At 36.2% G+C, this 144,179-nt stretch overlaps 2 protein-coding genes across 3 annotated transcripts; both read right to left on the reverse strand.

The window, feature by feature from the left end:
* Positions 1-10,881: 10,881 nt before the first annotated feature.
* Positions 10,882-46,624, reverse strand: calcrla (calcitonin receptor like receptor a). The gene is made up of 13 exons (XM_088930433.1): positions 46,407-46,624; positions 25,656-25,746; positions 23,131-23,284; positions 21,917-22,027; positions 21,192-21,304; positions 20,740-20,831; positions 20,174-20,300; positions 18,695-18,848; positions 17,662-17,722; positions 17,076-17,142; positions 16,439-16,657; positions 15,956-15,997; positions 10,882-14,190 (listed from the first exon to the last, which is right to left on the reverse strand). Exons 2-13 carry the CDS (start codon positions 25,704-25,706, stop codon positions 13,972-13,974), a joined length of 1,410 nt encoding a protein of 469 aa, XP_088786559.1. The 5' UTR covers positions 25,707-25,746; positions 46,407-46,624; the 3' UTR covers positions 10,882-13,971.
* A 7,995-nt stretch (positions 46,625-54,619) lies between these two features.
* On the reverse strand, positions 54,620-103,640 carry tfpia (tissue factor pathway inhibitor a). 2 transcript variants are annotated; one of them, XM_088930235.1, is made up of 7 exons: positions 103,396-103,640; positions 74,736-74,936; positions 71,574-71,750; positions 69,030-69,101; positions 59,280-59,330; positions 56,979-57,158; positions 54,620-55,619 (listed from the first exon to the last, which is right to left on the reverse strand). In XM_088930235.1, exons 1-7 carry the CDS (start codon positions 103,631-103,633, stop codon positions 55,555-55,557), a joined length of 984 nt encoding a protein of 327 aa, XP_088786361.1. In that variant the 5' UTR covers positions 103,634-103,640; the 3' UTR covers positions 54,620-55,554. The 2 variants fall into 2 exon arrangements, with proteins under 2 accessions (XP_088786361.1, XP_088786360.1); XM_088930234.1 differs by having other exon boundaries at positions 69,030-69,104; positions 103,396-103,637.
* Between the last annotated feature and the right edge of the window lie 40,539 nt (positions 103,641-144,179).

The following is a 144,179-nucleotide window of genomic DNA, read 5'->3' on the forward strand; positions in this document are numbered from 1 at the left end:
CTCATTACTTTGTAATTTTGGTGTGTATAATGAGGATGTTATTTATTTTATTAAAGTTTCATAAAAATGAAAGTCTGTTTCTGGAAGAATCTCATGACTATCAGACTAGTTTAACTGATGTTTTCCTGGGGCTACATGGTGGAGTAGTGGTTACTGTGTCACTGCCCTGGGGCTTTGGGTTCGATTTCTGGGGTGCAATCTGTGTGGAGTTTTTATCTTCTCCCTGTGTTTCTGTGGTTTTGCCTCAGGTGATTTGGTTTCCTTCCACTGCCCAAAGACATAATAATAGGTTAACTGACTTCTAGGAAAATTGGCCCTGGTGTGTGTGTCCTGTGCTGTAATGACATCCTGTCCATTTTACATGGTACTGCCTTGTGCCTGTTTCTTACTGGAACAAGTTCCAGCTCCCCGACTGCTCCAAACTGGATAAAGTTTATAGAAAATGGATGGATGGTGTTCTTCTATAGTGATCTTGAAATAGTGTGTTTATTTTATTTTATAGCAACCCAGTTTTAAATGACAAAATGGTTCTCCATGCCTCAGTTCACAACAATAACACCTGTAGCACAAGAGAAAAACTGTAAAAACTGTGCTGTAAAATTTTCCACTAGAGGTTCAATGTTTCTGCTGAAGAATTCAGATTAAATAAAACATTTAACCAATTGATAACAGATGTCAAAGCCTGTACTGGATGATGGGTTTTCAATGATTGCAAGCAAAAAGCAAGAAAAGTTTATCATTAAGCAATCAAGTATTTTTTTAGGTAAGCAAGTCAGATTTTCTATTCATACTTGGCTAAGGACATAAAATGTAATGTTTACATTATGTTCAGAGTAAATAGTAAATAGTCTATCTCATTCACTTGGCAATATTGCCAGTAATTTGATTATTGTGTTACACTAGGCAATAGGCATTATTGCAAGCTGTAACTGTCAAGTCATCCCTAAGGACCTGTGTTCTATTTCTCTTCCACAATGATTTGTTTTTCATACTGTAGTTTCCCGGCAAAGGGTTGTTTAACAGTTGCACTCAATTAAACCTCACAGACACTGTCCCTCCATCCATTAAAAAATACCCTCAGGACATACATATGGAGCGACAGTGCTCCTGTCCATATCACTTAGGAAAAACCAGATATCTCTGACAGCAGCAGAGTGTTTATTTCCGTTACTTCTACGACCAGCAGTTCCTTTTTCCGGTATGGAGCTAATAATGTTCGGTACACTGAAAGTAATGTAGAAGGTAATGAGATGTCATGCCATTTTAAATTTACTATTAGGATTGAGGACTCATAATTTTGATTATTAATGTTAGTTTAAAGCCTTTGGAGTCCAGAATGCCTATAACAAATCCAGCAGTAATATTTATTGTTGATGGTAACAATCATTTCAGTATGATAGTTGATGATGATGATGACTTTGCTTTGCATGTGTGAAGTTATGATGAAAGATAATGATACTTTAATAACAACAAGAGGAATAATACCATGATATTTTAGTAACTCTGGCATACAGTACAACACCGGCTCAGGTAGTCAGACTGGAATTTCTCGCCGCAGCGCTGCATACTGCATATTACAGTATGTGCATCTCAGTTGTCTTCTGCTCTAGAGAGAGTTGAATGACTTTTGTTATATTTATGAGACAAAAAACTGCACTTCATATGGCCTTTAAGTTTGCCATTGTGTATTTGTCAATGCCAGTGATGGTCTTGTGTCAAGGAAAATTAAGGTCATATTTTAACATGAAATTAGACATTATAAATCATTCAGGAAAGAAGATATACAGTAGGTACCTGTATATGTTTGATTTAAATCTGTGTCATGACAATTATCAAAGACAAAGCAATAATTTTAGAGCCTGTGAAGGATTCTATACCAACACCATTATCCAATAATATAAAAAAGGAGGGATTTTTGACAAGAAAAAATGATGATGTTATGGTGTAACAAACAACATTAGTGTGTTTCATTAGTGGATGTTCAGTAACTTTATGGCTTACATACAGTATATAGTACTTTTGTGGGTAAGCCTGAGAACCACGCCACCTTTTTTTAAAATTCTAATCAGTGATGTCACAAGCCTAGTGTTACCAGTATGCACCTAACAGGTGCATACTATTAGCTGAGAGTAGGATTAGTTGATGATTAATTTAATGCATTTTGATTTCAAATTCAAAATTATATAATAAAACACTGGTGTTACAGGTTACCAGCTCATAGCACATAATTGTGTATCTTTCTTGTTTACGTTTTATATAAACAAAAGTGTTTATTATTTATGTAGTTTTCAACCTGTAAAAAATCTTAAATTTAAAGGATTTTGCAACCCTCTCTAGGTAAATAGTTAAAAAGTCATAACTAATTTTACCCATAACATGTCCTCTGATTTCTTCAACAGATTATTTTAAAAAAAGTAACCACAGTCACATTCCAAAACACAGTGGGTGGTCATACATAAACCTACATGTGTTTTTGAAATCGTGCTATTTTTAAACACTGTGGATTTTTTTTTGTCTCGATCATAAAACCATCATCAGTTTAAATATACAGTAGTTATGATTCTTTTTTACATACAGGTTTCTGGTGATGGAAAATTACAGCAAGTAAAAGCCAATGATTATTTATAACTTTAAATGAACTTGTCCTTTTTAAATGTCAACAGAATTGATTGTGGAGTATATTCTGTGGCACTGTGGTTTTTGGAAATCAAACAGTTTGACAGAAAGGTAGTGTTGTCCTAGCTTTAAAGTTAAGTATATTGCATTGTCAGAAGAGATGGCAGGATTACAGACATGGTTTAAAGAATCAGCAAATCTGCTGGCAATGGCTGTTGAGTTAGTGTTAAAATAGAGACAGATTTACTTTTCTACAGTTCTGTCTGAAAAACTTACTGGATTAGGAGGACATGACACATCTGCCAAATCCATGTAACAACATGGTACATCCAAGGAAACATCTGGAACAGCTGTTTCCTTGGATGTACGATTCTCCTTATTTTTTCACTCCCACAAATCTTTGAAATGATCCAGCTGCAAAAAAATTCAGGATACTGGTAATTTTTATGAGAAGTGATGCTGCATAAGAAAACAAAGCGCAGTTCTTTAATTCTCCCACCTGGACATGCTGAAGATTTAAAAAAGCATTATCTCTTCAGACAGAATTTTCTGGTATCTTACACCCAAATACCCTTCAGTAATAATAATCTGTCTAATAAATTACCCCTGTGAATTTGCAATGTGAAAGTACTGAATATAAAATCCAAAAATCTTCAATTCAATTTTCAAATAGGTGGTACTTTAAATTAAGAGAAGCAATTTATGAGAAAGATCTAGGAGTTTGTTAAGTTATCCCTTTGCTCATCTAGACAGTGTGGGTAAGTGATACAAATGCCATAATGTTTTAAATACAGTTAGGCAAGAAAGTATATATTATTATAAAATATTGTGGCTATTAGTTGGATCCTACAATACTTGGAATATAGTTCTACTTTGTTCAATGTGTATGCTTTAAGATGGATTCTGGCAAGATGATAGCAATCAGATTGATTTCTAGTCTGAAGAGATGTCATGTTCAAGAGATTGAGGGAACCAAATCTTATTAACCTGGGAAGACAAGTTAGCATGGAGGCTTGATTTAGATGTTCTTAATCCTGAGAAGTATTGACCATGACAACCCAGGAAATTCCTTCAATATCAACAATAATAGATTTTACAATATAGGTGGACGAAGAGCAGAAAAAATACATACTTCTTTGCACAGACGGTTGTGGGAGTTTACAACCATTTCCCTAATCATGCAGTAGAAAAGGATGCTTAGGGAAATATTAAAACACAACTTGTTTGAATTCTTGAATGATTAATGTACTAAATGAAACAACAAAAATTGACTGTGTCTCCAGTCATTCCTCTCAATCGTAAGTTTTCTAATGTTGTATTTAGTATGCTTCATACAGTTGTATCCTGAATTTGAATACAGTATCTCCAAATACCTGATCCACACAGTTCAAACAAGCACATAATCTAGTATACCAAAAGGCCATTGAATTGGCATGAGCTATTTTACCATAACAAACCAGGGGAATTTATTCACTGTAACAAGCTAACAGTATTACCCTGTCACCATACTATTCATTGCAACTATTCCTAATTTCTAAATACAAAAGAAATAACAGTCTCTTCTACTACATTAAATATGCATAACCTTGTAATGGTATGTAAATTGTACTTGTTGAATTGGAAATTCTAACATGGGTTTATAATATACCATATTATTATCAGTCAAACAATACATTTATGTTTCCCAATGTACAGTATATTATAACAGATGCAAAATTTCTAAATTAAGACTCTATTCCTTTCCCTTTTCTGAACAATGATTTAGTGTATGATTTCACTGATTTATGTTTTTTTAGACATTTTATAGTGTTGCTTCTGCTGATCACACAACTGTGTTCTTTAACACCAGTTTTTGGAAAGCTTCATGCTTTTATAAAACAGCAATTTTATTGGACACATTTTTTTTTAATTTGATGGTACAAGACAAAAGCACACGCTTTTTATGTTTTTCAATAATCACAGCCACATTTAAATCAATTTCTTAATCAGATTCTTTGTTTGCAGTTACACTACTGTCAAATGGGTTATCTGTTAGTGGGGCCCTTAAATTTTTCTACCAGTACATACAGTATACAGAGAAATTTGCAGTTCTGTATTCTTTTGTTTTAAAATAGTATTTTCGCAGACAAACGGGGTGTCAGAGTCACCACGCAACCATGCACTCGCTACTACATTACAACGTGCACTGCTCACCACAATTAATCTATTATCCAACCACTTTCCTCTTTCCTCCCTACTTAAGCTTTTCAACTGCACCTCTCCATGCTCACAATTGAAGTTTACTCATAGAGCGTTTACTCAAGAGTTTACTCTACTCTTCTCGTCGCTAGTTTTCTCAGCATTTCTCAACCTCTAGGATAATGAATCTTTGCCCTCCTTCTGACTATGGACCTGCCTTACAATTTGGATTTTGGTTACGGGATACTCCCTCTCTCTCTCTCTTCGACCCCTTACTCCAACTCTGCACAGGGTCCTGATTTCTCTCTACTTGTGCCATGACAGAGGCTCAGTATTCGGGGCAAAGATCCATTATCCTAGAGGTTGAGAAATGCTGAGAAAACTAGCAACGAGAAGAGTACAGCTCAATAGTGAGCACGGAGAGGTGCGGTTGAAAGGCTTAAGTAGGGAGGAAAGTGGTTGGATAATAGATTCATTGCGGTGAACAATGCACGTTGGAATGTGGCGGCGAGTTTGTGGTTGCGTGGTGACTCTATCACAGGGCTTATATAATTCTGTTGGTCAGTTGGCTTAATTTGAATATTTTAATAATAGTCTTACCATTGTTATCACTGCAGTGTTGAGAGTTATTTTAATCAGGTGCATATCTGTTGAATTGTGAGTCTACATTTTTTCAGTTTCTTTTATTAATATCTATGCTCTAAAACTTGTTTTGGTCACAATTAAATGAATAATTACACAAAAACAATCTAATATAATCTGCTTTTCATTGTGTGTACACAATTTCTTTGGGAGTAGTTCTTCATTTCTTTGTCTTGTGGAGATCATGAAGGAATATATACAGTACAGTACAGTACTAACTTTTCTAAAGTGAAAAGTTCCTGCAAATAGATAAGAAATTTATTTTGCATGTTGGCAAGGAATCCTCTATCTAAACTTGAGTACTCCCTGGCTGTTTACTCCTGGACTTTCACCAAACAAGCATGTCCAGTTTCTTTTTACTTTTAACAAAAACTGGATTTAGACCTTTGGCTACAAAAGTCAATAGTGAGGATACTATCACAAAGACATGTTTTTCCCAAGGACCTGCCCAAGTAGAGTGCCAATAACTGAAAAATATCAGATTTAACCTCATGGTACATTCTACAATCCCTTGGTTTCTATTTACTCTGTAACAGTAAAGGCAAAACTCAAGATTAAGAAGAGGAATGATGTTTATTCATTTTAGAATGGCAGCTGCAACAAGCAATTTGTGTAGAGTCAAATTAGAGGAGGACAGATAGATCAATTCGTAAAGTAAATGTTCCGTCTGTTCTTTATTAGGACTTAGCCAGCAGCCATGTCACCCTGCAATTTACAACTAGCAACCCACCGAAGCTAAGCAGGTGTGAGCCTGGTCAGTACCTGGATGGGAGACCTCCTGGGGAAAAACTAATGTTGCTGCTGGAAGAGGTGTTAGTGAGGCCAGCAGGGGGTGCTCACCCTGCGGTCCATGTGGGTCCTATCGCCCCAGTATAGTGACGGGGACGCTATACTGTAAACAAGCGCCGTCTTTCGAATGAAACATAAAACCAAGGTCCTGACTCTCGGTGGTCATTAAAAATCCCAGGGTGTTTATCGAAAAGAGTAGGGGTGTAACCCTGGTGTCCTGGCCAAATTTTCTATGCCTCCTAATAATCCCCCTCTATGAATTGGCTACATTACTTCCCCCCCCCTCCGACGGCAGGAGGAGCGACGTGCCAGTTGGAGTATTTCTCGGTCGCATTTAATGTCAAACTACCAAATGGAGACGGGTGTGCCGACAAGCGGACCCTGCTGATGCGGGATTAACACTAGGATGAGAGAGAGTTTTTATTAGGGCTTAGGAGTCTTCAGTATGATGCATGCCAAATAATAACCAAATAACCAAAAAGCTGATAATGATGCTTAGAGAAGTCAATGTCTTCCAACTAATTAGTTCTACTGATTCTTTAAAGAAGCAATGCATGTTTTCCAAATAGTATGAAAGCTGCAGCCAAAATAAACAAAATCAATTAATATTAAGATAAGTAACAGGTGTATTATTAGGCAGTCTTGGTAAGTTTACATTTGTGCCCGTCAAATGGAAGTTACATATTGTTTTGACATGTATACCGTATCAAACCGCTATGCTGTGGTTACTCTTTCATCAGTTCTTGCTTCAACTCCAAAAGGGCTATTAAATTAGTCTTTTCTCTTGTATTCATTAATTTTGAGCTACTGCTTTGGCAAGTTAGTGCTTTCTCAACATTACAGAAGTGTTCAGGGAAAATACCACAAGTTATGAAACAATCATGGAGCAGAAAAACAGATTGTTTGCAATAAATCTGCCCTTTTGATTCAAATTGTCTTCCGAGCATTTACCTTATTTTACAGATGTTATTACAAAGTGCAGTTTCCATGACAACTGTGACCCCAGAGACAAAAATACTGCTTCAGTTATATTTCTTTGCATATTCAGTCTCCTTTTGTGACTACCTGTCCTCAGAATAGAGAGATTTAAATCCCTATGAGAAAACTATACTAGAATGACCTCCTTGTGGTACCAAGGGAAAAAGTGCATAGAGCCAGTAAAATCACAAAGGGGAGCTCTGTGTGAGTAATGAAGATAAAGTACTATATGTTTATCACTCACTTATATACATTGACATCAACACTTCAGGCATTACAGCCAACGCTTAGATATACTCATAACGCTTAAATATTTTACTGTACCCCTGCTTTTATGGATGTAATCTGATGTAACAAAGCATTGGTTGTTGCGAGGTGAACGTTGAAGGGTCTAGAAAATCTTAGAGAGGGTTAAGTAGATTGAGTAGGATTATTATAGACATAAAGTGGGTTAGAAGCAAACAATTGCATGTGCAACCCAAGTAAACTAGCAACACCCTGCTGTAGCTGATGCTCATTGTTTGGTCTCTTTTGAAAGGGTTAAGTCAGAGGGGTATGGAGGGAAACAGATCACATCAAAGAGGGAGCATCAGAGAACATCTTAGAACACTCCTAACATTATGGTCAATTGTAGGAAACTAATATCACCTGTAATATAAACTAATAAAAAAAACTAATATCTCCTTGTAAAGTGTAGATTGAGAGAAGGAGGAGCAATGGTTAGCTCCCCCCTTGGGTTAGCACTATTTGTTAGGCTTAGGCTTTTGCTTTATGGGTAAAGGATAAGCCATCTTAGTGCTGTTGGGTTAGGAGCAAGGTTTCCCACAGAGAGCTTAGAGTAGTAGTGGCAGACCCATTTGTTGCTGTTTCAAGGCTCTGGTAAGGTAACACTTAAGTAAGTGTCCTGGCCAAACAGGATTGATTAACCAGCTAATACAAAATATGACTGGGGAAAAAGATTAAAGTCAAGGGAGAGTGAGACAGGTTAGTTCCCTAACCCCATAAAGGGAGTTGGTTATGACTTTTTATGGTACGAATACTGGGCGGGGGGAGTTGTGGTTTCCCCATGAGGGGGTGGTTAAGATTTATTCTTTTTTTATACAAACCAAGATGAAGTTTGGGTTTTTTTAAGGCGGATGAACCCAGAGTTATTGAGGAAGAGACAATGCTCCCTAGTCATATGTAAGAGGAAGTTATTAAGGATCCTATAAGTGGGAATTTTGCAGAAGAAGGTTGGGGGTTCCCTCGGTGCGTAAGTTGAGTAGAAGGTGGTAGTATTGGAGAACTCCCTGTATTTGTTGCCTAGGGAATTAGAAACCCCGACCTCAGCAGTTCGCTGAGAATTTTCCCCAGGAGACAAAACTAACTACTGTAATGCTATATAAGGATGTGCCTCACAAGATGTGGCTTTCCTTCTGGTTTCTGTTGTGTTGTTTCAAAGCTGCCCAAAATGGCTACACGCAAATCTCAGGTAATCGGATAGGCCCAGCAATGACTGGATCAGATCTGTGTCCTATTCTAGACCAGATGAATAGAGGGCTGAGCAGAGATAAAGATGGTGATGTGTAATGTGTAAAAGTTGCTCTTGTTCAAGTACACACAAAGTAATATACTGTAATATACTGTACTGTATCTCTTTTACCTAGTAGAATATACAGTGATATGTGATACTTTTGAGAAATCAAAAATACCTTTTCTTGCAATGGCTTGTACCTATAGATCTAGTAGATAATGAAGTAACATTTTGTGTCTCTTGGTCATTTAAAGGAATTGATGTATTAAGTATTGAGCAAATGTTGTGCTGTGCTGTAATAAATACCAGTTTAATTGAAACATTTTAAATCTACAATTATTCAAAAAAAATATATACTATATATATACTGTATAATACAGATACTGTAATGGTATATAATATATATTTCTGCTAATTAAAGTAATTGTTGCAAAATTGTACATCAACAAAGAACAGTGTCCTGAATATTCTCAATTGAACAGGTCACTTTATAATTTGGCAACCCTTTCAACTCTATTTTCTAGAGCTTTTAACATCATGTAACATTTGGTGTAATATTCTTATGAAAAAAATGTAAATAAGAATACTTTAATAATATTTTTTTCCTTTTGATTCCAGTTGTTCTGTGTCTAGCAAAATTGAAAAAAAACAACATTCGACTTAATTTCCCGTTGCACTTCAGTTATGGCTTCTACACATAAAGATAATTATTTTGAGGTTTGTACTGTATGTCCTTTTTAAGGAAAGCCTTACCTTTTGTATTACACTTCTTTTTTAATTTCATAATTTGTATATCTGTAATGAATAAAATCCATTTGAAAAACTAAAGGAAGGCAAAGGCTGCATTGAACTTTTGCTTGAATAATTTCAGAAGTTCAGTGGATGTTCATAGCAATGAAGCTAATTATATCTACTTCACTGGAGAATTTATTAACACTAGATAGTTACAAATAAGAAGAGACTTGGCCCTTTTTAATACTTCGTATTATACTATTTTTCCAAGCATCCCATCTAGTTTTTTCTTAAAATATTACAGGAAAACTGCTTCAATGTTAGGTACTAGTAACTTGTAATTACAGACAAAAACTGGACCATCTGGAGCTCTTCTTGAGAAGACCATTAGTTCACTAGTGTAGTGAACATGGTTGTGTAGAAAATGGAGGGTTTATTGCATGATAACACTTTATGGAAGCTCCTGTTAAGTATTATGAAATTCTAATTACGGTTACCAATGTGTGGCACTTTTTTATTTAATATAGGGGCAACATGTTAGTAATAACAAAAATGTCAAAACTGTGAAAATGGTAACTCATTGGAGTTGATATAAAATGATATTAAAGCTTACACTTATCCATCCATCTGCATGTCGACAGTATCAGACCCTCAGGAAAAAAAAACATGTACAGTAAATGTTTATATTCTGACAGGACTGTGATAATTAGCAAATGAATATATATATATGCCCATTCATTTTCTAACCACTTTATCCAATACAGGTTTGCAGGAGTGCCAGAGCCTATCTCAGCAAGCAGGACACACCTTGGATGGGATGCTAGGCCATCGCAGGGCAAACACAGACACAATCACACTCACACCCGAACCAATTTTCTAAGAAACCATTTAACAGACCAGTATGTCTTTGGAGTGTGGGAGGAAACAAGAGCACCCAGAGGAAACACACACAAAAGCAGGGAGAACATACAAACTCCACAAAGATATCAACCCAGGTCTAGAATGGAAGTCAGGGCCCCAGTACTATGAGGCAGCAATGCTAACCACTGCACGACTGTGCCACTCACTATAGTATTTATTTAAGTAAATAAAAATGTCACTACAGTATAATGCAACATACAACTCATTTAGGATTTTGTAATATAAATCTTATCATGTGAAACATCCAAGAAATAACACTTACAAAGAGTTTCAGTAAAGAGTCACTAATTTTACCTTGGTTTTCATATCTTGGCTCTCCTTAGTCTAAGTCTGTTTCTAATTATATTTCCAGAAATGTCACTCTAATGCAAAGTAATGCATTTGTTTCTGGAACAATATCATTCTTGCTAAACAAAATAATGTTTCATTGTATAAGTTCTGTCACATTTTTTTCCTCTTATTGAATCAACATTACCATACAGTAACTTCACATAATAATGAAAGAGACTGCATTAGATGAATAAGTTTGTTTATAATGATCTATAATTATATGATAACATACACACATCATTGCAACAATGCCCACATTTAGTGAAAAACAGATTTTGCCACAAATTTATGTTAACATATGGATACAAAGATGTATAATTTACACTCATACAGCAGATTTCATCCGTAGAGAGACATGATTCCCAGTGATACATACAGTACAGTACACACCGATTTCCAAAGAAACAAACAACCAAAAATGTTAAAATAATCAGGATTTTCGAGATTTCACTCAAATGAAAGGCAAGGTTAAGCAGATAGCAAAATTGTGTGTGAAATCCTTTGAAACATTCAACTGTATAAAGTTTTAGCTATTTGAAACTGTCCTGCAGTGATAAATTTTGTTGCCAGGCTTTGACAGATAAATGTAATCTGCTAACCTTGAACTGAAAATATTTTCTTTTTGTAGATTTATTAAATGGGTAGTTAATGTATTTAAGTTTTAAATATTTTACATATTTACATATACTAAAAATAACACTGCTTTCAATAGCCTAATGTATATTTTTTATCAAATACTTTTAAGTCCTTACAGATGGAGTACAAAATTGATAATGGGTTCTTGCTGGACTGGCAGCTGGAGTGAGGAGACCACTGGATGAAAGATGTTATTAGTGATAATATGACTGTATTACTACATTTTTACTACTCTGTATTTTTTTCCTAAAAAAACTCTTCATTTAAACCCCAACCTAATAAAATAATCTTGTTGGTTGTTGGATTTTCCAACTGAAACTTAATTCAATTGACAAAGAGGCCTTTGTAGTTTGTTTCAATTTGAATCTGTTGTGGAACAAAAACAACAGAACATCTCAGCCAAAAATCAGCCTAGTAATGATTTCCAGATTAATGTAGATTTGAGGTTTGCTGGCAGCCAAAGGGGAGATCTGTTTGTATTATTACATTATAAAAAACAGCAAAAAAATCCAAATTTTCCAAGTACTTCCATACATCCTAAAGAACTATAAAAATACATTCTGATCCATCCTTACATATACGTATATATAACCACACATACATATAAACAGATACACAAAACAATCTTTGCTTCTAATGATGTACAAACATATTTACAACATTTACGTGTGAGCCACTTTCTTTTCCAGCATTTTGACATGAAACAACTTGAAATGTATGAAGAAACAAGATACATACTGTATGTGCCAGACATAAAAAGAAAGTCAGAGCAGAGGGGGCAATGGCCCTGTGGGAATGTTAGAAGATTAATTTTCAGTGGGAGATGATATAACTTTAAGGCAGTGTTAGAATGAAATGGGAGTATTATCTTCACACTGGGTGTCAAGTTACTTGTAGCAATAGACAATTTGTCAGTAACAGAATGCATTGGAAATTGAGCCAATTCTTCTGGATTTGGCCAGGACATTTTACTGTGTAGTAACACAGAGTGGTACTATATACTGTATTTAATTGGAGCCATATGACTTTATAATTTTTATTCTTTTTTGCAAAAAAAATAATATATTTTTTTTTAGCAGTCATGATCTTTCTTGGTAAATACAGCTTCTTTTTTAGACTAACACATCTCAGCTCAGCAAAACTATCATTTCCATAGACAAAAATATGCAAAATGCTGACAACCCATTAATTTTCCCACACCATTAATCTGTGTAGAAAGGTATCAAATTTTGTATTTAAAAATAGGATGCTATTTGGTGATTGTTTTAACATATACATTAGAAGGTTATAGACTGTTTAAGCTGTGTAATTTAATACAATGTTAACAGAACAAATACAGTACAGTACAGTGTCCGAGTTCTAATTGGACACAAGGGGGAGAAAAATATAGGCCAAGACAGAATAACGATATCTGTTTCTCCTATGAGGTAATTACATTTCCAGATATTGTGATAATATAAAAGAGATTTTCATTAGCCAGTTAGCCCATGAATATTGATTAAATCAACACTAAAATGTTAACGGAATTTATCAGGCTATAGTATGCTTCTAAGAAGGTTAGCCTTCCTCTGATATTAAATTATAGTATGTATTTTTATTGAGAAGCAAACAGGCTAAGACCTATTCATATTTTCTTTGAATTGTCCATGCTTAGCATCTTAATTTGCTTTCCTTTCTTGTGTATAGTGAGCAAGAACTTGAATAAGATTATCTTATATAAGTTTTAGATGTCACATTTACAGCATTTTAACTATACCTTTTAAAATTGTACATTTTAATTTTAATGATTGACATAATTCTAGTATGAAAATATGCAGTGTTATAATTAAAGTGTAAACTATATATTCATATACACTAAAACATATGATCTTGTACTGTATATAAAGCCCCCAAGAAACCCACAATCAATGATGTCTTCATAGTGTCCTCAATCATCAGGATGTGTCACGAAATCAAATAATACTGATGCAGGTGACTTCCAGGAATATTCAAGTGTGATAACACAAATCCCGTAAAATTAAACAAATTTTCCACATTGGTACATGAGGCTTTCCTCAGTTTTTTTTCTCTTTACCAGACCACAGTTCATTGTTATGATTGCTTTGTATTGAAGACCGTGTGGAAATCTGTGACTACCAGTCCATAGTTTGGCAGAAAGCATTTCATGTTGGTATCCTCACATTTTTGGCACACCATTCAATGTGATCAAATAACAAAAGGATACTTTCATTTTGGAATGACTTATTGTGCATGACTTCATTCTGCTCCAGTCCTTATGTGATGTGACTAGTTCAGTACTGTACATTAAGACAGGAACAAAAATGTTTCCCTCCGATCCAGATTAAAGCAGTGAAGCAGCTTCCCGTACTTCATATTTCATGTAAATTCCAATTAAAAGTTCTTTTGGGAGCTCCTGATTAAAATTGCATGCAGGTTCACCAAAATGATAGAAAGTAACAGGCCATAGTTCAGTCTATAGCAAGAGATAAAAGCTTTGAGTTTTTATTTTTACTCAGATGCTGTATCATGGGAGAAGTTCAGGCTGGTCATACTCCATAGCTGTCTCATCTACAAATGATTAATTCTCTGGTCTTCAACAATCCTCACTGCTGTGGTCAATAGTACACAGGCAACCCTCAGGCATACAGGTTTTCAGATTTCAAAATCGTGGCTTTGACATCATGGCAGCCTTTTCCATTCAAACTTTCTGTATTACAGTCACTGCTGTAGGAGCCCTGGAAATCTGTTATTGATGATACTGTGTAGGAGGCAGATCTCAGGGTTTCTGAGTGGGAGAAGTTGCTTCCAAACTGCATACGATACTGATTCCAATGTCTTCTTAGTACCGCTTGCACCTACACAATAAATAATGAGTATGTTAGCACTATCTATACTATATCAATTTTCTCTGCATTATTCATAGTTATGCTGCTTGAAAGTACACATTTCCACAAATTCCACAAAATCTGAAGAAACTGAAACTAAATATTGTTTAAAAGGAAACAATTTGATATTTATAGTGGACATCATATAGACATGGGACCTTAGCTCTGTCCTAATTCACAGCAGATGCCTTAGAGTTGTACAATATATTTCCTTTGCTGCCAATGGACATCACCTATATTGCTCAGAAATAACTCAGGTCTCCTGGCAGATGCTACCATCTCCGTGAAGTGCTCCTTTGAACACTGCTAATCATCTGTTTATGATTTTTCAGAACTACTGTACAATATGTACCCAGCACATTGTGGGAAAGCAGTAAAAAAGGCCAACAGAATGTAAGATAATTCAGTTAAAAATGCAGAATTTAAGTTCAGGAATGTTAAGATAAAATTGTACATTGCGATAAAGTTGTATCTAGAAAACTGTTTACAATTTTGCTCAATGCATCCAGAGAAGAGTGGCCAGAAACATTCCTGGGATTAAAGGCATGGCCTGCACTAAATGGGCAAAAGAACAGAATCGTTTTAGTCTTAAACAGGGAAGACTACAAGAGTTTCTGATTCAAATATACAGGCATTGAATATTTCAGGCACAAAGTCAACAGACGTCCTATGAATCACTACAAAACACAAACCAAAAAACACACTTGTAAAAGGAAAAAATCATTAAAAACTGAGAACAGGTGGTAATTTATAAGTGCACAGGATGAGCTCTATGATCACGGGATCAAGCCTGAGTCATGTTACTTTCCAATTGACTTAATAATAATAATAAAACACTTTATTTTATATAGCACCTTTAAAGGTGGCTTCTAAAAGTGCTTCACAGAATGAAAGGACTTGAGTGTCGCTGAGGGTGGGATTAGTCACCCTCAGTCCCCAGTGTTTGCAGGCTTGCATTGCTGCTAAGTGAGTGACACGCGTCTCCTTCAATCTCATCTGGTACATGGGCTGTGCTGCCTGTGATGTATTAAAAGACAAGTGGAATCTAAGGTAGGAGGGTTGTAGGAGTGTGCCTGCACTTCCACACTCTCCCTTGTGTGTGGTCGCAGGACTGGTAGCTGTGAGGCATGAAAACAGCTGGCTATTAAAAATAAGCTGGGTATAACAAAAACTATTTGACATTTCTAAATTAAAAAGAGTGTCGTAAGCGTTTGGACTAAGTTACCCAGCCATGTTGATGAAGCAGGTACAGTACACTAGCATGGCTTCTTTCAATAAGCTTTTGGATGAAACCCTCAGATTAATTAGCTACTAGCAGCCAAATAAACTAGGTGATGTGCCAAATCGTCTCTCCTGTGTAATCTTTCTTTTGAAGAATGTCTGTGTTCAGATCATGTTTGTGCTCAGTGTTTGCAAAATAGCAAAACAACCTAAAACACAAAGGACTATTTAGCCAGGGATCTGCAATACAACAACATGGCAATCTGCCAGTACTAGCTGAAGCCACCTACAGTATATTTTTAATCTTTCTTTAAAATTAACAAGCTAGCCCCCACAATCTTTATTTTTATGTTTAGGATAAAGGCTCTTATGAAAGAAGACAGATAAAAGATCAGTGTTCTTTTATTTCATGAATGATTTTATAGACATACAGTATAAGAACCACATTTTGCCAGAAATAGCACCCATGTTTTATTTAATGGTTTTTCATGATCTTTTCATATAACAATCTTACCTCGCCATTGAAAAAACAGAATATGGTGGCCACCAGCAGCCCCTAGAAAGAAATCATACAAGAACAAATGTCACTTTCACTGAAGATTGCTAATTCCACGTGTATTCATGTACATTGCAGTAATTAGTATCATGCAGTTATTTCTTTAAGTCTGCAATGAATCAGAAAACAAACAAGTACTTCTGCTATCTAATGTATTTAGCTGATTCAGCACTTACTCAGAAATACAAACCCCAGCACATCTAGAATTTCACTTTGTACACTGCAGGAAAGAAGTGTTCATTTTCTTCCAGTTTCCATAGCTCTTCACACACACGTCAATAACCTCTCGCTACCACACTCATTTTTTTTAGGTTTTGCTGGCCTTTTTATTTACGAAAAACCTTGTGCAATCTAGACAGACTATTCTTTTCTGAAGAACATTATAAGATAAAAATAACATTAAAAACAATATTAAATAAAGAACAATACAGTATTCTTTACCTGATAATGTGTTAGAATATTCATCATATAGTCAAAGATTTCTGCTGCTACCTGGTCCTCTGGTTTATATGGAAACACTACATGCTCAATTCCCAGAAGTGGGATCAGAATAAGAGTGGCTCTAACAGCTTTCATATACAGACTGGATTCCACTTGGTGCGTGACTTTCAACTTTGTGATGAGAACGCGCACAATATTTAGCAGGAAAAATAGGTTTACCTAAAATAAGAAAAGCAAAATATAGATCATTAATAGTTAATTCATGTGCTATGTAAAGCAATGGGTTACATCTCTAAAGAGAGTCTCATCTTTATAAATGTTGGGTGCTTTATGAAAAAACATACTATAAGTAACATAGCAAATGTTTCAGAAAAATGTGGATGAATCTTTTCAGGACTGTGTTGTTGCTAACAGAATAAATATACAGAAAAAGACATTTTAAATGAATTGTGTAAAGAATAAATAAAACAAGTAGGCAGGTGTATTACTCAATTGCTTATTAATTAACTCTTTTAGTAGGGTACACTGCAACAATAAATTTGTTCTTCTTTCAAAGCTATGCACACAATGCACAATCCAACAATGTACTGAATCAGAGTTCCAGAAAGTGATTTGAGAACCCTAATTAGGAGCTTACCAACAGAGCAGCGCAGATGGGACCATGGATAATGTAAAGCAGAGATGTTTTAGAACTGATCCAACAGCTGTACATTTGAGGACAGAAAGGATTTTATTACTTTTTCATACATACAGGAAATGCTTTTAAAGATATATCACATCTATTGCACTGTACATAAACATTAGAGACCGATAAAAAGATGGTGAATACAAATCTATATTTTCTTGCCTCAAAAAAATATGGAAGGAGGACACTGAGGTCATTCATTGTGTCAGTAATGATGTTGGGTAATTGATAAGACACATACAGTACAATAAATATCTCAAATCACAGTTGTAGATTATGGCATTTTTGAAGGCCTGTCTTTTTGGCCTGTCAAATTCACAGAACACGTGATCCTGTTAATTCATTTTACAGAAAAAGTTTTATTATGCATGCTATTTTGTTAAAATAAACATTATATATTGATAAATGCATTAGTAAGATTCTTAAAAACTGGGAAATTAAGTTAATCGATTTAGAAATGTCCTTGTAGTGAATTTGTATGTATAGCATTTTTATTTTTGCTTCTGGCAAGTGAAACAAGAAAAGGAAAATAACTTACTTATCATTATGGTAGTAACTGCGAGCTACTGCGTGTATGGAGGCTGGAATTAATGGAAATCCTGGGGAAAAAAATATAAGATTAGCTTGTATCAGATAGAAAATATGTTTAAGGTAGTCTGTCCATTAAGCATTGCATTTCCACCCATTATTATGATTGTCATCCTGTCATTATAATAATACTACTACTAATAAGAGTTTGGCTTATATTATATATAGCTATGACACCCTTCTACCATTTGTTAATACGTTTCTGACAAGAACATTTTAGAACAGGTTCAGCTGATGTTAAGTATTTGCACGTACAGTACATATGTCAGTTGGTATTCCCACAGTGTGTTGCCTCTGTTTCAGTGAGTCATGGCCTTGGTTAAAGAGTTATTAAATATACCCATTCAGTGCACCTTTTATAATGCAGGAAGCAGTATCTTTGCACAAGAAAACTTTACAAATTTCTGAATGTATTTTTATATTTTGTTACAGTGTATAAGCTCTAACATTTTCAACAAGCATTAACAGTATTAGACAAAAATAGGTAAATTGGTTAGTGCTATGTAATGTGTAATTAAAGGTAAAAATATTTAAATGTAAACATTTATTCTAATATTAGGACTGTTGTGTTTCTTTATGCAGGATACACGTGTATACTATACATCTGCAGTCACCTTCTTCTTTATACATCTTCATGTATAAAAGGTTTTAATTCATTCTACAATTATTATAGTTTAGGAAAAAAGAGGAAAATAGGTATTCACTAAACTATATATATATAAATTATGGAATATCATTTGCATTTTATATAGAAAAAACTGTAATGACACCACCCAGCATAAGAAAATATTTTTCCTTATGTTGTATGATCCAGAAAGGAGTTTGCTATCTCAGTTAACCAACTAATTTTACATCAGAAAGCACTTATTGTATAACAACTTCTTAAGCAAGTCAGTAAATGTAAGGGAAGGACATTTATATCAGAGGAAAGAAAAAAAATAGGTAATATCTGACTAAAAAGCCAAACAGAAGTCTTATCTTACCCCATCCAAGAAGATAGTACCACATCAAGTGTTGCTTCTCTGCAAACACTGCCACAACAATGAGAGTATGGAGGTATATTCCTTCACATAGCATCCAGAAGTAATTGCAGCCAAACAGATACAGTTGAATAAATTGGCACACTTTGCAGCTGAGCTAAAATGACAGTATTATCAGATTAGGATGCTTCTTTAAGGTATAACAGGTCATCCAAAAAACTGACAGAATAACACTTGTATTCAACCCATATACTGTATTTGTCAGTAACCCATTAATGTAATATCCATCCAATATCAATAAGCCTATCCTGGTGAGGTCCATGGAAGGCCAGAGACTATTCTGCTATTCAGAATAAAGAACAAGTTGTAACCTGTTGTAACTATCATATAAAAATACTAATTGACAAAGAATAGCTTCACTTCACTGGATAATGTATTTGGTATTTAAATTTCAAGAATAAGTAGTGACAGCATATTGGTGCAGTGTTTAGCATTGCTGCCTCGCGGTGCTGGGGGCCTGGGGTTAAATTCCTGGGATGTTATCTGTGTGGAGTTTGTATGGTCTCCCCATTTCCATTTTCCTCCCAAGCTTCAAAAACATATTGCAATGTTAATTGGCTGCTAATTAATTAATGTTAATTGGAAAACTGGCCCTGGTGTGAGCAGCTGTGTTTGTGTCTGTCTGTGCCGCATTAGACTTGTGTCCTGTCCAGGGTGTATCCTGCTCTGCACCTGCTGCTTGCTGGAATAGGGTCCAGATCCCCAGAATTGGAAGAATCAGCTGTAAAATGGATGGATTGAAAAAACAGACAATGTATTTTTCCTGTACTTATCCATTGACATATTACTCAATTTTTCTTCTTAATTTGAGAATTGACTCTACTTTGTCTCTCTCCAAAACCGGTAATTCTTAACTGCAGATACCCTTGTGCTTGAACATAAGATATTTAAAACCTCTAAGGCATCCACGCATATGTATCATCCTGTGAACCTACAGCATCAACAGGAGAACTCATCTTAACATCCTGTTAGCCTACAGATCTTACAACACCAACATGAGTGCTCATTTTTAACATACAGAGCCTACAACACTAATATGAGTGCTCATTTTTAACATACAGAGCCTACAACACCAACAGGAGTGCTAAATTGTAAGAAAGAGAACAAATTCACTGAAACACTGCAAGGTCACAAGCACCTGTCAAGCCACAGGGGTCACTGCTGTACAGCAATCTGAGGATACTCAAAGCTTCACAAAGCTCTAGGACTCAGAGCTATCCAAGCTCAAGTGCTCTTGGCCAGTTTTGCACTATTCATTAGCTACAGTACGTCAATGAATTTTATCTGAAGACATAATATGTGACCTGCATGGTTACCTTTAATGGTTGAGATCCTAAAATGTTGTTTTTAGCCATATGTTCTTGATGAAAATGCTTCATTTTTGTGGGAAGTAACCAAAATCAATATTACTGATTTACTCACAGGGTTTCTTGATACAAGCTCTGTGTTGTTAGCCACTGCTGTAAACCAAATGACAGTGATGATCGAGTTTAAAACAAAGGAAAAGAACAGGTTTTTGTGCAGAGTTATCCTTTGGCAACTTAAACTCCTAGTGAAAGAGAAAGAAAGAAAATTAACTTGTAAATCATCAGAAATATATTTGTGCACTTGATTATCCATTCATTTAAATTTCCTTGAATAGTATATAAAGACATAATAACATTTCTACTCTGTTGGAAAATAATGTAATATATTTTTATCAATACTAAAGTCAATATCTTGTCACGTTGTATTGGTTTAATTATTTTAAATTGTCTTCAATATAAAATGTTTTATCATGTCCATCTAACATCAACACTACATTACTGTTATTTTAAGAATGGATTTTAAGACTTCTGTAACAAGTCTTAACAAGTCAAGTTACAAAAGCACAGGGGTACTTTACCAACTTTACCAAAACTGGATTTTGACACAGTACATATGAATATGTTATATAAATTTAAAAATATTGCTTTATTAAAGTAATGATACTATTTTCAAATACTTACTTGAAATGAAAGAATATCCCCAATGAAATGAACAGTGATGCTAATGACAATCCATGTCCAATTAGAGCCAAGTAGTATAAATTCAATGCTGTCTGCAGATAAATAAAACCATAAAAAATTGAAAATAAGCAGCTGCTGAATAACATATATATTTTTAACAAAGACTTATATCTTCATAACAATCAAAGTGCTTGTAATAACTATTTTTCTGCTTTTCTGCAATCTGAAATCTGTTTTGGTTAAAAGCCACATGTAATACAGTATCTTACTGTAGATTTTAACCCCTATGAAATGCTAAACTCTGTTGTAAAATAAGTCTCAAAGACCTTTGTTAGCCTCAATCATATGCTGTACTTTCAGAAGCAAAAATGACATTCTAAATGAAACACGTCTCTCTTTGTGTTTATAAGATCTGGGAATTGTAATTTTAAGAACTGAGAAAGAAAACAAACCTGCACTTTCTCACTAGTGCGTTCATTGCACCTTGTGTAGTTCGTCCATGTTCTGTTGCTCTCTGGATGTAAAAACCAATTCCCATTGTGATCACAGATCTTCGTTACCATTTCTGAAGCAAAATAAATAAAAAAACAGTGACATTATTGTGGGGGGAGATAGCCGTCGCTGGTAGCGTGTTTTGTGTGGTAGTTAGATGTTTCTAGTTATCTTGTATCATAGGTAACAGCTAAAGATAGATTTGTCTAGTATTTATAGATATAGTTTAATTACTGTATATCCTGATTGGTATCTAAGCAACCACTGGAATAAAGTTTGGAAACTAGCCCATCATTTCCAGTAAACTTATGACTTTTGTGATAACTACTCAATGCCCTCTCTGATCTTCAGCTTTTTAAAGCTAACATGGTTAGAAGGTCATATGCACAGTAAAAATGCTAATCAAGTAAACCCCCAGACTGCCTCTAGCACAGTTAAAACAAAAACTGCAGCCCGATGCAGTGAAGCAACAAAGGTCTGCCACAAAAAGCATGCCTGTAAAAAGCCTAGACTTTCCTGCTTTTGTGGTGTCTACTGTTTGTTTGGCCACATTTAAAAATAAAAAAATGGAAAAGCGAGAGATTATAGTCTTGTTTTCTGATTGATGAAAAGGCATGGATGACACAATGCAGCTATATAATGAGGTGACAAGGCTTTGCTTGGACACAGAGAATATGAAATGTACCTGAAGGGTCAAAGTCTTGGAAATAGTCAGGACAGTGCTGTTCTGAAGTGACTCCTGCAGGGGTGTCGTCCCAGCATAGCCATCCGTCCCATGTGCTTTTACATGTGGGTTCTGTGGTGGTAACACAAAACATTGTCGGGGAAGTGTCATGAAAAACAATCCAAACATCCTTAGCAGCAACTTTGAATTACATTGCAATATTTGCCTTCTTTTTATTGACTATTTTGAATGAGCTTCCTGATTTGTTCTAGTTTTTGTGGTGGTGTTGTTTTGAAAGGCTAGGACTTACAGTAAATGGAAGTAAGTCACTGACAGAAACATGCGTGGATATTATGACATTTTGAACCATATCAGTCCCTTGTATATGAAAGACTTCAAACTAGGACTTCAAATAGTAAATAAATACTGCTGTTTGATACCTTTCACACTTCTTATTCAATAGCATCTATTAGATATAGCTTTCAGAGTCCAACATTTGTCCTATAATATTAATCCATATTGTTTGAAAAACATTACAGTAAAACTAAAAATATTGTCTATAAATTCCTACTTGTATCATTTGAAGTATTGCTTTATATAGGAGACTGTTTTCAATATAAAAAGTGAATTTCAACCTAAAAAGTACAGTACAAAATATTTGCAAATAGCTGCTAATGCAGCACAGAAAAATTACCTTAAGGCCTTGTCATTGCCTATTAATAGTTACAAGGTTTTCTAAGAGACTAAATAGACTTACATAGCACATTTTATATGAAAGCTGCTACACAAAAAATAGAAGAAAATTATGGTGTCAATCATTTATTTCAGCTCTGAAATGCAAGAAACAGATTAGCAAGTGATTAGAGTTCTGACTAGATAATTGTGTGTTCATATCCCAGGTGGGCACTACCATTGAGAAAGTAAACTTAATTGTCCCAGTAAAATACCCACCTATATAAATAGGTGCAAATGTACTGTAAGTCACTTTTGATCAAATAAGCTTGCATAAGATGTCTACTAAAAAATGTTTGGATGAAACTAAATTTCCCATAGAGAATTGTAAGCAAGCACTGTTGTGACCAGAAAATGCTTTTAATGCTAAACAAAATAATGCTTTTGCATTGATCCTGAAAGGCAAAAGCTCCTAAGTGACTTATTGTCTTGGTATTGTCTCGGACTGTAGTGTAAATAATAGTCAGGGATTATGTTTAAAAAAATGTTCTTTGCAACATTACCATTTGTATTGCGAACATTATCTTTCATGATTTTCTGGTAACACTCAAACTGTGCCGTCACTATCTTATTCCTGGTGATTCCGAATGGGCTATACACGTGGTTCTCTTCATCTTCCTGAGTTTCATTAACATCTGTGTTTGCAAACACCAATAGCTGGTAAAAAAAAGATAAATATGGCAAGGTGATGTGAATTTTCATATCACTGTACAAAACATCACATAAAAAAACCGGCTGAAGCATCTGCTTTACAAACTAAATGATGTCTGATTATACAGTATATGCTGCTGGACCTTGTTGTTTGTAGACCCACAGGAAACTGCCACTGCACAGTGTGTAACCTGTCCATTAAAGGGAGTGGTAATGCATTAAAAATGGTAATTAAGTTACAATACACATCACATATTACTTAAAGAAGGTGCTTTGATTGTGAATTTGATTCCCTGATATTTTAACTTGACATAACATAATGCTTTCATATATTATGGGTGATGCCAATTTAAACATTAGGTTTGATCATTAGGCTGCTGACTTAGCTGGGTAGAGCTCAGCTGGTATTCAAGGATGGTAGCAGTTGGGGTAGTGATAAAGAGGGCAGGGAAGCTGGGAAATCTGCAGATTGCACCTTGCAGAGTTAAGGGGAAACAGAGAGAGTGATGGGCAAAAAGAACAGTATGTGTTGTGTCAGAGAAAGGCTCTTGGAATCATCTATTCATGCCTCCGTCTGTATGCAAACAACAGAACATTAGTTAGCTGGATAACAGCCACCTCTATCCCTATTGTATTGCTGTGTCTCAGTTTGCAAAAAAAATGGAAACTTAAGCCTGGCACTGTGCTGTTGTTTATGGGTTAAATCTGCTGGCTAACTATTTAACCGTGCCTAGTATAAGCAACACAAGAATGTTTTAATACTCAATAGGTTTATGGATTGTTATTTTCTAAATACCCAAAGGTCAAAGTAACAGGACAATTTATCACATCCTGTTTAAGAACACAGGAAAGGGACAAAGTAGGGCTGTACTCCAAACCTCTCTTAATTACAGGAGATTTACATGATACTTGTGATTGCATAACTGATCAGACTATGTAGTTTCAAAATGTCCAATTCTTTGTGTGAATGTCATTAGCTCAAAGGTATAGCAAACAGAACAGCTTGTGCTTTGATTTGTTAGACGCTGAAAATATTTGTTAAGATCTGTTATCTCATAAACTACATCAATCTCTATTAAGTCATTATAACGTGTAATCTTTTTGTAAAATTGGAAAATAAGGTTAAAACTCCACAAACGCCACAAAAACATTTCCATAATATTGGATTATATTTCTATTTCTGTGCTATTAATTCAGTTCAAGTTAAACAAAAGTTATTTACATTCTTACTTCTTTGCCAAGTACAAACTTGCATAATACTGTAAAAAGAGCAATAGCAAAACACAGTGTCGTTTTGTCTCTTGGTCAATACTCAATGAGGACCCAAAAGGAAAAAAGACACTGATAGAATAGAAACAATAATATTGTCAATGTCCATCCTTGTGATGTGGTGGTTTTGTGAGAAAGCCACCACCATGGCTCAAAAATAAGGCCCAGTGGTATCCAGGATGAAGGGCAATAAGTCTTCTCCCCATAGAATGAGAGAAAGACGAGTTTAGATGGCATAGGTTGAGTTCCTGCTTTACATCCTGCTTCTTATCCTCAGCAGAAAGATGGGCAGATTCAGAAATGAAATAAAAGGGAGAGAGGAAACTCCACACCCCACAGTTGATGCTACGTCAGGGACAGATGTGTTTGTTACAGAAAGGGGTCCCTGGCCAAAAAGGATCAGTCATACTGCTTTGTGATTAATGAAGACAGAGTATGAAGAGTTAGTGAGAAGCTCTAGTGAATGGGATGAGTGTGTGTGAGTAGAGCCAAAGAAAGACCAGAAAAGAAGGAATGGGATTGTGCAGTCTTCCCAGAGAGGGGACCAATGCCCAACAGTTAGGATCCTGAAGGGATCTAAAAGAACAGAACAGACCACAAAAAATGTGAGAAACTCAGGTTGTATGCTGGAAGGGTCGGGATTATGATGGGGTGGAGTCAAGCATTTTTCACTTTTCCATATGTGAAATTTCATTAGTAAACTGTATGATAGGAATTTCAAACATTTATTAGATGCTCTCTAATAAAATCAATAATTATTTATAGGATTAACAATCTAATCTACAAGCTAAAACTTAAATAAATATTATTATTATTATTATTATTATTATTATTATTATTATTATTATATTTGCAGAAAAACAGTTTTTTTGGAATCCTACATATTTTCTTCCCTGGCAATGCTGGATCCTGGCCTTTCTAAACATAACTTATATTTATGTAGTTTGCTCATACACTTGAGTTTAATATGGAATACAGGCAGTTTTTGAAATATGGTTGTGTTGTAAGAATCACTCAATCCAAGTTCCTGAACTAGAACTGGTACAAATGTTCTTCTCTGTTTATATTATTGAATTAAAATGTTAAGAAAAAAAAGAATAAACATTACCTGTGTGACAGAGCTTATAAATGAAAGATAAACCAGCAAACATCTGCCCATCTTTGGTCCAGTACTGAACCAACAATTAAGAAATATTGATCTGAAATAAAAAAGCAACAACAATAAATGAGCTTACAGACATACAATGCACAATTCTTACAACATGAGTAAAGATCTAACTTTGAGAAATCTGTTTGTGGTTCTGAAACAGAAGTTATAAAGGCTATTTATTTAATTTTATTATATTACATTTTAATCATGTATTCAGAAACAGCAGAAGGTAAAATAAAAAATAAACATTATGAATAAAATATTTAGCAATTCATTTTAACTTTTACTATACAAAAGCAATAAATTACTTTTTACTGTTTTTTTTCCAACTAAAAGACATTTGGCAATCTATTATCACATTCTTATGACATCATTTACCCCCTGTAATCGTTTAGCAAAGCTTTTTTTACCTCTTGCAAAGACTTTCCTCCTTCTTAGTGAAAAAAATCCAAACAAAATATAGCAATATTATTTCACAATAGCCTAATGAATTTTAACAGATTTTTAAATTTAATCTGGATAAGAAATATAATACTCTAGAGTTGAAATATTTCATACTCTATATGATGCATGAATTCTCCAGGAATACTGAAACCAGTGAGCACTTTGGGACACAAAACCATTTGGCCAATAACAATCACTGTTTTTGTCATGAAATTTAATCAGACTACATGAAAAACACAAGGAGGCTTACACTAAAAAGGACTTATGAGCAAATTAAAAACACAAATCAAGCTTTAGTTGTAAGAGGTTACAAGGATTTAAATGAAAAGAGAAATTTGTTGAAACTGTGTGCCCTTGAGGTTTATTTGTTTCTATGAGCAGGTGAATAAGATTAATTTTTCCACAAATTACCAATGTACACCACGTAGGAAGAGTCAGTAGGGAAGGTTTGGTATGCCTGCATAAACCATGCCTTTCTTTATATAGTTTAAAGGATACTTTCACTATCTGTTTTATACAAGTTATTTTAATTAACATATGATTTTACATTACAGAAGTCATGCATGTTCAGCTGGAAGAAAAATAAATATGCACACTGGGTGTTTGAATGTTACTATTAACGTCACAGGAGATGGCACAGTACAATAAGTATATATATTTTTTCTAACTAAACCATGTTGTAAATCATTGTAACCTCTTATTATTCCTTTATGGGCAGGTGTTGTGGGGTGTTTTTTCTGCTTTCCTACACATTGTTTTCTGGCCCTTCTAGGTCTACTGGTGGTTGCCTAGGCAATCTCTAGTCACCTTCAGCTAACAGTGCTCAAAAGCTTAAACACATGAGGAATACAGCTTCTGATATTAAAATCAAAATTATTCTGGGCAAATGGAATGCAGAAGACTAAAACAGATCATTCAGTGTTCTTTTTAAAAATTGTTTTATTAATTTTCACAACAGAAACAAATACAAAAAATGTTCATTCTAAGTTTTGTGTCCAACAAACACCTAAAACTTTAATTCTAAAACATTAACACTAATTATCTTTTAGATACAGCTGTAGGTAATTTTAATATAATTTAACTTGAATGGCATGATGGTGTGGCTAGGTTAATTAATGTCTATAAACTGTTTATATGTTTGGATGTATGTATGGATACATATATACAATTTGGCTTAAATATCATAATGTGTTTTGCACAGATCAGCTGCATGTGCATTTGTGAATTGTGAGCAACCAGCATTGCAGTAGACTAAAATTAAACCTAACGGATCAAATTACATTCAGTAAATTAATAAAACAATAACTAAATCTAGGAAGAATATACTACATAACACATTTTACTACTTTGCCTAATCTGTTTTGTTTATCATCTTCTCAATAATGCTAAAAAATCCCTTTTGTTCTTTTCTTGTTTTTGCAAAATGTTTTGCAGTTGGTTGCTTGTGTATAACTATTGTAAATCTAGAAAAAAGACATTCCAATCACAACCAGTCATCTCATTCATTCTGTGAGACAAATGACCACCTTGCCCAACTGACATTGCGTAAGCAGAGATCATTAAAGCATTGCTACAAGCCAGGGGGTATGGAGTATTTTTTTTCCAAATTTGATGAATCATTGTACTAAAATGGAAAGGTTTCAAATAATTTATTGTAGAAAAGTTTACCAAGAGACAGAAAAAAGACTTTTAAAAAGATATTAGAAAGATGCAAGTGATACTGTCACACTTTGTTAGGATATACAGTAAATGAATACATATTTTCAAGGAAAAAATAAAACAAAATAAATGTATGCTATTATTTATACATTAAATTAAGATTTGCCAACTGTACCCCAGCTCTCATTGGTGGGTTTTATGGGCTCAATGGGATTGTTTAGACAGGTCCTCACATTTGTAGCCCTTCTTAGATCTGCATATATCTGTTTGCACTCTCCTTTATCCTGTCCACACATTGAGCCATTGTTCTTTAGATCCATCTATCAATTTTCTAACCACTTCTTCCAGTTAAGGTTTGTAGGGAAACTGAAGTTTATCCTGGCAAGCAAGATGCAAGGCAGGGTACACCCTGGAGCAGATTCCAGTCCATTGGGGGGCACTCACAGCACACACATATTCACACCAGTGCCAATTTTTACCAGAAGCCAATTTAACCTACCAGTATGTTTTGTACCATGAGAAGAAACCCACACAAACATGGGGAGAACATACTAACACCATGCAGATAGCACCCCAGGTCTGGAATCGAACCCAGGGACCCAGCACTGTGAGTCAGTAAGGCTAACTATTGTACCACCATGCCACACTATTCATTTGATACTGTTACAAAATTCCTGCATGTACCAGACACAGAGATTAGAGAGTCCTCATCATTGGCATCCAATCCCAAACCACTTACAGGTTGCACTGAGCAATTTGTACTTCATTGTCTTGGGAATTCCAGTCACAGTAAGAAATATACAACTGCAAGATTACAGGGTTCATACTAAATTTGGCGTGAATGTTTTTCGTCATTGTGGCAATTAAGAGACCCAGATAGGAGCACTAGTGCTTAGCCACCTTAGTGGGTAACTGTAGCCATTTGAAGACATAATGTACCTTAACAACACAGAAATTCCTATGCATTGTGCAATAGATGTGTTTTGTTCAGGTTCTAAGATAAAAAAGCAAAAGTTTAAATTAAGCTGGTATACAATGTATTTAAAACAAGAAAATTAAATACAATTTATTAAATAGAATATGCAAAGAATCCCTTAAAGAAAATGTAACAGCTAAACAATAACTTAGTCAATTCTTATTATATTGAAAATTAAATCAACAAAATTAGACTATGTGTACACAAATATATATTATGTACAGTATATGTAACAAACCATTTATAAAAAGCATGTTACTAAAGACTAGATGTTACAGTCCTTCATAGTTTTACATGGCATAAATAATCCTTCCAAATTCAAATGTTAAAAATCACAGAAAAGAAATGTAACTGGAGTTGCCCTTTACAACCTCTTTTTAATTGTAAAATATTTAAAACACACCCACCGAAAAAGAAATTAAAAGTATTACACAAATTATACAAAATGTTCCTTATTAAGTAAACCAAAAGAAAATGCAAGGTATAGAGGTTTGTTTTCAGATGTCCTTTTACCCAAAGCTTGTTTTTCTATTATGTCATTATTGTCCATTGGCCAATGCCATTATTTATCTCTGCTATCTGAGAAGTCATTACCAGATAAAGAGATTCATGACACTGAATAAATCATTACACTACTGGTTATGATCACATTGCCTTCTACACAGTTCAAACCTTCCTTTATTGACATTCCTAAACCACCTATTGTTATTGCCATGTATCACCAGCTACTGTAAGATAAACAACGAGGAAGAGAAAGAAAAGGTCTCTTCACTAAAAAAAATCAGTCCTGTATTGGATAATTAGTACACAAGTAACCATAACAAAGGGCTATCACCACTGCTGTTTTGTATCTGTAAGATGATCATTTGTCTAATATTAATAACTTGGCTAAGGGCAGAAAAGGAAGGCACAAAATTAAAGTTATTACCATATTATTTATTAAGCTCATTTAAACTCATAAACTGACATTTTCATGCATTTTTCCTTTTTTTAATTATTTGCGTTTTCCCCAGTGAAATAGTTACAAAAGAATGTTTTCTATATATGAATGTACAGTACAGTTATACAGTATATATGCATGTAAAACATATACAGTACATTGTACATATTTTTTCATTATTTTTAGGTTGTGACATTTAATTTGAATGTATCTTAGCTGAGGCAAGGGCATTCGACATGAATGCTAAGTGGCTCAGATTATTTCTTGTATTTACAGTAGTTCTACTTGGTCACATCAAGATGATTACACTGAGAATAACAGTACATAAAAGCATTGTGCTTCAGTAAATTGAACAGTTTTCACTACGATATCCACCAAAAAAAGCCAGTTCACAATGTCATCCCTTAACAGCATCTTAAAACATATTTCAAAAACCAAAATTAAGAACAGGTCATAACCTATTCTTGTCATTGCCGTTTGCCTCAAGTTCAACCCAATGACAACTGCAAACCTAAAAAAAAGAGAAGCATGGAAGTTTACTTAAACCTAAAATTTCCTTTTCTTTATTAAATTTCCTTATGAAAACTTATGAAACACAGCTAAAATTGGCATACTGTAAATAGATGTGAGCACTTGTGAAATCAGCAGTTTACTCTTTTTCGTTATCTGGTCTATTGTCTTCACTGGGTGTGTTATAAACATCCAACAGCACAAACAGGATGTTTGATTTCTGTCATTTTCCAGTTCCCTTGTAGCAATTAGAAATGTGTATGTATTTCTATATATTTCTACAAGTACATAAATTTTCTCTATATATATATTTCTATTCTAATTATTCTATTTAATAATGCATCCGTACAGTGCATTGTAGGTGTTCTACTATAAAGAATGTAAATATTGCAAAGCATAATAAGATACATTTATTTCAAATGCTACAAATACTGCAGTAGAATATAAAAATAATGTATTGTTTGGTTATTTTAAAACCAACCAAGAACATTTTAACAAATTATATGTAATAAAAATCTAAGCAGAAAAATAATCTAAAAAATAGCACTATTGTCATAGAAATAAAGACGAGAGATATGTGTTTTCTGTGCCATTATTAACAGCTTTATTTATAGGTAGCTTATTTATACTGTAGGTACATTATTTATTAACAGATAAATAATATATTAACAGATGCCATTAACATTACAGCTGGTGTAGATGTTTAAGTGCCTTAATTTGTAGCTGATATGACTTACATCAGTAATACTGCCTTTCATGAAAACACTAATTTTGAGTTTGTTCATATTCATATTTTAAAGCAAATTCACATAATTCCATAAAAATAAAATCTAAAGTGTGTAAATATTTATACTCTTCAGAAAATCCATGTGTTATTCTTTTTGTTGATGTCTGAGCAGCTGATCAAACTGAAGCCTTAATATATTAAACCTATAACATATTATAGGTTTAGATAGATAGATACTTTATTGATCCCGTGAGGGAAATTGCAGTGCAACAGCAGTTTAACACACACAACACAGCCACAGTGTAACGAATTATATAATAATAGTACAATACATACAATACAATACAAGAGTTACTCACAGTCCGACAAACAAGAACAAACTAGAACAGAACAGTACACAGAAAATCATATCACACATATGAATATAAATATAGATGTAACTATAGATATAAATATAAATGTATTGCACAGGTCCCTGGCATATATTGCACAAAAAGATGTTGTAAACGGGAAAAAGAAAAAGAAAAAGAAAAAGAAAGAGAACAGATGTAGCAGTAGATGTGTAGATGCGTTTAGTCCAGAAACAGGTCACTGTCGATGTTGCCTCTGCCAAGACGCAAGGTGGATGCGTTGTACAGTCTTATGGCAGACGGCAAGAATGACCTCCTGTAGCGCTCCCTGTCGCACCGTGGATGAATCAGTCTATTGCTGAACGTGCTCTTCATTCCTGCAAGCCTGTCATAGAGGGGATGGGAGAAGTTGTCCATGATGGCCTCTAGTTTGGACATCATTCTCCTCTCAGCCACTACATCCAAGGAGTCCAGGTCAGACCCAATGACAGAGCTTGCTCTCCTGATGAGCTTGTTCAGCCTTTTGGAATCTACTGCTCTAATCCCAGAGCCCCAGCACACCACTGCGTAGAAAATGGCACTCGCTACCACCGACTGATAGAACATGTGTAGCATCTTACTACACACATTGAAGGACCTGAGCCTCCTCAAGAAGTAGAGTCGGCTAATATATTAAACTAATATATTAAATATATTATCTACTAATATATTAAACATAGTACTGTAGATGTTAACTGGGAATCCTATACAATAGAGCCTTCTTAAGGTGTAAGGATACCCAATGTTGTTCATATTCATATTCCTCTTTTTTATTATCAGGTCTATTGTCTTCACTGGGTGTGTTATAAACATCCAACAGCACAAACAGGATGTTTGCTTTCTGTCATTTTCCAGTTCCCTTGTACATATTATAGGTTTAATATATTAAACATGGTAGATGTTAACTGGGACTCCTATACAATAGAGCCTTCTTCAGGTGTAAGGATACCCAATGCATATCATGAACCAGAGGACACAAGTGGAGACGATCTGGAAGTGAATTTAAAGCTGATAACAGGAGGGCAGTAATTTTTTACAAAAGGTTCTGGAACTGCTGAAGAAGCTACCCAGACATTTAGTTGAAACTGAAACCCTAGCTTCTTTCAAGAAACAATGGTATGAGTTCTTTGCATAAGTTAGCTACTAACTGCCAAGATGATTAATTGGGTTGAATTAGCTTCCTCTCATTTCTATCCATTTTAATATTCTTACTGTATGTTTATATACAGCACTATACAAAAATGAAAAAAGAGAGAAAACAGTGAATATTTGACTGTACTAATAATTTATGAATTGTGATCTGCAAGGCTTTCAGTGGCCTATGGCCATCACGTTTCAAGATTTTATATCAATTTTTTTGAGCAAACTGAACTGGATGAAACATTCTATTTTTCAAAATGTTCACAGTGCCAGAATTGATCAGATAAATGCTGTGATAAGGCCTTTGTTCAGTTGCATTTTTTTAGGTAAAAGTCACAGTAAAACTTGAATTTCATTTCAAATGATGAAGACAGAACAACACAAACTCCTGTGAATCCCAGAACAGACCATATGGAATATAGCGTACAGCACACATATTCCCTTACAAGCGAACAAATAATTATACAATAGGTTTGGTGAACACTTATCATCTTAAGTGATGTGAACAAACAAACTATGATTCCGCAGAACATGGGAAATGTTTGAAAAATACTTGGGAACTGTCAATTATTGCAACAACATGTACACCAACACATAGACTTCTAAATTAAAATGTTTTCTGCATTTTCTCAAAAACATCCAAGTTATCTGTTCTTTCGGTTTGGTTCTCATAAACAAATACTGTACTAAATGTAAGCTCTGTGTATACACTAATTAATTTTAAGAAGGTAAAACACAGCAATTTATACTATTCAATTTGATTATTTATTTACAATATATGCTAGATGGACTTTCATAGTTTTGAAGTAAAATGTTTTCAATTTTTCCCCAAGTGGTACAATATTTAAAAGTTAATACCAATGGTCTACTGGTCTCAATGACAAATCCAGATGGTTATGTTTTGTTTCTAAACAAACTCCACACCCTACAGTTCTTCACCCACTGATCTCTAGACTACAACTCTGACTTTGTGTTGCTAAATAAAAAGGTCTGTGCTGAAGTAAAATGAGTGTTCCATAAAGATGTATGTATTTAAAGGAGATGACTATAGCAGTTTGTGAAAAGATTCTAATGAGCTGTCTTTGATTGTTTCATCATCCAGTCTGCATTTAAAATACTCTGCCTTTGTGAGTTTCACAGCTGGGGCTCTTTCTCTGCTTGACTCTAACTAATGATGTTTTCAAAATAAATGCTTCAGAACAGGCTCAGAAAGGTAATGAGAAAATGGCTGAACAATGAAGTCATGTTTCCTCAGTCCAGTCATTCCTTCTTTCAATGTTTTTATTCTGTTTATGATCTTTGTATAATTATCATACTGAATTAGAGGGTGAGATGAAATTCTCAAACTGCATTTTTCTTAAATTAACATATCAGTATTCTTAAATTAGCATTACAGTAATGATAAAATATTGTTTGTTGAGTTACTTTTTAGAGATATTTATTATGAATGATGAATGTACATAGTTAAAAAAACAGAAAATATTTTAAATACTAATAACCACTTTCCAGAATGTCAGATTTTCAGGGTGCCATTCTGTGACAACCAAGATGTTATTACAAGAAGGCATCTAAAGTGTCTATCTAATCTAAAGAATCTTCAGAATCTAAAGTGTTTCACCAAACAAGCTGATACAGATAAACTAAGATTTGGATTTGCTGACCAGTCCTGCACCATGATAATTACTGAAAGAAGAGAGAATAAAATCAACATAAAGTTTTACATCAAATTTATGTACTATATAGCTCCTAAAGCTTTATGAAAGCCCAAAATTAAAACACTCCTAAGCCCTAAAATGACAGCAACCACATTAATTTTGGTTGAATTAACAAACAAGGCAGAAGTAGTAGGAAAATAGTAGTAAACTGAAATGGCAAAATACGTTCAACAAAGAAAATGGACTTAAAAATAACACTGTCAGTGGGATTAAGCTTTGAGCTCTGTTTTATTAAATGGTCTTAAACAATACACTAAAAGTCCATCTCTTCTAGACGTCGTCACTACCACCTCAATCATTCTGAAAAGAATTTGCTTGTCAAAATCTAATTGCACCTGCATAAGATAATGATCAAAGGATATATGATCACATCCTGATCACCTTAGGTATTTATACAGAGACAAAATGCTTGCACACAAAGCAAAATTTGACAAAGAATCAGAAATGTTCTTTCTCCACATCCTGAAATTATGCCTTGGTCTTCCCAAACATGTTAACATCCCTATAGTTCTCAGTGTTTTCTGCACCTACCTGTAAGTTTCAGGTACCATTTAAACCATAGAATGAGATGGGGGGGGGGGTTTCCCCTACCCCCAGTTATTATTTTAATAAACAATTAAAATAATAATCCTAAAATGATATAAAATATTTTAGAAATAATTCTAAAAATGGAATGAAAGCATTAAGCACAAATTCATTATTTTCCTGATCTATCATTTCCTGATAAAATATTTTCCCAGTTATTCCTTAAAGTAGCACAGCATTTAATGCTTAGCTGTTTCGAATTAAACATGAAAAATAAAAAAAAAGACCAAAAGTATTAAGTCCTTCTGTAGTACAAAGCAATATATTAAAAAGGACATAATAGAAACTCACCAAAAAGGTACAATTTAAAATGAGTTCAAGTAGATAGTTGCAATATGTTTAGGTTGCAAATGAACAAGTAAAGGTTTATTCAATGCTGAAAAGAAAAGAGACACAATGCTTCGGCTGTGGATCCTTCTTCGGGTGTTAAGGAATAAACCTTTACTTCTTCCTCTGAGAACTTTAAAGCTTTGCAGGAAAACACATTTCCACATTGCAGTGTGGAACACCAAATCATCACCAAAGTGCCAAAACAATTTGTGTGTGTGTGCTGTTAGGATTGTACCTTCAGCATAAAATATAATAATGCAGATGAGGAATTATTTAAAATGTTTCACGGCATGCATTTCATTATCTCTTAAATATGCTAATTTAATGAACTGTTCTTAGCCTTTGTTGATAAAGATCTTTAATGTTTTTTTTTCCTTCGGCATTTGATGGGACTGTAATGAATCTCAGCTGTTGTTTCTGGTCATTTTTCATTCATTAGATTGCAGGGGCATTTCCAAAGCATATGTTAGTTTTTTGTGTACTGTATATTCTAATTGCTGTGTGTTTTAAAATGATCTTTGACAGCATTCTAGTTGAGACCAAGTGTGCAAACAAAGAATATCTGAGGGCCTCTTTCTTAATTTAACCCTTGTGGACTGTAACGGGAAATGTTAGCTCTGAAGCAAATGTGTCGGAAATATTGAAGACATTGAAGCCAAATAATTGTAATTAGTATGCAGAAAACATAGTCTTTAAGATATTTGTTTGTGGTTGAAAAGTAATAATTACATTAGAATTACATAGAATAAACCTATTACTTGTTCCTTTGCAGCCTACGCATGCTGACGCAGCTACCCACCTGAACTATTACATTAGAATGTTCATATAGATATATACAGTGGTGTGAAAAAGTGTTTGCCCCCTTCCTGATCTCTTATTTTTTTGCATGTTTGTCACACTGAAATGTTTCAGATCATCAAACAAATTGAAATATTAGACAAAGATAACACAAGTAAACACAAAATGCAGTTTTTAAATGAAGGTTTTTATTATTAAGGGAAAAAAAAATCCAAACCTACATGGCCCTGTGTGAAAAAGTGATTGCCCCCTAAACCTAATAACTGGTTGGGCCACCCTTAGCAGCAACAACAGCAATCAAACGTTTGCGATAACTGGCAATGAGTCTTTTACAGCGCTGTGGAGGAATGTTGGCCCACTCATCTTTGCAGAATTGTTGTAATTCAGCCACATTGGAGGGTTTTCGAGCCTTAACTGCTTTTTTAAGGTCATGCCACAACATCTCAATTGGATTTAGGTCAGGACTTTGACTAGGCCACTCCAAAGTCTTCATTTTGTTTTTCTTAAGCCATTCAGAGGTGGACTTGCTGGTGTGTTTTGGATCATTGTCCTGCTACAGAACCCAAGTGCGCTTCAGCCTGAGGTCATGAACAGATTGCCGGACATTCTCCTTCAGGATTTTTTGGTAGACAGCAGAATTCATGGTTCCATTTACCACAGCAAGTCTTCCAGGTCCTAAAGCAGCAAAACAGCCCCAGACCATCACACTACCACCATCATATTTTACTGTTGGTATGATGTTCCTTTTCTGAAATGCTGTGTTACTTTTACACCAGATGTAATGGGACACACACCCTCCAAAAAGTTCAACTTTTGTCTCGTCAGTCAACAGAGTATTTTCCCAAAAGTCTTGGGGATCATCAAGATGTTTTCTGGCAAAACTGAGACGGGCCTTTATGTTCTTTTTGCTCAGCAGTGGTTTTCGTCTTGGAACTCTGCCATGCAGGCCATTTTTGCCCAGTCTCTTTCTTATGGTGGAGTCATGAACACTGACCTTAACTGAGGCAAGTGAAGCCTGCAGTTCTTTGGATGTTGTTGTGGGGCTTTTTCTGACCTCTTGGATGAGTTGTCGCTGCGCTCTTGGGGTAATTTTGGTCGGCCGGCCACTCCTGGGAAGGTTCACCACTGTTCCATGTTTTCGCCATTTGTGGATAATGGCTCTCACTGTGGTTCGCTGGAGTCCCAAAGCTTTAGACATGGCTTTATAACCTTTTCCAGACTGATAAATCTCAATTACTCTGTTTCTCATTTGTTCCTGAATTTCTTTGGATCGCAGCATGATGTCTAGCTTTTGAGGATCTTTTGGTCTACTTCACTTTGTCAGGCAGGTCCTATTTAAGTGATTTCTTGATTGAGAACAAGTGTGGCAGTAATCAGGCCTGGGTGTGGCTAGAGAAATTGAACTCAGCTTTCCAAAGATGTGATAAACCACAGTTGATTTATGTTTTAACAGGGGGGGCAATCACTTTTTCACACAGGGCCATGTAGGTTTGGATTTTTTTTTCCCCTTAATAATAAAAACCTTCATTTAAAAACTGCATTTTGTGTTTACTTGTGTTATCTTTGTCTAATATTTCAATTTGTTTGATGATCTGAAACATTTCAGTGTGACAAACATGCAAAAAAATAAGAAATCAGGAAGGGGGCAAACACTTTTTCACACCACTGTAAATAAAGTGCATCTGGCTTTAGAAGCTGGCCCCAAGAACAGATTATATGATAAAAACCCCATTGACAGCTTAAATGTTTCCCATGGGTTCTTTCATCAGTACACCCCTCCTCTGATTCTCTGTACCTGCCTAGTTGTCAGCCCATGTGTCAGCTGAGATCATAAACCTACTAGGCTCTGATGTGTTAGCTGCTCACTGAACTATCATACATCTACTGCTGAAACAAAAATAACCCTGAGGACCGTATCAGCTTCAGGGCTGTTTTTAGATGACAACAAAAAAATAAATGAGCAGGCATATCAGAGGCAATGAACTTAGCTCTTATGCCCCTAGTCAAACACCAGACAAGTTGTTTCAATTGTAGTTCATAAAGTATATTTTGAAAACATACACACAGTATCAAATATACATTTAGCTTAATAAATGTATGCAGTGTATAGTAATACATATGCAAATCTCCTTTGTATCGTTTTCATTTCTTAAAATAATAATTATTATAGTGCATGAAGAGCCACATATGGCAAATACGCAAGCCTTTTCTCTTGTAAAGACCTGCAACATTCACCAAATCTGCTGCTTTGTTGTATCATAATACAGAGGTGCTTCAACTCTGTGCAATTAAAGGAAACCTAAACTACAAAACTATTCAACTACAAATTCCATTAAAATGCTGCTTGCATCAAAGAGAAGGGGGAATACAATCACAGAACATGACATTTGATCCAAAACTACAAAACACGTTCACACACTCATAAAGGTATAAAAAGGACACTCTAAATTTGTGTGTGTAATTTTGTCCAAGCAAGTTGTTTATTTTTGCAAAATGGTTGAAAAATATTATTTGTGACATATAGAATAAACTTAGCATTGTGCATGCATGAGGATGAGTATGTTGGTTCTCTATATATAGGGTACTTCTATCCATTAATTTTGTCAAGATCAAGACATCAAAAAGTTCTGCAGGGAGTTCTGCAGATAATTCCCACACTGCACATTCTAGATTACCCTTTCACATTTTTATCTGCTAATAACAGCTTTTAATGTTTATCCAGCTGGCCATGTTCATAAAAATGCAATGTAAGGCTAATTTCATTTTGTAAAAGCACCTTGTTGAAAAAAATAACACAGCTGAAGTATGATAACTTATTGTCCTTCCTTTTAAACCCAGGGTGGAGTAACTATAATATATACATTCCCAGAGACCCCTCTTAAAAAGCACCAGGAGGAGGGACTCTACAAAATCTATATCAGGAAACAAATATCTAGTGGAGACAGTTTGTTTAATACATATCAGCCTTAAACACCCATGGACATCATCTCCATTTTTTATACATCCTACACAAAGCACTTTATTATCAATGCCTCTTGAAAATACATCATCGACAGCTCACAATTCATCCCCACCTACAGGAATACCTGAATACCAGTCTTGTTTATTATACTGGCCTAATTTCAACATTGCTATTAAAATTCAAATTGTTAAACCAAAGCATACTATCCCCCTAAAAGGTAAAAATGAATATTTTCCCTATGTCAGATTTGACAAAATAAAAGTTCACATTGGTTTTCAAAATAATGAGTAAGAGTTATCTTTTGTAGCACAATGTTTTGTATTTGTACTTTTGGGAATTTCGTTTTCAATTAGGAAAACAAGCTGATGAAAAGTGGAAACAAGAGATTTAGTGTTTATGATTCAGTTGTGTGTATGGATCGTACTATCACAGAGTCAAGTGCCCCAGCGATTTGTACTGTATATTTGCGTTTTTAATTAATTTTCTGTGTGTGAAATTATTAATGATATCTCAGAGATGGGGCTCAAATACTGGATGTGATACAGAAACCCATTATCTGTGAATTTGATTAAACAGCATACCTGTAGCTGGCAATCAGTCAGAAATTTTAAGATGCCAATCAAGTAACTCCAATGAAGTGAGTATGAAGGATAATTATGTCACCTACAATACAGGCGAAATCAAAGTTCCCTATCTTTGTGCTTCAAGGACATCAGTTCAGAAGGTTTTGCAGATCAACAACAACTCAAGATCTGAAGAGGTGGGTTAGACTGGGGCAAGGGAACTTTCCAGCAAAGGTCTAAATCTATAAAGGCTGCTGTAATGTTGTCCTCCATGTATTGTACAGATATGGAAATCTCTAATCTAAATTAGTAATATCTTCCTTTAATTCCTCAATACATGCATTAGGTCTAACATTAAATACCTTAAACTGCTATTTAGACTACAACACTCTCTCTAGGCACAAAAACTAAAACAGAAGCAAAATGGTATAATCAGTTTCAAATAAAGCTGATTAAATATAACAGAAATAACTGAAAAAGCCTGAAAGTTCACCTGTGTGTTATGTATAGAGAATAAACAAAGATACATGAATTATGTGAACATTATTATCAATGTGCTCTGGCCATTTCACAATGCTAGAAAGCAAAACTGTCTAAACACATTTACCACTTTTCAATATAAAGTTAATAATTACTGTATAGGCAGCTCCTCCACACCTTATTAGGGATGTCCTCACATACTCAAACAAGAATTAAATGATGGTCCTTCTTTCTAACATTGTTAACCAGCAATAGTAAATTAAAAATCACATACAAATAATTCATAAGAACTACTTAATCTTAAAAGTCACCATAATCCTGTAAACTGTTTCTTGTGAAACAGACAGAAGGATTAAAAACAAACGCTACTTGAGCACTATAAAATGTTTAAATAGCTTTGAGAGTAATTTCAGTAATGCTACTGGATTTTGGCTTGTTACACCCACATATTAATATTTGCTTTTATGATGATTCCACAGTATAAAACCTTTTAGACTGTAGCACAGCACAAAAGCTTCCAGTCTTTCAACAAATAAACATTAAAGTTACGCAGGGGTGGCACTGTGGCACAGTGGTTAGTATTGTTGTCTTGCAGAGCTGGGACCCTTGGTCCAAAGACATGCCGGTAGGTTAATTGTTTCTAGAAAATTGGCCCTGGTGTGAGTGTGTGCAGGTTTGTGTCTGTGTGTCCCATCCTGTGTATCTGCCTTGAGCCATTTGCTTGCCGGAATAGGCTCCTACTCCCCTGCAACCTTGTATTGGATAAATCAGTTAGAAAATGGATGGATGAATGGATGGAAAGTTTCAAAGCAAATGTACTCTGCAATTCCCTTTTTTTAAAACAAGTACATAGGAAGTATACCAATCAAACTAAAAAATCCATTGTATTATAAGCAAAATTGTTTTCTACATTGATATATTGATGATTCTTACTGATTCCAAATATCTCTACTTGGATTCTTAAGGGGAAAGAAAACTTTTGATTCCCTTTTAAATACATCATTAGATCCGGTGTTACAGCAGGCTGTTATAAAAGGACTCCTTATATGATTCTCCTTACAAGTAAAATGCACATTTATTACGTTTTACAGCATAATCCAGGCTATAAGAACAGTCTATTGAGGTATAGCTTGGTACACTTCTTTAAATGGCAGTGTATAATCTGAATCTGGCTTAGAATTGGAGTTTGGGTTAGCGTTTGTGTACACGAGGATTGTGCCCAGTGTTTCTAATTAAAAAATAAAGACCTCGGCAGAGGAAAGAAGTGGTTCCATGTGTATCTTATTTATTTTTTTTAGTCTTGTACTGCACTCAAAACTAATTACAATAAGGCATGTCACTGAACAAAGCCACAAAAGCAGTGCTGGAGCAGTGATCATGGTGATGATGGAAGCAAAAGACTGAATGTCTGTCGTGCTTTTTAAACATTCAGATTTAATAACAAGAAAAAACCTGACGAAAGAAAAAACAAATACACAAGGAAATGGTGTTACGTTTCTCAGGTCTGCATATTGTCTGTAATAATATGCTTTTATGCATAGCATTGAAATAGGGGGACATTTAATAAAACCAAACACATAGGGACATGAATATATACAGTACAGTACATAATATTTTAACAAAGCAATACTAAAAGACAGATATAATCCCTAATGTGATTCTATAGCCTATAGTATACAGTAGGTTATATAAACAGTTACAAATGTGGAAAATTGCAAACACTGCTCTTAACTCCCACTGTAACCTTAAGGGGGTGTTCATTCTAAGATACATAAATATGTATGTGTCACTGGTCAAAGTCTATGTCACACTGTTGATCCCTAATAAGGGCTGAACAGCTGTGCGCGTCTGCTTACTTTGACTACGCAAAAATGTGGAATGAAAAATCATAAGACACTTCCATCTGCTTGAGTAAGTTGCTAATTAATATTCATATGCCCGTAATTCATCGCTGCTCTTAACTGCCAACCTAACTTTGAAGGATATCCATTATTAGACAGATATACACTATTTATAGTTTAGATATGTTAACTATAAGCATTAAAAAATGGGACTAAATGATTTTTGATGATGTTTCTTAACTCTAAACGCTGTTTTTATTACAAACTTTAGCATAGTTCGCTAGAGGAAGCACCTCCAAATTGTACTTGCCTTGTATGGTAGATCATAGTGATCTATTATTGAAATAATTCCTGTAAGTCATATAGATAGTAAACAGGGGGTATAGAAACAATATTTTCTTACAATACTGGAAGTTTATTATAATAATATGAACTGTGAACATTTCCAAATAGTGCTCTTGGGTGATAATGAAAAGTTATTATTCAAGCAAAGACCTCTTCCCAAACATCAAAATGTATTTGCCTTTACTTATACCAGTTATGTGTATCTTTTTTTTAGTTTCTATTTACCAATCAGTTTAGTTTATCAGATGTTTTAGACTCATTAAACGGGAAAGTCTTTTGTGAAATCTTGCAGCATTCATGTTTTCTATCATTTGATCATCATGACACAAACAGAAGTATTCATGAAAAAATATATAATGCAAGCATTGCATACCTGCAGTATTTTCAGGTACTGTACTTTGCATGCAACCAAATCTTACATCACATTACACAATGCATCGCTGTAGTACTTTTTGCATTTAATTACATAATAAACCATAACAAGTGAATGCTTTTGAAATTAATTTAGCACATTACTCACATTTTAAAAATGTAGTATTTACTTAATCTATATTTGATGTACTTAGTACAGAGTACAGAGACAGGATGAATGGTAAATGGCATGATGTAATTGGTGAAGTACCATACAAGGGCTAAGTTTAGTAGTAAGACCATTGCTCTTTCTAACTTTTATCAATGATCTAGATTCTAGTATAATTAGTAAACTAATCAAGATTACAGATTATACTGATTATACCAAATTTCCCATTGGCCTTTATCAATCATGGCCTCCTAATAATCCCCATCTTAAATTGGCTTCATTACTCTGCTCTCCTCCCCACTGATAGCTGATATGTGGTGAGCATTCTTGCGCACTTTGGCTGCTGTCACATCCAGGTGGATGCTGCACATTGGTGGTGGTGGAGGGGAGTCCCCATTACCTGTAAAGCGCTTTGAGTGGAGTGCCCAGAAAAGAGCTATATAAGTGTAAGCAATTATTATTATTATTTAAAAAAGATTAGGACACACTTTAGATGCAGCAAATGAAATTCAAAAGGGTAGAGACAAGACAGGGCAAACACTTTGCAGATGACTACATGTAGACAAGTGCAGAGTATTACAGTACATACAGTATACTGTACTGTAAAGTAGGTAGCAGAAACATAAACTATAGATACATTATGGGAAATGCTGGAAAGGTTTCTTATGGAAAATACTTCTTCAATGAAAATGTTTACATTGACACATCACTTACACTCCCTAGACAATCAGGGAAAGCAATAAAAAGTCAAAAGAATCTTTAGCGTACTGTATGTATATAATATATAAGCATTTAGCTGGATGTTAAAATTATACAATCCACTAATAAGACCCTATTTAGAATACTGTGTACAATTTTGGCCACCACATCACATAAAAGGAATGTCCCACATTGACAGGCTATAACCACTCACCCTTTTTAGTAATGCACAGAAGACTACAAGGGAACCTGATCCAAGTATTCAAAATGTATTCAAGGCATTGACTAAGTCAACCCAGTGGACATCTTGAGAATCAACAGTGAAACACGAACCAGAGGACACAAGTAGAAACTAGTGTATGTGGAAGTGCATTTAAATCAACTTTGAACAGAATGCGCTTCTTTATTCAAAGGATTATGGATATACTGTACACCCAAAACCCTGTTTTTTTCAAGAAATGACTGGATGAGATACTCGATCAATTAGATACTAACTACCAGAAAGGTCAGATGGGCCAAATGGCTTTCACTCTTATATTCTTACTTTTTAGTCAAATGGATATCAATGTTAGAGTCACCTGTCTGCCACAGTACAATTTTAACGAACAGGGATAGCACATTCAAAAGGGTGTTCACTGCGTGTGATTTAAGAAACACAAACCATTGGACAGAACAGTACAGTTTTAAAAGAATAATTTACCATGACTTGGTAAATAAGATTTAAAGTAGACAACACAGACAAAATGCAACAGCAGCTCACTAAATTATAGAAATTCATTTTTTCGAAGGACTATCACCACAGCATTGTACAAATACCCCGTCCAGTCAAGATCAAAAAGACACATAATTCTATTCATATTCTGTTAGAAAAAAGCTCTTATGAGAAATTATTCCACAAACCCCAATGCCAGAAGTTGAAAAAACTAAAAGATTTTAATGAGTTCTTGCTGAGAAATATTTGTTTAACTTGCAGATTGGCTCAGATATTCTCTTAGCTGTAAGACATCCTGGTCCACATTCCAAAACGTAACTGTGCATTTCAACATCACAGCAAAATTGTCTGCTGTAATACTAGTAACCTAGTATTACATAAACAGATCCTCTGGTGCTCTGTTTATGAAAGACAGCAGTGATATTGTATTTGGAGGAAAACAAGTTATGATTGAAATCAGTAGAAATACTGAAATTAAAAAACTAACAATATGATAGTATGGCATAGAAGAACCATCTTCTCAACTTTATTGTGTTATGGAAGAAGAGCTTGAATCTGTCAGAAATATATAAAGTTAAGACTAACTAAAAGCCGGTCCTGCCAAGCAACGGGCACAAGGCAGGATACACATGGGGATGCCAGTTCATCACATGGCATACACACACTCAAGCCTAGGCTAATTTGCCTAAAAGCCAGTTAACCTACCAAGATGTCTTTGGACTGTGGGAGGAAACCCAGTCAAACATAGTGACAACATACAAACTCCACACAGATAACACCCCAGGTCCAGAATTTAACCTAGGGCCCCAGCGTTGCTAGGCTGAAATACTAACCACTGCACCACCCTCATCTAGATAATAAATAAAATAATTACATTTTAGCCTATGTGATTAATAAGAAATCAACTGTATCACCAGGTCAGAAACAATAACAGGTATAGTTTTTGTATGTAAGGCTGCTGAAGCATTCATTCTTCACAAATGTGCATTTGTTAAAAGTAAAGTTTTAAAAAATCAAGTAATGTGTAATACGTATACAACTTCTATAAATGGTGGAAGTAAAAGTTTTTTTTTCAAATCATTTATAGTGCATTACAATTGAATTGCTAGATTCAATTTTAAAAATCAAGAAAAATGTTCTACAAAGTTCTAAACAAGTAAGCAAAGGCATGGAATCTAACAGAGGGCTGAACAGGAAATATATGAAGAAAACTTGTTTCTCAAGAAAGGTCCCTGTCTTTACCACTGCTGCAGACAAAATAATTATTTTGTTATTCTCTACAATAATTAGAATTTTAAAGTCATTCCTTAAAACATCAAAGTATTATGCCATTAAAATATTATGTTATTTTACATTTACTGAGCCAAACAATTTTCTCCAAGTAAATATACAGCACGAGTATTAAAAAGAAAATGATTCCATTCTCAGTTATCATTTTATATTCTTAGTTATCATTTCTTATTCTTTGGCTGACCTGCCATTGACTTGCCAGTTTACATTCATATTCACATACAGTACATAGCTTTAGCCTTGCTGTCAAAATTAGGCTACATGCCTTGAGATCAAAGTACCACAATTAAACTGATATTAACCACTTAACTCTCCTTCAGCAGAAGGACTTGTAGTACAGATGTAAGGGTTTTCAATTAAGCTGCTGCTCAGATATTAATTAACAAGAATTACTATCCTACTTCAGAGGTAAATCATTTGCATCTTTTCATCCCCATAACCAATGTCATTGTTGATAATATTTTTTCCAAAACATAATGCAATTTTAATGCCCACTGTCATGAAAATATGTATATTTATAGTGATAAAACCTCGTTTTGATAAGTATATGTTAAATTTAATCATAAGGTCAAATACCCTTTAGGCGCAATCAGACATTTATAATACACTTCTGCCTTAAACCATACGGTACACATTAATTGATACGGTTATGGTATTAATCAACAATATTGTAAATTTGTAGTGGGTTGTTTTAGTTAATTTAAAAACAAATGTTTCGAATAACAGCATAACTTTGTTTCCAGTGGTCTATTCATTGAATCATTTTAACCCCCGGCGGCGAAATATGATCATCAGTACAGTACATTGCACTTTAACTTTCTAACTGCTGTTATCAGTTTAATCCAGAGGATATTCTCACATGAAAATAAGTATAAAATGAAAAAAGACTTCATTAAGGTTGCATAAAAAAATAGATCATCAGTAATGAAAATAAGCGTTTACATAAAAAACAAGTAGAGCTTATACAGAGTGGTGCTAAATTTGTTCTCCCAGCCATTCACTTAGCTAAAGCAGTAATGCTGTCCCCTTATACAAGTTTCGCATGCTGAGGAAAGAAGAAAACATAATTCAAGAAGCATCTTACCTAACAAAATGGGAATCCAAGTTAAAAAGATTTGAGTTGTGCTGTTCAATCACCGTTTTCCCAGGGCTTTACTGTAAATGAAATGTAAAGTAATCTGATCCTTCTTTAGGAGGCTAAAGCAGGCTTTGGAACGCTGATACAATAATGTTGCGAATGCAAGCCGAGCCTGGTCTTAAGTGATATGTGAGTAGAGTTGGAACTGCTGTCAGATTGTAAGTGATCAGCTACAGTGGCTTCCTGTTACATCACAAAAGACCCCGCCTGCATTTGGGAAATAAATTACTCTTGAGCCGCGATCACCCCCTTAAACACTCACAGCGGCGTCCGCTCAAGTGGTGAACCCACACGTCGTGTCTAAACCCACGACATAACTGCTTCACATCTTCCACCCACGCTAAACTCTATAATGGTAATTTCTACATTTTAAAAAAATAGAACACAAACTTTTATGAAACTAAAAGTATATTAAAACTGTATATTCTAGTTAGGAAAATCATTATTTTCCATATTAACAGCTTTCAGTTATAATCCCTTAATTATTCATGTATCAAAATATTTGATAAAGTGATTATAAACTATCAAAAATTATGATTACAGAAGATCATGAAGACAAAGAAATCAGAACATGGGAGGGATGTAAATGTATAATATCACAGGAAACTGGTGCACAACAGTGCTGCTATACCTGGGCATGTTCAATAATTTAAAACTTTGTAAGATTCAAATACAGCTTGAAAGATTACACCAAAGGCTGACAAAGGATAACAGACAATATTGAAGAATACAAAGAACACACTCTATTTAAAACTAAGAGCAGGAGGCACTTCTTTAAACTAAGAGTTGTGGGTGTATGGCGCATGCTACCTAGGCTGAAGTCGATACTTTCGCCTCCCCTCAAAAATAGCTTGTGAGATCCTTGGATCAAAAAAACTACTAAATACCTCATGGGTCATTGGACCCAATGGACTCCTCTACTCTGTAACATTTACAGTATGTCTGCCAAAGCTAATAAACTACTTGAAAAATGACAGTTTAATGGAACCAGATTGCAACAAAAATGAGTAATAAATGACTTTCCTGTAAAACAAGCTGTTTGAGTTTTTGTGACAGCATTCTTTGGTCAGGTGAAATGATGATAGACCTTTTTTTGCAACAATAAACACAGTATTTTTTAGAAAAAGTATTGCGCCTATAATGATGGTCATTACCAATATGATCTTGCTTCAGATGCTGAAATGAAGACGCTTCATTTCTTGATCATCTAAGTGCAGTCAAACATCCAAAGAAATATCCATTTGCTTATAGGCTGACCTGTTATCACTGCAAAACACATTCTAATCATGATCCTTATCACAGAGTAAACACATCAGCTGATTTGTCTTTAGAAGAAATACGATATAACTGTGTTGACCCTCTCAATTTCTGGTCATGGATCTGATCGAGATACTATGGGACTCTGGTGAAGCATCAGCTCTCAATATTTCAGAACTAAGAAATTTCACCAAACTATGGTTGATTGAAAGAATCTAAAAACATTTATAAACAGTAATAGGTATAAAACAAAATACTGCAAATATTTGCACATTTCATATGTTTTACACATTGTTTATACACTGTGGCTTTCATAAGAAATGTATATTTTCATTACAAAACCAAATAAATCACTGTGATACAAGATTTTCCTTGTTTGATATTAATCTATATATAGAGTTTGATATTTATATATGTACAGTGTCTATATATGCATATACAGTATACATTACAGTAAAGAATATCCCTGCATTGAAAATGTTCTTGGGCACTAAATTCCTATCTCATTCTGTTGCAGAATTCACACTGTAATATCTGTTTTCACACACATCTTCTTGATAATAACATATTATAAAATAATTGAACATCTCCTCTTTGTATTAAAAATTAATAAAACTGAAAATATAAGAGCATTTTTATTAACTTCCCTACAATTGAAGCAAAACTAACTAGACAACAGACTTAATAATAGCCTTTCAATTAAGTGGACCACAGAAAGTTAGTTATAACAATACTGCCCTCTTGTGCTTTCATAGAAAATTTTAGTACCTAGTAAAATAGGCATCTTTGCAATTAAGTTAAATTAAGCAATACCATACACAATAATAGATAAATGCAGTCCTATCCACAATGCACTTCTAAGTACAGTTTACACAATGATAACACTAAGATATATGTGTACTGTTTATATAATATAGGTATGATATGGGTAAATGTCATAATTATTGTCATTATATTGTTTTCTAATATAGCATATCTAGAACAAATAAAAATGTAATAATATTGCAGACAAAAATAATAATATCACAGTTTAAAAAAATATTTCTCAGATGTGTTTTCCTGTACATATGATTTACTGGCTAATTGTTGTTAAGTATACTTGTTAAGTTTTTCAATTTTGTGTATAAACGGATGTAATAACAAAACAAATATTCATGTGTATGTCTTTATATTCTAGAGCGCATATCACTTCATTTTTCTTTTATTATTCGTCTATTATATATACCATCCATTAAACTCTTTGTAAATTCTGATGAACAAGAATTATGCTGTTGTTGTGAGTTAATAAATAAAAAAGCTTTTTATTCTAACACACCAATACTTCAGCTGCTGAAAAGCCTTCATAACGGGACATTTTGACTCTTTTAAGGTGAAAAATAAGACAAGTTTAAATTTAAACTGCCTTTATACTGTTCTATTTAAAGTTTGATGTTCAATGTGCAAGCTGTAAATGAATCAATTTAAGAATTAGAAGCTGATGCATGGAAAAGAAGTAACAGATTGAAAAATGCTCAAATGTTATATGATCCGTTCTTAACTGAAGTTTGGGAGGGATAACAAGAAACAAACCAATTTCACTCAGCTGTTCTAAATTCTGATCATTACCACCATATTAACTATATATTGTATATAAATATATCAAAAGCAAACACCCATTTTTATATATGTGATATATACTGATGGAAAAAAGAAATGCAACATTTTCTGGAATGAGAATACTATAGTTATAGCTTATGGACTTTCACAAAAAGTTGTCAATTTGTTTTAAGCCCTCTGACCAGCAATACAGCTTGTGCAATGAGGCATTACAACTTGCCAATCACACGAAAGCTTGTTAGGTGCACTTTTACCCAACAAGTTCCAGTTGGAACAATGCCTGATCAGGTCACCTTTAAAAAGGCCTTAATTCAAACTTTAGGTCACTGCAAGAAAAAGTCCACACTTAGTTATCTGTGCATTCCATAATGCCTTGAATGTCACGAGAAGCAAGGGAGCAGGCCTGCAGGCAGGCATGTCATGTGCCACCATTGCCAGACATTATGGAGTAAGCCGCTCCACTGCGTCCCGACTGCAGAGGAGGTTTCAGCAGACCGGCAGGACAGATGACAGTCCAAGATCCGTCGCCCTCAAGTGAACACACCAGAGCAGGACCGACACATCAGACTGTCCATCTGGGAGATCGTTTCAGACAGGACAGTGAGGCTCCATGCTGCTGGCCTTAGAGCAAGGCGACCTGACAGAGGCCCTGTGCTCACACATCCTAGAAATCACACCCGACTGGCTTGGGCCAGACAGAGGCTGCGATGGAGTCGTCAACAATGCCATAAGGTCCTCTTCACGGATGAGTCACTTTTCAGCCTGTTCCACGCAGACGGGAGGACCAGAGTGTGGAGGAGGTGGAGTTCCATCAGTATATATATATACAGTATATCATAAACAAACAACTATTTTGCATCTTCCCTCCACCAACTCTCCACCTTTGCAGCTACTCCTCGGTTAACGCCTCTCTCTGAATGGGGTTTCAGTCTTCTCCACTTACAGTAATAATACTTAATAAATATTCAAAATATGATTCTTGGATGTCACTATTCCTCGGAAACATATAATGTAATAGCTATTGCAAAATAACACAAGAATTGCGCAATAATAAAGCATTATTAGCATTTTTCTGTGTAGCTCTTCTTAGATTACATTGTCAATATTTTACTTTATTTTCATGCAATATATTACTGCATACTGCATACTGCATACTGCATACACTTTCTCCTCAATTGGAAGGCCTAAGACTGTTTTTAAAAACAATCAATTAAGGTTAGAAGGATATGATTGAGTTGTACAGTAGCTTTAACAGTTGACCTAAACAAAGAATATATGGAGAGACGGACTATATGAGGTCCAGGGATAACAGTTTTCTCAGCACACAGAAGGAAACTGGGAAATGACATCTTCAAGAAGCTGACCTGATTACTACAGTTACATCTTGAAAAATATGATGCCTGCTCATTGAGCCAAGAAGATTTGTCAAAACAATAATGGAGAAAAGAGTTATTGATAGATAAAGCAACATTTGAAATAAAAGATGAAATGCCAAAAAAAACTGTATACTGTGCACAGTAAAACATGAGAATAATAACATGATGTGGGTTTTTTTTTCCTCAAGAAAACAGCATACTAAATACTTTCAATTGAACCATATCCCTCCTTCAGTTTTTTAGAATTATGCAATATTCTCAGAAAAGTGCTGTAAATGTGGGGTGTTTTAACATGATAAGGACTAAGACAAAATAAATCAGACAAAAGAGTGAGTTTTCAAATTTTATCCTCCCAGGTGGCCCAACTTTAACATAAATTAACCTAGATTTACTCTGGAGGTTATTAGGATCGTGGGTTGAAATAGTGATAAAGTGCTCTAAATATGAGATTCCTAAGGAGGCAGAGGACCATATGATTATAATAGGAAAATCAGCGGCAAGGTATCAAGTGAATCATCTTCAGGTGCATTCTTTCAGGAATTATCATAAATGTTCCTATAAATAATTTCAAGGTGATCCTTTCTTATTTTTTCGGAGACATGTCCTATACAAACATGGTTGTCTGAGTAATGGATAAACGTAGTTTTTATGTATATTAAATTCCTTAAGATTCATTATACTATAACAGGGGTATCAAGCTCATTTGCTGTAGCAGACCAGATTTGAAAAATAAATGTACTTTGAAATGACCATACTGTAAATTCCATAAATTATTCAAATGTAAGGCACAACCATTATATAGTATTACCATTGTGTCTTCACTAAATGACAATTAAGAACAATTTACTCATTATCTTTCGAGTATAGGATCCTTTAGCATTTTGTACATGATTGAACAAGAAAGTTATGTTCTTTTAAAAAGAATCCTGTGAGGATATCTCATTCAATAGGTGGTGTAAATAAATTAGCAATTATATATACACACCCTTTGCTACACAAACACTTAATTTATATGTATTTTTGCTACAAAGAAACCTAAACTGCATTTTAATATACTTTTTTTGCTACACAATTGCAATTTTCATTGCAACAAAGGTGCTTCACTTTATAGCCTCTTCCCTTGTGATAGTTTTTAGTGTATAGTGTGTGTTAGTTTTTGATACTGTTTCAGAGTGACCAATGGTGGTTCAGTCACTGAGGGTAAACCAGAATTTGGAGGAAGTATGTGCACATGTCCCGCAGGGTCAATTTTCTCAACACCATTTTCGTGCAAAGATGTCCCTGTCAAGCTAGTTCTGTGACATCATCAAACTGGGGAAACTGTAATTGATACAGTAGCATCACCAAGGGCCTCTGCTTAGTGTGTGGTCTGTTGCAAGATGGTAGCAGGCGTAGACAAGATGAAGACTCTTGTCTAAGGAACATTTCACAGAAGGCAATGGGGAATGACCTGCCATCCTCAGTCACCAGGACATTGAGCCTAGGAAGCCAGCAGGGTTTGTTGTGTGATTGCACCAGAGGGATAATGGAACAGAGAAGTAGAGCCTGATCAACAAAACTGTTAGCACTACATTGTACATTTTTGGAAGTTTATTTTTGGGAAAAATTTCAGGTTTTGCAAGAGTGAAATTTTGTGAAACTGGTAAGCAGCTTAGCTGGCTGGATATAGTGATATATCTGGAATCTGAACTTTAAAAAGAATGGAGTAACGGGTAGGCTTTTGATTTATGTTATAAAAGTGTAAATAAATCCTTTACCTTTTCACATCTGTTGAATTGGAGTGTTTTCATGTGCAAAAGTACCTAAGGCATGCTACCAGAAAGGATGGATCTTTCACAGCTATTCAGGCACAGACAAGACACAAATTGAACCCAAGCCAATGATCACTACAACTGCCAAATGGGCTGTACAAATGGACTAGTTGGGAGTTATAGAGCAAGCTGAGGCTTGGTTGCAGCCTCTTCCTTCTAGAGACTAAATTGAATACACCTGCCTTGTTTAACCTCCACATGAGGCAATCCATAGATAGAAAGGGGTACATACATAATTGGCCCTCAGCATAAGACATTCCTTAGAAGTAACACAAGTCCATATATCAGTAGTCAGCCACCAAGGGCAGGGGGCTGGGTCTAAGCTTCTGCAGTCCTAATGCCAGTTTAGGTTTGATGTCTAGGTGATAATGGAAAAAAAACTTGAAAGTATTTTGTTATAGAGTGGAGTTAGATGATGAATGACAGATATAGACAGGATTTAGCATTCTGTCTCTACCACGTACTCCTGGATTTAATTTGAATTCTCCAAACTCTCTGTAGAATTAGTTAGAAACAGGGAGCTGAGGGTTAAGCTGTGTAAGGCACGCCAGTGCAGAATGTGTATCTTCTAGTTAAGGGAAGACTTGCTGTGCATGGGTGTGCCAGGTGTTTCTAATGAATAAAAGTGAAGGGTTTGAGAGGAGTATGTCTGTTCTGGATCTTGCATTGGAGACTGCATCTGCAATACAAAGGACTGAAGAGTTCTTTCACAGGAGGAGAGGGACTGAAGATCTTTTGCTGAGTAATACCTCTGTGATGAACTGTTTTTTGGGGATTGAACAGGCTTCTCAAAAAGGGGACCACCAGTACATAATAGCAGACCAGAAGGCCAATAGTGACAGACCACCAAAACACCCTCATGTACAGCTACAGTTGGAGGCTCCAGGCCTGTATATGACATCCCTGCTTTAGAGTGATACTGTGGCCATTTGATATTCAACCTTTGCTTCTCAGGCATTCCCTTGTCCTGAGAAAAAATCCACCACTTTACAGCTCAGAATATTTCAAATGAGACTCAGCAGAATTATCCCTTATCCTGTGACTCCACAAGTCCTCACTAGAGGGCCTAAGACAACAGAACGTGGCCCCCTTGCTCTCCTCCCTCACAACTGCATGAACATGCAGTAATAGGGGAACTCATTACACCTGCAACCCCAATTGTAACCACATATTAGATACTCACATGGCTGCTCCATTGTTCATCTCAAAACCAAGCCAACCGCTTCACAACTCAGGCACACTTTGTTTTCTTGGTAACCTTAAGATGATTCATTTTACCAAGCTCTATCGCGCGGCTTTCAATTTAAATAGAGAAGGTAAAACTACCTTCAGGGCGATTCCGCAGCAGCATTCTATCTACTCTTGAGCTATCCGAGATAAATCTCATCCCATCCCATGGAGTGGGATGAGGTACGTGTGCTTGGCCTGAGATTTCATTAATACTAAAAGCATTAGTCCTCTTAGCATGTATGTAGGAATAAATACCCCCATCATAGTACATTTTTTATTTGCTATAACATTTTCAGACACACTAGTGCATCCTATATCTGACATAATAATATATTGCAGATAAATCCAGTGTTTTTAAACTCTAAACTATGTTTGTTGCAGGTTCACTATCAAGCAATAGATACATAACATTTTACAGAATTATGAAGTCTCTTATTTGCATATTTAAGTAATTTTATCGAGACATAAGTGTGGATTTGGATAGAAGCAGAGAACCACAGAGAGCGAGTGTTTGAGATTGAGATTTCACAATTTGTGAAAACACTATGGAAAGGTTTCCGAGCTTCCCATTTTCTACTTCTACCTGAATGAGCTGCATCATTGGGAATCCATATGTCAAACATGGCAGAATTCTGTGGTGAATCAGGACTTGGCAGCTTTACTGAATTATCATATTCATCATTGTCATTGTCTTTTGGCGATTGTGAACTTGAAAGAGCAAAGCTGCAGAAGAGGAAAACTGGTATGCATTGGTATTCCAATCAATGTGTGAGGCATTCCAACCATGAAGTGTTATCCATTCCAAACAATGTGTGAAGCTGTGCTTAAGAGGCCATGCAATTTAGAAAAAATATTACTGTAATGCAATGACACATTAACAATAGCAGACTTCCATGATGGTTAGGAATTTAATCATTTTCACATTTTGCACTGTGAATTGTTCCACATGTATGTCCATTTAATTACAGAGAAAGTATGTTGTTTAATTTTTACTATAAAATTATCAATAGTTATAATTACCATACTGTAAATTCCCCAAGACACTGCAGAACATCAAACATTATATAGAGACTATGCCCAGACAACAATTTCTCACATTTATCCTTTCCATCACCAGTAATTCTAAAACTGTACATACAGTATAAGACAGGACCCAATTCATCCACCACTGCAAAAAAACACCTCTTTTGACAGGTGACGTGGCAGTTATTGTGTGAGTAGGCCCACTATCAGACAAAGATGTGAGAAATTGCTTCACAATTTGAATTAAGAAGCTTAAGTTAGGCTGCTTTGATTTAAATATGTCAACTGGTATTTTATCATTTGGAGTGTTGCACAGGTAAGCAGAATAACATTCACTTTTCTGAGGTTTCCAGTGTCATGATAGTTTAATATGTTTAATAAGATTATAAGTAATGAAGTCTTATGAGCGTGAAATGTGACTGTTAACAATAGCCTACCAAACATATCCGCTTGCTAAATTAATAAGAAAACAGTTGTTAAATATACAGCAGTAAAAAGGTTATTTTCAGAGCAGAAGTTATGCATTATGAAATTCCTTTTTTTTCTTTACAGTAGGCTCAGAAACATCAGTATAAAAAACACAGCTTTCAGTAACATTTTAGTCATAATACATTTGTCTACCATATCCCTTCTTCCGTTATTTGCTTATTTGAGTTAAAAGTAAATACTGTAAGTGCTTGTGAAATTATACAAAATATTTTCTTTACAAGAAGATTAAACAAAAGTAGAGAGCGGTTATAAATTCTTAATGAATCTCATGTAGTGTAACTGATTTTGTTCCACAGGATCCTCTGTATTTTATCAAGGCTTAACTAAGATTTTGATATTCTTCTTCTTTATCCTTATTCGCCCTGTTACGGGGACACCTGCATTTGAGAAATAAGGGAAAATATTAAAGAAGGAAACTGCTTTGGCATATAGATTCCAATTAAAATTCTACAAAAAAAATGTCTGCATTCTGTTGCCTCAAGACAAAATATGTCTGTGTCAAATTTCTTTCCTTGGATAAGGATTACATTTCAGTGCATGCTGTGTCTCTGTAAGTACTAAAAAAAACATAAAAGTCTTAACAACTACAATATGCATAACTCAATCATTAAGTATTAATCCTAATGCAAAAATGAGTCATTTCTAAACATGTGACATGTTACATTAGTGTTGCTAGAAGAATTATACAGTATTAAAGAATAATGATGGTGATAGTGTGCAAGACATGCATACTTTATAGTAATGTGTATATGAAATGCTGATTTACAATGTTTTCAAAAAAGATAAAACACAAAGATTTAAATTGGAAGAAACCTGTATATTAATGGTTAGATAACCCTGCCGGTTATTTTGAGATATCCTAGACTGATTAACAGTCTGTTCAAAATGCATTTATACAGGCTTTGAACAAGTTTTTTGGTTTAGATGGTTTACACCGCAACTAAGGGATAAGAGATGATGACTTTCAGTTATAGGTTCTCATCTGTAAATGATGACGATCACTATTTTCAGCTGAGAAAAATATGCAAAGTTTTTTGCAAAAACATAGTAGCTTTTCATATCTAAGGTGCACGAAAGCTGCTTGTCATAGTTACCAAGTATGTTACTGGTATCATACAGTATTGAATCATAATTTCATCAACATGCTGTACCATGTTTTTATACAGTATTGGCTTCTCAATTTTCTACACAGAGAGGTGAAATAATTGCCATCACTTAGTGTTGTTCAAAATGTCAGTGGTGGTGTTTAGTTACACTCAAGGTACCATATTTATTGCCATGTGCAAACAGTAACAAATAAAAACCCATGATATTGCACTGCTGAGGCCTATGATTCATTCAGTTGTTTGAAGTTACTTTCCCTTATTACTACTTCTGCTACTGCTGAAGCACTGAAAGCAAATGACAAGGAAAGTAGGGAGTTCCATAACCTAATTTACATTTTAATTAGTTTCTTGTTTTTTCTTCATCTACTAAGTGCCGCATCTAGTAAGTATCTAGTATTCTTTGTTCTCTCCTTTTGTTCAGCTCAGATCTTGATCTCTCACAGCTCTACAGATACTTTGGCTTTATGGACATGGATGGACCACTACTACAAGTACAGAACTTTCAAATGCCTAAGAGACAAATTTATGATTTGTTTTTATTATTTGCATTCATTCATTATTAACTTGATGCAAAATGTCCACAAAATCATATCATTTTTACTTTCCTGAACACAGTAATTTACTAAATACCTTTCATGCATGTTTTCCTACAGTCTTCCTTGGAGACAAAGTTGTTCTTGTTGCCTCCACATCCACTGTATCGGAAAGCATGGCACCTCATTTTCTTGGGATTAAAAAAATATCGTTTCATAGAACCATCACAGGTGCCTCTGTCTGGACGACTCCAGCAAAAATCTGGTCTATCCAAATCTGGAAACCATAATGGGAACAGTGTTACAGAAATCGAACATGGCAAAGTATAGTAGACATGCAATCTTCATTACCTTGGGATTATATATACTAAGTTTTCTATCATGACAGGTAGCTGTTCTCCATTTTCTATTGATCATTTTGCAAAATACACGTCTTTTTTTAAAATTGGATTTTCCAGTTATGATAATACTCAACTTGAATTACAAGCTGTTAATTATCTTGCTTTTAGAACCATAAGCCTTATATCAGATTTAGCAAGATGAGACTCCGCATTTTTCCAAAATATGCATTTGTCAGAGCAAACCACCACAAGTCCCACAGTACCCGCAGCAGAGCATCAATGTGAAGAGTGATGTGGCTCTCACTAACCATGAGCGAACGGGCAACTCTGATTTATGGATACCCTTGCCAACTCCAGCCAAACAGACTTCAATTGTATTCAGGCATGTTTCACCACTGCACAAACAAACCCAGTCACACGGGTCGCACTTCTACAGTTCTTGCATGCTTTTTATGCTCTAATGATAGTGCCTTTTAAAGTCTTGGGATATTACATGTCATGCAATTTAGAAATGCATTTAATTCACACCCAACAAAATCAATGAGACTTGAAAAGTATTAACTGCTATAATAGTAACTTTTTCCAGCGATGTCACCTTCTTACTCTTATTGAAAAATCATGTGAATAAAATAAATCAAACTACCTTCAAAAGTACTGCCTAATGAAGGGGTATGCCATGGGGTTCTTTACAGTAATTGATAAATAACAAAGAATATATCCATATAACTACTATTCATACATATAGCAAGGCTAAGCACATGTATATATTTTTTAACCGAGAATCATCTTTTTTAATTCTATTCCTGCAAATTTGGAATGATCAAAAGAGAACAATTTGTCTTGATGGCAACAAATATATTAAACATAATTGGTTGTTTGAGTGGGTACTGACAGGGCACACATTCAAAGGATTTACAAATATTCCTCCTTTAAACATCTGAGCCAACAGATACCATATAAAAATGATACTGGTTAACAAACTGCAAAATATGATTAATGACTTTTCCCTTCTTTTCAATTTACAGAATGGTATGACAAAAATAACAAAAATTAGAAAGCCTTCCATTTAAGATCCTATCTCAATGTTCAGAACTTGTATAAATGAGCAGAAAACTTTTTGGCCATGTTAACTTACTCTGAGATATCCTCTTCACTTTTAGCGCTGTACTAAAAACGCCAAGGAGGTTGATAGAGAATGAAAATGCAGTGCATCCCATTATAAAATTGGCATGCTAGTTATTTAAAACAATATCTACCAACGTAAAGCATGTCTAAAGAATTTCCTAAGATACTAACCCTGTCAGTGAACACACTATAACAATGGACATATGTGCAAATCTCTGAAACAACTCTTGCATAAGAATGCAGTATTTGGTACATCTTAGCATGATGCAAAATCATGTCATAAAATGTAAATGATTATAAGCATTTTATAATTTTGAATTTCACATAGTGAAATTAGATTTTATTCTATTTCGATTTTATCACAACGCAGACAGCTTGAACAGAACAGAAAAGTGGCACACTTTCAGCCCACATGGTGGCAGTATGAGATAATTCATGCAATGTACAGTATGCAATCCAAGATGGAGGTTATAGATATAACCTTAAAGCACTGGAAGTGGACTAAAAACACTAAAAGCAAAAATGAGATTTCTAATTTTGGCATGTACATTCTTATCCACACTGTTGTATCTGGATAAAAATATGAAATGATATACAGTGTGCAGGAGTTATTTGATAATGTTACAAGACTACCATTTCATTTCTGTCTGTGCTTTATTTCTAAGGCAACGTTCATAAGTGCTGTAAATCACAGCAAGTGCCAGGGGTAAGAAAAATGATAGCTTTAATGTTTGCCTTTGACTATTGGAGCTGTATTCAGTTAGAAAGCCAGTTAGGCAACAAATCATGGTTCATTAGGAAGATTATATCAAACTAATTTTTTTCCTTTATTTTTAAAACCGTACCTGCTGTGTAAAACCAGTGACATAACTGGTATTATATAAGTATTATATTAGTTTTGTTCTTTTCATTTTCTGAAGAAGATAACTTACCTGCACGTCTGCTATCAAGTTCGGGTGAAGAACTATTAACAGTAGTTAAATCTGAAAGAAAAAAGAGACTTAAGTCAAAACATTATTGTTGTTATCACAGACAAAAGGTATACTACAGGAACATGCTATAATTGAGTTTACAGTTTAACGAGCAAGCCTATGTCCGTTGTCAAATTGTACAAACAACTCTGACTAATTCTGAAAAACTAGCTGCCCATAAAAATCAAAACCAATGTGTTTTTTCTATTTGCCTTCTTGTGGTTGTTTGTTGATATGACAATGCTGAAAATTATAAACCAAGATGCTTTAAAAATGCAACAAATGAGTATTGGAGCCAATTGCATTTCACAATTTAAACTGTACTCTCAGACTAAGAATGTGTGTTGAGATTTTTTTGTATTATTTTCTTTTTGGAAAGGATGAACGTACTATGACAATTTTTGTGTAGTGTACATATATACAAGAGGTAGTGAAAGGTGTTTGTGGCTTTACAAAGGGGATTTTTGTTCCAGTTTGTGTCAAAATACTGTGGTTCAGTCTGAATAGTTCATACATACTGCACTGTTACTATCATTTTTACTTTGGCACATCAAACTTAATTGTTTCCAGTGTTTTAGATCTCATTTCAAGTCTGTGTGGCTAAGGAATCTCCATTCTTGAATTGCATATTCAAAACCATTACTCACAGTATCACAGTTCTCAGCAGTATTTGGTCACTTCTTAAAATACTTTTACTAGTACAACAATAAAAATATTTAGGTCCAGGAGTATGTAGTTCAAGTATTTGTCACATGTTACACATAAATGAAAGATTTATCTTAGGAAAAGACATGACAACTTATTCCTTTAAATGCTAGAGTATTTTCTTTAGCCTTCACCACTTTTATGTAACAGATTTATGTCAGTGTGGCATTGTCCCAAGGTTTTTCTTTCACAGCATTGCTGGAATACTCTTTCATGTTTCAAAGGCTTTTCATTGGAGCTCAACATATTTTCTTTTGGACTTATATGAAGATATTGAGATGATCCTTTAAGTCTTTAATCTTAAAAAAAACTATTTTACTAGTTGACAAAAAAGTGTATTTAGTTCTGTATTCTCATTGAAACATCTCTCCACAATCATAGAACTCTATACATTTTCTGCTCAAGAATGTCTGTACAGTATTTAACCCATTTTATTACACACAACAGATATTTTTCTAAATATATAGTGCCACAGGTTGTAGCCATACAGACCCTTATCAAAATTCTTCTGCTTCCAGATTTCACAGTACAAAAGATTCAGTCAGTATATTTTGAATAGAGGACACTCTCTCACCAGCAAATAAGATAAATGTTATGCCAGAAAACCATAGAGCTATTGTAATAGTTCAGGTGGGTAGCTGAGTCAACATGCGTAGGCTGCAAAGGAACAAGTAATAGGTTTATTCCATGCTGAAAAAAGAAGAAAGAAAACAACGTTTTGGCCGTGGAGCCTTCTTCAGGTCCCACCTGAAGAAGGCTCCATGGCCGAAACGTTGCGTTTTCTTTCTTCTTTTTTTCAGCATGGAATAAACCTATTACTTGTTCCTATTGTAATAATGTTTGGCGTACCACATGTACCCTGTTCATTTCTGTGGGGCATATCACTTTTTTTTTTTACTTCCACAGTAGTGAGGCAATTAGCTTTTTCACATCTCTTGTAGTCTACCAAAAGTCTTTCAGTAAAAATTCAGTGAGATAGACACTTCCAGCAAGGAATTTTGATATTGGTCAAGCACAATTCTTAATGAAGGCTACCATCTGGGAGACCACTACCAACCTCACCAAGACTGACACATCATTATGCTCTATCTTTCCGACAGTTTTCAGTGTAATGACATAGGAGTGTCTTAACGTTACAGAGCGACACTTGTGATGGCAACCCAACAGCACAGCAATACACTGAGCAGCTACGGGGACTTACTTGGCATCCTTCCTGAGGGCTCATCCCATTGTGACATCATTCTTAGCAGGACAACGCACATGTAACAGCTTTCTTGTGAGATCAAAATGTGACAGTTATACCATGGATTCCCTTCTTGCATGGTACAGATGCAGCCATTCAAAATGAGCGGGGTATACTGCGGTACAACGCAGTGGGTGTGTCGCAATATACCGTATGCAAATTAGATTATGTTAATAGTATCCGGAATCACCTTGTAAAACCGGCAGGTGGAGCTAATAAAGCTTAACCTCTCCTGTACAGCATTTGAGCTGTCACCAGAAAACATCCGGTTTTCTCGAATCCTGATCACTGCTGAGGGACAATCTTTATTCAATTAAGAATTTAAGTTGTATACTCTTTAGACTTTTAAATTTAAACTGTGTATTAAAGCATGTTAATCATTATACATTAAAAAGTTGGTATATTTTATGAAAGCAAGATTGCTCAGTTGGACAAAAGTACACAACCTACCACCTTTATCATAAATATTTTAATTATGCAGAAATATTTTATGCATCGAAGTCTTTACCGAAGATATTACTAATAGTATTAATAATGAATGACCTTGGACAAGCTGTAAACTCAAAGTATTACCCTGGGACACATTCTTTGTAACCGTCTTTGTAAATGAAAAGACTTTATTTTTTCATTGACAAAAAGTAACACCACATCATTTTGTTAATCTGATCACGCATTCGTTTCCAATCATACAAAGTATGCCTTTCACATGCTCATAAAAGATTTTAATTTAGGAACATAAACATATTACTGTATGTAAACTGTACTGTATATGGCTGGTCTTGGTAGTTTAAAGAAAAAATACACACCAGTATTACATTTCTCCCTAAACATTTTAAGCATCTTACATTTTACATTTTAAGTCTTACATGTGGTTATTTCGGAAACATTTTTACGAGCTCCTTCTGACCATATTACTGTACGTTTATACAGATGCAGCCATTCAAAATGCGCGGTACAATAATCTACCCACAAGCCACCGCGGGGCACCATAGGGCACCGCAGTAAGTGATTGGCTGGCCAAAATGACCGACAGGGGCACTCGTGGTGCATTCGTTGGTAGTGAAAAGATTTAATCATTTAATGTCTTTACTGTGCACATTTTAATCTACTTAGTTTTGAATATTTATATGGAATTTTACCAGTAAAGGGAAATTTTAGTAGCTGAGCATAAAAAGAAGAGGAGCATAATGCATCTGAAGGTCATAAACGATATTAATTTAGGAACATAAACATTACTGTATGTACGTAAACTGTACTGTGTATGGCTGGTCTTGGTAGTTTAAAGAAAAAATACACACCAGTCTTCCATTTCTCCCTAAACACTTTAAGCATGAAAGTTTTATGAAAGGTACCCAAATATGCGATTGCTGTATAGAATGAATTTTAATTTAAAAAAATTATTTAACACGAAAATTAAGCTGTTTACATCTTCCGCCTGAGAACAGTCACCCGTTGGTACCCAACGCAGAAACACAGCCACTAACTAGCAAAGAGAGGACATTAGCTAGCCAATATGATAAAGAAATAAATGATTATTTTGTTTATTTCTTTTGCACATTTATTTGAACATTTCCATCGATTGTACAAGCACTTGGAAACTGTCCAATCCCTAGTTCATCAGGCATTTTCTTTTACGCTGCGGGCATTCTCCTGGTCTGGCGCCGTTCTGTGTCTTCTAGGATATAATGCCAGCGAACTCTTGTTTTTATGTCCACTATAACAGACAATCTCCTTTGCTTTTAACCGAGCGTCTAACCCCTCTGATTGTAGAAAAAAGACGTGCTGGTTTGCTATACATACTGTACCAGGAAGATGATTTCTTTCTATTCGAAACGTGTATTTTAAAAGTTTAAGAAGTAAAAACCTTACAGCGTACACAGATTTCTAAACTGATCAGGATCGTTATCTTTGTCTTATCCATAATAATGTTCACCGCTCTGTCCAGCAAATTAATAATAAACTTTATTTTATATAGCGTTTTAAACAAATAAGTAATTAGATTGCTCATAAACCTAATCACTTTTTCTACATAAACACCGGTGAAACCGGTTTAATTCGTCACAGCCAGCACTCCCGCAGAGAGGGGGGTTGTACTCGTTAATGTCTTAGCCGGAACACATCATTATATCTCATTTTGTATTTCTATAAAAAAATCGTTTGCCCAGTTTAACACTATTGTTGTTATTGTTTTTATCCTGTAAAGCGCTTTGAGGAGCACAGCTTTCTCACCACTTAGATTACTTTTTGATACCACCCTTACACAAAGCAGAAACTTCTTGTATTTTCCGATGACATACAAGTGGAAAGATTACAGATTTTAATCATCTTTTTTCTGAACCAGAGAAAATCTGATCATGTTTCTCTATAACAATAATAAAAAAACTTTATTCTACATATCACCTTTAAAAGTGGCATCTCAAAGCAATACAGTAGATGTAAACCAAAGATTACAAAGTAAATACCCAGACAAACGCAAACGCGTTTTTAATAAAATGCTTTTATTCATTCAGCAGAGAGAGAGCGTAAAACCTGGGCGTAACAGCTGTTCCTTTTTCTGATCACTCGCTCTCTGGATAAACGTCTCACCTGTCCTGTTCTTTGTTTTCCTAATTTGCTGATTATGCCTTCTGCGATCAACTCCTGCCCTCACACCTAAAGAAGACTATTTTAAATTTCTTTGCGCGGTCCATTGTGCAATTAACCTTTGTATGTGCCGTCTTTAAGGTGATATCACATAAAGGTGATATGTAAAATAATGTTTTTTATTATTGTTATAGAGAAACATGATCAGATTTTCCCTGGTTCAGAAAAAAAAAGATCTAAACTATACTAGTTAAGAAAAATAAATCTAAACGGGGAGAAAGCTATGCTGAAAGTTTATTAAGATACGTAGAAGACAAAGATATAAATTTATGTTGCATTTGTCTGATTGTGAATCAAAAAACACATATATTTAAACCCGCGTTTGCGATTTAAATCAAATTGCGATTTAAATCAATATAAATGTTTATATTGTAACGCCTAGGTGACTATTCATTGTTATCAAAATGACTTAAATTCGATCATGTTGTGATATTTAGAAATATAAATTTGTTTGGTGCGAGTGAGGTTTTATTTAATCTCTGACTCAGGGAAACGTTTCATTTTTTCAAAGAAATGTTTGTTAAAGGAAATTCATGGCTCCAGCGGGATTCGATCACAGACTGTGTGACGTGGGAGTCGGGAACCTAACCCACTGCGCCACCGGCAAGGTCACATGCAGGGTGCTGAAAAAGCACTACAATGTACAGCGTGTACTATTCTTGTGTTGTGGCACATGAATATAATTATATCGTTATTAATTTCTTTAGATACGCGATTCCATATTATATTCCCTTTTAATCAAATTCTAAAAGTATGCTTGTTGACTCCGGTATCACGTTAGTTAAAGACTTCGATGCTTAAAATGTTTAGGGAGAAATGGAATACTGGTGTGTATGTTTTCTTTAAAGTACCGAGACCAGCCATATACTGTATGCTTAAGTTCCAAAATTAATATCGTTTATGGCCTTCACACGCGTTACAGTATGCTCCTATTCTTTTTATGCTCAGGTACTAAGATTTCCCTTCAGTGGTAAAATTCCATATAAATATTCAATACTTAAACGGGCACAGTTAAGACATTAAATATACATATACATACTGTATACAGTACAGTTTGCATACGGTAATATGTTTATGTTCCTAAATCAATCTCTTTTATGAGCATGTGAAAAGCATGGTGAATTGATTCTCAAAATCTTCAGCTCAAAATGAAACGCTAAAATGTAATGTAGGCTCTGAACGGGTTAAACTTTGATTTGGGCTTGCTTGACATCAGTGCCTTTCATTTGAAATCCTCCTTGAATCCTGCTAAACTAAAAATTAGACACAAGAAGAGAAGAGGCTCTGGTGAAATTTCTCTGTGAACCGAAGAGTTAACGTGTAAAGTGTCTCCCCCTTTTAAACTTGTTAATGCAACACGGAAGATATTACTGTATTAATGATGTAGCATTTTCGGCTCACATGGATTTGTGCCCTACACCCTGCGGTACCGCTGTGTACATACAGTACAAACATGTTGTGATATTTAGAAATATAAAAAGTCAATATACTGTAGTGTCCATAATATTTCCTATTTTAGTTTTTCAAAGAAATGTTTAATTGTTAAAAGAAAACTCATAGCGATTGCTGGACTTGAACACCCGACTTCACGCTTATAAGTCAGTCACATAAGCTATCACGCTACTGATCCAGTCATGTGACAAACACTGAAACAGCAATACATATATTATATTGTTATTAATTTCTTTAGATACGCGATTCCATATTATATTCCCTATTAATCAAGTTCTAAAAGTATGCTTTTGTTTACTCCGATAAAGAGCGTATTCGCAGAAAAGTTTAAAATGATCAATTTTCACAAAGTATATAAACGTACAGTAATATGGTCAAAAGGGGCACGTAAAAACGTTTCCGAAATAACCACATGAAAGACTTAAAATGTTTAGGGAGAAATGGAATACTGGTGTGTATTTGTTCTTTAAACTACCAATACCAGCAATATACAGTTTACATAATATGTTTATGTTCCTACACCAATATCGTTTATGACCTTTAGATGCGTTATGCTCCTCTTCCTTTTATGCTCAGCTACTAAAAATTCCCTTTAGTTGTACCGACAAGTTCACTACCGACCAATGCACCACGAGTGCCCCCGTCTGTCATTTTGGCCAGCCAATCACGTACCGTGGTACGCCGCGGTGGCTTGGGTAGTTGCATGCGGTACTGCAAAGTTTGAATGGCTGCATCTGTATAAGTACCACTGAACTTTAAAGGGATGATCAGGGATAACGTGTGGCATCTAGAGCACAGAGACCAGTGAACAGGCTTACAGCTGTCTAGGCTTTAAGAGAGGAATGGGGCAGAATCCTAAAAGATGACTTGTCTGCAACTGGGTGCAAAACATCCATCACAGACAAACAACAATGTATTGTTTCTTATAGTGGCTATATGTGCTGACTATATGCTGCTGCCTCCGATTTCCCCTGTTGGTGACAAATATGTTAAGCGGCATAATGAATTTACAATGTCAGTGCACCTGCAACAAAAGAGATTTCTTTCTGTTAACTATATGAAATTACTCTTTTGATACTCGGTATACTTTTAAATGAAACACCATATTCAAAAAGAGACAATTATTAATTGGTTATCATTAATTAAACTGTGTTCAATCCAGCCTCTCAAGGAACTGGAGTTCTGAGGCTTTTCTCTTCCCATTCCATAAAATATTGTAAGTGCCTGATTTGGAACTAATTTAAGAATTTATAGATATAAAGTTAAATACCATAAATAACACAAAAAAACTCTGATTCTCAGGATCTACTACTTTACAGTCCAGGACACAGAACAAGAGAAAGTCAAAGAATACAGTTTATTCCTCCTATTTAAAATTCTTTAACATACAAGGGGTGGGTGTAAAATACCTCAGGACAAACCAAATCTTTCATTTTTTTGAAGTGTTTGTTCCAACAAAGGTATTATTCCCATTAGCAATCCCTGTTGTTATAATAACCATGACCAAAATCCAATTTCGTGGGGTTGAAAAGAGCTTTCACTAAGGGAGTCTGAACATTACACAGGATCTTTAGCAACATTTGCTAAGCTCACAAAAGCACTGCATTCATCTGGTAAACATAATATTATCCAGGTTGCAATGAAAGCCTTCTCATCACCAGTTGGAAAGAACCGACAAGATCTATACCCGAAGGTGATAGTAAACATACTCTGACTTACCTTTTCAAAGGTTTAATTTAAGAATTTATAGTTACTCCTAAAAAGCATTTATTGATTTGGTTTAAGTGACATATATCCCAGTTACATCATTCAATAAAATATACCTTAATGTAAAAATTGAGTTTTTATAAGTTTGAACATAAAAATGAGAAAACTCTCACATTGGAATTTTCTACCATCAATTACTATTTTCTTAGTTTTACTCATGATTTATCAAATGTCTACAAGTATTATTGAAGCTAGACCTCCTTATTTAAGTGCAATTCCATTTTTTTTAATTGACACTGATTAGAAGATTTGCAGATGCATCCATTTTCTATAACTCTAGGTTGAAGGGGTAACAATTCTCTTTTTGCTGCAGTATCATTAAAATGTAATCAATTTCACCTTTCTTCTTTAGGTACAGGCACTCATTTCTCCGAGGCCACTCATGCCATTTAGAAGCCTACACCATCAGAAACCTGTGTATAAGCAATACAAATCTCTGCAAATCAGAACTAAAAAAATGCATAGGAAACCACAAACTGCTTTTTTTTAACTCCCTGTGCACATCAGGACACACTGGAGAAAACGGTACTTGATATTCCTCACCTGTTCCTTCAGTGCAGTATACAGTTGTTGTTAGACCCAATAACCTCATTTTTTCCCCAGTCAACAATGATATTGTGAGTATTCGGTCATTTATGTTTCTAACTTCTATGTACTCTACAAGTGCTAGAAGTCGTATACAAAAGAATTCTCTGACAAGTTTTAACCTGCTTTTAGTACAGTTTTCACACACACACCACCTAAAATATGTAGCAATAAAGCAGATATTTTATATGTGCTCTACAGATTTCCAGTTAATGCTTAATTACCCTGTGAAGTTTGTTCACTATAATTTTTGTTCAAGAAAGTAAAACAAAACTAATTCTCTATCAATACACTCTCTCTGATATAGCCTATTTTGTTTGCAGTTACTGTTACTGTTTGGGGAGGTTTTAGAATGTAATTGCTGATATATTTTTTAAACTATGCACAGCACAAAACAGAATTACCATAACTATTACAATTATTGTATAAAGTTACCCATGAGGACCTTAGCTCACAACTCCTTTATCATGTTCACCTGTCAAAGTCATGTAGCCGAGGAAAGCTTACTATACATCTGTAAGCTTGAATGTCTGTAAGGTCTCAGAAATTGCTGTAGGAATCCCTAGAAACCAAAGTAGCCCTAGCTGACTCTTGTATCAGTGATGACACACAGCCAGTTGTATCCTCCAACCGAGGGACTCCTGATTAAAGTAAATTAATGAAATGACACAGACTTGAACTGCTAATATCTGCACTATGGGACTTAACCAGTGTCAGCTTACTACTTAAGCCATTCAAGAAAGCCTACATTTATAAAATTAATCGCAAAATTAATCTTAGCACTTCTTCAAAAATACACCTGTGTCTGAGAATGAGAACTCTGAGATACAATAAGCCCCACAGTGCCAACACAAGAGCCCTAATTGGATTAATATCATGTCTTCTGCTACAGTGTTTCATGACAAAACCACCCTGGCCAACAAAAACCAAAGTCATTCTCTGAAAATTGTATGCTGCTATTGGGGAATCCCAGTTACATTGGTCTTATGTGGTCACATGACCCAGGCCCCAAGTCAAAGATGTCTGAGCTATAGTCCCCAACTCTGAGCAAACCATATTGGTAGGTGAGCCATTTGGAAGCCTGTGCTTTTTAACATATTCTGTAGTATGTTGTTTATTGCACATGATCCACTATATACAGATTTGCTGTTTAATAACAGATAAAATGTATATTTAAATGATGCAAATTATTTGATTATCAAAAAATATTTTTAAAAATAAATGCTTTCTGATTTAATGAATGGCATAACTATCCTTTTAAATATTTAACTTTCCATTGATAAAATGTAATCACTTCTTATCAAAAAAATACTTACCAAAATAAATCACAGGTATTATGTTTGGTTTGGTATCAGTATGTTTGTCACTATCTTCCACAGTGTGAGGCTCTGCTTGGATTGCATGAAAAGAGAATGTGATTAGCATTTAGAATCTATTTAAATAAATCTTATCCTCCTTTTACACATGTACATTTGTTAAAAACCACTTTACAATTGTGATCAGCCATATAGACTAAAAACTACCTTTTTTGCTGCCACACAACGATGAAAAATGACTACTTTAGAGAACAAAAATAATTTAATAAGCCTGGATGTTTAATGAAAAGCATATGTTTAGATGGCATGATCTAGGATAGCTAAGAAGAGAAAAAAACATTCTAAAAACATGTGAAGACCTGCACCTCTTCTCCTGAAAGCCTTACATCATACAACTATAGCACTAAAAGCATTTTAATACTTGGCAATAAAGTTGGTTTCAAGAATTGGATGCCTGAAAAAATAATCCTAGGAACATGTTATGCAACATTTTCTAGATTCAAAACAAATGGAAAAAGCAGTTTAGGACAAGTTGTCGGAAAATTGTAGGGAAAAAATCAATATAGGATTAATTTATTGGTTAAGCACATCAAAAGCACTAAAGTAAGCTTCTGCATGTGGCAAAGCAGCAAACTTGTGTTGTGAACCACATACAAAGTATAACATTCATGAAAGCATATATGTATCCAGTATAATATCTTATAGAAAAAAAACATACCTCTTTCTCATAATTTTGTCCTCTAAATAAGATAAGCAACCAGCTGTCTACTACAGATAATATAAAAATATAATTGCATTCAACACTTCATTTAAATGTTTTTTAATTGACTTAATGGACTTATGGATTGCTTTCTCACATAATTACACTGTTCTTCTATTACATTGCATTGTTAGTCATATTTTCAAATTCTATAGCTTGTTTTTGAATAATTTCTAAAACTACAAATATGAATCTTGTCTAGAGAACACATCTGCCCCGCTTACAGCACCAATATCACCAACAGTGATACCTAGCTACCACTTGTAATAAGTGCGAGTAGCTGCCAATCTGAAACCCCCACCCCGATTAAATAATACAACTGCATACTGCTTCGTATGCATTACACACTTAGGCAGGCTTTCTTTGTAGTTTTAAATATGGCTCATGCTTCTGATTACCAGTTTAGTAAAACTAATTGAATTCATAAAAATAATTCTTATACTAATATAGTGCTTTTCTGGACACTTCACTCAAAGTGCTTTACAGGTAATGGGGATCCCCTCCACCACCACCAGTGTGCAGCATCCACCTGGATGATGCAACAGCAGCTATAATGCACCAGTACACTCACCACACACCAGCTCTACATATAAAATCTACTAACTAGTTAATGAAGTACATCATTTTACTTGAAGTGGTCCCTTCTTATGTGTAAAACACTTTAATTTATTTTGTGATGGAAAGCATTTTATAAATGAAATGAAATAGTAGTAGTACTAGTAGAACTGTGATGGTTACAAATCTTTACTGAACTCAGCAATACAAGAAACATTTGAATATGCATGTGCTCTTTCTCTTCTGTTCCTTTAGGCCTGAAAACAAAATCACTTTAATGCAGTTGGGCAAGGCACAGCAATTCACTGGCAAATATGAATTTAAAGTTGGCAATGCCTTCCAAAGAGCAGAAAAAGCATTCAGTACTGGCATGATTCATTGTGATGACTGATTACATATAGATCAGAATTTCTAAAAAATGACCAGATTGATGAGTATAATATTTTTAAAAACCTTCTTTTAATAATGTCTAATGACATTCCAAAGGTTAAGTTATTTGAGGAGAGCTGATGAGATTGTACTATGCTTGAACTAGAGCTGGGAGCCAGCTTGTAAAATCAATCCACAAAACATGAAAATTATCACTGATAGAACATGTCTATCAGTCAAATGAAAGAAAACAGTCAAATGTTTTAGTTATTTACATTAGAACTATATTGCAATTAGAAATTAAATGGAGAGATAATAAAATATTTTTTAAATACTGTTTTCAGTTTAAATGATGCTAAAGGAGGAATTTATGTGTGAGGGTTAACCTAAGAAGAGATGAACTCTATCTTCATTTTTCTTCTGTTAAAATCATTACTAAATCGAAATTAGACTAATAGCCCTGGAAGAAAATTGACAAATTGGGATTACACTGAATTCTGGGATGATGGTGTTACCACCTACCACTGTATGTATACCTTTACAAGAAATTAGTTTTCAGATGTTAGGTTAGATCCTTATGTATGTGACAGAGAAATTAAATGTGTAGACCGCATCTGATATTTGTGACTCGCCTAGCTGTTTGGATGCCTAAACCCTCACTTCACCATTGCAAGGAATGAGCTAGGGAGCTGCTGCTAGGGTGTAGATGGGGTAGCAGGAGGGGTATGAGAAAGACATGCGAAGGGAAGTCCCACGTGCATGACAAATTTATATATATACACATAGGAAAGAGGGAAAAAGTGCAAGAGATTAAGATCTAACCTTCCGCCTGAACTTTGGTTATAAACTTCATTACTTACTTTTTTTATGGCAGGTAGCCTGACAGTCTTTTAATGTTTTGAAGTTATTGGCATTTCCAAAACAGCCTCCATAAATCATACGATCGCACTTCTGGGCTGAGGAGTTGAAGAAATACCGAGTGAATACTCCTCGGCAGGGTCCGGGCTCCTCCTCTAAGTGGCAGGGGTTTTTGCCAGCTAAACAGAGAGGGAATGAAAACAAATTATCTTAAATCACATTGATGAACAATGGTAAGGGGAAAAATAGAAAGAATTAAGCAAATAAGATGATAGTATATACTGTACATAATAATAAAGGAAAAAAACATAAATTGGAAAGTAATAGGGACATGAATCTCGCAAAATCTAAAACTGATACACCACTGCGTGCAAAAAATACAAAACGCAACAAAAAATGTCAATTGAGAAGATTTAATTATTGTAACGCATACGGCCACCAGTGAGGGTGTAAGAGCCGGCTTATCAGAGCGGTGACGTCACTGCCCTTCCCTGTGATAGCAGGGGCTGCAGCCGCTGGGCTGAGGGGAGATCTCTCTTTAGCTCAACAGGCTGGGTCCCTGTTAAGTGGGTTCGAGTCCCCGACGGTGGGGGGCCGACCTGATGCGGCAGCGGCAAGGGCGCCCACGTGAACCCCGTAGCATCACATTATCATGTCTTAATTATTCCTAATCAGTTTTTCAGCATTATATTTACACATAAACATGTGTAATGTATGTGTGTTTACACATAAACATATAACCGGTATAATATCCATTCAAATGCTGTTGTTTATGATAGTAAAATGATTCAGTCTACTTATCTAATCAACAATCTACACTTGCTGGATCACTGCCATGAAAGCAGACATAATGCCAGATGGCATGATAGATTTTTTTAGCACCATCTATAAGAAATAAAGCGTTTCCTAACTGCTGGCTGGCGGCCTGCATACCATAGAAAAAAATATTTAATATCCTAACCTCATTTTATTTGGAAACGCAAACAATGTTTGTGGATTTGATTCATTAAAATATTTTTTGCAAAGTGCCAGTCTATCATCAGAGCAAATACTTTAGATTGCTTGGCTTGTATCTCTTTTGAATATCCAGATGTACTTTTTAGAAAGGTATGTCAGAGTCATTCTTTTTTTTTCCAGTCTTGAATTTGAAAAAAAGCATATAGAGCAATTCAGTCACACGCACTCTGCTAATCATTTCACATACTACTATATTACCCCTGCAGATGGGGCCATGCTTTAAAAGCATCTCTAGGACTAATACAAATGTAAATGAAGGATGTAAATTGATATTACATAGTCAAAAGGTTAAGTCTGTTTTAATGTTCATGTGATAAGCTTATAGAGGGCTTGAAAATTCTGCCTAAGTAATTAGGAATGAATTTAGCAGCACAAAGCAAAGATAGGTCTGAACCTTATGAAATGATTCACGACATTTCACATTTTCCATCTCAGCTATAATTTAGACTGCCTGCTTACCATAGCTTTTTATGTCTGTAAATGTACTGTACCATTTTCAAGACATAACGAACGTTCTGTACCATCAAATTAAGTTTACTTCTATTTAAATGTTACTCAATAATACCACTCAAGCAACATACGTTCAGATAAAAAAGAGCAATGTCACAAAACATTCACGATGCTACGTATATGACTTAATCTGTTTTCTTACTTATTACCTTAATGAATATAAAAAGGGTAAAATTACAGCCTTAAATTTACAAATTACATCCCTGGGCCTTAAAGCAGAAGCAGAATTCTATGCTCTTGTATGTCATATACCATTTTAATTCAAAGGAATTTAAATTACTTCAAATCGTCCAAGAAAAAAAAAGGTGAATTTCACTTCGATATGGTTTTACACAAAACATTAAAGATCCTAACATAGACAGATCATAAAAGCCATCAGTGAGAACTGGGGGTATGCTATCCAGATCATTTGTCTGTGTAATGTCAGCTGCTGAAAAGATCACTATCCTGTAATGAATATTTGCTTTCTTACATGACAGATGTGAATACTGCATTCAGCAACCAGTGACATAAAAAATGTGTAAACAGTGAAGTGCATTCCCTACCCAGTACTTAATTTACTGATCATTTCAATTTCACATCAGGTTGCGCTCTGAAAAAAGGGGGAGAAGTGTCTTAAAGAATGCATGTGTTGAAAAGAGTTGTGTCTTAAAAAAACCTTTTGCTAAAATAAGGAAAACAAAAAAAAAGATTAATGCTAAAGACTTTTTAAAAGATTACAGAGCCACCTAGCCACCATTTTATGCCCATAAGTGTGTGCGTCATGTGATGGACTGGCATCCTGTCCACAGTGACTTGTGCCTTGTGCTTTCAGGATAGGCTCCAAACTACTATAACCCTAATCCAGAATATACAGCTTTGTGATAATAGATGGATGATCAAAAGATAATTGAAAAGGAGAAGACATGAAACAATGCTTGAAAATGTCACCTCTAAGAGTAAACAGTAGGAGAAATAAAAAAGTCAAATCTTGTGTAGTGCCAACGTAAAGTACAGTGGTAAAAAACTGAAGATCTGGGGTCAGCGTGCTTGTGCAATAATAAGAATGCATGATCCAGTCCTAATAGTGCTTTATTGTTTAATATCATATAGTACCCAGAAAACTGAATCTATGAGTGAAGGTTTTTTTCCCCAACATGATGATGACATTAAGCAATATGACAGATTCAAATGCAATGAGGAAGAAACATTTTTAAAATGTATGCACTGGCCTTGCTAATCTCTTGTCCTTAAACCAACCAAGTGCTGCAGTTTGAAAATAACAATGAGGAACAAAACTGTTCAAGACAAATCTGTTCTGGGAGATTATTTGAACTGAAAGGTGAAAGGCTACTAAACTTTCGAGACAGGATGCCAAGATCCTATGAAACTGCGATTGCTTATTTTCTTAACACTGCAGTCAAAGGATAGCAAAACATATCCTATGTTGCAATTTCCTTTGAAAAGGTCAAGAGATAGTGTGTACTCCCTTTATCCTGATCACTGGTGTATGTGTAAACATAAATATGTACTACATTCAAGCAGTTAGAAAAGACAGGATATAGTATATCAACATCCGCTTAGCCAAATTCATAATCCACATTTGCAGCTCCTACTTTTAAAAATATTGTGGTGAATTATATAAAAAAGAAACTTACGTGTTACTAAACACTTTTCTTCACATTCTGCCAAGGTTTCAAAATTGTTTGCATTCCCCAGACAGCCTCCATACAGAAAAGTTTCACATTTATGAGTATTAACATTAAAATAGAAACTGAGTTTGCTTGCTTTGCATGGGCCTTCATCCATCTTCAATGCACACGAATGATGGAAAATCTTGAGTTCACGAAGCACTCCATCTGGTTGGGGGAAGAAAAAAAAAGTTAGAAGATTTTTTATCAGTAGGGAATTAACAAAATGCTGACAAATTTGATTTAATTTAATCTGATAATCAGATTTGACAGCTCTTTACATGTCAGAGAACCTTGATACATTGAGAAGTAATTTTAATATATGTTCTTGACCACTCACTTCATCAAGGTACTTTAACCAATGAAGAATGAGAAATAAACACCTAATCAAAAGAGAATAAGATAGCATATACAGTGTATAGCCAGTGTACTGAATAATTGACCTACTAGTACAAAAATATAGACTTAAATCTTTTTTGGCTTTAAATTTTAAAACTCAGCTGCATGTGCCATTTTGCAGAGACTGAAATTGTGCTTGGTTACCTGCAGTAATGATTCAAAATACATAGAGTGCCATGCAAAAATACTCACTCCCTTTCAATGATTTCACATGTTGTTAATTAAAAAAGGTATGTATATGTATGTATACAATAAGTTTCTTTCACACGTGAAAATGTGCATTTTTAGCATTAAAGTTTTTATTAAAATATTCACTTTAATAATGTTTAAATCATTTGCAATCAACAAAATGGGACACCGTTGGAAGAGGTTAATACTTCTGCAAGACAGTGTAAATTAGCATTGAATCAGCTTTGACTTTTTTCTTATCTACCTTCTTTTAAACATTATTGCACTCTAAAAACCTAGAACTCTAGTCATTGTATTCTAGATGCAAAATTCACTTTTACGTCACATGCTGAAAAAAATCTATATTAAACTAATGCAGAAAATTAAAAGCACAAAAAAATTAGGTAACACCACAAATGGAATTTTAGTTAAAGCATTATCATAAGTATTTCATTTCATATGCATTGTGTATTAATTTAATTAAAAGGCAGAACAGAACCAGTACAGTAGCTCTATCAAAATTAAATTAATAAATATATACATTGCAATGATCAGCCTTTTGTGAGCTTTGTTAAGAAACAGAATCAGGTACAAATGTTTTCAAATTCTAAAAGAAAAATTAAAACTTTCAAGACTCAAGTAAATCTTTTAGTTACCTGAAATTTACAAAGCATAAAACATATTAAGCTACTGAAAAATTGCTTCATATTCAATCTATATTGGCTTTTGAGTGGCTGGTATCATCTCTGACAATCACTGGCTTGCTGGTTGTCACTTGAAAACCACAGGGTTTACAAAAGGATCACATACATGTGAAAGGCAAGAAGAAATACTATCGAGTGAATCTCATATACAGTGGTGTGAAAAAGTGTATGCCCCCTTCCTGATTTCTTATTTTTTTGCATTTGTCACACTGAAATGTTTCAGATCATCAAACAAATTGAAATATTAGACAAAGATAACACAAGTAAACACAAAATGCAGTTTTTAAATGAAGGTTTTTATTATTAAGGGAAAAAAAAATCCAAACCTACATGGCCCTGTGTGAAAAAGTAATTGCCCCCTAAACCTAATAACTGGTTGTGCCACCCTTAGCAGCAACAACTGCAATCAAGCGTTTGCGATAACTGGCAATGAGTCTTTTACAGCGCTGTGGAGGAATTTTGGCCCACTCATCTTTGCAGAATTGTTGTAATTCAGCCACATTGGAGGGTTTTTGAGCCTTAACCGCTTTTTTAAGGTCATTCCACAACATCTCAATCGGATTCAGGTCAGGACTTTAACTAGGCCACTCCAAAGTCTTCATTTTGTTTTTCTTAAGCCATTCAGAGGTGGACTTGCTGGTGTGTTTTGGATCAGTGTCCTGCTGCAGAACCCAAGTGCGCTTCAGCTTGAGGTCACGAACAGATGGCGGGACATTCTCCTTCAGGATTTTTTGGTAGACAGCAGAATTCATGGTTCCATTTACCACAGCAAGTCTTCCAGGTCCTGAAGCAGCAAAACAGCCCCAGACCATCACACTACCACCACCATATTTTACTGTTGGTATGATGTTCCTTTTCTGAAATGCTGTGTTACTTTTACGTCAGATGTAATGGGACACACACCTTCCAAAAAGTTCAACTTTTGTCTCGTCAGTCCACAGAGTATTTTCCCAAAAGTCTTGGGGATCATCAAGATGTTTTCTGGCAAAACTGAGACGAGCCTTTATGTTCCTTTTGCTCAGCAGTGGTTTTCGTCTTGGAACTCTGCCATGCAGGCCAATTTTGCCCAGTCTCTTTCTTATGGTGGAGTCATGAACACTGACCTTAACTGAGGCAAGTGAAGCCTGCAGTTCTTTGGATGTTGTTGTGGGTTTTTTTCTGACCTCTTGGATGAGTCGTCGCTGCGCTCTTGGGGCAATTTTGGTCGGCCGGCCACTCCTGGGAAGGTTCACCACTGTTCCATGTTTTCGCCATTTGTGGATAATGGCTCTCACTGTGGTTCGCTGGAGTCCCAAAGCTTTAGAAATGGCTTTATAAACTTTTCCAGACCGATAAATCTCAATTACTCTGTTTCTCATTTGGTCCTGAATTTCTTTGGATCGCAGCATGATGTCTAGCTTTTGAGGATCTTTTGGTCTACTTCACTTTGTCAGGCAGGTCCTATTTAAGTGATTTCTTGATTGAGAACAGGTGTGGCAGTAATCAGGCCTGGGTGTGGCTAGAGAAATTGAACTCAGCTTTCCAAAGATGTGATAAACCACAGTTGATTTATGTTTTAACAGGGGGGGCAATCACTTTTTCACACAGGGCCATGAAAGATTTGGATTTTTTTTTCCCCTTAATAATAAAAACCTTCATTTAAAAACTGCATTTTGTGTTTACTTGTGTTATCTTTATCTAATATTTCAATTTGTTTGATGATCTGAAACATTTCAGTGTGACAAACATGCAAAAAAATAAGAAATCAGGAAGGGGGCAAACACTTTTTCACACCACTGTATGTTGTTTACTATAGTATGTAAATGTGATTTATTTGCTTTTTTATTTTTGGTTCAGTTTGGACAATTGTTTTGATTATCAGCATTACTTCTCAAAGTAACTTTTTTCAGTTAAAGAATAAGGTTAAGCAAAATGTATATCCTATCTATTTATAAAATACACTTTAATTAAATAGGAATACCTGCAAATTCAAAGTATAATGAATTTAAAATTTACATTTTAGTTTGAGTCCACCCACTCATATGTTACAAGTTAAGCAGTAGCACTAATAATACTATATAATAATACAAAGAAACAATTATCGTGATCATCTGATCACTCTCCAGTGCACTTCTCGTTATGGGGAAATGTACAGGATTAAGTGCATCACAGCCAAACTGCCAGAGAAATAGTTACCACTGGAAGCTGAGAATTTTTTCTGAATTGGTTCTTGGTCAGGACAAGGCACATATCAACAATTTGGTCATTTTCATTTCTCTGATACCATGAATGTATCCATCTATATGCCTTTTGATTTTCAAGTCAAATGGATGTACCGTTATAGAGATACTCTTCTCAGAGGTGATTGGATGATCTGCGATGCAATAAACACTAAATATGGCATAAAGATCACCTGATGTTGTACAAATGTTAAATTAGCTGCTTCCGGCTCCTTTGGAAAAAAAACCTTTTTCTCTGCTTACAATTACCTGCATCAAAGCAATAACAGCATTTTATCACATTACTTAGCATCATGCCTTTTCTCATGGACCTGGTCATGTCATGCTGTGGAGTAATAATTATAGTCAATATACTGTACGGATTCGTTCACTTCATCCTTCATTTATGTAATTTCATCTCAGTTTCACTACCTGTTTTTTTGTTCTACAGCCTATGACTGGGTGAAAATCAATAATTTATCCCTAATATCACAGAAAGAATACTGGCATCAAATTGTGTTCTGTTACTATTTGTACAGCGAAACACATTAACAAATGTAATTATTTAATTTATTATATAGAAAAGGGTGGCATGGTGATGCAGTGGTTAGCATTGCTTCCTCACAGCGCTGGAGCCCTGGGTTCAATCCTGGACTTGGGTTACTATCTGCATGGAGTTTCTATTTTCTCCACATGTTCACATCAGTTTTCCCTGAGTGCAGAGGTTTCCTCTCACAGTCCAAAGAGCATTCTCCCCTGTCACACCAGATTTTCAGAGTACAAATTAGAAAGAGTTGCTGACAGGTATGTATTCAATATTCTGTTCTGTTAACACTAATATGCCTATCTGTAAATGTGCACAAGCATTAATAGAGAAACATATGAAACACATTGCAAAATACATGAGTGATATTAAACTACTTTCAGCGCTATTTTTTTTGTTACATTGCACCCACTAGTATTTTTAAAAATCAGTCTGCACAAGCTCCAATTTGTTATTCTTTCACCTTTCCAAAATTCTTGGAAGTAACAAAACACTACGAGGCTATTTCTTAATGCTGTGGATAGTCTAAATATGTTTAGACCTGCCTATCTAGACAGGAGAAAAAAGAACATTGGCATTGATTTTCTTAAGGTATTTTCATCCAAGCCCACTGATAATAAGGTTCATTGTCTATTTGTTTGTTCCACGTGTCCCTCTTCCAGTAATTTAAGGGACTGCAATTCCTAAATAACACGAAGAAAAGTGAGAGGCTTTAGTAATAATCTTCTACTCTTAAGTCAAATTAAACAATGTATGTTTTAATGGAAGTTGCAATGCTAAAATGATTTTGGATAATAATATAAACTTCAGTCAAAAACAAAAAAAAGATAATGTGGTCATTGTAATTGTTTCATCGAGAAAAAGAAGGCTGTTTTTTAAGAAACTAAATCAGTTTTTGCATCTTGTCTGATAAATCAATTTAGTAACACAATTTAATTCACATAGTTCCTTCTGTTGCAGCTAATATGCTGTTGGAAGCTATTTGAATCCTGCACTCTTCCCATCAGAAATGTGTGAATGTAATATCCTAGTAAACTATTTCTATTGCAAAAAATAACCAACAGCAAAGGGCAGTAGCAATTATTTATTTAGCCAGTTCAAGTGTACGAAACACCATTCCTTTGATTACTCAAGATCTTAAGCTAACAGAGACATTTAAAGTTTATTTATACATTAAGATTTAAACTATCCACATTCCAAGAAAACCAATCTGTTCTACACATGACTTGAGACAATATTATGGTTACAGAAAACACACACGTAGGAAAAAGGTATTAATAATAATAAAATATTAATATTAAAATACTGGTAAAGATTCACTAAATATTTTCAACACTGAAAGAGGACAGTGAACAGCTGAGGTCCCCCATTTCAGCCACAAGGGAAATTAACATACTGAAAACAAGATCTTTCAACACAAAGAATTCATGAAAACAGGCCTTAGAATTTTTTATTCATGACTAGAATAATCCAGGCAAGAGCTTTGCTAAAACCCTCGATCAGACTGAAGCTGTGCTCTAATACAGGAGATGAGACAGAAATTACATATTTTGAGGATCTTATAAAAAATTTTAGCTCACAGCTCTTTTTTACTTAGAAGAACAAGTCATGCCATTTTGTCATGCTGTAGCCTCTACAATATTCTAATTTAGATAATAGCCTGTATTTTGTAAGGATGGAAATATGCCAGTCTTCTAGTTAATGCAGAATGTGGGCAGGTTGCCCCAAGAAGAAAATGAGTCCCAGCATGTTTAGCCAACAGTCACCTAATGGAGGGGGACTTTTTTTTTTCTAAAACAGCACATCTTTTATACCTCCATGCTAGTGGTGATGGTGGAGAAACAGCAGTGTTTTTACTTGGATCAGAAATTTCATACCAATGGAACAGTCTGAATGATGGGAGACACCGCGTTGTTGACAGCATAACTCTGATTCAATACAGCAGAAGAAGTCTATCTACATTTTCAATATTAATTTACTAGCAGATGAGTATATACAACACAAATCAAGTGTAAACTACCATGATCTTTGAAATAATCATTATGAATTCATAAACAACTGTACTTATTAACTGGTCCTCTAGTCTAGTTGTTTAGTGATTTGTAATGAGTATAGGTATTTGTGAACTGTCAATTACACAGTGATTAGAAGCCAGAGAATCCTTCTAAATAACACCTCTATAATGTCTATATTGTTTAAAAGGGTTAAGGAAATACATAATCTGTACTTAAGTAGAATATATAACACTGTGAGAAAAACACCCTGGTTTGGGCAGTTACATCCACAAATTGAAAGCCCCTTAAGGCTATTGTTCATTAGTCACAAAGTAAACTATCTGTGTCCAAAACTAAAACAGGCAGTACAAAACATCAAGTCCAGGTTGACCTGCAGAGAAAAATGTAACCTCTCTTGTGCTTTCAGCACCCCTTTAATGCAGCCGTTAATTGTCCTTCATGTTCTTGAGTATGAGACCCGGAGAGGAATGTGCAGTGGGTATAGAAAGTCACCACCCCCTTTCAAAATATTCAGCTTTTGTTGCCTTAAAGCTCAAAAAGAAGACAAATAAAATTAGACTTTTACAAACTGTACCTTGCAACATCCGAGTAAAAAAAAGCAAAATTTCTGAAAAAAAAGTAGAATAACTGGGTGGGGTGGAAGCACCTTTTGCTTGAATTACAATGAATTAAATGAGTCTGTTTGGATACATCTCTACCAACTTTGCACATCTAGAGAAAGGAATATTTGACCATTCCTCCTTGGGGAATTGTTCGAGCTCAGTCAAACTGCGTGGTGACTGCTGATGGGACTGCCCTCTTCCAGTCATTACTATCAAGATTTTCTATAGGATTTAGGTCGGGGCTCTGACTAGGCCACTTAAGGACATTCACCTTCCTGTCCTTCAGCCACTATACGGTTGCTTTGGGTCAAGTTGAAAGGTGAACCATCTTCCCATTTTCCAACTTCCTGGCTGAGGGCTGCAGGTTTTCTTTAAGAATTTGCCTGTATTTTGCACCATCCATATTCCCTTCTATCCTGACAAGTTCCCCAGTCCCAGATGAAGAGAAACACCCCCACAACAGGATGCTGCCATCACCGTGCTTTACTGTAGCTATGGTATTCTTTGGATGGCAAGATGTATTGGGTTTTCACCAGACGTACCATTTTGCATTCTGGCCAAAAAGTTAGATTTTGGTCTCATCTGACCATAGCACCTTTTGCCATTTGGCCAAAGAATCCTTAATGTGCTTTTTAGCAAAACATAAACGAGACTTTTTTTGCCACCCTCCCATACAGGCCAGATTTGTGGAGCACTTGTGATATTGTTGTCACATGTACACAATGGTCAGTCTTTGCCATAAAGGCCCATAGCTCATTCAAAGTTGCTATCGGCCTCTTAGTAGCCTCTCTGATCTTTCTCCTTCTTGCTCAATCATCCAGTCTGGAGGGATGGCCTGATCTAGGCAAGGTCTGGTTGGTGCCATAAGCCTTCCACTTCTTAATGATAGTCTTGACTGTGCTCCATGGGATACTTAAAACCTTTGAAATCTTTTTATACCCATCACCTGACTTGTGCCTTTCCACAACTTTATCTCAAAGTTCTTCTGAAAGCACCTTTCCACCCATCGTTGATTCTTTGCTTTGAAATGCACATCCAAGCAGTGGAATCCTCTAGGAACAGCTGAGCTAATCAAAACCACCACAATTGATCACAGGTGGGAGCCAATTAGTTTGTTGTGTGATCTGTAAGGTGACTGGTTATACCTGACCAAGTTTACAAATGCAATTGTATTTGAACCTTGTACTGTTGTAATATTTATTTTCAAAATGTTTTAGAATTTAATTTTCACTTGTCTAATGTGGGTTACTGTGTGTAAATAAAAATGGAACAAGCCTAATTTAAGTTGTTTTTATTTTCAGAGTGTCATACAACAAAAGGCACACATTTTGAAAGGGGGTGGTGACTTTCTATACCCACTAGACTTTCTGATTTCACCAATTGTTAGATCCACTTCTAACCAGACCTAGATTATTCTATTCCATGGGTCACTCATACCCAAACAACCATGTTTGTGTAATTGTGGTTAATAATATAGATCAAGTATTACTCTGTTGGGCTTTGAAATCTTAAGCAGAGGTATAAAAATAACAGTAAAATGGATCCATTGGCTTTTTTCTAGGCAGGTATTTTCTTGAGTTATGATAGACATCTTGATACCATAATAAAGATCAGTTCCAAAGTCAAAGATACGACATACAGACAAATGGTGAGCCATAATGTTCTTCTTGCAAATCAGTCTGCTGCAGGACAGATTTTCAAATTCAAACAGTCTGTGTAATTTTTTTCTTTTTTAACATCTTCCTTCCTCATCAATGAGTCCCATGTACATTTTTTAACATGATTGCAATAAAGGGACAAAGTAGTGTATCTCAAATCACCGTTACTTTTTATCCTCAAATGACTTCCACAGAAATACAATTAACTATGTAACACCCCTATCTACCTCAGTTTATAATTAATGAGTACTTTTACGCCATCAAATACAGTTATCATCAAGCAGACAAGGAATGTTCTTTCCACCAAGCCGAGCCAATATATAAGACATAATGATGACTTACACTGGCTCACCTCTCTCTCCCCTTTTTGAGAGCACACCTAAAATAAACTAACCACCCAGATGGTGGTGCAAATTCCTGTTTAGTGTCTGTGATGTCATATACTATATCTTAATTGCTTTCCTATCAGTTTTTCTATTGCAAATCTTATTTAATCTGAATAAAGTATTTATAAATGGCCAATTACTATAAACTGTTAAAAAGACTGTTAAGAACACTCCTTATCTACATCAACAGAAAATGACTGCAACAATGACATCAACAAAAGGAGGTACTTTTGGCTGTGAGACGAAAGCGTGCTGGTGACTCTACAAAACTATATTACACACAGGAAATTACACAAGAAATTATGTGTTATATGCTTTCACCTGAAAGGGCCAGGAGTCACAGCTGTGTAAATATGTATCTTATGAAACCTTAACAGATGTTCAATTTCCTCATTCAAGATCATTTACACATTCCGAAAGACTTTGAAGATTTCTTCATGGAAAACCAAGAGGGCATAAATGTAATCTCTTGGTTGTTCAATTAAAACAGAGTACTTAATCAGAATTAATTAAATTAATGAGGTGGAGGACAAAAACCTCACTTTGACTTATAAGCTACCAGCACATATTGCTTTCTGTTTGATTGACTTAATTAAAATGAATCAAGAATATCAACCATAATGAAAGATCTTTGCTTTTATGTAGCAGCATTAAGGTCAGCTTACTTTTAAGGATTCAGATTTCTTCTTGTTACAGGGCTTTTAAAAAAAGAGGATGACTTACATGGAAATAGGATCCTACAGAAGAGTCAGTAAGGATATGGAAAAGGTACTGTAGGTCTTACTTAAACAACTTGTTAGAGCTGTCTGAACAAGCAACAAAAGTATGGGATACAGAGTATATGATATGGTATTTAGATTGTCAGAAGGTTTTTGATAAAAAACTCCTAAAAGATTAAATCTCAAATTACAGGTGGTAGGCATTCAGAGAAATGTGTTTGATTTGAGAACTAGTCAAGAGGAAAGAGTATAGATAAAATGTTGAATACTTAAATTGTGGTGATGTACATTTTGGAGTGTCATGGGTACCTATACTAGAATTCCAACTCTTCCTAACTAGTTTCTGGTATAATTAGTAAAGTAGTTAACTTTGCAGATTAAATAAAAGCAAAAGAATGACCAAACACTGTAGAAGCAGCAAAATAAAATAGTAAGCCAAAATTCAAGACAAGGTAAAATCATGACAGATGGACATTTAATGGAAAATAGTGAGGGAGAAGGTGCTACTTATGTTGACTTACTTACTGTTTATGCTGACACATTTATAGACAATGTGAAGAAGCAATTAAAAAGGGCGACAAAATATTAGCATATATAGTTAAAAGCACAGAATTTAAAGAGATGAGAGATGTTAAAATTGTATAATGCACAAATAAAGCCTCATTTAGAATTCTCTGGAACTGGTGCACAGAAGAACAACTAGATACATTATAGGACTTAAGTGATTATCCTATACAGACAACCAGAACAAACTGGACCTTTTGAGTCTTGAACAGAGAAGACTGAGTAGACCTGATACATATATTTAGAATCCTCAAAGGAAATAACAAAATCAACCCTTTGACTACTCGAGAATGAATGAATCCAAAACCAGAGGGTCAAGTTGAAAATATGTGGAAGTGCATTGAAAACTTTGAACAAGTAGCACTCCTCTATCCAAACTCTATAGCCAAATAATAAGTCAAATCAATTAGACAAGAAAATACTGCTCGTGAAAATAGTACAGTATAGTTCCTGAATATTAAAAATGAAAACATAAAACTGTTTATATTTATTGAATAGGATAGGTGCAATTTAACTTTAGGCTTTGAAAAATTAGTGTATATTTGCTTTAACCATATTTCCTAAAAAAGGGCTCTGAGACAGTAATTTAATAACCATTGCTGATTTCAGGACACACTTAATGAAGGAAAGCATGAATATAAACACAATGACCGATAGTGACTAATGACCTTATAATGACGCAGATCCCGCAGTTTATAAGGATTGCTGATCTCAACAGTAGTATGCATTTTTCATTTAAGCCACTTCAAACCCTTTCCCTGGTGAGTTTAACAACCTCAATGAGGCATTGTACACGTTGCTGCAAGTTATCAGGCTATAGAAACAGCATTTGTTCTTCCGTGACAAATACACATTTGGAACAATCCGTTTAACTGTTTCAGCCTTGCTGTGGAAGTGTAAGTAAAAAATGTTTTTCTCTAGAAAACAGCATTTCTCACACCATTCTGCTTTAGTTCCATCCATCCATAATAAGAAATCTGTTAGGGAAGAGTAATTATTTTCAATAATCAACGTAATCTTGCGCAGAAATATTTTCTATGAAATTATGTGAAACTTAATATTTTAAGCTGTGTGTTACAGGTTTTGATCTTGTATTCTTGAGTTTCCAAAAACAAGATTTCTGATAGACAATCAAAAAATGTTTTAGCATTGTTTCCTTGACTCTCTTTTGATCTATATGTTGCTGTTGGGAACTGTTCTTTATAAGCACTATATACAAATTCCTCAGTGGCTTGCCAAAGAAACATCTTGTGTTTCCTGCTAAAGCAATTGACGCAAAGTGTTTTTAGTACTTTCTGATTATATACTGTAGTTTCTTTCACACCCCTGAGGAGACATAACAACCAAACCAGAATACCTAACAATGGTGAAGTCCTCCCCATGTTAAAGCAGAGCCAATGTTTTTATTAATTTACTCTCTATAACTGATCCATGTTCTCTTTACTAAACCTATCACATGATTCAAACCAGGAAAACACTACTGCACCAAATTCAAGTTCACATGGCGTTGTACCCTCTTGAAAAAATTTCTACAACTTCAATGTTGAAAAACATTCTGACTCACTCTAAATATGCATTTCACAGTTAAGCATACATTGGTTACTGACACAAATTAAACATCAAATATTACTTTTAGTACAACTACATAAACTTTTTACATGATTTTACTTTTTTTTTTTAATCTGGGAGTTAAACACTCAAGCTGGGAGATGACCTGAAATGCATCCTGCCTCTCGTACTTGCAGACATTCTTATGGGAAATTGGTTTTTAACTTACAGTATGTGTTTTTGATTTATGCAGCATTTTTCAGGATTTTATCTCCCGGGTAAATCGAAAACTACTATCTGTAGGCTGAGTAAAATGTTGGTAAATAAGACCCTAATCAGTGGTTGCCAACCCTTGTATTGAGGGATCCCTGCATCTGCTGCCTTTCACTCCAACTGAGCTGGTAACCACTTGTGCAAAATAATGCCTTTAAATTATGTACTTGCTTATTTACACTTTAGTTTACCTATTTCTGCACACAGTTCTTTTTCATACATACTCTCCATCACACATATTGTTCTGACACCTCCAGCAAACAGAACTTTTTGCAATTCCCTTAAATTTGCTTCCTTAATTGTGTCTCAACAGCTTATAACCGGTGATCAGTTTTTGGCAATCAGACACAGGTGGGAATGGCAAAGAAGACAACACTCTGACAGTGTAATTTTCAGCGATCCCAATGGTTTCATTTCAGCTGAACGACGGGGGTTTTTGAAACCTGGAAACTTGAAAATTAGTACAGGGTTGAAGTCAACTAAAAATGCCATGCAACGTTGCAAAATCTCATGCAAAGAGCTGAAAACAAATTTAAAAACACACCTTGGCTAGAAAAACAAAAACAGCAGACACAGGGATCCCCTAGGACCTGGGATGGGAGACCCTACCTTAATCCATTAACTGCTTTACGTTGTAGAAAAACAAGTGTCCGACTCCAAAGTACATAAGTTGTTTTTCAATGCTGTGTTACAATGTTGCTTAAGCAGATCCTTAATAAATGGGGACAAGGATCCCTGTTAGTACCTACGCAGTGTTAGTACCCGTTACTACCATGCAGCGACTAGGCAAAGTGAATACAACTGGTCAGTTGCTCAGAAAGCTAATATTAACATAATAGCACAAATTACAAGTCATTTAACACCAGTTCTTTGGTGGATTCATAATTGTAGGGGTTTTTCCTGTCCTTACCAGGACCTTTGAGGCAAAGTAAAATACTTTTAAGATCAAACTGAGAATAAATAAGTAACATATATTCAAGATGTTTTAAGTACAATAATTGTCATGTCAGACAATATCCTAATATTAAAAAAATATATATTCTACTAAATGTAGAAAAGTAAAAAGTTGCAACACACAAAAAGCCAATTCTAAAACCAATAATTTTATGTGCATTTCTACCACTGCTGAAATTTATGCCCCTGGCAACACACTGTATTTTCTGAACTGATCATAAGTAAACAAGTTCTATGGACCATGGGCAAACTGTAAACTGCCACATCTACTAAGTAGCACCTCAAGAAATAACGGAGATATTTAAAGTCAACTGGCAAACTGACCTTTTCAATTAGATTAATTGCATTACCTGCTATTAAAATAATAGGTTTTACTAACAGAGCTACTGATGAAGAACCAGTTGTATTTTAAAGTACTCTATCTCTAGTTGCTAGGTTTAGAATTTTTTTTTCTCCAAACCACAGCAATTTACCCATGCATGAACCAGACTTGTCTGTGGAGTTATGGTAAATAAGCAACTCCCCTTCAGGGTGATTCAGACCGATTCAAAATGCCACGCATTTCCCGACTTTAATACATTTTAATATGCAGTATTCCATATATGTCTCACCCAGCACAGTTAGATATAATTAAAATAGAGGCATGCCTGGGGTTGTCAAGGATTCAGGATGTTTTTCCTGTAAATTTTCAAATTGCTTGTACTTTCAAAATTCAGTTTATCACAACAAAGCTGGAAATCATCACTTGATAGGCTACACTATAATCACTTGAGTAATACAAAATAATATGAAGCATGCAAATGCTGAATTAAGATACGCTTTAGAAGAAAAACAAAATTACTATTTACAAGAGTTAAACCCCTATCGAAAGCTGAGTGGTGTATAAAAATAATTTCTGAGGGAAGAAATTGTCTAAATTTTTAAATGGCCAAGGGCCTCTTTAGCAAGTGGCACATGTGAGACTTCAACTGCTCAGAGTTTATAACTACTAAAAAATGCATGCAACAGCTGTTGAGGTCTCCCTCTGAAATCTTAATTTAACAGAGACTTTATTTTATGGATATTTGTGAGCCAAAACTGCATTTTTTTGGAAAGGAATATCAGGCTCTGTTCAACATGCTTAAACAAAGGTTGGAAATGAAAATCAAAGGACCCAGGCTACAGTATAAACAGTTATAAACTGAAGGGCTGCACTATGCAAATCTGATTTTGTTGATGTTTGCAAAATTACAAAGAATTATATACAGAAGCAAATGAGACAACAAAAAGCATTTTATAATGAAACATTTGAGGACATTTACACTATTTAGGTTGAGGTGCAAAACAAAATACTTATAATTATCCTGCCATGTCAACTATAGTACCTTAATTAGGTCAAGGTCCCTTAAGTCAAAGAAATACATCATAAAGCTGTAAACATATTAAGACACAGCTATGGTATTATGTCAGTAATTACAACTTTTCTCTACTACCTTACAGACAGCCAAAGCTAGTAAATCCACTAGCATGTTTGCTTTTTCAGGTAGATGGAATCCAGTGTTTCTTTCTTGCGGATTACAGGCAGTATACTAATTGGTCGGCAATTTTTAGGTCTTCTTTGATCTCCATTTTTTTTTAATAAATTATATATGCATGTCTTTGAAGTCTAAAATTATTTAAGCACTATAATGACTTGCTAAGTAATCAATGGATAAAACTAACACAAAAATGTAAAACAATGTATTGTCTCCTTTATCTGATCCATACACAGTGCCTTTGGATTTTTTTAATTAAGATATAATCCAGGCAATTTAAACAAGCAATAACTTAACAATTACTTACCAATACTACAGAAAAAATGTCTCAAGGACATATGAGATGCTAGTTTCTTTGTTTTCATTCACATTCTGCTTACTAAAATTGCACAATTTCTATTACAGCAGGAACATTGCTGTATCATTCATAGAAACAGAATTATGCATTCTAAAGACCTAATTGTGACAACTAAGATATACAGTATGGAAACATTAATATCTGGTTTAACGTGCAGTGAACTTTTTTTGTGCAGAAAAAACTATTTATCGATCAGTTTGTTCTTTGATGTGCATATTGGTTTACAATTAATGAAGACCTACAGTATAATGTTGTTAAAAAAACTACAAGGAAAATATTTTGCCTCCTTACTACAGTCATTGAGAAAAAATAGATCTTTTAAACTACAGCCTGATCTTCTAGAAATGTTTAACAGATTTACAGTAGTTGCCACAAGAACTGCAATTTATTATATACCACTGTCAACAGAACTGTAATTTATTATACACTGCTGTCCTCCAGGTATAATCTTCCAAGATATCCAATTGAATATCCTATCAATGGATCCAAGAAATATTTTTTTCACATGGCAATTATTAATCACTTACACATGTGTAGGGCGGCATGGTGGCAAAGTGATTAGTATTGCTGCCTCGCTGTCCTGGGGCCCCAGGTTCAATTCCAGCTGTGGAGTGATATGTGTGTGGAGTTCATATATTCTCCCCATGTTTGTATGGGTTTCCTCTCCCACAGCCCAAAGACATACTTGTTGATTAATTGGCATCTGGGAACATTTGCCATAGGCATGAGCATGCCTGTGTGTCTTCCCTGTGATGGACTGGCGGCCCCTACAGGGTATACCCTCCTTTGTGTCCGTTGCTTGCCGAGGCTACAGCTCCCCTGTGACACTGAATTGGAAGAAGGTGTTAAACACATGTATGGGTTTATTTAGCACATAACAGTACATGACAGGAAGGGTACTGTGCTTTGTTGTAGTACAACTGAATGTTCTACACTGTTATGGAGTATACAGGACCTACACATTCTTTCAAAAGTAACATTCAGTTTACTTCAAATTCCTGCTATTCTACTACTAATAAAGAGTTCTTATATTCATACAGAATATAAGTTTGTAATTGTGGCAAATCTTTGAGCATTTTTGTGAATAATAGGATGACTGTAGAACCAGAGAGCTATACTTGGCATTTTCATAATTCTGCAGGACAAAACAATCAAAAGTATATTTCTATTCATTTACTTTTCAACACTACATTAATAATAACCCTTTCTAGTACAAAAATGACTTTTCTTGACTACCGTAGGGTATTATGACAAGGTGCAATCTTCCTCCACTACTTTAAATAAACCCAAACTTGCACTTATAGGATTGGTAATTGTCTTGGAAAAAAGGCTTCCTGGGAAAAGCTATGGACATATTCTACTGGGTAACTCGGACTATATACCTGGGAGTCAACAGAAGACAATAAATTACAGTTCTGTTGACAGTTGTAGATAATAAATTGCAGTTCAGTTGACAGCTAAAAATTTCATTGGCATGTATTTTCATTTTACGAGTCTTAAGTTCCAATTAATCAATACAGGACACAGGAAGACAGGCTCCCATTGGGAAGATGGGCCTCCTGTAGCAATAGAATTATGAATTGGACTTGACATAACAGATAAACATTTACCTTTTTTTTCCCCATTTACACTGACTACTTCTGTCTCTTCACTTAATTAAACTTCTAAATCCTCTAATAAATAAAATTAAGTTAGTTTTTAGCTAGTCTTGTGAACAGTTGTTTGAATTCTATATTATCATAATATCCTGTCAGATGACATCCCACAATGCTGTGTGCCACCAGGGTATATTTGTCCTTACAGAACATCTTTCTTTTACTAATTTTAATCCAACTTTGTAGTTGCCTCTATATGGTGTTTTACACTTATTAATGCAGTTTACATCCTTCTTGCATTATTATAAACAGCAAATGAAAGATCTTGATGACAACACTCATACTGTTGTCATATTGTCACTTACATTCCTTGGACTCTGAGCCTTATTGAAACCTAACAGCTACTGAATTACTCTAGTATAAAGCAATATGGATCCGCCTAAAATACATATCTTACTCATATAGTTGCTTCAAAACGGAACATGGACCAGTGTTTTTTAGGTATTTATCCATTTCCAATTAAAATGCATCACTAAAACCCACAGGGCTCTAGTCCTTCAGGACTGGAATTGTTAACCCCTGTTCTGGGCCAAATAGAAGAAAAAAGAAAATTTAATCTTGTAATGCTCTGGTGATAAGCAGCCCCAAAGGGGAATCAAACTCTGATTGTCGTTTCCAAGGTAACCATATCACTTCAATCCCTACAGAAGTCAGACCTGCCTATTACCAAAACATCACATTGGTGTGTGGAAACTGAAATGGTGGGGTTCCACACCACTTGGCTGTAGTTGCTGTAGGAGGATGTGGTATAAACCTGGTAGAAAGATATGGCTGCTCAGCTGTGGTTGGCAAGGGTAACCTTGTGGCAAAGGAACTGCAGGAACGGCAACAGGAGCCAGGACAATAGAGTACAATTTCACCTTGGCAAAGGGGCTAGACCTTTCGTCAATGAAGTCATATACTCACTTTGGAAGCCTGAAGTCAGGATTTGATTCCTCTTCAGATGTACCAATCCTCAGAGTGTTGCAATATGAAGCAGTGATCATTTATTGAACCTTTTATGTTAGAAATAGATTAAAAATTCTGATTGTATTTTAACTTCAGGAATAATTAAGAATGCTTTAATAATTACCATTTTCTTGTAATATTTGAGCATTGCATATTATAGATTCACATAAAGACATGTGAGGACACTAAAATTCTAAAATTCCTCTTTATGTCTAAATACTAAATGGTCTACATGGGCCCACAAAACGTCTCCTCTTGTTTGTAACTGTTTATATGTTCTTAAAGAAAGACAAACAATAATAATGTAATCATCTCTTTCTTCTCCTAAATGTTTGACCAGAAATGACCCTACTCAAGATGTGATAATACATATTTTTCTGAATATAACCTAGCAAATATGAGACATGGCACAAGACCCAAAAGATGTCAGGCCTGACTAAAATTGGATAAGAATGCTTTTAAAAGGACTGACGACAAAGAGCAGCTAACCATGTCGGAAAGCTGTGGGAGGATTATGAGGCAGGACACTACAGGAAGAGAAAAAAGGAACACTTTCAGAAAAATCTATTAAACTGTGAAGGTTGCTGAGGAACGTAATGTTTATGTTTAAACATTTAGTGTATATAAACATACAATGCATTCTCAAGTTATAACTCCTCTGTATCAGTTTTAACTGATAGACTATAGTATATTGACTAACAGAAGAAAAAGAGAGCTGTAATGGTCTAAGCCACCATTACATACAATAAAATACATATTAATTGAAACCACGCATGGGAGATGGACAAAGAAATGCTATATAAGGTTTTTGCCTCATAGCTTTTCTATATTCTTCTGTATTAATTTTAATTAGAAACACTGATCTTAGGAATACAGCTGTTTTGTGCTGTTATAATGATGGAGGGTATGCTGATTCATCACTGTTTTCTACCCAAATAAAAAAACAATACACAAAAAACAATGATTACATACCACAGCATTTTAATGGAAACCAAGAATGAATTTGGTTAATACTTTGTAACACAGTTTTCCTATAATTTATATACATTTTGTTGTTAGAGCTCATTGAATGATTTATATGTATAAAGGTTTTGAACTAAATTAGTTTATATTTTCTTCTAATTTTCTTCTGCATAGTTACTTCTCTAGAAGCTCCAGTAGAAGTTTTATTGGATTTACATTCACTCTTTGAGCAGTCCACTCTAATGATTAAATTCCTTCATCTTCATTCTTATGCTTTTGCTATTCCTGGCTTTCTGCCAGGGTGACCTGTCTTCTTGGAAAATAAATGCATTTTTATCTAGCTTTCCTGATAGGAAAATGGTAACAACACTTTGGGCAGCATTCTGTTATTTTCGGCAAGAATATAAACTCTTGTCATTGTATGGTTTTGCTTCCTGTACTATGACACAGCATTTAATATTATAATAGCATTATTATTAACTTGTTGATATTTTGGGTTTTAAAACCCAAACTGTTCTACTGTGAATATTAAAATAGATCTCAAATACTTGAATTTTAGGCTGTCACAGAACTCCAGGAAACAGATAGGTTCTTATATAAGTACAAATAATCAATATTCAGACTATACTTTTTTATCATAGTACGCTCAAAACCGAATGCAGTATTCACAAACCGAGTGCAGGATTTTGCTTCCTGGAAATCAGTTTTTCTGTAACTCTCTTTTCATTGTTTTGTAATGGTTTTGTATTTTTAATTTCTGACGCAGTATTTAAGCGATGATGTACACAAAACAGTCTAAATATTTGTTTTATTTCCTATAACCTGGATGGCTGAACATTTTTATTTTATAAACATAAATTAATTTATATTTTAGTGTGTGTTTCTGCTCAGAGATAAGTGTATGGATGCAGTATAGAATCACAGCTTTAGACTCCACATAAACTTTAGAGATGGGGTATAGCTGAGATTCTATTTTTTTTAGCTGACATCATTCTTCATATGAAATGATTTGAAATGTATAGATGTCAATGTGACTCTGTAAACATTCATCCACTTCCTAAAAATTGAACTGAAAGTAAGATGTGGTTGGGATCAAAAGACACATTCCATTTGGCAATCCTTATACATGCAATCACTATATCATACATCTACCATTAGCTACATCATAAACATGTGAAAGGTATGAATAACTCTGGCAGAAATGCTGCACATGGGCAACAGAGATGTTGCCTCCTTACATTTATAAAAAGACTACTTCAATATTGACATCACCAACCCACCCTTACTCAACTAGGAAGGACCCACTGATACAGCAGGTCATCATATGAGGGGTATCCCAGATTGAAGCACAAACTTCTCTGTGATCATTGATGTGGGGTATAAGTTTGTTTTCTTAAAAGCTTATAGTCAGTGCTGCAATCCCATCTAAGTTGTATCCTGAGGCTCCGGCTCTGCCTTGACCCTGAACTGGATAAAGCAGTTAGAAAATGGATGAATGGTCACAAAGTCACACTGACACCTATATTCCGCTTAGAGGACACTGTTCTCCAGGCCACCTCACAAAAAACAAACATAAATGAGATCACTATCAACAACAAACTTGTACCTAAAGCTCAAATGATTCCCCCACACACCACAGTCACACAGCTGTCCCAAAAACGAACAACCCAGAATGCAGAAAACATCACCCTTCGCTGATGTGGGTATTGTCATTCATGTTGATCTGATAACAACAATCATGAAGCCCAGTAACACTATGTCGTGACAAGACAATTGATGGGGAGCCTGTATTGAATAGTAGAAGCTCTGAGATATCTGATTATGGTAATTGGTTTAATGAGCCTTCCATGCATATTTGAGCTTTTGCCAAGTGGAATCAGTACCTCAGTACCTACCTGGGTCAATTTAAATTTAAATACTTGAGGAAAAGGTCCTTCACACAGAGAACAGGGTTGATGGTATGAACCCAAGCCAAAGTTCCCCTCCCAACTTCAATACAACAGCAACTGCTGTGCCATGCCATGAAAGACACTTGCTCACAGTTTGTCAAATCACAAATAGATCTAACAAGTGGGCAAGTAAGAAGGTACACATTTGCAGGTTCTCATTAATCCTTTGTTGAACAAGAACAAAGGGACAAACCTTAAAGGCAAAAACCTATGCCCAATATTTCTAAACAGACACATGCTGTCAAAGGATTTGCCATTTCATACACAAGGGGCAATGAATGCAAAATGGAACACAAGCTCATTTTCACAAGTTTTCATAATATATTCATAACGGATTTATCAGTTAGCATTGAATAACTTAATTGAGTGTTTAAGTTTGTTCTAAAACAATGCATCTCACTTTCAGACAAGAGAAAACAATTCCAAACCATCATGCTACCATATCTCCATTATAATAAGCAACACCTAACATTCTGAAAATAGTCCCCATTTGGCTTTTCTCAAACATGGGAAAGGATCATTATTAATAAACAATCACTGTATTTATCGCCATCTTCCTTCAAGATAACTCAATATTAATAATGACAATCCTCCCCTATCCTGTTTCAACTAACCAATTTAAAAGAACAAGCATCTTAAAGCTGGGTTGTGACAGGTTTTCACAATGCACTCTTGTCTTCATTAAAGAAGGTCCTCTCATCTGTCTGTTACCTCAGTGCCAGAAGAATGCAAAGTGTACACAGGGGAATCATTTTGTAAGAGTAACAGAAAAGGACAGCAAAAGTTCATTCACTTATTTCCTTTGAAACTCTTACTTCTCTTTACCATAACCTAACAGTTTATGTAAAGTTTTCCTTTTTAAAAAATATAAATAATTCATTTATATAGCTCTTTCATCCTTAAGGAACTCAAAAGAGTTTTACATACAGAAGGGACCCACCTCAGTCACCACTGATGTGCAGATATCCATGTGAGTGCCACAAGGTAAACAGCGTGTTCGCAATCCCACTACAAAGCAGATCAGGCAGTAGCAACAGCCATGATATTCTAAGTACAGTTAACTGTTTTTGATGATAAACTGTTTAACATGGCCAGAAAAAGAAAATGCAATCAATGTAATGATTGCCAATTCCAGACATACTGTATATTTTTTTAAATAAGAGAGTTAACTGCACTGCACAAGCTTTAGGTGAAAGTGATTTTCTACCATTTAAAACTCTTGACTCTATCAACTCAAGATTGGTACCTTTAAGATGGGTGTCTCTATAGTAAAGGTCATACGTGCACCTATAAACGTTCCTCCTCTGTTTCTTTCTGAAAAAATAGGTTCTGTAAACAACAATAGTTGCAACGGCAGTTTCTGGGAATAATGGGCTTTTGTGCTATGCCATATTGTTCAGTAAAGAATTCTTTGTCCTGAAGTTGTTATAAGTCTAATGACTCATCTGAATTTTTTGTAATGTCTGGAATTACCTGTGCCACTCTGAGAACTTGAAAATGCAGGCTATATTTAGATGGGAGGAGTTCTTCCAGACATAGAATGCTTGGAAATGCCTGCGTAACTCAGAAAACTCAGAAAGGTGATCTATTTAGATGGGAGGAGTTTCTCTAAGATGATTACATGGAAATGTACTGTATTCCTACTGTTAACTGAACATGGACTGAATCATTATCTTTTGGGAATTTATTTTCCTTTGTAAAGTTTAAAGATTTAGGGAAGGCAGGCATCATTTGGAGAAAAGGCTAACCTTGAGAGAAATGAGGTTTATCTCAATCAGAAGATTACAACACGGTGTTACAACATAGTGGGCTAAGTGTGGTGTATTAAAGGAAAAATATTCCCTCCGATACCAATTTAAAATACTTTTAGTTTTAAAAGTAGCCACTCTGAATTTGCATGTATTTGGTTTAACACACCTCAAGAATATACACCATTTCTAAATTTAGGACACTGTTAGTTTTCACTTTAACATACTTGGGTATGGCTAGCAATAGGCAACTTAATTGAGTGTTTAAGATAATACATGGTATGCAGTTAAAAATAAAACATCTACTTTTAAAATAAAAAAGGAATTGGCGTGGTTGTTTGCCTTAAAAATTACAATTCAGATGATGCAAAGAAAGTTAAACAGAGGCTTATATTCAAGCAACAAGACAACTACAATCCTATACCATAGACTCCAGGAAATCAACATGAGCACAAACTTCTTCCCCCCCAACAACTGAAGTTGTTCTGAAGCATTGCCTTATAGTTTTAAATTTCTGCACATTGTCTGAAGCACATTTACACATCTACAAAAATAATAGTTCAGGTGGGTAGCTGTGTCAGCATGCGTAGGCTGCAAAGGAACAAGTAATAGGTTTATTCCATGCTGAAAAAAAGAAGAAAGAGAACACAACGTTTCGGCCGTGGAGCCTTCTTCAGATGTGCGTCTACAAAAATAATGTCTTGTTTTTCATATCTCTTTGATCATCAGAAACAAAAGATTTAAAAATAATAATACCTGGATTTACAGTACTTGCTATACAGTGCCTTCAGAAAGTATTCACCCCCCATTTGAACCTTCCCAGGAGCACCATGAAGTCCATTGTAACAAAATGGAAAAAACATGGCGCAACCCAGACACTACCAAGATCAGTCTGTCCTACCAAATTGAGCAACCGGTCAAGAATGGTAGTTGTCCGAGAAGTGATCAAGAGGCCAGCTACAACACTGACAGAGTTGCAGAGCTCTTTTGCTGAAATGGGAGAAACTGTCCAGACATCAACAATCTATTCAGCATTTCACAGATTTGGCCTCTTTGAGAGAGTGGCTAGAAGAAAACCACTTCTGAGAAAGGCCAGCATTAAGTCACGCCTGGAGTTTGCTAGAAGCCATGTGACAAAACCTGAAACATTTTGGAAGAAAATTTTGTGGTCTGATGAGACTAAAGTTGAGCTCTTTGGCCTGAAAGAAAAGCGCTGTAACAGGAACAAAATGTGAAAAAATTCAAGGGGGTGAATACTTTCTGAAAGCACTGTATCCTTGTTTCTTATGTAAACCAGGTTTAGTATTTTGTGCAACCTTGGATATTACAAGGAAGAGAGGCTAAAAATTGCTTCACCAACTGAATTAAGGGCAAACAAAAATGTTAAAAGATCTTTAATAAACCAATGTCCTGACTACCTGATTAACATCTAATCAGGAGGATAACACCTACTACAATACAACGTCCCCGGTCTCCACACTGGATCATTTCTACTTTGGAAATTTCGGTCCAGACTGAAAAGTGGGTTTTCTAGTAGCATTACTGTAAAATCTACAATTATTTCCAATTAATACAGCCAATGTAAAATGTTTAGTGCCTTGAGATGAAGTATCATGAAAGGCATGATACAAAGATTATCCTTTTCTATTAGCCTTATTAGTTATACTACTATACAATATAAGACAAATGTTTGGTCTTAGCCAGTGGGAAGCTTAACAAAAAATATGGGTCAAATGCAAGTAATACAAAAAACTGAAACCGGGTTTACTTTATATTGCAGTATATGCATAGAAAAATTCACCTCAGCAAATACCCTCAAAATAGAATACAGGGCTCTGGACCCTAAGGATAAACACAAAACTTTGAGGGTTAATATTTCTTAACTTCTTAACTTGTTTTTTTTTTTTACATCTAGGAAACTTAAGAATGGAAAGCAACTAATTCCTCATGCCTCTCTCTTTTCTTTCCATCAACTGACAATTACATCTTGCTGACAATTTGAGAGATCAGAGAAAAACAATGCCTTAAAATGGCTTGGCTACATAACATCTATACAAATGATTTATTACAACTGAATTGACTTGAAGCTTAAGTGCATGTATTTAAGAAATGCATTGTGGAATGGCCTTAGAAGGGGGCAAGTGAGTCATACAGCTACAATGTAAACTCTATACAACAAGGTTTAGACTGTATCAAACACAGCATTCAAATTCTCCACCATCCCCCTCTGGTACTATGAATCCTATCCTATGAATACAATGTCAGGATGGGCCATAATCCGTGATCTCCTGATGCCACAAGAGGGAATGCAGAAGCTCCCAACACACAGCTACACACAGCTGATATACTTTTTCAGCTGCAGTCACACAGCTAATGCAATCTGCATCTGCTGTTATGAGTGGTCCGCATTAGAGTTATCATCCAGCAAGGAACCATATGTGAATCCTATTTAGAATAATGGATAAACAAGATGACATGTTTCTAGAACCTAACCCCCTAAGGACACTCCCAATCAGTGTAAAGAAGTCCTTATAGTGCCCTACAGACAGCATACAAAGGTGTCTAGGAGCTAGCTTCATACTGAATAATACTATCTATGAGAAGTCAGATACACCCCTGAAAGACAATTTAGGGGATCACGTGATGGTAGGGCTGGGTGATATGGCCAAAAACATTATCACGATAAAAATTTTCATATCAGTCGATATCGATAATTATCACGATAAATGTCAAATCATTATTTCTTTCAAGTTTAAAGGCAGATTTTTTCTCCTGAGTGAAAGTTAATTGGTAAATTAAACAACTCTTTATCTTAAGAACACAACAAACACTTGCCAAACAGCAGAAACATTAAACAAATCTGAGGTACAGTAGAGAGTATTCAAGTCTTTTTTTATGTCAAAATATGCATGAGTAAAATTTACAAAATAAATATCTTAATAGAAAAATTAAATACTGCAGTGTGATAAAACACACATAGAAGATGGCTCAGACAGACTGCAAAGTTTTAAGTGCTCTGTTTTATGTCTGATCATAAAAAGCCAAAATATCTCCAAATTACCGAAGTTGAATGACCTTTTCTGTCGACGATGTCATCGTCCTTCGAGCTGGTCGTTGGCAGCACTACATTTGCTTCAGTGTCGCTCATTTCTCCACTCTAACTACAATCCTGTCAGCCACCACCGTGTGGGTAAACACCACCACATTAGCTGCCCGGTCTGCAACACGCACTCGCATATCATGCGCAAAGCATAAACATATATATCGAACATTTATCCAACTTTTGTTAAAATTATATCAAAGAAAATTATATTGCGATAATTATCGTTATCGAATTATCGCCCAGCACTACGTGACGGGTAGGATATTTTGAGTAAGAATGTGTATTAGCCCCATGATGAACTGGCGTCCCGTCCAGAGTGTACCCTGGCCTTGCATCTATTGCTTGGCAGTTTCCCCACAACCCTGAATTGAAAGAAGCGATTAGAAAATGAATAGATGGAAGAATGTGTATTAACCCAAATATTTTCCTAAGAAACACTCTCAGTAAACAGAACTTAACTGAAATACACAGTCAAAAAGGAATTTGGTATCCTATACATGAATTAATATCAGATATATAAAATGTTCCCAAAGACACCCAAGGGTAAGCATACAGAACAAAAAAAGAAATGAGCCTAGAATAAAGCCCAGGGGAATAGCTGTGTGATATTGAAGCACCACATTCCTAAGCTTTGGAGGACACATAATGTGTCATATAAAAAAGTTCCTGTCACACAGTCAGATCATTTTTAGGCAGATCTGGAAGGAAAATCATTATGTTTCACATATTGCAAAAGAACAGAGATTCATAATGAAGAGAAGTACATTTATTTATCAATTCACTGTACATTTCAGAAACCTTTCAAATGTACTATAGGTCACAGATGAGCACTTACAATAAAGTATTTCTGAATCTGACATTTTAAGGTGGCTACGTACTAACAGGTATTGCTTTTAAATACAGGAATAAAATGCAAAACTACAAATAAGAGATCGCGCTACACAGGTGTGGTGCAAGAGGAATGTTTTAAAATCTATAGTACTATCACATTTTTTGTGAAATATTTAAATATGTAAATCCTACATGAAACCCTACATAAGCCTTTTAAGCAAAAGAAATTAGAGTCCATTAGTGCATCCAAGAGAATTAAATACTAGGACAATTAATTCAATTTCTTTTTACATAGTTTGACAAAAGAGTAGTTATGTATGTACGGTATAACCTTTTAAACTAATAATCCCTTTAGAGTTATATATTCCCACAATCCTTTGCATATAGCAGAGTACCTGTACCTGTAGGGCTTCAAAACAAGCTGCTCAGCCAAAGTGAAGCTCATTTCATGGCTTATTTAAAGAAATGTCTGAATGTTGCTAAAAACGACATTTCGAGTCAGAGATTAAAGATATCTTCCAAACATCACAGACATCTCACAAATAATGCTAATCTGAGAAAATATGACACCTTAATCTATCCAGAAACTTTCCAGACAGACATCACAGCAGATGGAACATCAATTATGGCATAACCATCCTCTTTATTTTTAAACTAAGGTCTGATCCCGTCTATATTTTCTGGACACAATACAGTGCAAAAGTCTCACCATATCCTTACACACAAAATTGCACATATGAAGGAGGATGTGACATAGTAAACCGTGGAATCTGGACATGTGGTGTGATAGAGCTGCTTGTAAATCAGAGCAGCACTCTCTCTACTATTAGGTACCCTGCAGGAGCTCCAAAGCACCCTTTTCCAGTTCCTACTGCCACAAAAAATGCCAGGGGCAGTCAAGGCTGTTCCTCCACTGATGAAAGCATTTTTCATGCTAAAGGATATCAAAGCACATTGCATATAGAAAGGGGACCCACTTCATGCACCACTGAAGTGCAGCCATTATGTGCCAGCAGCCCCACTGCACAGCATTTCAGGCAGAGAGGTGAGAAATTGCTTCACCAATTGAATTTAGCACTTTGGTAAGCCAGATGTTAAATGTAGCAGTCCTTCAGAATGCAGTCATAGAACCCTGCAGTATTCCAGAACCACAGGGCTGCACTCCAAGTTAATCCAAAAGGCTGCATCTTAAATTGTAAAAGTTCTGACCAGAATTAGAAAGCCCTAGAATATGCTATTTGATTTGATACTGCAGCACAAAGGGGAAGCCAAAGTGCCATACATGCATGGAGCATGTATGCATGAGCGAACACTCAAGACTTTTAATTTTCTCAACTTCTTGAATATTTTCCCAAGGCACTGTACATGTCATTTATTCCTAGTCTGTGAAGCAGTACAAGACTAGGGCTCTTCCTTACAGTGCTGTACTTTGATAAAGAAATTGGAAAATCTTACAAAAGGCATTATTCTTACTGTACAGGTCTGAATTGCAGAAGACAATAGGCACCAGTTTAATGCAGGATACAATCAACAGCTGTTGCCCTAGCAGACCATTTCCCCCAAGATATATAATAACCTTGATCTTATATACCGTAGCACCCTTCATGATACATATGTAAATAACAAGTGGAATTAACTGCACATAATGCAGTTTTAATAATCTCTGGAGGTTAACTGACGTGCTATTGAAACGTATTCTCTCAAAGTCATAAATCATTCTGCAATTATAACTATTTTTTACGAGCTCATCAGTATAAAGCAGAAATGTTTTCATTTGTTTATATTTTTTCAAAACATCACCGTGTTCTGACTACTTGTTTATATAACTACTGCTTACTGTCAAACTCTCGTCAACTTATTGTTTACTTCATAGTTACAATGGAAACATGGTACTTATTGTTTTGTCATTTAAATTGACTGTTACTGTAAAACATTTTGAAAGAAGAAACAAGCTTGCACCGAATATTTAAAACAGTTAAAGAAACTTGATAACCATAAATCCATTAGTCTAATCTGAAACACCTTGCATTTTATTTGAAACCCTTAAAATCTCCAAATTAACATTGTCTTTAGGAAAACAAAATAATATTTTTTTTAATTCCACAAAAATGTGTCATTTAAGATTTGCATACCGCTTATATTAAAAAAATACTTAATACAAAGTCCTTTGTTTTCCAAGGATATATAAAATACGATTGTTGCATGCACCGTGAAGCAAGAGAAGTTACCCCAACAATGTAGTAAGGCTGGGCATAATCAAACTAATTTGTACGGATTGTCCAATTGCCTTTTGAACAAAATTTGAAGGGAAGACGTTACATTTCAGATTTATAATCTTTTACACATAGTTGTTGTCAAGCAGGAAAATGCATTATGTGAGTTTTTTGTTTTGGTATAAATACTATTTGGTCGACAAACCATTACTAACCTAACAACATAAATTCTGTCTCGCGTCTGAGAATAAAATATCCTCAGAAAATCTAAGTTTAAATTTCGTGACACTACAACCTGTGAAAAAAGTACAATGGAATTGAAATCTATTTGTTCAAAACCCCCAGCTGGATTTGTAACTCTTCATCCGCATAAAAGACGCTATACACGTTGTTTATACTTGGGAACAACACCCAAAAAAGGCACAACTATTTTAAAGCTCAGAGGGTTATTATACTCATGTTTTGTGGACGGCAAACTTTTTTGATTGCTAGTATAATTGACGCGTCTTGTCTGAGTGCCCAATATATTTTCTGTCAAACCGACCAGAAAACTTTCTTTTCAAATACAGGTCACAAATCTGTTTTTTTTTAAGTAAAAAGATCTGTTTCTTACCTGTAATTTGCACATCACTTTCCGAGTAGCAGGAGCACACGTGTAAAATACAAATAATTAAAACTGCCTTAAACGAAAACATCTCTGACTCTGTTCTCACCTCAAAACCTGTAAAAATCGCTCTTACAACGAGATCCAAGAAATTTGTTAAAACTGCTGTCTTTTTGTAAGTTAGCTTACTCTTCAGGGAAAACGTTCCCACGCACTTCCGGTTGATAAAATGTGCTAGTAGTGACATTCTTGCCCACTTGCAAGAGCCAGCGCCCTTCTTAAAACAGAAAAACATTCATCAAACTATTTTACAGACTGATTTTTTTCTGTTAGTCATGTCATTTCCTTTTATAAAGCTGGCTTCCATCAGTAATGTATTTTTAAGACATCCGATTCCCAGTATTGTTTTTTGAAAGATAAAACAATATTGAACGAACATAATGGTACACAAAAATAGCTTCTGTTTTTGTGTGTTCACATCTATGCATGTGGCATTTTTGTGTAGGAGCAAAAGTATTGTAAAAAGGCTTAATGTGTTAATTTTCGTTATTGCTCTTTTGATTTGAGCTGAGAAAACAAGAATGAAGCTGTTCAGAAAGAAGAACTCAAATGAAACTGAACTAAGATTTGATGTAGACAAATGCTGGTACAAATAATATAAATTAAAATATACTATAGGTAGTTATTTGCTGATTTAGTAGAATTTGGCTAAAAAAGGATGCAGTTATACTTACTCATGATTTTCTTGCACTAACCAAAATGAGATAACAATACAAAAGGCCAACAAACCATTAAGATACAAGGTACATAGTATGACATCTAGCATTTAAAACCTAGATGTCGCTTACAATATTGTGAACTGTGATAATCACATTATAAAAAAGACTTTGTTGCTCTGAACTTTGTTGTAAGAATTTAATGTTGTGCTTCAGGCAGTGTAATACACAGGCTGAAAGAATGGAATACACTGAGTCTTTAACAGAGATTATGAGGGGGCCTTGGTAAAACCATACAAAACCATTTTTAATTATGGAAACATTTCTGAACTGTTATTCCTTTTGTACTAAAGTGATATATATAAATAAAGGTATAAGTATTGTTTTGAATTACAAGTAATAGTTCATCAGATGGCTCTATCCCATTTTCCTAAGTTGTAGGAGTCACCCGGCGGTTATAGTTTTGGTGCCAGAAAGCAAAGGAGAAAACCGGGAAGAACTGGGGAGCTGGGTGACAGTTGAAGAGAGCTAGCATGAGAGAAAAATGTTGGATCGATAGTCTAATGTTATGTACAAACAAACTTAACTTTAATATATAGTTTTGTTCCACACCCACCTCCATGTCATTCTTTGCTTCATGTGAAGATATTTTCTCTTGAAACTTATCTTGTTTGTGTAGTTGTTTCCAATTCCATGCAGAAAATTAAGAATTCTGAGTAATGTTAGTTTTGTGACAAGCTCCTTCTTAGTTGTCCTCTTAGGCTGGCACACTACTCTGTAACGATCTTCCCTGGTACTATAACTATTGTCCAAGTTGGCTTACAACATGACAGTTGCATTCATGTAATGCCTACCTTATTCTAAAAAGTTAAGAGTATTACCTCTTACTATTATTAGAAAATGGCAATCCTAAGTTTTGAACTTGCCAAGACCCTTTCTTAAATTTGTTTAATTCATAAGGCATTTAAAGTAGAAATGTTTGGCATATAATATTATCTCGTTCGCTGTATACTCTACATGGTCAACTATTATGTTAAATAAACATGACACCAGTCTTAATTTTCAGTGCAAATATTTATATTTAATATATAAAATATAAAGTAATAGTGCTTGTTACTCAAAATATTAAAAATCCTGTATTTACAAAAAACAAACTTATATACAGAACCTGTTAGCTCTATAATTTGTGAATTTTACACTATCACATTCTTATATGTCTGAACATACTGAGCCATAACACAAAAGAGTTTCTCTCAATTTTGGGATTCCATAAATCAATTCAAGAATTAAACAGCAAGCAGCAAATGTGATTGATAACAGAGGGAAGCTTGTTATGCAGTTTTAACCAAGGCTTTGGGCCAAACATAAGAGGCAGAATGAGAGATTGTCAAGTGATTGTTAGTTGGTCCATGCTGAGAGATTTTATTTCAATGAAAAATGGCTGTAAAAAATAACTTGTGACTGCAATCTGCAGTTCATGGCTTGGTTATAAGGAACTTAGGCTTTGTTCATCTGTTATGTTCTCCCAAAGACTTGTCAACTGCCAACATGCATCACCACAAAAGTCTGTACCAAGTATGTATTGGTTATGGACTTGCCTTGAGTGTGTAATCTGAATTTAATATTGACCTGGTTATTGAATTTTGTTGCATTTTGTAATAATTTAAATTAAGAGTAAATCAGATGTTTTTGTGCTGTTGTCCGAATGACCTTTTATTTAGTCTTCCATGAAGTTCCTATATTTGGAGCTGCATTATCCTGTGATTTTTACTTTAACAATGTAAAAATCAGTTTCCATTAACCTATTCCTTATTTGCATGTTCCACCACAATTAGTATATAACTAATACCAGCGCTTATAAGTAGTCTATGTATATGGATTATATTTTACTGTAATAGTTAAATTTGAGTTTAATTTATACAATCTTAAATTACGATTCATTCTTTTTTGGTACAAGATTGCAAAACATGTCATTCCCATTCATTAAACTTTTTATATGTGGGGTGGTAAAGTGAAAACATAACAAAAAAAAACTGTAATTGTAAAATTCATAATCTCCAACAAAAATTCTAAAATTAAGAGCAAAGGCTGCTTTGTTTGGAAGATGATTACACATTGTTAAAGCAAATTATATACAGTATATAGGAAAAATTAAATGGGTTTAACAACTCAATAAGGAAAACCATCACATTTTCTTGTTATAGTTATCACATAGTTCTTGTGTTGTCCTGTCTTTCAGAAATCATAAAAACACTAATAGATAATGAAGTTCTCATTTAGTTTAATTGATCAATTAGTATTTAAATGCTTATGTTGTAGGAACTAAGAGGCAAATCAACTTTTAGCACTTTCATATGAATTTTATCAACATAACATACAAAAGTACAAAGTATCAGTCCACATCTTATGGAGCAATCTGTCTAATTGCAGCTGGTAGAAAAAGGTATAACTTAATGTTTACAGTTAAATAATTCAAGCATTTGTCAGTAACTGTGATCACTAAACAAATAAGTACATGTGCTTGTTTGTTCACATTAATTTAAATGCAGTAAGACAATTCTTGTTGATCAATTCTTGTTGTTGATTCTTGTTCTGAAGACTTGGTATACAAAGCTTTAATTTATTCAAAAATGTTTGTCATGAAAGGAAAAGCACAGTTCCTTTCCTGGATTTATTATTTCCAAGAATATACATAAGATTTTTTGTTCTCCTGATGTTCATTCTATTTTTTAATCTCGGAGGTCTTGGTAGGTAGTCAGACTCAGTGGTTAAATTCCTTATTAAGTGTGACGTGCTGTGCTCGCTAGATGCATTTGCAAACTCAAGCCCTTCTTGATGCTGCCAGAGTTTATCATACAAAGTATAAAACATTCACAACTGAAGCACATAATGTCATATAGAAGAAATTTGTTCTTCAGACATTTTTTATTCATCTTTAGTCAGAATTTTGAACATTTTCTGTAAATTCAATTTAAAATTCACTAGATTATTTTATTATTGTTGCATGAGACTAGGCTCGACATTGGAATAGTATTATTGGCACAGGGTATAAATATAGAAAATTATATATTACACATTTATGAACATTACTAATGTCATTTTATTATTTTGTAAAATTCTTAGTGTTTAGATGTTAGATGTACTCTTTCAATACATCAATTAGTCAGGGATACATTAAACGGATGTTAGCTAAAGCACTAGAGATTTCATGCTTCAAAATGTATACTTTGTGGCACATGGGGGGCTACTGTTTTATGGGAAAACATAGCTGAATAGAAAAATATTGCTCCTTCATATACAGTGTTAGAAACTCCAAAAATATTCCTCATTATATAGATAGCTGAGCAGTCAAGCTGATTACTGCCATAACCCCCACCCCCCAAAAAACATAAGAAACTCACTTTTGCTTTTTTCCAAAACTCATATTTCTCCAAAACCTTGTAGAACAACTACTAGCTTATCTATTGGTCGCTTCCTTTTGTTCCCCTCTTCCCCTGGTGCAGATCATAAGAGAAGATATACTGGCTTTCTAGCTAGGAAGGATTGACATCTCACCTAGGTACTGCTTTCTGGTTTTAACTTTCACATGACCCGGTGTCTTCCTACATGGTGGTAAGGTTTCTCAGAATACTGTCATGCCCTCCACTTCTAGAGGGTGCTCGTTTTCTGTCCTGTTCCGAGTTTCCCTGTGCTTTACTTGTTCTTCCGGTGTATTTTGTTGTCTGAGGCTTTATATTTCCAGGTCTCCCTATCCTCCTCGCTCGGCAGTGGGATCGGTTCTCGAGAGGCTCACCTCACTATGTCTCGCTCCAACTCCACCCGACACCTTGAGCCCAGACCAAACTTTCTCGTTTGCTCCATTCCTGCCGCTACGCATAGGGTCCTCCCGTCTCACTGGTCTCTCTCCATGGCTAGCCCCCGGCTTCAGTGACAGAATGCCGAGCCTGCACTGGACCCCGCAGGCAGTCTCCTGGCCACCCTGGCTTCTGTTCCTTGTCTCCTTGGTATTGTTCTTTTTGCTCGTCCCCCTGTTCCGTCAGGATTTATTTTTTGTGTGTGATTTTTAAATTTTATTTTACATGTTTTGTCCGCCTGGGCTCCCATGCCCACTGTCTCCCTGTCCCGGCCTCCCACGCTGGTCTCTCTGGTCTGGGGGTTCCATGCCCCCTGGTCTCCCTATTTTTTGTGAGTTATTTTTATGTGTTGTTTGTTCCCCTGTTCCGTCAGTGCTTATTTTTTGTTGTGCGTGCTTTGTTACATGTTTTTGTCTGTGTTTTTTTTGTCTCGCTACCCAGCCCCCTCTTCCTCTACTCAATAAAGTTTTTTACCCCAGAGGAGGGAGTAACTCTCAGCCATGGACTCCCGGAGGTTTCCTTTCAGTTAAATGAGGTTTTTCTTCCCCCCAGTGCTGTGCAGCTCATTTATTTTTTGGGCGTCAGGAGCCGCCCTTGAAAGACTTATGTCTCGCTCCGACTCCACCCGATACCTTGAGCCTGGGCAGAACCCTCTACGCATAGAGTCCTCCTGTCTCCCAGGTCTCTCTCCATGGCTAGCCCCCGGCTTCCGCGACAGATACCAGAAAATTTCCCATTGCTCTCTGGCAAATGTGGTTTAGACAAGGATCTTCTTGTCTCCACCTACCTCCCACTCCTGAATATCCTTACATTTAAACTTTTATTACAAAAATATGTCAGCTTCTTTCTTTATTAATACTGTAGATATCACTATTGTAGATAGAAGGGACTATGGACTGCTTAATAAAAGCTGAATCCTGATGGACTGACAGAAATAAAAATGCAGAAAAAACAAATAATTCTAACAATAATAAATGTAAAATGTCTAGCCTTCTGGCATATTATAATTATCCACTCTCTGGGAGAGTGATTCTGTATGGCTTAGCAGCAAAAAGTGCCCAGGAGATGTCATAATCAAATGCAGATATTGCAGACAGAAATGCTCTCAATCAAGTAGTATCATTCCACTTGATACTACAATTTATATCAATGTCCAATGCAGAGTGCCTGATTCCAGCATTTATAACTGTCACGGAACCTATACGTGGAATAGGAGGATCCTTATGCGTGACCGGAATCCCACGGGGCACAGAGTAGCAAAGGGACAATCCAAAAGACAAAATCCAAAGGCTGGGTCGATAAGGGAGGCAGAGAGTTCGGTAACGAGAGATATTCAAAACAATACAAAGGCAAAATCCAGAAGGCGAGGTCAAGAGGCAGAAGCAGAAGATTCGTAACGGGAGATCAGTCAAAAGGTTTGGAAACGCGCACTGGAGAATACTAAGAAAGGCTTCTCAATAGTGAGCGTGGGAAGGTGTGCGAAGGGGGTTTAAATACTGAAGGAAAGGGGTGTGATTGGATGATTGGTTAGGGAGTGAGAATTTGAGGAATCTGATGCATGTGAGAATGTGCTGGGTTCAATCAGGGATGAGATTGGGAAGCAGAGGTTCCGGGAATGTAACGTCGTTTGCGAGGGAGAGTGTGGGGCGTGACAGTACCCCCCCCTCTAGGGTCGGCTCCTGACGACCCCAGAGAGCGAGTACGAACGAAGTCATCAATGAGGCTGTGATCCAAAATATCTTTCTCGCAGACCCAGGAACGTTCCTCAGGACCATAGCCCTCCCAGTCGACTAGAAATTGTCGGCGACCTCGGAGCCAGCGGGCATCCAAGATCTTATTGACCGTGTAGGAAGGTAGACCGTCAATGAGTCGTGGTGGGGGTGGAGGTGGCCGAGGCCGGGAGAGGGGGGATCTGTGGTAGGGTTTCAGGAGAGAGACATGGAAGGAGGGGTGCACCCTGAGAGTTGGAGGAAGAGCAAGACGATAGGTTACAGGGGTGAGCTGGGAGAGGATGCGAAAAGGTCCAATAAAACGGGGCCCCAACTTATGTGAAGGCTGTCTAAGGGGTAAGTTTCTAGTAGACAGCCAGACAAACTGTCCTCGTCGTAGTCTGGGCACAGGTCGTCGATGACGGTCAGCGTTGGTCTTCTGCCGCAAGGAGGTCTTTAGGAGGGCGGATCTGGCTTGTCTCCAAATCCTCTTGAGGAAAGTGAGGCGCGTCTGGAGGCAGGGAATATCCGAATCAGGGATAGAGTCCGGGAGAAGAGAGGGTTGGTATCCTAGAGAGCAATAGAAGGGAGACATCCCAGTGGTGGCGGAAGAGAGAGAGTTATGGGCATACTCAGCCCAGGGGAGGAGAGAGACCCAGTCATCTTGAGAAGCAGAGACGTAAGATCGAAGGTAAGTAAGAAGGTCCTGGTTGGTTCTTTCCGTCAGTCCATTGGATTCAGGATGATAGCCAGACGTGAGAGATGTGGAAGTCCCAAGAGATTTGCAAAAAGTTCTCCAGAATCTTGAAATGAACTGAGGTCCTCGATCTGATACGATATCCTCAGGAATGCCGTGAAGTCTGAAGACATGAAGAATGAAGAGGTCAGCCATGTCTTGAGCAGATGGAAGGGCAGGAAGAGGAATGAAATGAGCCGACTTCGAGAACCTATCTACCACGACCATAATGGTAGTTTTGCCTTGACTCTCAGGAAGATCCGTAAGAAAGTCCACTGAGATGTGGGACCAAGGTCTTCTAGGGGTTGGGAGTGGTTGGAGTAAACCGGGCTTCTTAAGACGGGAGGATTTGGACATGGCACAGATGGGACAGGCCTGCACGTACCCAGTAACATCAGTCCTCATAGAAGGCCACCAGAAATGTCTAGAGATGAATTCCAAGGTACGTTTGACACCGGGGTGACCTGCAAATAGTGAGTCATGACCCCAGCGAAGAACAGTGGAGCGTATGGTATCAGGAACAAAGAGTCTGTCTGGAGGACATTGGGAGGGGACGGTTTGGTTGTGAAGTGCACGTTTGATTTGGTTCTCCAGGTCCCATCTAATAGCAGCCACAATTCTCTCAGGGGGTATAATAGGTTCAGGAGGGTCCAAAAAGCCAGGAGGATCATGGAAGCGAGATAGGGCGTCAGCCTTTATGTTCTTGGATCCCGGTGTATAAGTAATGAAAAAATGGAACCTAGAAAAGAAAAGTGACCAGCGGGCCTGGCGTGGATTCAAACGTTTGGCAGTTTGTAGGTAAGAGAGATTTTTATGATCCGTAAGAATAGTAAAAGGGTGTAGGGCCCCCTCCAACCAGTGTCTCCACTCCTCCAGGGCGAGCTTGATAGCCAGTAGTTCTCGGTCTCCAACATCATAATTAGTCTCGGCCCGGGACAACTTTTTGGAGAAAAAGGCGCAGGGGTGGAGGATACCCTTCTCTCCATGACGTTGAGATAATATGGCACCGACTCCGTTGGCTGAGGCATCCACCTCGAGAATGAATGGAAGGTTGGGGTCTGGGTGACGGAGGAGGGGTGCTGTGGTGAACAGTCTCTTGAGATGAAGGAAAGCTTGGTCTGCCTCAGGAGTCCATTTCCCTTGATCAGGACCTTTTCGGGTCAGGGCTGTAATGGGGGAGACGACAGAGCTGAAATTCCTAATAAAACGGCGGTAAAAATTGGAAAAACCCAGGAAGCGTTGAATTTGTTTTAAATTCTGGGGAGTTGGCCAGTTCTGTATGGATTCAGTCTTGGCAGGGTCAATTTCAATGCCCAGGGGTGAGAGGATGTAACCAAGGAAGTGGATTCTGGTAACATGGAAAGTACACTTTTCCAATTTGGCGTAGAGTTTGTTCTGAATCAAACGATGAAGGACCTCGCGCACATGAGAGACATGCTCCTGGGGACTTCGGGAAAATATTAGAATATCATCCAGGTATACCAGGGCATATTTGTGCAAGATATCCCTAAAGATGTCATTCATGAACCCCTGAAAGACAGCAGGAGCATTAACCAGTCCAAACGGCATTACTTGGTATTCATAATGACCGTGGGTAGTAATGAATGCCGTCTTCCATTCGTCACCCTCCCGAATGCGGATCAAATTATAAGCACCGCGGAGATCCAGTTTAGAAAAAATAGTGGCGCCCCGGAGTGATTCCAAAGCCGATGAAATCAGAGGAAGGGGATAACTGTTCTTGATAGTTATGTTATTCAGACCGCGATAATCAATGCAGGGTCTGAGAGAGCCGTCTTTCTTTTTAACAAAGAAGAAACCGGCGCAGGCAGGTGAGGAAGAGGGGCGGATGAAACCAGATTCCAAGGACTCCTGGATATAATCTTCCATAGCCTGAGTCTCCTCGTTGGAGAGTGAATAGACATGGCCCTTAGGGGGTAGAACCCCTGGAATTAGGTCTATAGGACAGTCAGATGGGCGATGAGGAGGGAGGGATAGGGCCTTCTGTTTACTGAAGGCTAGGTGTAGATCCGAGTACTGGGAAGGGATATTGGGGAGGTTATCTTGAGATATGCAGGAGACGGAAACTTTCTGAGGAAGCTGACAACAATGCGAAAGGCAATGGGAACCCCAGGCTGTGAGTTCCCTTTGTGACCAGGAGATGTGTGGGTTGTGAATCTGTAACCAAGGGAAACCAAGAACCAATGGGTGAGAAGGGGATTGAATGAGAAAGAATCGAATGACTTCCTGGTGGGTGGCGCCGATGCGAAGAGTGAGGGGAGGGGTCTGCCACTTCACCAGACCAGGGGAGAGGGGGGAGCCATCAAGAGTGAGGAGCCGAATGGGTTGGGTGACTGGCAACCGGGGAATATTCCAGGACGAAGCGAGTCCAGAGTCTAGGAAGTTCTCTTCGGAGCCCGAATCAACAAAAGCAGAGAGAGAGGTCCGTCCAGTAGTCCATGACAGGGTGGCTGGGAGAAAGAGTCCAGATCTGGGAGAGGAAGAAGTGACACTGGCCATAACAGCGGGTGGATAGGAGCGAGGATGGCGACCGGGGCAGGCGGCTCGGAGGTGATCAGGGGAGCCGCAGTAAAGGCATCGCCCCTCACGAAGTCGGCAATCTCTCTCCTCAGAGGTCAGTCTATGGAAGGAAGGCAGTTGGGAGGGTGTGGGAGGGGTTCGATTGTCCGACCTTCGCTGTTGAAGCCTGAGCTCTAGTTCAAAGACTCGAGAAATGAAGGAGTCCAGTGATGGGAAGTCCAGGGGCAGGTGCACAATGTGATCCTTGAGTTCATCAGATAATCCGAGGCGGAAGTAGTGAATCAGGGCATTGTGATCCCAAGCGAGTTGAGCAGCCAGAAAACGGAATTCGGAAGAGTAGTCCTGAAAAGAGCGAGATCCTTGAGTAAGGGAAGTGAGGCGTGCAACAATGAGGTGGTGAGAGTGCAACTGCCCAAAGGTAGACTGTAGAGCTGTCTGAAAAAGGTGGAAGTTGGCAGTCTCAGGAGCATTTCGAGAGAGGAGATGTCCAGCCCATTCCAGAGCTCGTCCAGAGAGGCAAGATAACATAAAAGCAATTCTTTCTCCATCGGTGGGGAAGCAGTCTGGGCGGATGTGGAAAGCCATCTGACATTGAGTCAGAAAGCCCTGACAACTGGAGGAGTCGCCATCAAATTTTTCCGGGAGGGGAGGGGGTAGAAGATTAGTTCGTGTTTGAAGCGGGGGTGCGGGAGCAGGAGCTGCAGGTGGGGGAGACGGTGGAAGTGCAAAGTGGTCAGCTAGTTGCTGGACTGCCGTAGTTAGCAGGTCCAGGTTCCGGGAGTGTTCAAGGAGAATAGAAAGTTGACTCTGGTCCGCTGGATCCATTTTAATATGGCTCACTATTCTGTCACGGAACCTATACGTGGAATAGGAGGATCCTTATGCGTGACCGGAATCCCACGGGGCACAGAGTAGCAAAGGGACAATCCAAAAGACAAAATCCAAAGGCTGGGTCGATAAGGGAGGCAGAGAGTTCGGTAACGAGAGATATTCAAAACAATACAAAGGCAAAATCCAGAAGGCGAGGTCAAGAGGCAGAAGCAGAAGATTCGTAACGGGAGATCAGTCAAAAGGTTTGGAAACGCGCACTGGAGAATACTAAGAAAGGCTTCTCAATAGTGAGCGTGGGAAGGTGTGCGAAGGGGGTTTAAATACTGAAGGAAAGGGGTGTGATTGGATGATTGGTTAGGGAGTGAGAATTTGAGGAATCTGATGCATGTGAGAATGTGCTGGGTTCAATCAGGGATGAGATTGGGAAGCAGAGGTTCCGGGAATGTAACGTCGTTTGCGAGGGAGAGTGTGGGGCGTGACAATAACATGAACATTTTTAGTTTCTGCAGCTCTTTACTCTATGGGCTAATACTCTTCTTGGTAAGCTGCAATATGTCAAAATTCTGCAGCTAGACCTCTAACTCACATCAGACGTTGGGAGCACATCACACAATTAAGTCTCTACATTGGTCATCTAAAAAGTCACATAATTAATATAAAATCTTGTTACTGACTTTTAAGGCTTTAAAAAAAAACCTGTCATAAACCTCTGAGCTTCATCATGTTTACACTTCCTCCTATAGGCTCCAATCAGTTGAGGCTGGTCCTTTGCACAGTATACATACTGTAGGATTAAATTGAGGACTTTATGGAATTTATTATGGAATGCCCATCTTCTATGAGAGACAAATTCTTTGACTCTCTTCAAATCCAAACTTAAATCTAATCTTTTTACTAGTCTTATGTCCGATTGCCCTACATTCTATCAGTATGAATCTGTACTGTATGTTCCTGTTTAACTTTTATGATACTTTTTTGTCTTTTTTCTTCTGCACTATGTACAGTGTCCCTGGATTTGGAAATGTGCTTTATTAATGGACATTAAAAACAGACTATTGGAGTATTGTTTACTTCTCAGAATGCATAAATGTAGCCATATACATTAATAAGTCTATCACTAGAAATTTCCACATTATTAATTGAAGGGCTCTTCGCACTTCTCCTGAATATTTGAACAATATCTGTCTTATCTGAAGGAATCATCATTGTAAATTACATTCTCACACAAACAGCATAGCTCCTGATGGCACTAATAGGAACTTTATCCTATTATTACTTTATTTTTTTTAAGATTTATATTTACCTATCCATGGTAAAACTGAATTTTTGCATTCTGCTGGGAGTACGATTTTCAGATTCACACATAATGATGAAACCATTAGCAGCATATAAAATAATCACATTATATAGTTACTGGTTCTCCTAAAAACAGTTTATGTTTAAAAATTATTTTTTCTATTACTGTATAGAACATTTTTCATTTCTGAGAATTTTATAAGTCACCGGATACTTAGAGTAAATGAAGCTATTCTTCTAAAACATCTTCAAAATAACACAAATCGTGAAAACGACAAATGCTAATCTTTTGCGAAGTTTTCTACGATTAATCTTTTTTTTCTCCATTTCTCTTTTTTTAAATTAAAACAAAAGTAAGTAATAGAGTTAGTCCAGTTTCATAGCAGTTCTATAAAGTTATACAAATATATTTTTGTTAAAGAATGTTCCATGTGTCATTGCATAGACTATTTATTTGGCTGATGCTTTTATCCAAAGTGCCTTAGATATGGATAAAAGAGTCAGCTAACAAAACAGTCTGTGTTATGATACACAGGATAAGACTGCTATGAAAAAAATCACTGTTCCCTTGTACAGATAGAGTTTTGTTTAAGTGTTTATTCTTGGGCTGAATTAATCTAAGATAAGGTTATATAAACTCTAGCAAATGTTACTCTTGCATATTGTATGACAGCAGAAATAAAGTGACCAGACAGAGAGACAGGGAAGTTAAATAGAAATAAACATGATACTACTTCCTCTGAAATCGGTCAAAACTTTTTTTCTTTCACCGAAATGCTGTCTGCATCTAGCCATCTTTCATACTACAGTACAAGTCCCACAGCAGAGTAATCATCAAATGGAGGACTGATTACCTTGAAAACCCAGGGGCAGCAGATGCAGTACATGGCTAGCCTATCCTATTGTAGATACACTAGCCAGGTCACTCTGATGATGATTGCCTAAATGCAGGAGGTCACTTGAGAGCATTGCTGTCACCGTGACATTACTAAGACTAGAACTGGTGATGTACAGTACAGACTATAGAGACCAACAGGCATTGTTAACAAGCGCTTTCACTGGCTGAGCCTGCCAGAAGCATAGGTGTCCTTTTTCAAATGTATGCTTTGGTTTATGTTTTGCTTTTTAAAATACCTGTGGCAGTTTACAAATGTTTTCAGTTTTGGTTCTATTTGAAGTATTTGAAACACTACAAACAAAAATATTCATATTCAGTGACAGGTAACAATATATTAAATCAATCTGAAGGAATGTAATTTAATAATATTCAGCAATTATTGAATCAGTGATCTTAATTAATCGTCTTATACTGGAAATGTCAATTTTATATGTTTTTATATAAAACATGACATTTTAAGTTTTCTAAATGCAAACAAAAAAGAATGATGAGCTTAGCATCATCATATCATCCCAATGTGGAGTGTGCCAAAAAATGCTGTCATACCTCAGGTTTTTCATACTGTACAAGAGAGTCAATATTCATAGCTTTTGTCACATATTTAACCTTCTGAAAATTTCAATTCCACATATAAAATTGTACATTTAACTAACATCCTTATCTTTCCTGTTGCAATATATGTTTAGCAACAAAAAATTCCCAAGGCTTCATCGCTACTCACTTACTAATGTAATTTACTGTAATACTCTTTGTGGAAAACATATGCCCTAGAACAGATAAAGGAAAACGTCAAACAAAATACTTGTTTTTTTTTTTTTAGTTTGTCATTCCCAGTCATCTTCTGAGAATTACTGTCATTAATGCTTGTTAATTTTACAAAACAACTTATGCTGCTTCACTTCTGGTTAATCCCTGTGAGATGGATGATGGCTATGAAACGTCCTTTAAATCATGGAATTGTCTGTTTTTTTCTCCTGGTCTTCTGTACTAAGTACTGTACTTCACCTTTTAATGAGATTAATGTTTTTCTCATACCGTTCATCTTGAATTTCATAGTTTATTTTTAGAAAGTGTAAATTAATAGAAATATGGGCATCTTTGATGTGATATTCTAAAATAAGCTTGTAATGACCTTCTTTGCAGTCGTAAGAACACAAGAACAATTACAAATGGGAAGAGACTATTTGGCCCATCTAGCCCATTTGGTTGTTAGTCATTAATTGATCAAAGGATCTCATTCAGCCATTTCTTAAAAGACAGTGGCTGGAAGGTTGCCGGTTCAAATCCCACAGCCAGCAGAGGAATCCTACTCTGTTGGGCTCCTGAGCAAGGCCCTTAACCCCAACTGCTCCAGGGATGTTGTACAATGGCAGACCCTGCGCTCTGACCCCAGGCTCTTTCCCTATCTGTGTGTCTCATGGAGAGCAAGCTGGGGTATGTGAAAAGATCATTCCTAATGCAAGAAATTGTAAAGGGTTAATAAAGTGATATTATTATTATTATTATTATTATTATTATTATTATTATTATTATACCTAACACCACACACATTCAAGGCCCCTCAGGACACTTCCGGATCACTTAGATGACGTTTTGTACCTCCAGCAACCTTATTTACTGTATCTCCTGCAGTAAAAGTCCATCATCTACATTGGGGAAACAGGAAGGAGACTTGGAGACCGCTTCAGGGAACATGTTAGGGATGTGATGATTAAATTTCTCCAAGCACATAGTTTCTCATTTCACCTTTGAAGGTCATAATCACACTGATCTCTCCGTCTGCGTTCTCAAAGTAGGGTTTCTTAACTCCTATAGCAGAAAGACATCAGAAACTAAAATTATCCTGAAACTTGGTTCACACTTCCCCCTTCTCTCAATGACAGACTTGTTTTCTTCTAATTCTCTCTATTTATTTGTAGGTTTCGTTTCATACCTCTCCGCACCTCTCTCAACCTCGCACCACTTGTTTGGCCACTCTGCCTCTCCCTTGCTCCCACCTCCTCCTCTCTCCTGGCTTTTGTTTTCCCATGCTATATTATTTTTGCTGACTGCCCTATCTCTCTTACACTTGAAGAAAGCTCCACATCAGAAATGTTGTGTTTTCTTTCTTCTCTTTTCAGCATTGAATAAACCTATTACTTGTTCCTTTGCAGCCCTCTAAATTGTTCATTCTCCCTAGTTATCACGTGAAAATGTCTATCATCAGCAAACCTTGATTTCTAGACTCAAAGACTCCTCTGGGTTTGTCCTGGAACCAAGCTATTAGCTGTAAAGCACATTTTTTACATCTCTGAAAACCTTTAGAGAAATTACCTTTAATTTTTCTCAAGCCGTACTGCTCGCTCTAGCTCCCAGGAGAGAAGAGCCCTTATATTCGAGTGACTGCACACTGGGTCTTTACCTTCTCTTGAGGTATCGACCCTCCAGCCCATGAAAAGGCAGTCTGAAAAACCCACACTATTACACAACAGTATTGGCTTCAACAAAAGAGGGGTTTGTAACTGTTTATGTAAAGAAGTTCCCCTTGTGCTTGGTTTTAAATGCAATTCTGCAAACTTGTGCCTTCTGGTTTGTGTTTCACTGTTCCTTCAGAAGAAACAAAGGCTTAACTTTAGAGTGTTTTTTTAGGATTTTGAATGCAGTTGGGTCTTGACATTTGTGAGGGTTTGTTGCAGAGAGCCAAATTCACATGTACTGTAACCAAGGCTACCCCAATACTGTCACATAATGTACTACAGTATGTAGTGTGGTTAAAAGACAGTAACGATCCCTTATACAATAATTAAAGTGCAAATCCATTAGCTTTAATTAAGATAACATTGATCAACTAAAACAAACAACAGTAATCACAAACTTATAGCAATCAACTAAAATAAATAACACGAATCCCTCCTTTGCTCCAGCAGAAACCGACTCTTTCTTTCCCTGTCTTTCCAGCTTCTCTGATTAGAATGTCCTATTGTAATAAAGATGGCAATAAAACTGTCAGTGAGCCAGCAAAGTCATCTCCAGCCCTTTAGTAATTAAGATATGACCCAGTGCTGGGCTCCAGTAGGAAAATGCCTTAGAGAAGCTCCAGGGAGTCAAAAACACGAGTCCAGGAATCAGATATCCAAAAGGCAGGCAATAGTTGAAAACTGGGAGGAGACAGCAAAACCGAGGCAACCAATCAGAGACGCAAAGACAGAGACGTAACCAGGAAACAAGCAGAGGTCCTGTAGTGAGAAAAGATCAGACAAGAACTGAAAGAACGTGCAGGAGGGAGCTCCAAAAGAGAATCCGCAATAGTGAGAGAAGGTAAGAAGAAAGAGGACCGTTTAAGTACTGATGGGAATGAAAGGTGATAGGAAGATTAGTTGAGGTGTGAGCGTTTGATTAAGTGGGTGTGCATGGGAATGTGAGGGCATTTGTGAGAGCTTGTTCCCACTTGAAGGAGCCGGATGGGAGCCAGATGATGAAGGAAATCGTCAATAAGGCTTTAGTCCAGTATATCACCCTCCGGAACCTAGGATCATTCTTCCGGACCGTAATCTGCCCACTCAACAAGGAATTGACGGGTGCCTCTGTGCCATTGGGTGGCCAAGATCCTGTTCACAGTGTAAGTAGATCCATCAATAAGTCAGGGAGGAGGTGGACGTTGGTGTGGCTTAGAAAGGGAGGACCTGTGGTAAGTTTTCAAAAGAGAAACATGGAAGGTAGGATGAATCTTAAGGGAAGGAGGGAGTGCAAGACTGTAAGAGACAGGTGTGATCCGGACGAGAATTGGGAAAGACCCTATGAAGCGAGGACCCAATTTGTGGGAATGTTGTCATAGAGGGATGTTCTTAGTAGATAACAACACAATTTGTGTTTGTCTAAATCTGGGGAAGTGTATATTGGTTGAGGTCCTTTGTCTGTGTGCAGTTCATAAGAGTGTGGTTCTAGCTCACCCAAAGTTTCTGGAGGGAGGGGAAGAACATCTTGACTGCAGGGATGTCGGTGTCAGGGATGGTGTCAGGGAAATGTGAGGATATCCGAGTGAACAAAGAAAGGGGGACATATTGGTGGAAAACGTGTAGAGGAAGTTATGGGCATACTCAGCCCATGGAAGGACGGAGACCCAGTCATCTTGAGTTGTGGAAACATACACTCTCAGGAAGGTCAATAGATCCTGGTTTATTCTCTCCGCCTGGCCATTAGCTTCTGGATAAATTCCAGAGGTGAGTGAGGAAGATGCCCCTGAGTCTCTGCAGAATGCCCTCCAGAATCCGGATATAAATTGAGGTCCTCTGTCAGAAACTATGTCCTTCGGAATGCTGTGAAGTCAGAATATGTGGAGAACAAAAAGGTCAGCCATTTCCTGGGTGATTGGAAGAGAACGAAGAGGAATTAAATGTGCGGCCTTCAAAAATCGGTCAATTACGGCCATGATGGTGGTCTTACCCTGGTTTTTAGGGTGATCCGTGAGGAAGTCAGCGGAAAGATGAAGGGGTTGCAAGAGACCTGCCATCTTCTGCCGGAGAGTCTTGACTCTGGCGCAGGTGGTGCAGGCCCAAACATATTCCGTCACATCGGTCTTCAGGGAAGGCTACCAAAAATCCCTGGAGATAAGCTCAATGGATCGTCTCGTGCATGGATGACAAGCGAAGCGAGAATCATGACCCCATTGAAGAACCGCAGACCAGATGGACTTGGGAACAAATAGTTTGTCAGGGGAGCATTGAGGAGGAACCATGTGACCTTGAAAAGCTTGTCTCACCTGATCATCGATGTCCCATCATAACGGCTACAAGAATCTTGGTAGGTGGAATGATGGTTTCTGTGAGGATCGCGGCATCAGAAGAATCGTGCAGGCATTGGCTTTCATGTTCTTGGAGCCTGGTGTTTAAGTGATGAAAAAATTGAACCTGGAGAAGAACAAAGCCCATCATGCCTGGCGAGGATTTGGCTGATTGCAAATAGGCAATGTTCTTCTGATCCATGAGGATGGTGAATGGATGTTGGGCCCCCTCCAGCCAGTGTCTCCTTTCTTCCACAGCGAGCTTGATAGCCAGAAGCTCCCTGTTTCAAACATCATAGTTAATCTCTGCTGGGGAAAGTTTTCTAGAAAAGAAGGCACATGGGTGGAGAACACCCTTTTCTTCATGGCGCTAAGATAAGACAGCACCGACTCCCAGGGCTGAGGCATTGACTTCAAGAACAAAAGGAAATATAGGCTCTGGGTGACAAAGGATCGGTGCTGTAGAGAAGTTCTGTTTGAGTCAATGAAATGCCTTGTCTGCTTCTGGAGTCCACTTGCCTTGCCTGGAGCCTTTACAGGTCAAAGCAGTGATGGGCGCCTTAGTAGAACTAAAATTCCTAATAAAATGTCAATAAAAAATTAGAAAAGCCCAGGAAACGCTGTACCTGTTTCAAATTCTTGGGGGTAGGCCAGTTCAAGATGGCTTTAACCTTATCAGGATCCATCTCAATCCCAAGAGTTGAGATTATGTATCCCAAGAAATTAATTCTGGAGGCTTGAAAAGTGCACTTCTCCAATTTGGCATACAGTTTGTTGTGGATAAGTCGGATCAAGACTTCATGAACATGAGAAACGTTCCTGGAAATTGTGGGAAAAAAATTAGGATGTCATCCAGGTAAACTAAAACGTACTTTTGAATAATGTCCCTGAAAATATTGTTCATAAGGATCTGGAATACTGCAGGAGCATTAACCAAGCCAAAAGGCATCTCCTGGAACTTGTAGTGGCCAAAGGAGTGATGAAGGCCATCTACCACTCATCTCCCTCACAAATGCGGATCAGGTTGTAGGCACCCCGAAGGTTGAGCTTGGTGAAGATGGTGGCATCCCGGACTGAATCAAGCCAAAGAGCAGAATTCCGAGGCATAGTCCTGGAATGGATGGGATCCCTGAGACAGAGAGGTAATGGTCATATGATGAGCGTGAAACCAGCCAAAAACAGAGTGCAAGGCGCCATGAAAATGGTTGGCATCGGTGGTCACGGGGTGATTCTGGGAGAAGAGGTTAGTAACCCACTCCAAAGCTCAGCCAGAAAGGTTAGAGACCAAGAAGGCAATTTTCTCCCCGTCAGTTGGGAAACAATCTGGACGGAGATGGAAAGCCGTCCAGCATTGAGTAATAAAACCCTGTAATAAACATTTCTCCTGGATGGGGGGGTGGTAAGGAGCTAGTGGCGGTGGTGGCGAGGGGAGGAATTGGGACCGGTGCCACGAGTTGGGGTGGTGGTGTCTAGGCAATATGGTCCACAAGTTGTTGAACTGCGGCAGTGAGTTGTCCAAGAGTCTGAGATTGCTGTTGGAGAACATTGAATGGATCGTTCTGGCCCACTGGGTCCATGTTAAATGGCTCACTATTCTGTCAGTAATTAAGGTATGACCCTGTGCTGGGCTCCAGTAGGAAAATACCTTAGAGAAGCTGCAGGGAGTCTGAAACATGAGTCCAGGAATCAGAAATGCAAAAGGCAGGCGATAGTCAAAAACTGGGAGGAGACAGCAAAACCGAGGCAACCAATCAGAGACACAGAAACAAAGACATGACCAGGAAACAAGCAGAAGTCGAGTAGCGAGAAAAGTAGTGATGGGAATGAAAGGTGATAGGGAGATTAGCTGAGGCATAAGCGTTTGTTTAAGTGGGTGCGTGTGGGAATGTGAGGGCATTTGTGAGACCGTTTGGAATGCGTAACAGCCTGTTCCCACACCGCAGTCAAGAGCACAGGACTATTCATTACAATAGAAAAAGTTGTTTTTCTATAGAAAGGCTCACTCACTAGCTAGAGTCTTCTCATGATCCTAGTCTATTGCACAGCTGAATGTTATGTTTCATATTGCACATATGAAAGTTGCACTTAACAACCTTCAACTCAGTTTCATCCTGCTCTGCTCTTTTTCCATGCAGGACCCCGTCTGTCAGACTGAATCCTGAATAAGTGCATTTGTGAATGTTAAATTGGCGATGTCAAGACCCTATGTACTTGTATCTGGTACCCTCATAGTCTTTTCTGTTCAAGACTAAAAAGGTTCTGTTTCTTCTTCAGTATAGGACATTCCTTTACTACTATTATGTACATCTAAATCTTAATCTTGTTAATTACGTATGTATCTAGTTGCTCTTCTCAGAATAGATTATCTCTTCCTATAATATGGTGAAGAAAACATAAATCTTAATTTCCCTGAATTTCAGTTATATGCCTTTAACAACATGTCCTCATGTTTTCTTTGCATTTTCGGTAAAACAAAATGCAAGACAAAAAAACAAACAAAAATGGTCCTTTGGTTTCCTATAATTGTTTGCTTCGCAATAGGAGTTGTCAATGACAAGTTCATCATTTCCTCAATTTGTAGCAGGAAAAGTCTGAGGAATTAGGGTGATTTCATGGCTGGAGGCCTTTTCTACACAAAATGTTTAGTTGAGATAAAAAAATATTACATTTCTCCATGTAAAACAACTAGATTCTCTTCAACTTGAAAAAACATCTACAGTACTAGCAAGTCATGAACCAGAATTTATGTTATGACTAGAAACTAGTATAACTTTACACAAGTGAAAAACAAATTAAAATTAGTGATACACACTATCATGATGCAGTTAACAGTATTTACTTTTTTAAGAAGATACTCAGTTGCGTCAGATTATTTATAACTTTCAAAAAAGTTCAACTGTGTATTACAGTATGTGCATTACCCTGGGATTGCCTGATAACTGATGTTGCTTAGAAACAGATGGGAAATTACCTTTTAATGCATTTATAACCCAGAGATTTCCTCCCTAGTCTCTATTTAGATTATAAATTAAATGAATAAGGGCCAAATTAATTAGCTTTAAGCAATAAAAACTGATTACCTAGACCTGGATACCTGGAAAATATATAAAAGACATTTGAAATCAGCATTACTTGGAAGTACTAAAAATCATGTTGTGCTGCAGGATAGATTTTGTCATGCAATGTATGCAATGTTTTTTTTCAGCAAATGTTTTAATAACGTTTATATTCTCATTTTAAATACACTTCTATTTCTATTTCCTCTGTATGTTATTTTTCTTATTATTATTTTATGCTATTATGTACAGTCCTTAGACTGAATGTGTAGGGTGAAGCAGGACACAGTCTTTTTTAAGCCACGATTTAATTTTAATCAATTAAAAAATTCTATCTTTTGGTTTTGAGGAAAATACATCCTCCTTCTCCATTTTGCTTTGAAGAGAATCTTTTGGAGAAGGCAAGTTTTGTATTAGAAACACCCTGATATGTTCTCCATGGCACCTTTTAAAATAGAATTAAGCATTTTTCACAGCTCTTTGCAAGTTTTTGTAATTTTGGAAGACAGGGAACAAGAAAACAGACAATACCCTGCAATTTACAAGAACAATCAATAATAATCTATTTTCATGAGGAAAACAACATCCAAGAATCCAATGCTTTGCAAATATTTATTGAGCATTTAAATATAATAAGTTGTTGCTTAACCCACCTGGTTAAGTGGTAAAGTATCCTCCTGGCCATCACAGAGAGGAGAGGAGTTAACCAAGGGGTAGCTGCAATGATGAAGGAAGGATGAATGCAAAAAAAATGCAAGAATAAGTGTTTGCAGAAGAGTTATATATATATAGTGAAAGTCTGTAATGATTGTGATTCAAAACAGCTGGATGAGATTAGCTTGTCTGTCACTTTCCCTCCTGAACTTCAGTTTAGAACTTCCATTTAATGTCTAAAATCTTCCTAAAAACAGCTGAATATTAATAAAAGTTTATTTTGTTTAAAAAACTTTATCAACAGGCTTATAATATATCTGAAGCTTGGGGACAAAATTATACTTGGAGCTACCAATTCTAATTGAAAATGCCTTATCAGAATGTCATTTTTGAAAAAAAGGTGCTATGAAAATAAATCAATTGAATTGTTTTGCAAGCTTTTTTTTCATGCATCTGAAAAAGTAAATTGAACACTTTAATCTTCGCAATCCTTTACTCAGTCTCAAACAAAACAAACTTCATTATCTGGGGAGAAAAAAAATAGTTGACGGGAAAACTGGAGTAAAATAAAATCCTAAGCTCCTGGCGTCTTTTTATATTCTCACATTCTCCAGCTTTCACTATCGGTATCAACATTACACAGCAATGCACAGATGAAAAAAGAGCTTCTGTCTAATGGTTATGCAGATTCCCATCTCAGCAAGTGAAAAACCATTTGCCCATTTGCCTGATAACCAAATAGAATCCATTGTAATTCTATTATCTTATATAAAGTTTTTGGCTGCATTTTTTGTATTTTTCTAAATAGTAAGCTTTTGTGCATTAACAGTTTATGCAAACAGACGTCTATACAGTATTTCATGCTGAAATTTCTGTATTTCTTTCTGAACACAATGTGTTCAGAACACATGTGAGAATACAGTATAAATTTCCACAAATTTATTATTTCCATCCATTCATTTTCTAACCACTTTTGCCAATTGCGGGGGAACTGGTGCCTATCCTCACAACAATAGGTTCAGAGAGATGAGAAAAAGATTGTAATGCTTTATATGAATGTAGTATTATGCAGATAGTGTAACAACTTAATATTGTAATATTCATGTGACCACAGGCTAGGTCGTATAATCTTTCCACATGGTCTGAATCGTCGTTATGTACCTCCTGCTTCTAATTTACTGTTACTCACGTCATTACTCTAGTCTTGCATTACATTACAAGCCTTGCTTGCACTCTATACCAAAGCTCAGTCATTGGGTTTGCTTCCCAAACTCTGCTACACTTCTCTGTTCCTTGCTTGCTTCATGTTCTCAACTTTTCTCCCATATCCCAATGGCGTGTTCTTCCCATTGACAACCTGGCTTAGGACCTGGTTTGAAACTCCGACTTCTGGATTTTCCTTTCACTACAGACTGAGCTTCACTGCTCTCAGTGCAATGCTTTCTATTTTAACAGCTTGCTGTCAGCATAGACCCTTGTGTGTGGATTGATCCTTTGGCTCTGTGACCACTGCCCTCTGCAGGTCAGTGTGTGCCATTACACATACAGGCTACATACAATGCTACAACATCATTTATAATCCTCCTTTATAACCATTCTTCTGAAAGACATAACAGGCATATAAGTATTTATCATTATTCATTATGGTTGTTATAACATAATTGTAAATATAACCAAACCATCTATGTCCATGTTTTAGTACCCAAGTTATTATGTTCACCTTTTGGAGAAATTTATGACACTCTTCAACTCCACAACCCCTCCAATAGACCGTATATTAAATGCTATCTGGAACAAGATGAGAGACCAGGATTCTTTGGAGAGTAAGTTTGTGAAAACTGTCCAGAGGATAATTGTTGAGAATTGTTTGATCAACAAGCTATGTATCAATTGATTAAAACAAAGAAGGAGACTGTAGATTATTTTAAACAGCCAAATGAACTTTAAGGAACCGACAGAAGGAGAAGGCTTACTCCTAACTGCAGAATGAGGTATTTTGTCAGTTTAGTCAGCAGGAGGAAATGGCTACTGAGAAGCGGATTTTGCAAAAATGGTTTGTTACAGAGAAACTGTCGGAGCTCTCTTTCTCTTTCTTGCCCTGCTGCTGTACCTTGACTTCAGTACTGAAATAAAGGCCTGATGATTGCTTCACCTCAGTAGTCTGGACTGTTTTCTTTTGTTCCAGGTCTCTTGAAGATGGTTGACCCCACCTATACTCCTTCAGGGTTGATGTGGATGGCAGAGTCTTTAGCTGTTTCTGTAATCTGTTTGTATTATGTGTTGGTGCCCTGTCAGCCATGAGTCGTGCAGAACCCCAGTCTTGGCTGAAGGAAGAACAAACAACTTATCAGGAGTATTAAGATGTGCAGGAACAAGAACTAGAGGTGCCCTCACTGTCTTTTCCACTGATTACAATGTGGCTCCGTAGGTTTGAGTGGGTGGGATGATAGATTCAGAGAGGCCATGGATTCATCTGGAGAGTAGATTCTAGCAAGTGCTTTCGCTTTTCAATTCTTAGAATCAGGTCTGTATTAAAGAGAAAAGCTGAACCTGGAAAAAGAAGAGTCCATCCTGCTAGTTGTGAATACTACATTCAGTTATGCAGCACCCTACGACAAGAGACACTATTTCTCCAAGGCTAATTGAATAGGTAAAAATTCCCAAACAATTCCCACCTCATACTTAAAAGGTACAAAAGGGTCAGGATGCCTTAAGAGAGGGGCCAATGCAAAATGATATTAAAGTTCTCAAAAGCCTTCTGCACCTCAGAAGTCTACCTGCCTTGTCTCAGACCCTTCATCATTAGTGCAGTAATGGGAGCCACAACTGAAGTGTAATTACAGTACAAATGAGCTGATGGTAGTACTTGGCAAATCACTGTACTGTACAAGCACTGTACCTGTTTCAAAGTAGTGGAGGTTGGCCGATCCTTAACTGCTGAAACTTTCCGGGGATCCATGTGCAATCCATTTGTGGAAATAAGGTAACCTGAGAAGGAAAACATAGATACATGAAAATGGTAGGTAATGTATGAGCAGTTATGATTGCATTCTCAATCTATGTTCTGCAACACAGAAATTAATTTGCTTTCCAAAATCAGCTCACATATTGAAACACATACAGTAACTGCATCTCAAACAAGGGTAAAACTAAACATACATATACAAAATAATGTTTCCTTAGATAAACGTGTTTTCCTACAATTATGATATGCTATTAAGAAATAAAGTAATACTGTACATCTGCTTTTCTCCTTGTTAAAACTCAATATAATTTTTTAATATTGTTTGTAGAGTTTTTTTTTTCATTTATCTTCAGTGAGAGTTTTGTACTGCATAGAAAAATCTTAAATGTATACAAAAATGTATCTCAGTTGATAGTACTGTATGTTTTGCTCCACATCCATAGGTTTTTGTAAGATTAATTTAAAAATCAAAATCTTCAAAGGTACTGTATTACCAAGAATTGATTAATCAAGGAACAGAGATGGAAACTGAGGGAAGGTGTCTTAAGGATTTATTATGATAATAATAATAATAATTATTCCTTACACTTACATAGCACTTTTCTGGACGCTCCACTCAAACTGCTTTACATCTCATCTGAAGGACAGCACTTTTTTTTTTACAATATAGTGTCCCTGTCACCATACTGGGCCATTAGGACCCACAGAGACCACAGGCACCTCAACTGGCCCCTCTAATATCTCTTCCAGCAGCAACCTTAGTTTTTCCCAGGAGGTGTCCCATCTAGGTACTGACCAAGCTCACACCTGCTTAGCTTCAGTGGGATGCCAGTCATGAGTTGCAGGGTGATATGGCTGCTGACCTTATGGTTCTATGGATTGAGCTATATGTATGATATTTAAAAAAAAATCTTTTTATCTGATTTTCAAGACATATGCAGTACGTCTAAAAAGTCTGAAATAATTCAATCGCTGTTTGAAACCCATTCACATCTGCTCCCAAAAACATTGAAATTACATTTAATCTTGGCTTTGTTTGGTTTTATAACAGAAAAAAAGTATATATTAAGTTATATTTTTTATTTAAAACAGAGTAAAACCCTTACAATAATTTAATTCCTGCTTTATTAAGCATGTCTCTTAAAGATATTTGGAGTAATTCATGTTTTTTGATAGTTTTATTGTTGAACAATTCATTGTGTTTTATGGCAGAGAGCTAGAAGATTCTGCTTTTCTGAACATGTAGATAGTTGTAGTATGTTCCCCTGTGTAAATAACTATAAAAGCTAATATAACATAATGTAAACTAAAATCAAGAACAAATTTTACTGTTTGCTGCAGACTGTGTTTTAATATATTATGAATGCTAGAAGGAGAGAGGATATACTGTATACTGTAGCAGAAACTGAATGTTCTTCTTAATTCAGTGTATTTAGGAAGCTAGGAAGCAGCAAATAGAGCAAATAGAAACCTGTGATTTGTACCATCCTTTGCACATAGAACAGAAAGATAAAAAACACTGATACAGGGAAATTCTAAGGTAGTTCTCTATTCTTCAGAATTTACCTGGGAAGAAAGGGAAGAAAACCTAAATAATATCCCCACAATATCATACAATTGAATCTGTGGATCATTTGGTAGAATACTGCTGGAGTAACAGAAAGATAACTTGATGTCTGCCAACTCCTCATCAGCAGTGTGCTGAGTTGTGGCCAAAGCCCTCATTAAAGAGACCTACAGCCTGCAGCAGGATTATTTATTGATTCCAAATGCTACAATTTTAGTGAGTATCTAACAGCAAACTATGTAACATATGGTCAGGCATGGAATATCAGGGCACCCAACGGTAGGTTAGGGTAGGAAATTGTTACGTCCCAGTGTGTGTTCTGTGTGTGTTTTTTCTGTTACTGTATGTCCACACTGCTGACCCTTGGTTGTTCTCCCTTCCCCATTGGCCAACCATCACACCACTGTTTCAATATGATGTCATCATAAATCAGCCCTCAGCCAATCAGAACTCATTTTATTCACTATATAACATGGAGACTTTCAGGAAGAAAAGGCCTTTTCGTTTGACTTCAGTCCCGTTTGGTTTTGGTTATCGCTTCACTTCGCTTCACTTCTGGTTATTGCTTCGGCTTCGTTTGTTGGTTTGTTTTGCTTTGTGTGTGTATTTTCGTATAGCTTCGGTTTTGTTATTTTGTTGGTTTTTTGTTAGTTTCTTTGTACTTTCGTTTGTTTGTGTGTTCATCCTTGTTTTGCCATTACCTTGTCCCAGTGTTACATGTTCAACTTTTGTGTTCTTTTGTACCCTGCTCCTGTTGATTACTCTTGTTTTCCCTTATTTGTATTCCTGGTTCACTTGTGTTTTTGTGTGAACTTTTGTATATAAGGTTAGTTTAGGTTGTTGGGTACACTTACACACTTAGTTGATTTTGTATTAGTACACTAGTTTAGTACGGGTGAGTGCCATTTGTCTTGTATGGTTTTGGGTAGTCAGTGCAGGTTAGCTAGGGTGTTGAAGACGCTGAAGACCGTGTGTTTCGGGTTTTCTTTTGTAGTCAGATTAGCTTTCCCTCACTGTCCTAGCCAGCTCCATTTTGTTTGTTATTTTCTTTTCTTTGGCACCACTCTAGTTCCTTACCCTTGTTATCATACTTCCTAGTCCCTCCCCAAAACCCACCTGCTTCCAAAAGAATTATCCTAAATGTTACACCCCTTTACCCCTAGACACTTGGGGTCGTAACAAAATCAATCTGTCCTGAATTTTACGCAGTCACAGTGACTGCATACAGATGCAGCCATTCAAAGTGCGCGAAATAGACACGTACCGGAGATAATTGGCTACGGCCTCGCGCATCGTGACGCGCGATGATGCAACATGTACGTGATTGGTTGACCGACAGGGGCACTCGTGGTCCGTTGGTCGGTCGTAGAAAGATTTACAGTAAATGTCTTTACTGTGCCCGTTTTAGTATTGAATATTTATATGGAATTTTACCACTGAAGGGAAATCTTAGTAGCTGAGCATAAAAAGAATAGGAGGATACTGTAACGCGTGTGAAGGCCATAAATGATATTAATTTTGGAACATAAACATACAGTATATGGCTGGTCTCGGTACTTTAAATAAAAAATACACACCAGTATTCCATTTCTCCCTAAACATTTTAAGCATCAAAGTCTTTAACTAACGTGATACCGGAGTCAACAAGCATACTTTTAGAATTTGATTAAAAGGGAATATAATATGGAATCGCGTATCTAAAGAAATTAATAACGATATAATTATATTCATGTACCGCAACAAGGGAATAGTACACGCTGTACATTGTCTGTTGATAATGTTTCTGTAGTGCTTTTTCAGCACTCTGCATGTGACCTTGCCGGTGGCGCTGTGGGTTAGGTTCCTGACTCCCACCTCACATGGTGAGTGTTTGAATCCAGCTGAAGCCATGACTTTTTTTTTAACAAACATTTCTTTGAAAAAATAAAACTTTTCCCTGGGTCAGAGATTAAATAAAACCTCACTTGCACCAAACAAATTTATATTTCTAAATATCACAACATGATCGAATTTAAGTCATTTTAATAACAATGAATAGTCACCTATGCGTTACAATATAAACATTTATATTGATTTAAATCGTGTTTTGATTTAAATCGCAAACGTGGGTTTAAATATATGTGTTTTTTGATTCACAATCAGACAAATGCAACATAAATTGATATCTTTGTCTTCTACGTATCTTAATAAACTTTTAGCATAGCTTTCTCCCCGTTTAGATTTATTTTTCTTGGGATCTTGGGATCAAACGTGGAAAGATTCGATTGTAATCGTTTTTATTTTTTAAATACATTTTAGAAAAGTGTAATCTATACTAAAAAGCTGTACACCACCTGCTATAAAGATACATATTGTAATACTTTCGGGTTCGGATAGGACAGACACAAGAACTCAGACTTGCGGCGTTAAAGCAAGTTAAAGCCTTGATTTTATATATCACCTTTAAAAGTGGCATCTCAAAGCAAAGTAAATACCCAACACTGATTGTACATATCTGTCATGCTAATAAAGCACCTTGAATTGAATTTAATTGAATTGAGGGGGGGTGGTGGGGGCGATGGAGCGAGCACAGCCAGGACAGACAGGCAAATAAGATACACTCCACAGACATTCACAACAGCGACATATCATAAAACGTTTGCACATATAGTTAAATTATTACTTGTTTTTCAGGAAGTTAAAAAAACACTTGAATTACTTATCCAGTCTCTCGAAATAAAATTATTTTTCAAGCAATGTAACTAACGTCGGGCAACGTGTTTTTTTTAATCCAACATTGACAGCCACATCTTAAATCTTGTCAGTCGGCTCTTTTTTCTCTATTTGAATTGTGGCGATTCAAACAACCTGGGATAACAAGTGGTCTCAAAGTCACCGAGCTCACAGAGCTTCAACAACAGATGACAATTCCCTTAGTCCTTCCTTAGCCTTCCTGAAATTGTCAGATTATGAGTGAATAAAAGCATTTTATTAAAAACACGTTTGCGTTTGTTTGGGAGATATATTATGTATTTTTCATATGTAAGATATAATGATGTGTTCCCGCTTACACATCGCACGACTTTAAAAGCTAGAAAAACAGGTTTCGATTCACATTATCTGGCGAGCCTTGTTTTGTCAAAGGACAGCACAAAAAAACAGACAATACACAGGGGGGGGAGGGCAAGCGAGAGAGAGAGAGTTTTTTGCCCTCTGTCAAAAAACCCCAAATCACCCTGGGCAGAGACTCTGGGGTGATCATTGTGTGGTACAGAGCGGAGCTCAGTCACTCCAAACAAGTAGTAAAGAAAGAAGAGTCAACAACTGATTTAAGGACTATCTGTCAAAGTGCAATGAAATACAATATTGTTGTTGTTGTTGTTATTGTTGTTTTTATCCTGTAAAGCGTTTTGAGAAGCCACCTTTAAAGGCAATATATAAAAGCGCTGATTCTTATGGAATGTGTTTTCTTTCTTCTTTTTTTCAGCATGGAATAAACCTATTACTTGATTCTTATTGATGCACGGTTCCGCCGGGGATTCAAAAAAAAAATATTTTTTTAATCGCTTATCTAAGGAAATAGCAGTATAACCTTGTTCATGCACAAACAGTGGCATGTTACATTATTAATTTGGGTGTCTCCTCTTGCAAGAAAGCTCTAAATTGCATTTTAAGTGCGGTTTTTGACTTTTTTTAAATTGCAACCCATAAATAAAGCTGATACTGTTTAGACTTTTAATTATTTTAAACTGTATTACAGCAGGACAATGCACAATGCAACGTAAATTGCAAAAATGCACTTGGAATCTGTCCAAGCCCTACTTTGTCAGGCATTTTCATTTACTGTAACGGACATAAAAACTCCCCTGCTTTTAACAGAGCGTTTCATAATTTCTAACTACGAAAATTATTTAAACTGCGACACTTATCATTCAACCAGAGCTTGAAATATCACAAGGATCCTCAAGAGCACAGCAAAGACTGTATTAAAAGTATACTAGTGACAAACTAGTATACTTTAGATCTTTTTTTCTGAACTGGGGAAAATCTGATCATGTTTCTCTATAACAATAATAAAAAACATTATTTTACATATCACCTTTATGTGATATCACCTTAAGGACAGCGCATACAAGGGTTAATTGCACAATGGACCGCGCAAAGAAATTTAAAATAGTCTTCTTTAGGTGTGAGGGCAGGAGTGGATCGCAGAAGGCATAATCAGCAAATTAGGAAAACAAAGAACAGGACAGGTGAGACATTTATCCAGAGAGCGAGTGATCAGAAAAAGGAACAGCTGTTACGCCCAGGTTTTACGCTCTCTCTCTGCTGAATGAATAAAAGCATTTTATTAAAAACGCGTTTGCATTTGTCTGGGTATTTACTTTGTAATCTGTGGTTTACATCTACTGTATTGCTTTGAGATGCCACTTTTAAAGTGATATGTAAAATAAAGTTTTTTATTATTGTTATAGAGAAACATGATCAGATTTTCCCTGGTTCAGAAAAAAAGATCTAAAGTGCTTACACCTGACTTTCTTAATTAGATGTATTTAAAACAGTGAACTACTGTAGGTGTAACATAACATTCAGAAATACAATCGAGAATAGTTTTGTGGTGTTTGTATAGATGAAACGTTCCTAAAACGTATAACGTAACAAAATTAAAGACGATTAAAATCTGTAATCTTTCCACTTGTATGTCATCGGAAAATACAAGAAGTTTCTGCTTTGTGTAAGGATGGTATCAAAAAGTAATCTAAGTGGTGAGAAAGCTGTGCTCAATGATAATTAAGGGACTTAAAAGTAAAAGGAGATGCTTCATATTGCTTGACTAATTTTAAAAACTAAGTTATAAATGCAGACGCTCTCTCGGTGCCGCGCCGGGTCTAAATATCTAAATATACATTCGCCCCGGGCAGAGGCCGAAGAGTGCCTGGCTGGGGTGCGCGGGGAAGAGCAGGACAGGAGTTAAAGTGGTCAGGGTGGGGTTTAGGAAGGCCACTGACCAGTGCGGCTGTCCCACAGTGAAGCGGGCGTACAGTCTGGGGAGGTATCCGTTTTCCTTGTAAATAGTTCCCTGCTTCTGTACCCCTGGGACTTACTCTCTCTCTCTTTTCTCTCTCTCTCGGGCGCGCAGGCGGTGTGTTGGCTCGCGCTGTTGGCGGGCGGGGGCGCGGGAGAGCCGGACTAGCAGGTGGTGACGGAGAAGAAAAATAAAGGCTTTAACTTGCTTTAACTCCGCAAGTCTGAGTTCTTGTGTCCGTCCTATCCAAACCCGAAAGTATTACAATATGTATCTGTATAGCAGGTGGTGTACAGCTTTTTAGTATAGATTACACTTTTCTAAAACGTATTTAAAAAATAAAAACGATTACAATCTAATCCTTCCACGTTTGATCCCAAGAAAAATAAATCTAAACGGGGAGAAAGCTATGCTGAAAGTTTATTAAGATACTTAGAAGACAAAGATACTGTATCAATTTATGTTGCATTTGTCTGATTACAATTAAAAAAACACAGATAATTAAACACGCGTTTGCGATTTAAATCAATATAAATGTTTTCTTTAGATATGCGATTCCATATTATATTAGCAGAAAAGCTTAAAACTACCACTTTTTTACACGCTATTTCACATGTTAGTTAAAGACTTCGATGCTTAAAATGTTTAGGGAGAAATGGAATACCGGTGTGTATTTTTTCTTTAAAGTACCGATTCCTGGAATCTGACTGGCTGACACCCTTCTGAAGTGGTTCCATAATATCTGGTATACGGAAAAGAAAGCATTGATAAAAAAGCCTGGATTCTCATGTATCTGATACAAGTATCTTTTAATACAGTCTTTGCTGTGCTCTTGAGGATCCTTGTGATATTTTGAGCTCTGGTTGAATGATAAGTGTCGCAGTTTAAATAATTTTCGTAGTTAAAAATTATGAAATGCTCTGCAAAAAGCAAGGGAGTTTTTATGTCCGTTGCAGTAAAAGAAAATGCCTGACAAAGTAGGGCTTGGACAGATTCCAAGTGCTTGTACAAATGTGCTAAAGAAATTATACTTTGAGTTTACAGCTTGTCCAAAGTCATTCATTATTAACACTATTAGTAATATCTTCGGTAAAGGCTTTGATGCATGCATATTTCTGATAAAGGTAGGTTGTGTACTTTTGTCCAAATACAAGAAGTATTTGTAAGAAGTAACTGAGCAATCTTGCTTTCATAAAATATACCAACTTTTTAATGACTGATGATTAACATGCTGTAATACACAGTTTAAATTTAAAAGCTCAAATGCTGTACATGAGAGGTTAAGCTTTAGTGGCTCCTCCTGGCGGTTTTACAAGGTGATGCCGGATACTTTCCGGCATGACATCAAATGACGCGATTTACCCTGTGATACTGCGTGATACTTCGACACGCCCACCGGGGTATACCGCGAAATACCCCACCCATTTTGAATGGCTGCTTCTGTAGAGCGAAACACACTGTAAAAGTGAGAACTGGAGGTTTTTGTCTGGCATACTGTATATTAGACTCGTTAGTCTCATTGTAGGCTCCCCACTCAAACAGTGTTTTGAATAAACCCTTAGTTGTATAGAATTGTTCTAATAAACAATTGCGTTAATGTTTATTTTTAAAGCATTACTATATCTACTGTGCTATAGACATATACAGCATATTACAGTTTTACAGGGATTGAATATCACTGTGCAACAACATCAGCTACAGTACATGCATTACAGTATGAATTTCATCAGCATCCATATATTAATCAGAATATTCACAATTCCACTTGTTGTATAAATATATAATTACTGCTAAGAGGCTACATGATGCTAGACTTTATGAAATGGCTCTGAAGCCAGATGTGAAATGCTATGTTTAGATGATGGTGGGTTTCAGAGTTGCACTTGTCAAACTTGCTTCAGTGGAGTAAAAATTGCTTGCCATTATAATCTCTATAGCAATGTACAAAGAGAGAGAGGCATGTGACTTAAATTAAACCGGTATTTTATTTGAAACTCTGCATTTTACAAGCTTAGGTACAGTAAAGCTCCTGTAAACAAAGACAGACAATCTTTAATTGCAAAAGACGAGTGTTACAACTGCTGTCTAGCGGCATCACTTAGCCTGCGGTTGCCCTGGGAAACCGTAGCATTTTCACCGGGCTCACAGGTTTACATGACTTTCCACAGTCACTGGATCTCCTTTCTGTCTTCTGTCCTAATTACTAATCCAGACACCAATTATTCACTTTGCTCCTTTTCATATACATTCATACCCTGGTGTAAGAACGTTCGGTATACGAACATGAAGAATTTGAACCTTGTAATTTGTTATAAGAACAAAATTTTGCTAATCTGAACTTGTAAGTGATTGACTTTGGCCGAGAACCTTCTGTGAACATTTAAATTCAGCACCACCGAACAGCTGTTTGTTTCTCTGCAGGTGCAAGGCATTATGGTTAAGGACGCCGTGAGCCAGCGAAAGCCTGTGTTCTCGTTTTCAGCGTGTTTCTTTTTGTGTTTGTTTTGAAGTTGCTGCTCACTATGGGCCCTAAGGCAGTGAAAAATATTCATCAGTGTAATAGTTGACAACAGTATGCACATCGATGTATTACCAAAGAATGAAAAATCTTAATATGATATAGTTAATTTTACAGCTATAATTGGGTTATTTGAGTAGTACTGCATTGTTCACTAATCTTGCTATAAGGGGCTGTGTGGCATTATATGGTTAGGGTGAGTTTTGGGTGAACTTGTCTTCGGTTTTGAATGGGGTGGAATTTTCCCCATAAGAAATAATGGAATTTTTATTTTCATTTTACAATTTAACCTTCCGAAGAGATTTTCAGGAACAAATTAGGTTCGGATACTGGGGTATGAGTGTATAAAGCCAAAGCATCTATGTTGTAATACACAGAACTTCAGGGTTCCTTCCGGTCTGCCCTTGTTGCACACTGCTAAACCAGCCTGCACTGATCATGCAGCCCACACCGCTGAAGTGCCCTGCACTACCTAAGGACAGTAGCCTGCACAGGTCTCCACCCGGCACTGCAGCACCAGCACTGACCTGGCCCTTGTTTCTAAGATTCCATTCCTTGGGCTCCATCTGGGAACTCTGTCTGTGATGACGACGCTATAATGTTAATGCAAGAGGAACAGAGACCAGGACCCTGGTTCGGACCCAGTCTCAGTGGTTGACACTCCTGGTTTGGTCTTAGGCGAGCCTGACAAACTTTTAAGGCACGCACTGGCCTGGTCTTGGGAAGAGACCTTTCTAATACCACACGATCCATTTGAATGGTAATGGCGCTCCTCTAGTAGACCATTCGGCATAAGTGCCCCACCCGGCCTCCATGCTGGACCTCTCCACCCTGAATTGCACCCTGGTGTTAAGCACAGTCTAGGATTTGGGTGGCTCTTAAACTTCTCTCTCTTTTCTCCACTCCTGAGCCACCTTCCAGACCCCCAGCAGTGCCCTCATTGATCCTGGAATTCAAGTCTCTTGTGCTCCGTCTGTGAGCTCTGCCTGCAGCTGTTCTGTCCACGGTTGTCAGAGGCAGAGAGTTTCATCCTTAGCCTGGAAGAGCAGACCCCTCCGCACTGAGAAGTCTACAGGACATAGCTGTGAGCTAGAGTGGCTTGTCCCTGTCTAGCACCAATTTTCCCCTGCGCTGTCTTTTTCTGCACTTCAGTCAGTTCACCTCTGCACCCTGGGAAATTCTGGCGGGCTGTCCGCCAGGTCTGCGCAGCCTTTCTCTCTGGGAGTACAGCGGGGGAAATTCACTCCTGATGTGAAGAGAGTGACAACCCACTGGCTGTGGCTTCCATAGTCCAACAAGTGGACTTTGATGGACAGTTTGCGTAATTGCCTAAAGTGCAAAAAGATGACCTTCCTCGGGACTGCTGTGTTTTTACTTTAGTTTTTTCCCATGTTGTCCGGGAAACTACTGGCCAGAATCTAATTATTCAATCATCACCCCTCTCCCTCTGTTCCAGAGTGCTCAGTCCCCTACCAGTTGGGTCTCTTTGGGTGTCTCCTCCAATGTGTCCCTTGTGTTTGGATTCTACAACTGCAGCTCTCTGTTCTGTGAACAACTACAGTATAACAAAAAAACCTTTAAGAAAGTAAGGATTTGTATGCTGAAAAAAACTTACTGAAGAAATATAGACAGGGATGACTGCCAATTTTATAGAACTTTTAACTTCTGTTATAAAGTACATTTTTAAAGCATGACTTTTTAGGTGTAACTGGCAAAATTGCAGCTTTGCTTGAAGTGAGTCTGAAAGGTAATTTTTTTTAATTATGATCTTGATACATATTGATATTCTGGACAAAAGCATTTGCAAAATATTGCTATTATCTGTAGCTGAGACAATGTGTCATAGAACAGAACATTTCTATGTGTCTACTTCACTATGTCGGCTTGGTTTTTCAATATAAATTTTATGTGTTTAGAAAAGGACTATTGGCACTGGAGGCAGCATGTTTAACTAAATGCAAATAGGGTTACATAAATGGGGGAAAGTAAATCCTTATTATGAAAAAAAGATTGTTCTGTGTACAGTATAAGCAGCTGTATACAAGAGGCTAGAGTAGCACCCAGCATTTATCCAGAGTGTGATCCCCAAGAGAAGACAGGATGGAGACAGACAGTTAGTTACTGTATCCTTTTATTATAGAGAACTGTCAGTTTTGCAAGAGCCCAGCCAGGAATGATTGTGAGTACACCAAGAGTTCACACACCAGAAATAGCACTGTGTCACTTTTGTGCAGTCACTGAGTCACCGGTAGCAATCAGTGGAAAAGTCATAGCCTGCTCTCCAATCAGTTACCATTTTGATGGGATGAGTTTTCCATCTGAGAGCACATTTTTAGTTTTCCTTAAAATCAAAGTTTAGGTCGAAGTCACACTGTGTAAAGAAACTGGAAACACTAAGGACCTCTGTAGCTGTAAACATCAATCAACATAAATATATGGGGAGAAATAGAAGTGCAGTACAGAAAGAAAAATATAGCTTTAGTCATTTGTTTAAAATGTTTTAAGGTTAGGCAAAATGCTCTTACTACTTAGTTATTTTTTCCATTTCACAATATTCCTATATTTAAGGCAGATGCATGTTCTTTTCACAGTGCATGCAGTTGTTCAGTCAGCTACAGCAAAGACAGATTGTGTTGTTGATTTATAACCAACAGATATATATATATATAATATTTTGGACACAAGCAATACTCTGCTGTAAACCAAGCAAAGTCCCTTTTAAAGCTTGAAGGTGATGACTTTCATTAATGTAAATGCACGATCAGTATTCACTACCTTATGATTTGTACATTCATCTCTTTTGTATCATTTACTTTTTCCTGAAAAACAATTGTTCAAAGCTTGGAGACATTATTTTAATCTATTATTATTAGTAGTATTTTTTATATTATATACAGTAGCTATATAGGAATAATGTTTTTCAAGAAGTTGTAGAAATATTGTACATACAGAAATAATATATATACTGTGTAAGTTTGTGTTTATCTTTAGAACTAAAAAGAACATTACAAAAATTGGACATTTATATGCCGTATCAGTATTACTGAAACATTTCTCATACACTCATTTATAATGCTTTTTTCGGCTGTTTGTAATAATTTATGCAGTCTTTTCATCAGGAAAAAAACCCTCTAGTGTATAATTACTGTAATATAATTTTGATAACAGAAAGCTATCGAAGCACAAAAGGAATAAATTCTAGCATCACTTGTATATTTTGATTTTGATTGATTTTTTTAGGTTGACAACAAAGATTGCAATACAGGCTTTTTAAAAAAAGAAACACATTCTCTGGAATTAAAAATGAACATTAAAAAGAACTTAAATTGAAAATCTTTACTGTGTATCATTATTTTTCTCCACAATTAACAGCTCAGGGATATTGAGTTCTAAAGACCTTGACATTACTAAAGAAATTTCCACCTCAGTCTTATTTTCTTGAATTAGATTACACTACTGTCTTCTTGAATGCCACCTCAGTTGAATAAGGGAAAAAATAAATGGATGCATATACAGTAGCTGCCTCAAAAGAAGATAATCAGATCAGTGAAAAGATGGACGTGAGGAAATGAGAATGAAAGCAAGATGCAACACATTGAAATGTTTTGTTACATTCTATAGGGCTCAGTTTGAATATCTTTGAGATTCTGCTGCAAAAACCTAAACCCTTTAATTGTTTCTATCAAGGACATCACCTTGTTGGCAGGCAGTGAGCTATCTTTTGAACTGTTTTATGTAATGCACAACTCATGTCCCTTATTTTTTATCACAAAAGAAAAATTAGAACCTTACGGAGCAATTGTTGGGTATAATAACAGTTAAAGGAATTATATAAGGAATCATATTTGATTCACGGACCTGTGAATGAGGTAATACATGTTTTTTAGTGAAACTGATTTTATGTGTTTACTACTAAAAAGCTTACATCATAAAAACAGCAAACGTACACGATATACACATATACTATTTTCTCCAGAGCTGTTAAAGATAATACAGATTTTACAGCAGATCAAAGGATCTGATTACTTGAAGTTGTCACATTTTGTCACAATGAAATTGGACCTCCTGAAAATGAGATTCCAAATCAAATTTCATTCTATTGTAATTGTTTCACTACAAATCATTCTAATAACAGTGGCATGCCTTTTAAAACAAAAGACTAATTGTCATCCAAAACCATAGCAAGTGTTTTTTTTTTTAAATAGAGCTTTATTACTGTATTCCACATAGTTATACACATACAGTGTACTGTAATAATCTGTTGTTATTTATTAACAGATACAATTTAATAATAAAATAAATGTACAGTTTTTTTTTGTTTCTATCATACGGGATACCACCATATTAAATAAATACATATACAATTAAAATATACTAAATAAAAATATTATAAATGCTTAGGGCCTTTAAATATTAAATATTAATTGCATAAACATTTCCCATGAGATTTTGTTATTTATTAAGACAGGCAAAAGTTCCCCCTTTCCGTAAATCTTAGGGAACAAGTCTTTTGAAGGCTTATTACTACTGCTCTGTGGTTGTTAAAGTGAGCCTGCAAGCATTAAATGATTTAAATGTACTACATGTCACAATAAAGAAAAAAAATAGTATTTGGCACGGATTTAAGTACTGGATTAACAATTAGGCATTGTTTCCTCAGGTAATAATGCCAAGTCAACTTTCTAGAAATACACTGGTACTGTGCGTACTGTATAGAGTAGCTCCAAGGCTTTTATTAAACTAGTGCCAAAGCTTTTTTTTCTCTTTTCCTCTTAGGCTCTTATGTTCCAATACTAAAAGTTTGGTTCTGGAGGTGATTTTACGACTCAAACAATAATGGAAAAAACATTTTCTCCATCAGCTATTCACAAAATATGTAATCATACCAGAATAATGTTTATGAACCATAAAAAAACATCTATTTACAATGGGAAACGCTCCAGTGGCAGGAGCCTTTGTAATCTCCATTGAAGACTTCTCCATAACCATCTCATGTGATCAGATTTTGTTTCTCTTCAGCATCTATTATGATTAGAGGATTACTGAAAAAATACCATACTGACCCCATTTGACATAATTTCAATTGTTTTGGTTATTAAATTCACAATCCCTAGGTCATGCATTTAATAGAGAATGAAGAAAATTAATTAAACATAATTTTCAACTGGTTTTGAATGCACTCAGCAAACCATGAGAATTCACCCTGCATCTGAAACATGCATTGCAAAAATGTCCTTTTACAACGATGAATACTCTTCTTGGAAAGGTTCATTAAAATAGTCCTAGACACAAGATACCTCTGTCACTTTTCACTATCAGTCCACTGCTCTTTCAGGCTGCCTATCCATGCAAAGTACAACTTTTCATCTTGCCTGCCTCTAGCCAGGCCTTAATATATAAAGTACCTATAGTCTTTCATCATCTACAAGATAAGTCAGATTTAAAAAAGCAGACATCATTAGGAGTCAGATCTTAAATGTAGAATGACTGTTTCAGCTGTGGAAACATTGATCAGTAATTATTAAGGTCATGATCTACCCAAGTACTGTAATGTAGGTCATTGTTGATTATATTATCAGGGCCTCCAATCTAACATGTCTATTCATGCTTGTCCATGGCAGGTTCTCTGTGTCTATCGTAGACGTCAATCTGGAAGTGAAATTACCTTTTGTGTAATTGCTGAATGCTGGTAGAAACATGTGTTGTATTTTTCAATCAAAACAAAGCAAAGAAGTGTGGAGCATCCCCCAAAAGCAAAAAGTTACCCCCAGAAAGCTTTGCCCATTACTCAACTTTTATTTGTTAAGAAAGTCCAGTATACTCTGCAATAGTGCTGACCACAGCCATTCATTAACTCAGCTAACCACTTTGGACCACTACCACTCCATTAATTAATTAACCACCCATTAATCTTTGCACCATTTACTGTATATCCCTAAAGTGAACATACTGTAACTGTGCAGAGAATTACGGCTGAGGCCAGAGCAACCCTTTCTTTATGAAATCACTGCGCCACCTTGATCTGGTCCATACCTGACCTTGCCCACCTACAGCAGTTAACAGTTTTGCCAAAACCGTAATAGGGTTTCTTCAGCCTGAACTGGAGTCTGAATTTCCTTTGTCTGCCTGAGAGCAAACCCTGCATATCCCTTCATAAACTATTGCCTATAACCTTATTGTATTTCATATCGTATAGTAAGGTCTAAACATTTGCAAGGGTTTGGTGCAGAAAACTGTCACAAATAGCCAAATTCCCTGTCCACCCTCATAATTGCACTTAATTTACTACAGTATATATTATAAATGGTTAAAAGACAGATAACCCTCCCTTAAATGATAATTAAAGTACTAATGCACTGGCTTTAATTTAAGTAACATTGGTCAAACAGTAATCATAAACTTATAGCAATTAGTTAAACTAACCAGCATGAATCCCTCCTCTGGGTCCATCTTCCACTTTCTCTCTGCCTCTGAAGAGAACACTCCACTGTAATTTAATGGGCAATAAAACCTGTTTTTCTAAACAGGTAAAGTTGTCTCTAGACTGTCATTCCCCACACTGCCGACACAGAACAGGGAGTGTTCGTTACAATATAAAAACAAGGCCATACTGAAATGTGGATTCTGGGTGCTGGGTAATCATGCAGGCGACAGGGAGAGGCTTAATAGCAAGATTCGTCTCACCATCCTAGTCTGTTACACTGCTAATTTGAAAGTTGTGGTTAACAACATTCAGCTCGGTTTCATCCTCCTCTGTTCTTCTTCCATACAAGGCCCTGTTGGACAGACCGAATAGCAATAACCAAATTTGTGAATGTTAAATTTCAAGACACCAAGACCCAGGTGTATTTCTTAAAATGTATTGTATTTGTGTATGGTCAATGAATGAGCACTGAATCTTCTATCTACTACTAACCTGTTCACAAACTGCTAAGAAATACCGTTACAGTATAATCAGATTGTGTTTAGTAAACCCTATATTAACAGTCAAGCACTGAAATATCCATACTCAGTTTGGTGTTGATTCTATAGCCTATTACTTAACCAAAAGTCTGGTCCAAGAGTCTGATTAAGAGACTGATTTCAAATATTTTAGAGACAACCTCTCCTGTGTTCCCTACCTATTTATACTAAAACCTGATTGGAATGAGCAGCATCAGATCTATCTGATACCTGCAAATGCCTGCCCTGATTTTCTCTAATTTGTCCTAAAGATGCCCTCCAGCACTGACAAGGGCAGCTCAGAGAGACAGCTGCTCCATTACACCTATCAATGTTTACTCACAAAATGAGTTAATAGATTCAGTTAGGTTTTCAATTTTCCATAAGCATTTGAATTTTAAAAGAGGATCACAGTATAGTGGATTGTGAAACTTAATTCATCCAGTCTGCAGCTAAGTCCTAAAAGAAACAAGATGTAGAGTATAATGCCAGCTGTAGAGCAAGGATGTGTGACAGATTAAATCTTTACAGATTAACATGCACACATGACTATTTTTCAAAATGTCATTATTTCTGTGACCTTTAGTTTTGTCCTTTTCTCTGTGATAAAAAAACAGCCTTTATCTCAATCCATTTATTAATCATTTTTCTAATTGTGTGAATGATTGTGTTATAGGAAAAAGCCACTCAGGAGTCTTCCTTTAAATCAAAAGCTTTTTAAAGAAACACTGAGAATATAATTTATTGCC

Source organism: Atractosteus spatula, chromosome 13, assembly GCF_055471065.1.
Source record: "Atractosteus spatula isolate fAtrSpa1 chromosome 13, fAtrSpa1.hap1, whole genome shotgun sequence".
Lineage (NCBI taxonomy): Eukaryota > Metazoa > Chordata > Actinopteri > Semionotiformes > Lepisosteidae > Atractosteus > Atractosteus spatula.

Bases quoted from the DNA above. Each gene is read 5' to 3' on its own strand.
- calcrla (XM_088930433.1), bottom strand. From the start codon at position 25,706: ATGGGCAGATGTTTGCTGGTTTATCTTTCATTTATAAGCTCTGTCACA. The intron at 22,028-23,130 runs GTAATGTTGCAA...TTACCACCACAG, and splicing joins TAATGTTCGCAATACAAATG to AACCCACATGTAAAAGCACA. The intron at 16,658-17,075 runs GTAAGCTCCTAA...TTCTTATTTTAG, and splicing joins CCATCTGCGCTGCTCTGTTG to GTAAACCTATTTTTCCTGCT.
- tfpia (XM_088930234.1), bottom strand. From the start codon at position 103,633: ATGTCACTACTAGCACATTTTATCAACCGGAAGTGCGTGGGAACGTTT. The intron at 69,105-71,573 runs GTAAGTAATGAA...ATGCAATCCAAG, and splicing joins GGCTACCTGCCATAAAAAAA to CAGAGCCTCACACTGTGGAA. The intron at 59,331-69,029 runs GTAAGTATTTTT...TTTTTCTTTCAG, and splicing joins AATACCTGTGATTTATTTTG to ATTTAACTACTGTTAATAGT.